This window comes from Balaenoptera physalus (genome assembly GCF_965194825.1).
Source record: "Balaenoptera physalus genome assembly, chromosome: 2".
Lineage (NCBI taxonomy): Eukaryota > Metazoa > Chordata > Mammalia > Artiodactyla > Balaenopteridae > Balaenoptera > Balaenoptera physalus.
This window is the reverse complement of record NC_138883.1, coordinates 111453544-111565137: the sequence shown is the minus strand read 5'-3', so window position 1 is coordinate 111565137 and position 111594 is coordinate 111453544. Positions and strand designations below refer to the sequence as shown.

The window sequence follows — 111594 nt, the reverse complement described above, 5'->3', positions numbered from 1 at the left end:
CATTACTAGTGGTATTAAATTTCATCACTGGGTGGGGTCCAGCAGGTTTTTCCACTGTAATAAGTTAGGCTCAATGTTCACCTCCACTTCATCTTGTAGATGAACAGCCTGAAGCTCAGAGACATCAAGTGACCTGCACACAGACAGCTAGAACGAGGGAGGGCTCGGATGCGAACTCCATTCTGACTCTTAAACACTGCACTACGCTGCCTCTCCACAAGTAATACATAATAACGACAGAAAAATTAGAAAATACGGAAAAGCTAAAAGAAAAAGGAGAAACCACTGGGACTCCATTACCTGGAGATCACTTTTGTTAAAGTTTTGGGTGTATGTCTTTCTAGATTTCCCCCCATGTGAATACACACATATCAATATATATTTATTTTCACAAAAATGGGATCATCTTGTTGTCCAAGCTGCTGTTTTCATTTAATACAGTACAGCCTGAGTGGGGAAGGCACACGGCCATGTTTATTGTGTTCTCTGTTTCACCGCCCCCCTCAAGGCTGTCCCAGAAGTGACAGAAACTCAACATGGCTTGAAGGACCCAGGGAGGGAGAGGACTCAGGGATTAGGCTTGTCTCGAGGGTGGCTCCCAGAACGCTTGGCTACAGGGACCCTAAGGGGATGGCGGGTGGAGGGTCAGCACAGGTGCCAGCCCCACAGCCACATGCAATGGGCGGCCTGGGTATCTTCCCGCAGCTGGGTCTCTCTCTCTGGTTACCCAAGGTCAGAACTCAACCCTCTTTATGCTTCCAGCACCTCCTGGACGCCATGAGGGCAAAACCCAGGCCAAGCTGCCACCTGGTGAGGTGGGCGGGTCCCCGCACAGGGTGGGTAGAGAGCCGGGCTCTGGTCTCGGCTCTGCCACTGACAGCAGAGTGACCTTGGACAAGTCACGTTCCTCTGCTTTCCTCATTCATTCACTCCACAACCTGTCTACACACCTGGCCAGGACTGGGCTGGGTGCTGGGGACTCAAGGTGGCGCAGTGACTAAAATCCAGGGGGAAAGAGCTGAGCTGGAGTCAGAAGAGGGTCTAGGTGTGAGGGTCTGAGGCTTGAAACAGCTCAAGGGCTGTTTTAAGAACAAGAATACCAAATTATGAATATAGAATTGGTTACAGAGTCTTGGAGGGGCTGCTGCAAGTGAGGGGCCCTGAGGTTGAAACTGCTTTAGCTTCAGGGTAAATTCACCTCTGGCAAAAGGGACTCCAGGGAGAGGAAAGTCTAGAAGCCACTGGCACCAGCTCCTCCACCACTGCCCTTGGTCCCCACTCACCTCCACTCTACCTGGGCCTCTAGTTGGGACAACATGGAATAACAATCATTGGCTGGACCCTGAGTCTTGTCTGCTCTGGCCTTAAACAAGGATGCCTTTAATACACCTGCCCCTCTGTTTGGTGTTAGGGTTTGGTAAATACTTCTGGCCATGTTTAGGATTCTTTCTCACTGCTTTATCAGGAAGGGCTGCCAATCAGCATGCAAACCTTTTCTACTGTCTACTGAGAGAATCACATGGTCTCCCTCCACTATCCGTCAGTGCCGTGAACACTGCTGGTGGAGTTCCCAAGAGCTACCATCTTGGCATCCCCGAAGCAAACTCCTATTGGGTCACGAGGTATTATTCTTTTGATTGACTACAGTGCTAGATTTCTTTTGCTAGTATATTGCTTAGAATTCTTTTATCTACATTCACAATGAAACCAGTCCTGAGTTTTCTTTGAGCTGCCCGTTCTATAACGAGAATGACATAGATCTCTGTTCATTTGGAAGGATGTCCGTTATCTACTGATAGATATAGATGGATGGATAGAAAACATATCATATGATCCCATTTACTTTGAAAGCTATATATTCATAGAATTCAAATGAGCAAATTTTAAAGATTTTTAAAGGGTGGGACAGCTGGTCTTTGTCTCTGTCTCCCCCTGTCTACACACGGCCAGGCCCCTGAGAGTCTCCCCTGAGCCTCCTGGAGCTGCCAGGTCGCCTGGTATTTCTTCCAGGACCCCGTGGCTTCCCATGGCCCAGCCAGTGCTGGGTCTTCTCTCTCTGCCTCCAAGGACAAACAGCTCCCCCGCCCCCCAAGGTTGGGGCAGGGGCCAAGCTTATCCCAGGTGTCAGCTTTGTCCAACACGACTCTTCAGCAGGAGAACCCAGCCAAAGGTTCCAGAATCCTGAGATGGGACCACGGCAAAATGAGTGTCAGAGAGAACAGAGGAAAGGTCATAGCCACCTGGGCTCTGAAAGGCCTCCTGGAGGGGGTGACTTAGGTTTGGGGTCTGGGGGAGGACCACCTCTGTGTCTCAGAGACGGGCCTCAAAGCTGTGGCAGGACATGATGTCAGCATCCACAGGCAGCCTGGTCCGGGGGCTCGGCCAGGCCCTGGCTGGGCTCCCCAAGGAGGCCACCTCCAGCCCAGTACTGAAAACTTAAAGCCCAACCAGGTTGGCTCTTTCTCAAGATGTTCAAACCTATTTAAGAAAACAGAGTCGAACAAGCCCAGAGAATCACAGGCTCTGCATGAGGCCCAACAGAACCCCCCAGGCCAGTGACTTTCAAATGCAACCCCCTCCAGCAGGGAGGGTAAGTGCACAGGAAGACTCCTACCAGGCCTCTAGAATCAGCCGGCCCAGACTCATTCCTGTCTGCTGTGTGACTCTGGACACATTGCTTAGCCTCTCTGGGCCTCAATGTTCTCATCTGCCAAATGGAAATAAGAACAATACCTACCTCACAGAGTCATCATAAGGATTTAATGAAATAATGCAGGTGAAGCAGCTGGCTCAGTGAGTGGCAGTCATAGAAAAACAGGGCTTATTCTGCTTTTCTTCATATTGGTGGGATTATTTGAGTAGAAGCACAAACTCACCTAAACTAGCTACAGCAAGAGAAGGAAGATACTGGCAGGGGGTGAGGGGTGGGATGGGGGCATGGAAGTTGTTGAAAGGAGCCGGGGTGTACCTCCTGGAACCCCAGACCAGCAGACCAGGACCTATTCGGCCTCAGGAAAGGGTGCAGCCAGGGCTAAGAGCCCTGCGGGTGCCCAGCGGGGCTCACCCCCTTCTCTTACCTTGCTGCTCTCTGCTGTCTCTTCATCCTCCTCACAGCCTCTGGCTCCGTCCACCTCTCCAGCCAGTAGTAGAAAGCACGGCTGTCAACAGCCCCCGGGCCTCTAGATGTGAAGACAGCCGGCCTTAGATGAAGTCTTCTGGTTCTGATTCCAAATTCTCTGCAGAAGTCAGAGATTGGCTCAGTGTGGTCAGGTGATCCCCACCTGGGGAGAATCAATATGGCAAATCCCACCAGAAACCTGTGGCCAATAATGATGGGGAGCAGCTCCCGCAAGGGGGCAACACTCAGCAATCAAAACAATAGGCGTCTCTTGCATGCTCCAGACTCTACCCCCCAGTCAGACCCAGGACCCCCATCCCACCTCCATCACAGAAGCAAAGCAAATGGGTACTGCTCTCTTCCAGGCTGGCTGATTTTACTGGTTTGTTTTAAAAAAAAAAAAAAAAAGCCCTCCCTGCCCCCTAATACATACAGAGCAGACATTTGTGATTAGGAATCCAGATCACAAAGCTTCCAGTCTGCAGTTCTGCCTTTTAGTGCTGGTGCTTTGAGTACAGTGTATAAAGACACTTCCTTTGAGCTGGGTGGGCACACCCTGCCCCAGTCTGAAAGAGGCTGCCTGCCACCCACCTGAGCCTCTTTCCACATGGGTTGCCTGCCTAGTCGCTGGGGCGTGTGAGCAGGGAGTCCTCGCTGGGTGAGCATTCACTTTAGTACTGGGGTTTTCTAGCCACCAGGCCACCACTGCCTGAGTCTCCAGGCTCTTGCAAGATGGCCTGTTAGCGGGGACTGGGCTGCAGGCTCGAGTCTGCATTTGGAGCTCCTGGAGCCAGAGGCTATGAAAGATTAGGAGGTGAGGGCAGGGGTGCACAGGCGGTCAAGGGCGGCTCCCTGAGAAACCAGGGCCCCAGCTAGGCCCTGGAGGCCAGGCAACCCTGCTTCGTTGAAAGCCCAGGCCCGTGGGAGGCCCTTCTTTCAGAGGTTTCCGCAGTAACTGGCACCGTGCACAGCACCTGAGCTCTCGCACAGGCCTTTCCTATCCATCATTTGGAACCCTCATCAAGCCCTTGACAAGCAGGCGCCACTTTACAGATGAGAAAACTGAGGCTTCAAGTCACCCAGCATGTCCAAGGCAGAACTGGAGTTCCACACCAAGACCTGTGCCGGGTGGATCTCCCACTCTTTGCCTCCAGGCCCAGAGGGGGCTGGGAGTGAGGCCTGTTCCCTTTGCCCGCTTCAGTATCCTGTCCTTTGTGCCTCCCAATCTTCTCCAACAGCACTGACTCCATGGCCCCAGCCCGCCATGACTGACCGGCACATCCGTGTGATGTGACCTGTAGGCACGTGGGCTTTTGTTCCCTGAGAGCTCCCTTCAAGGGCCCCCCTTAGTGCCTTAAGAGCCACCTCCTGGCCTTCGTTTACATCATTCCCCTGGCCCTGGGAATGGGCCTGCCCCTGTCCAGGCCTAGGTCAGAAGGCCGAGGAGAGCTCGGGCCGTTCTCCCTGCGGCCCCTCCACTTACAGCTCTGTCTCCTCAGTGACCATAAGCTCCTCCGGGCATCTCAGTTTCTCCCGTGGACACACTGGGTAGGTGGGAGGTTCCAGAGTAACAGGAGAGCTGGGAGTGGGACGTGTCTGCCTGACAAGAAGCTGATCTAAAGCCAAGTCCATGGAAGCAGCCACGTTGAAGCAGTGACTGCCTCAGGAGAGAAGGAGTGAAGATCCTCAAAGGGCCTGTGGAGACAAAACCAGCCATGTGCTTCACGTACACAGGCCTCTGCATATGCTGTTCCTTCGAGTAGGAATCCTTTCCTATCATCTGTCCTCTGTGTGGCAAACTTGGCCAGTCATGACCTCCAATGTCTGTTCCCCAAGTTTTCCTTAGCAATGGAACCCCCATGTTTTAGCTAGCTGGGCACATGGCCACCCAAAATAAAGAATATGTTTCTCAGTCTCCCTTGCAGTTAGATTGGCCATCAGACAGAGCCTAGACAATGGCTTCCAAGTGCAGTGTACAACTTTCAGGAGTGTCCTTAAAGAGACATGGTTGCTGGAGCTCCAGCAGCCACCTTGCACCAGGAGGAGAGCATGGGCTAGAGCCCAAGCACATGGAACAAGAAGATAGGAGGAACCTGGGTACCTGTCACCATGGAACACCCTATGAGCCCTGGGCCTCCCACCACCAGATTTCTACTTGAGTCAGACATAAGCTTCTATCTTGTTTAAACCACTGTTATTTTGTGTTTATGTTTTTCTTCAGAGCCAAGTGTAAACCTAACTGATAAAGCCAGCAAACTCCTTGTCAGTCTTTAAAACCCAGCTCAATTGTCACCTCCCTCAGGAAGACTTCCTAATTCCCAAGTAGAAGAAATCCCTCCCAGACTTGACCATGTTCCTATTTTTATTTTTATCCCTCTGTATTACAACTTTCCTGTTTAGGTGTCAGCTATACGTCTCCAGAATACTGAAATATCCAGCTCAGAATCCCTGGAGCCTAGTAATACTTGTAGTAGTGAAACAACAGATAATATTTATTCAGGGTTTACAATGAGTCAGGCACTATTTTGAGTTTGTGTATATTATCGCATTTAATCCTCATAGGAACTCTATGAGATAGGCATGAGCATTAACCTCATTTTCCAGATGAGAAAACCAAGGCACAGAGAGGGTAAGTTAATTGCCCGAGGTCACACAGCTAGAAAGTGGCAGATCTGGGACTTAAATCTCAGGAGTCTGACCGCAGAGTTCAAGTTCTTAGCTTGTCATTTTTGTCATAGGAGCTCCATTAGCTTGTCATAGGCACGCCTTCAAATGGGATGTGGGGGAACCACACAACTCCCCTCACCTTCCTTAGAAAGAGTAAAACAGGAGGGCTTCCCTGGTGGTGCAGTGGTTGAGAGTCTGCCTGCCAACGCAGGGGACACGGGTTCGAGCCCTGGTCTGGGAGGATCCCACATGCCGTGGAGCAACTAGGCCCGTGAGCCACAGCTACTGAGCCTGCGCGTCTGGAGCTTGTGCTCCGCAACAAGAGAGGCCGCAACAGTGAGAGGCCCGCGCACCGCGATGAAGAGTGGCCCCCGCTCGCTGCAACTAGAGGAAGCCCTCGCATAGAAAACGAAGACCCAACACAGCCAAAAAAAAATTAATTAATTAATTAAAATAAATTTTTTAAAAAAAAGAGTAAAACAGGAGTAAACACTCACCATCTGCCTGGGAACCATGGCAACCAGGGTTCAGGGCTCTGGAGGGGGTTAGAGGTCCCCGGGGACTTATAGAACCCAGGCATCCACCGGGCCACCTGTCTCAGTTATCTCTGCTGTGTAACAAACCACCCCATAGCTTCGTGGCTTGAAATAATGGTGATTTACTATTTCTCACAGTCCGTGGGCCAGCTGGGTGGATCCCCTGCTCCACGTGGAGTCAGCATGGCTGGGTCCAGCTGGGAGCATGGCTGGGCTGAAACCTCTACAAGGCCTCCCTCACATGCTTGTGCTGGGGTGCCTTAGCTCCCCTCCACGTGGCCTTTCTTTCCACATGGCTCCCATCACTCTAGTCTGCCCAGGCTGCTGTGCGTGGCAGCTGGCCTCCAAAAGAGAGAGAAAGCAGAAGGCCTAGGCCATTTAAGGCTAGGCCTGGAACTGGCAGAGTCACTTCTGCCATATTCTCTTTGTCAAAGAAAGTCACAGGGCCAGTCGAGATTCAAGGCAAGGGTGGGGTGGGGTGGGGGAGGGGTGGCGGGGGAGGGAGTTGGGGGAACAGGCCTTCCTCTTTCCGGGAGGGGCATCCTATGTGTTCAGGTAGGGAGAAATTCTCGGCAACTGCCTTTGGAGAAAGTGTACCATCCTACCTCACAGGATTTCAGGAAAGAGTCCCAGGAGGACATGGCACCTGGACACAAAGACTAGGTCCCATCCTGCCTGGGCTGCATTCTAGCTATGTGACCCTGGGAAGATCACCCCACCTCTCTGAGCCTCTAAGTTTCAGGGATACTGGCCTTCCAGGGCATAGTGAGGATTCAAGGCAGTGAGGGCTAGTAGAGCTCTGAGAGGGGATGGGACTCCCCAGGGTCATGCCCTCAGTACATGGTGACATAGCCTTGGAACCCAGGTTGTCTCAGACTCCAAAGGTCACGGCCTTCCCAGCTGCAAAGGCCTGTCCTAGAGGAGCTTCAAAAATGAATTCCTTGACTTTAATGCTAGAAAAGGCTCTTGTGAGATGGAAGTTCTAATTAACCTTTTTCTAGGGAAGGACTGTTGAGGTTGGTCTGGGATTCCATGCAGAGGATGAGCAAGAGCCCCACTGAGAAGGTCAGAATCAGGCCAGAGAGGTGGGAGTGGGGCACCAGCATGGACCAAACGTGCAGGGCTCGGCACCTGAATAGAGGGGCAAAACAAAACAAGCGTCAACCTCCCTGTCTGAGTCAGAGCTGCTATAACAAAGGATCACAGGGCTTCCCTGGTGGCACAGTGGTTAAGAATCCGCCTGCCAATGCAGGGGACACGGGTTCAAGCCCTGGTCCGGGAAGATCCCACGTGCCGCGGAGCAACTAAGCCCGTGCGCCACAACAACCGAGCCTGCGCTCTAGAGCTCGTAAGCCACAACTACTGAGCCCGCGTGCCACAAGTACTGAGCCCGCGTGTCTAGAGCCCGTGCTCCGCAACAAGAGAAGCCACCGCAATGAGAAGCTCGCGCACCGCAACGAAGAGTAGCCCCTGCTCACTGCAACTAAAGAAAGCCCGCGCGCAGCAACGAAGACCCAACGCAGCCAAAAAATAAAAATAAATAAATAAATGCATTTAAAAATAAAAAAGTATCATAGACGGGGTGACTTAAAAACAACAGAAGTTTACGTCTCACAGTTCTGGAGGGTGGAAGATCAGGGTGCTGGTGACAGCCTTCTTCAGGGTTGCAGGTGGCCTACTTCTCGTTGTGTCCCCATATGGCGAAAAAGACAGCGAGAGTTCTCCAGGGCCTCTTTTATGAGGCACTAATCCCATACATGAGGGTTTATCCGTCATGACCTTATCACCCCCCCAAGGCTCCACCTCCTAATATGATCACATTGGGGGGTTAGGATTTCAACATATGGATTTTGAGGGGACACAAACATTCAGTCCATTGCACTCCCTCACAGCTTGTCAACCTTCCATAGCTCTCTGTTGCCCACTTAGCATTGCCACGTTGGCATTCAGGGTTTGCCACCATCGGGCTCCTTGATGGAGCAGCCCAGGCTTACTTCCCACGTTGCCCTACATGTACCAGCCACAAACAGCCCTTCCCCAAACACGCCTTGTAGTTGTACACCTCATGCCTGTGCCTGCTTTATTTGCCTGCGACACTTTCTTACTTCTTCAAGATTCAGCTTTGTGTTGCGCTTCTATGACTCATTTCTGACCTTTCAGCTCAGAATTTATTGTTCCTCCCCTGCTTTGTGCAGAGCCCTTAGCACCTGCACCTACAGTCGAACTGGTCGCATACACGTCTGCATCTGTCATTGATTGCCACAGTAATGCTGCATAACAAACAACCTGGAACCTCAGTGGCAAACATTCTCTCAGCTCATGAGTTGGTTCATTCATTTAGCTCAGCTGATCCTAGCTGGGGTCAGCTGCTGACCTACAATGGCCTCGGCTGGGATGATGGGGTGACTTGGCCCAGGGCCACATGTCTTAGTCACTCAGCAAGTTAGCTGTTATGTTCTCATGACCACAGCAGAAGAGAAAGAGCAAAAGAGGAAACTTGCGAGTGCCTTGTCAAGCCTCTGCACCAAGGGGGCTAACATCCTACTGGCCAAAGCAAGTCACAGAGCTGAGCCCAGCATAAAAGATTGGGCAGAACATTCTATCCCAGGTTGGAGGGCATTGTGGAGTTACTGGGTGAAGGATGTGGATACAGGTAGGGGTGAAGGATTATGGAACTATGAATACAATTGATCTTCCACAATTTCCGTCTTTCCTACTAGACCATGCGTTCATTCCTAGAGGGAGGATTTCTCTTCACTGGGCTAAAAATTCTGTCCTAGGTTGATTGGACTTTGGTAGGAGGAGAAGGACCAGGGAACTCAGCTATTCCTATCTGTGACCTTGAGAAAAATATTTGACTCCGGCCAAAGTCTCGGTTTCCTCATTTGTGGAAAAAGGAAGACAGAGGCCTGCCCTCCTAGGGCACAGAATTAGGGGGAACAATTGAGATCTGGGCTCTGCCCAGTTTCCGCTTCTATAAATGGAGGTAATGATGGCTCCCACCCCACAGGGACGTGGCAAGGATTCAGTGAGTCAATGTCAAGGGATTAGGGCCCTGCCAGGCAGGTAGCAAGTACTAGCCTTCAGGAGGAGTTGGTCTTTGCTACGCACTTGCAATATCCCCTCTCTTCCTTCCTAGCTCCTGTTAAGTGTTGTAACTTTGTACTGATGTGTGCAGCTATTTGTTTAAGGTCTTTCTCCCCCATGTGGAGTGGGAGCTCCATGAGGGCAGGCACCATGCTCAGTGCTGTATCCCAGTGCAGGACACAGAGCGAGTGCCTTGGAAGTATTTGTGGAATGAGTAGCTGCATGAATGAAGAGCTGGATGAGGAAAGGCACGGTTTGGCAGGGGTAGAAAAGCCTGCATTATCAGGCCTGGGTGGCCTGTTTCAAAGTCCATTACCAAGTCCAATCTCTTTCCTTCCACAAATCTTAGATTTACTGAGAACCTGCCCCACCCACTCCCGCACCCTGTGCCAGGAGTATAGCTTCTCCTAGGAGGTGATCCCTGAGGCAAGCCACCCACTCTGCATTCTGGTTCCTTGGTGCCCTGAAGCATGAGGTCTTCCCTGCACGGTGGAAAGGATCACACAACCAAACCCACTGACCGCTCTCCCTACCCCTCACAATACCCTGCCAGGGAGCTGTCATGACTGCTGTTCCCATTTCACAGAGGAGGAAACTGAGGTTGCTAAGTGACCTAGCAAGTCGGTTCTGTACCACACAGAAAAAGCCAAGTAACCAGCCCGGAGTACCCCAGGTGAGTGGATGCTGAGCAGAACCGAAGCCTGGGGACCCAGTACCCTGCCTGAGCTTCCACCCCTGGAGAGAAAGAACCTCAGGCTGGAAGGGCCGACAGAGATGATCTCAGCCCTGGTTTCTGCCCTTAAGAGTCATGACGGCCAAGCATCAGCAGTGTTCAAAGTGCCCATCCCCGACCATCACTCCAGCCAGGAGGTGCTACTCTCAGGCCACCGACTGGCCGCCTCAGCCTGGACCACCGCCACCGTCAAGGGGTGTCTCAGTTATTTTTGCCAACCACAGTGCTCATGAGCAGTTATGATGGTCTCGGATTATTTAGAAATGGGAAGTGAGGGTTAATCGATGTCATTTGGGAGTAACACCCACCTGTCTCTATGAGTCTCTGCTTGGACCCTTCGTGCACATCTTAGAGCCCCCCTGAGGTGAGGCTCAGTATTTCTACTGGGCAGATGAGAATCTGAGGTTGGAGATATTAAATTATTGGCCCAGGGACTTCCCTGGCGATCCAGTGGTTAAGACTTCACGTTTCCACTGCAGGGGGCGCCGGTTTGACCCCTGGCTGGGGAATTAAGATCCCTGCGTGCCGCGCAGCCAAAAAGAAAAGAAAAAAAATTATTGGTCCAAAGTTACCCAACCAGGCAGTGGTAGAAGCTGGGGTATCTTAACTGGCACTGACTTTGGAATCATTTCCCACTCATTTGTGTAAACTTAGTTGCTTGGTCTGCCCTGGACGAGGGGGAGGGGGAGGGGGAGGTCATTCCCTTTCAAAGGAATTTTTCTTCCTCAACAATTTGTCTGGCAAACATAAAGCTTTCAAAATATGCAATCACATTGGGGTGGGGGAGATAGAATGATTCCTTGGTGCACGTCCAGCTCTCATTCAGGGTTCAAGTCTCCCCTCTAAGGGGCCCTGGCCTTTGCTCCATCCTCTGGTATCAGGGAGCCCACCACCTCCAAGGTGGCCTGGCCTGGCCAAGCGCGCTGGACTTGCCCTCCCCGGGGCTCCCAGACACCGTCCTAAATGTCCTCCGGAGCCAGCGACCTCCAGCTCGTCTCTCATTTTCTGAGGCCGGTTGCCTCTCTTCTCCCAGGGAGATCATATGTGCTCACGTAATGGAGCTGTGGTTTCCACTCCAGGCTCTGAAGCCAAACTCCACGGAGTTTCAAATATCCCCAAGGCCTTGGAGGAGGAAGGCCGCCGAGCACGGCCCAGGAAGGGGCTGCATCTGATCTGCGTTACCCAGTAGCTGCCACTGCCTCGAGCTCTGTCGGGGACCAGGGCCGGATGGAGAGGGGGGCCCGCAAGAAACGGCTCAGCTCCCTGCCAGCCTCCCCTCCAGCCATCCCAGCCCTTCCCTTAGGACCACAGAGCTGAGAAGGCCCTTCCCGACATTGAGGCCAGACGTCCCATTTCAGAGGGTGGGAGCTGAGGTCTGAGGTGGCACAGGCAGCTTCATGGCAGGACCGAGAGGGATTCGGAGCTTCTGATTAAATCAAGAGTTCTTTCCACTGCCCCACGCTAGCTGCTTAACACCTGGCAAGTCCAGGGCAAGGCCTTCTCCCGGGACGGGGACATTGCCCCGCAGCCTCCTCGTCTGACCCTCACATGGCCTCAAGACGGCACAGACAGGCAGCTACTGGCGGCCAGCCCAGGGGGAAGCAGAAAGGGGCGCTAAGGATTCATGTGACTTTGATGGGAGGTGAGGAAAACGCCAGTGCCGCAAGAAGAAGTGATTCACAGGGGCATGAGATCCCCAAGCGGAGAACAGAACAAGGGGTTCTCAAAACACATGCTTTTTGACTTGCAAAAGCTCCCTCCACCCAGGCCATCTTCACAGACTGGGTTCCGCCCACACCGCCTGAGCTCCTGGCCCAGCCTGGTCCTCCCTCCCACCGGGCGCCTGTGTCATCCCACTGGGTTCTCACAACAGTCGCATCTCATAGAAGCGGGAACTGGGGCCTCCCTTCTCTGAGCACGGACCCTCTGCTGGGATGGGGGGGCCTCGCTGCTCATTCCAACTGCTTATCTCCACTTCTGAGGCTGCGCAGGGCAAGCGGGGCCTCCCTCCTGGGGTGCACTGGCTCTGCTTCCTGGTGCCCCCCAGAACTTTGTCCTGGGGCTCCACCCAGGGTCCAGCTGGGCGAGGGGCAGAGAGCAGAATGGTGATGACCTGATTTTGTTTGTGTGCTTGTTCTTTGGCCCCTGAGAAGCCTTCAGAACAAAGTTTCACATAAATAAGAAAGAAAAGAGGTGTATTTTTGGAGATGAGTTTTCTCCTACCTCCCCATCCACATGCCAACAACCTAATGATTTAACCTTTTCTAAGTGCAAAAAATTTAAGTTGTGCTAGAAAAATGTCAACAATGCTTATTCTTTTTTTTTTTTAATATAAACTTATTTATTTTATTTATTTTTGGCTGTGTCGGGTCTTCGTTGCTGTGCGCAGGCTTTCTCTAGTTGTGGCGCACGGGCTTAGTTGCTCCGCGGCATGTGGGACCTTCCAGGGCCAGGGCCAGGGCTCGAACCCGTGTCCCCTGCATTGGCAGGCGGATTCTTAACCACTGCGCCACCAGGGAAGCCCAGTGTTTATTCTTTATCCTCACTTTCTAGCCAAAAAAAAAAAAAAAAAAAAGGAAAGGAAAGAAAGAGGTCTTAGGAAGGAGGGAAGAAAGAGAAAGGAAGAAGGAAGGAGGGAAGGAAGGGAGGGAAGAAAAAACAAATGATAACGTCCCCAGATTCATGAGTGCACAGATTAGAGAATAGGGGATCAGGAAATCTTGACATTACATGGTTCAGATAGCATCTGGGGAACACAGAATGATGTGGGTTTCCTGTTCCACCACAGAATCTTTAAGAAAATGAAGTCCTCAGGGCACACAGCCCAACCTAACGTTAATTCTCTAAACCTTTGGCTGTATATTTAAAATTTGTCCCCATTACACTTCTGAAACAAAATTAGAAATATTGAGAAAATTGGAAAAGTCAATTGCCAATATTCCTACTATCATAAGGCAATTAAACACACATTATACACACACACACACACTCCCATACACAATCATATATGTACAATTCAATATATATCTTTTTTCACTTTGCTGAAGACCAACAGACTCGCATTTAAATCCCGGCTCTGGGCACGTCACTTTAGCCCTCTGTGCCTCGGTTTCCTCATCTATAAAACAAGAAGACTGGTGATCTCGTGGAGAGCATAGGAGACTCACTGGCTCATTGATGATGGCTGTTACTATTGCTGGTGTCCTGGGCTCTGCCTCCCCAGTCTCCCTTGGGAGCTCCAGTGGACCCAGAGAGTTCCCACACCTTTATTTATTCCGTAGCCCCTTAGAGGGTGTGTGTGCTGTACTGGGTGGCAAGGGCACAGAAATGAATGTGACCAGGGTCTGCCCTTGGTCCAGAGCTCAGTCCAGGAAAGGGGGCAGATATATAAACTGACAGGGGAGAACTTGGGTGACAAGAGTGATGGTGGCCACACAGACCGGTGCTGTGGGGCTACACAGAAGGTGACAGAGCCGCCGGTTCAGCAGAGGAGAGGGGGTGTGTGCCCGACACATGGTGGGGAACCTCCAGCAGAGGAAACAGCAAAGGCAAAGACCTGGAGGCCCCGGAGAACATGGCCCATCCTGGGATTAGCCAGTCTTCGAGTCTGGCTAGAACAGCAGATGCTGATGAGAAACAAAGCTGCCGGGAGTCTGAGTCTTGAATGACATTTGAAGAGGTTTGGGGTTCATCCTTGCACCAACAAAAATGTTTTCAGCTGCAAGGAGCAGAAAACACTGATGCAACCAGCTTAGCAAATAAGAGATGTAAGCGCTCACGTGTCAAGGAGATGAGAGGAAGGGCATCCTGGGTTAGTTAATTCAGCAGCTCATCCACATCTTCAAGAACCCCATTAATACCTGCCTCTACTCTGCCATCTTCAGTGTGTCAGACTATTCTCAGACTTGTCCCCTTATGGACCTAATGTGGCTGCCATAGTTCCAACATCATATGTAGACACCACAATGTCCAGAGATGGAAGAGGGGCCATTATAAGTTCCATGGGTCTCTCTCTCTCTCTTTTACAATCAAGAATCTCCTTCCAGAATTCCCCTAACTTCCCTCCACTTCTAACAGGACAGAAAGCATCCCATGCCCGTCCCTGAATCAATCTCTCACAGGAGGAGTGGACCATCATAAGTGGCTGAGGCCAGTGAAGAGCCTCCCCTGGAGCAGGCCTCTCCTGAAGCTGCAGTTGTGGGATACGGGGACAGAGGAACAGTGTGGTTGCTCTGCCAGCAAGGGAGAAATGCCGGGGTGGATGTGGACGAGGCAGTGAGTGGTGTCTGCTAAAATCCTAAAAGCGCTGAGGAGGCATTAGTAACCTCTCTGTGCCTCAGTTTCCTCAACTATAAAATGGAAATAATAGTTCCTACCTCATAGGGTTACTTGTGAGGATAAAATCACATGTCCCCTATAAGGCCCTTACAGCAGTGCCTGACACATATTCACCAGTCAATAAATATCAGTCCCTCATCATCGCTAAATTACCATTCTTTCGGATCAAAATTTGCGTTCTCCAAGTTCAGTGAGGTCCCAGGATGGAAGCAAATCTAGTAGTGTCACAACTGGGAGGACTCTTCTTCCCTCTCTGGGCCTCAGTTTCCTCATCTCCAAGGCAAGATGACTGGGCCAAGTGACCTCTGCACCCTGACCATCTCTGGGGTCCATGATCCACTCCAGCCTGTTCATCAGGCCTGGAACGCACTGTGCTTTAGCCAGCCTCCAAGCCTCGCTCAGGCTGTGTCCTCAGTTTGGAATGGACTCCCATCTTTGAGACCTTCCTCAAATGCTCCATCTCGGGAACCCTTCCCACCCTGTGCCCCTGAATTCAGTTGAGCTAAGCCCGCCTCACATTGTACTCCCACCTGCGAGGAGCTGGTGGCACCTGCTCCCTGAGGGTGGTAAGGTGACGTACCTCCAGGACTAAAGGGGAGCCCAGGTTTGAGGTCTGAGTCTCCCATGACCAGCAGGGGGTGGTGCACAGATTGTGCACAGGGGCTCAGACTGTGTTCCTTCTCCCTTACTAACACCATGAGTGAGCAGGGAAAGTTTATTGAGGTCTTACCTTGAGCCAGGGAGGGTTTAAATCACTTTTCATGGGGTGTCTTATTTCATGCTTATAACATCTACCCATGAAGTAGTTACTAGTATTGTCCTCACTCTACAGATGAAGAGATTAAATGACTGGCCCAAGGTCACATAGCAGGTAAGTGATGGACCTAGGATTGTTCCCCACGTCTGTCAGGCTTCAGAGGCCCTGTTCCCTAAACAAACTTGGTCTCTTGGGAAACAGAACCAAATGCCCATCCCCCAGATATCATTCTTTTCAATTTGTTAAGGTGGGTTATATGGCCCAGTATGTGGTCTATCTTGGTGATGTTCCATGTGAACTTGAGAAGATTGTGTAGTCTGCTGTTGTCAGATGATGTATTCTATAAATTAGATCCGGTTGGTGCTGTTTAGTTCAACTACATCCTTACTGATTTCCTGCCTACTGGATCTGTCCATGAATGACAGAGGGGTGTGGAAGTCTCCAAATATAATAATGGTTTTGGGGCTTCCCTGGTGGCGCAGTGGTTGAGAATCTGCCTGCCAACACAGGGGACACGGGTTCGAGCCCTGGTCTGGGAAGATCCCACATGCCACGGAGCAACTAGGCCCGTGAGCCACAACTACTGAGCCTGCGCGTCTGGAGCCTGTGCTCCGCAACAAGAGAGGCCGTGATAGTGAGAGGCCCGCGCACCGCGATGAAGACTGGCCCCGCTTGCCGCAACTAGAGAAAGCCCTCGCACAGAAACGAAGACCCAACACAGCCAAAAATAAATAAATTAATTAATTAATTTTAAAAAATTAATAATAATGGTTTTGTCTGTTTCTCCTTGCAGTTCTATCGTTTTTGGCCTCATGTACTTTGATGTTCTCTTGTTAGGTGCATATACATTAAGGATTGTTATACCTTCTTGGAGAATTCATCCTTTTATCATTATGTGATGCTCCACTTTATCCCTGATCACTTTTCTTGTTTTGAAGTCTGCTTTGTCTGAAATTACAGCTTTCTCTGATTAGTGTTAGCATGGTCTATCTTTCCCTATCCCTTTACTTTTAATCTGTTTATTTTTAAAGTGGGCTTCTTGTAGACAAAAGATAATTGAGTCCTGTTTTGTTTTGCCTCTGATAGTCTCTGTTTTTTAACTGGTATATTTATACCATTCATATTTAAGGTAATTACTAATATAGTTGGATTGGATTAATATTTACCATGTTTATAATTGTTTTCTACTTGTTGCATTTATTTCATTTTTTTAATCTTCCCTTCTTCTCCTACCTTATCTGGTTTTATATATGATTCCATTTTCTCCCTGCTTTTAGCACATCAATTAAATTTCTTTAAAAATTTTTTTAGTTGTTGTCCTAGAGTTTACAAGAAACATTTACAACTAATCTAAGTCCACTTTCAATAACTATATTGCTTCATGGTACCTTATAGCAGAGTATTCCCAATTTTTCTCCCCATCCCTTATAACATAGCTGGTATTCATTTCACCTATCCATATACTATAATCACCCAATACTTCTGTTGCTGGTTTTTTGCTATTATTTTTGCTATTTTTAGTTTGAACAGTTGTCTATTAGATCAGTTAAGAATAAGAAAAATAAAAGATTTTATTTTATCTTCATTACTCCTTCTCTGATATTCTTCCTTTGCTTATGTAGATCTCAGTTTCTGACCTACATAATTTTCCTTCTCTTTGAAGAACTTCTTTTAATATACCTTGGAGGGCAGGCCTACTGGTGACAAATTCCCTCAGTTTTTGTTTGAGAAATTTTTACTTCTCTTTCACTTTTGAAGTATAATTTTCCTGGATACAGAATTCTAGGTTGATGGGGTTTTATTTTCTTTCAATACTTTAAAATCTTCACTTCATTCTCTTCTTGTTTGCATGGCTTCTGAAGAGAAGCCCAATGTATCCCTCTGTGGGTAAAGTGTATTTTTCCTCTGGCTTCTTTCAGGATTTTCTCTTTGTCTTTGGTTTTCTGCAGTTTGAACAGGATATGCTTAGGTGTAGATATTTTTATATTTTTGCCTACTTGGTATTCCCTAAGCTTCCTAGATCTATGGTTTGGTGTCTGTCATTAATTTTGGAAAATTACCAACCATTATTACTTCAAATATTTCTTCTGCTTCTTCTTCTCTTTCTTCTCCTTCTGGTATTCCCATTATGCATATGTTACACCTTTTGTAATTGTCCCACAGTTCTTTTTTTTTTTTTTTCCATTCTTTTTTCTCTTTGCATTTCAGTTTGGGAAGTTTCTAATGACATATCTTCATGTTCAGTGATTCTTGCCTTGGCCATGTCCAGTCTACTGATGAGCCCATTAAAGACATTCTTCATTTTAGTACAATGTTTTTTATTTCTCACATTTCCTTTTGATCTTTTCTTAGAGTTTCCATCACTTTATTTACATTCCCCATGTATTCTTGCATGTTATTTACTTTTTCCATTGGAATACTAACCAAAGTTATTTTAAATCCTCTATCTGTTTAATTCCATAAATCTTTGTGATATCTGAGTCTGGTTCTAACACTTGCTTTATCTCTTCAGACAGTTTTTTCTTGTCTTTTAGCATGCCATTTAATGTTTTGTTGAAAGCCAGACATGATATATCAGGTTATGGGTACTGAGGTAAAGAGACTTTTAGTGTGAGGCTTTATGTTAATCTGGCTAGGAGTTGATCTGTGTTTAAGGTTTGCTGTAGCTGTAGGTACCAGAGGCTTCAGTTCCCTAGAATTTCCTTGTTTGTTTGTTTTTTCCTCCCCTGTTATCTTTGGGTTTCCCTAAGAACTCTTTCTTAGAAAGAGCCTGTGTCCTGCAGCTCTTTCAGCTGTAATCCACTGTTATTATACTGAAGACCTGCTGTATTAGCAGTAAGATGTTGGGGAGGGAAAACATTCTATATTCTTATTATTAAATCTCAGATTTTTTAGTTGGTCTGAGTCCCTGGGCTGTGACCTTTAGAAGCATATCTTAGCCCTTATTTTTTCTCCCCTTAAATGAGACAGTATGGCTAAAGAGGGCTGCAGTTGTTTAACTGCCCTTCCTCCAGGTCAGACAACGCTCTGGTAAAGTAGTTTCTCTGGAGGGATAGGCCTTTGTTATGGAAAAAGCTCTGGGCATATTTCAAAGGTCTATTTCTCCTGCCCAAAAGAGAGGGGATTTTTCTCTGATCTTTACCATGTGAACCTGGTAGGGTTCCTGGGGGTAAAACCCCTGAATGTATGGTAGGCCTAAGACTGGGCCCCTATTTGTTTTTTTGTTTGTTTGTTTTTGTTTTATCTTTAATATTTATTTATTTTTAATTTTGGCTGCATCAGGTCTTAGTTGTGGTACACGGGCCCTTCATTGCGGTGCACAGGCTTCTCTCTAGTTGTGGTGCACAGGCTAAGTAGTTGCAGCCTATGGGCTCCAGAGCACGTGGGCTCTGTAGTTGTGGCCTGTGGGCTCCAGAGCAAGTGGGCTCCATAGTTGAGGCTCGCATGCTCAGTAGTTGTCGTGTGCGGGCTTAGTTGCCCCGCAGCATGTGGGATCTTAGTTCCCTGACCGGGGATCGAACCCATGTCCCCTGCATTGGAAGACGGATTCTTAACCACTGGTCCACCAGGGAGGTCCCCCCTATTAGTTTTTAACTTTCAAGCTAGTCCACACTCAGCTTCCAGCAGTTCATCAAAATCACTGTTTAATAATAATGATAATAATAATTTTAAAATAAAAAAATAAAGATAATAATAAAATAAAATATAATAATAAAAAATTAAAGAGGGAGGGAGGAAACTTTGGGAGGTGATGGATATGTTTACAGCATAGATTGTGGTGATGTTTTCACGGATGTATGCGTATATGCAAACTCATCAAGTTGTATACATTAAATATGTACAGCTTTTTGTATGTCAATCATACCTCAAAAGAGCAGTTTTAAAAATTACCATTTAATGTAACCGACAAGGACTTAATCTCCAAAACACACAAACAGCTGATACAACTCAACAACAAAAAACCAAACAACCCAATCAAAAACTTGGCAGAAGATCTGAATAGACATTTCTCCAGAGAAGACATACAGATGGCCAACAAACACATGAAAAGATGCTTGACATCACTAATTATTAGAGAAATGCAAATCAAAACTACAAAGAGTATCACCTCACACCGGTCAGAATGGCCATCATCAAAAAATCTACAAACAATAAATGCTGGGGCTTCCCTGGTGGCGCAGTGGTTGAGAATCTGCCTGCCAATGCAGGGGACGCGGGTTCGAGCCCTCGTCTGGGAAGATCCCACATGCCGTGGAGCAACTGGGCCCGTGAGCCACAACTACTGAGCCTGCGTGTCTGGAGCCTATGCTCTGCAACAAGAGAGGCCGCGATAGTGAGAGGCCCACGCACCACGATGAAGAGTGGCCCCCACTTGCCGCAACTAGAGAAAGCCCTCGCACAGAAACGAAGACCCAACACAGCCAAAAATAAATAAATAAATTAAGAAAAATAAATAAATAAATAAATAAATAAATGCTGGAGAGGGTGTGGAGAAAAGGGAACCCTCCTACGCTGTTGGTGGGAAGGTAAGTTGGTACAGACACTGTGGAGAACAGTATGGAGGTTCCTTAAAAAACTAAAAATAGAACTACCATATGACTCAGCAATCCCACTCCTAGGGATATATCTGGAGAAAACCATAATTTGAAAGGGGGAATGCATGCTGATGTTCACTGCAGCACTACTTACAATAGCCAGGACATGGAAGCAACCTAAATGTCCATCGGCAGAGGAATAGATAAAGAAGATGTGGTACATATATACAGTGGAATATTACTCAGCCATAAAAAGGAATGAAATAGTGCCATTTGCAGAGACATGGATGGACCTAGAGATTGTCATGCAGAGTGAAGTAAGTCAGAAAGAGAAAAACAAGTATTATATAATATTGCTTATATGTGGAATCTATAAGAATGGTACAGATGAACTTATTGGCAAAGCATAAATAGAGTCACAGATGTAGAGAACAAACTTATGGTTATGAAAAGGGGAAGGGGGAAAAAATAAAAAATAAAAAAATTAAATTAAATTAAATTAAAAAAAAAAGGGGGGGAAGGGGAGTGGGATGAACTGGGAGATTGGGATTGACATATATACACTACTATGTATAAAATAGATAACTAATGAGAACCTACTGTTTAGCACAGGGAACCCTACTTAATGATCTGTGGTGACCTAAATGGGAAGGAAATCTAAAAAAGAGTGGATATATGTATACCTATAACTGATTCACTTTGCTGTAGAGCAGAAACTAATACAACATTGTAAAGCAACTATACTCCAATAAAAATTAATTTAAAAAAAAGAAAGAAAAATGGGCAGATGATCTAAATAGACATTTCTCCAAAGAAGACATAGAGATGGCCAAAAAATCATGAAAAGATGCTCAATATCGCTGATTATTAGAGAAATGCAAATCAAAACTACAATGAGGTACTACCTCACACCAGTCAGAAAGGCCATTATTGAAAAGTCTACAAACAATAAATGCTGGAGAGGGTGTGGAGAAAAGGGAACCCTGCTACACTGTTGGTGGGAATGTAAATTGGTACAGCCACTATGGAGAACAGTATGGAGGTTCCTTAAAAAACTAAAAATAGAACTACCATATGATCCAGCAATCGTGCTCATGGGCATATATCTGGAGAAAACCATAATTCGAAAAGATACATGCACCCCAGTGTTCACTGCAGCACCATTTACAATAGCCAGGACATGGAAGCAACCTAAATGTCCATTGACAGAGGAAGGGATAAAGAAGATGTGGTACATATGTACAATGGAATATTACTCAGCCATAAAAAAGGATGAAATAGGGACTTCCCTGGTGGAGCAGTGGTTAAGAATCTGCCTGCACGCAGGGGACACGGATTCGAGCCCTGGTCCGGGAAGATCCCACATGCCGCGGAGCAATTGGGCCTGTGCGCCACAACTACTAAGCCTGCTCTCTAGAGCCCGTGAGCCACAACTACTGAGCCCGTGTGCCACAACTACTGAAGCCCGTGAGCCTAGAGCCCGCGCTCCACAACAAGAGAAGCCACCGCAATGAGAAGCCCGTGCACCACAACAAAGAGTAGCCCCCGCTCGCCACAACTAGAGAAAAGCCCGTGCGCAGCAACGAAGACCCAAGGCATCCAAAAATAAATAAAAAAATAAATAAATTTATTTTAAAAAAAAGAATGAAATAATGCCATCTGCAGCAACATGGATGGACCTAGAGATTACCACACTAAGTGAAGTAAGTCAGAGAAAAACAAATACCATATAATATCACTTAATGCAGAATCTAAAATATAACACAAATGAACTTATCTACAAAACAGAAACAGACTCACAGACATAGGGAACAGACTTGTGGTTGCCAGGGCGGAGGGGTTTGGGAGAGGGGTGGAGCAGGAGGTTGGGGCCGGCAGATGCACACTATCCTTATAGGATGGATAAACAACAAGGTCCTGCTGTGTAGCACAGGGAATTACAATATATTCAATATCCTGTGATAAACCATAAAAGAAAAGAATATTAAAAAAAGCATATGTATATATATGTATAACTGAATCACTTTGCTGTACAGCAGAACTTAATATTGTAAATCAACTGTATTTCAATAAAATTTTAAAAATTAAAAAAAACTAAAAAAAGAATATGAAAAAGAATATATATACATATATATGTATGGATATAACTGAATCACTTTGCTATATACCAGCAACTAACACAACACTGCAGATCAACTATACTTCAATTAAAAATTTTTTTTAATTAAAATAATTACAATTTAAGTGTTCCTAACAGTTACTAGCTTTGGTAGCTTTTGCTTTCAGTAAGCTGATCTTAGCTGTGATTCTCTGTATTCACCTGCCTCTCCAGATTTCAGAGTGGCAGTCTGCCCTGGGACCTTAATTCTCTGATGGATCTAAAAGTTGTTGACTTCTGACCTTCTGGATCCCCCTATCTCCTTGAGGAACCAGCTTGAGCTGTAGTGGAGGTGGAAGCATGGGGTCACGTGAAGTGGGTATGGGACTGAGGTCAGGCTGGCCAGGCAGACCCATCAAGCACTAGCTCTATCCTTCACTAACTGTGACCTTGGGTTGGTCACTGCACTTCTGGGGCCTCAATCCTTTCTGTAAGCTAATAACCGTACTTCCCTGGTACAACTGTGGAGAGGAGGGAAATGCCTGGCACTGAGCCTGGCATATCACAGGTATCATACAAACACGTTTCCTTCTTCCCCCCCCACAGGAGCCCCCTGTCACCTTCAGAAGCCAATCCAGTAGCCCTGCCTTGGCACTGACACCTCACAGGTCAGCCCCACCTTTCCTCCATCCCACTCCAGCCCAAGGGCCAGCCAGAGGAGGGAAAGAAGGCAGGCTGAAAGCAAGTAGCTACTGTTCATGGAGTTATGTACCAGGCACTGTTCCTAGTACTTTATGTGTATTCACAGATTTAATCTGCACACACAAAATTGCATGATCTGGGAAAGATTGTTACCCTATTTTACAGAAGAGGAAAATCAAGGCACTGAGAAGTTTACAACAATAATCACAGTAAGTGGCGGAGCCTGGGTTTGAAGCCAGAGTGCACATTCTAGGAAGACGGGAAAGGAGTGACGATCCTCCAACTTGAGAAGAGGGCTCATCAGAGGGATAGTCCCTCCCGCTGTATTACTGATACTTGGGCTGTGGGCTTTAAGGGCTGGAGGCTCCCTCCAGGGTCCTCAGGGGATGCTTGTGCTAACACGGGAGCCGGAGCCCCACAGGAGCTGGGCTGAGGCTGGTGCAGATCCCAGATCCTGTTATCCTGTCCCTCTATGTGGCAGGAAGAGGCTGGGGCACATGCCTGTGTGCCCCACCCCGTGCTTCTTCAACCTGAATGTGCACACAGACCCAGAGGGATCTTATTAAAATGCAGATTTGGATTCAGCAGGTCTGGGGCAGGATCCTAGATGCTGAATTTCTAACAGTCTCCTGGGGATGTTTGATGCTGCTGTTCCAGGGGCCACATCTGAAGAAACGAGATTCTACAGGACCCTGCATCTCAGGCCCATCTTCTTTCATCATTCTTACTTCTCACACTCCACCTGCCTGATTCCCCCTGTACTCCCAGTTCTGGAGTGAGAGTTCTCCCCACCGCCACCTCTTATGAGGCAGCGCGGCCTCTGAAGGGCATTTATGAAAAAGCTACCCAGGGAAAGGTCAGCCCCGTAAACTAGTTAATCAACATGGGCCAAATGTGAGTTGGGCCCAGCATCTCCCGTCACCTCTGAGGTCCCAGAACACTGGCTTCTGGCTGAAAAGCAGCACTATGTGACCTGTAAGATGGAGAAATGATGACAACCTGACCTCACAGGGCTGATGTGGGGATTAAATGAGTTAGCACGTGGAAAGCGGTTAGCCTGGAATCTGGCACACAAGAGGCACTCCTTAAGCATTACCTCTTAATTTTGTCAATAAATAACCAGCAAATGTGGGTTTGAAGTTGACTTACCGATAATGAAGTGCAGCGGTCCTCAAACTTGAGTGTGCATCAGAATCACCTGGAGGGCTTGTTAAACCACAGATCTCTGGACTCCACCCCCAAGAGGTTCTGATTTAGTAGGGCTGGGGGGCCTGAGAACCTGCATTTCTTTCTCTTTTTTTAAAAAAAAAATTTTTATTTGTTTATTTATTTTTGGCTGTGTTGGGTCTTCATTGCTGCATGCGGGCTTTCTCCAGTTGCTGCGAGCCGGGGCTACTCTTCGTGGTGGTGTGCGGAATTCTCATTGCGGTGGCTTCTCTTGTTGCGGAGCACAGGCTCTAGGTGCGTGGGCTTCAGTAGTTGTGGCATGCAGGCTCAGTAGTTGTGGCTCATGAGCTCTAGAGCGCAGGCTCTGTAGTGGCGCACGGGCTTAGTTGCTCCGCGGCATGTGGGATCTTCCCGGACCAGGGCTCGAACCCGTGTCCCCTGCATTGGCAGGTGGACTCTTAACCACTGCGCCACCAGGGAAGTCCCGAACCTGCATTTCTGACCAGTCCCCAGGTGATGCGGATCCAGGAGCCAATTTTGAGACCCTCTGATCTAGGGGAACTCCTGCCCCTGCTCCATGACGGGAAGCCTAGAGGCCAGGCCAGAGCTGGCAGTGCCAGGGCAGGTCACGCCGAGAGGTAGGAGCTCTCCCGGCAGCCTGGGCTCCAAGGACACCAGAGAGGGGCTCATCTGAGGCCCAAGGCCCCTCCGCAGGCCTCTCCTCCAGGCCCATTCCTCCTGCCTGGCCCAGCGCCATGGCCCTCAGAAGGCCCCTCCACCCGGCTTTGTTTGCATTCCTGGAGCCTGCGTCAGCCAGGGCAGCGGGCATGTCTATGCGGGCAGGCCTGGCACAGTCCTGATGGCTGGCCCTGCGCTCCAGGCCTCCTGGGCAGGCGCTGCAGTGGCCACGCAGGGCTCACTTAGCAGTCCCAGTGACTCACGCTTCCTCCCAGATTCCGGGAAATGCTTTCCTCCTGTTGCTGCTGCTGCTTTTTTCTTGCTTAATGAGAAGTTCTCTGCAGACTTCCATGGCAACCTCAGGATGGGGAGGCAGGGGGAGAAGGTGGATAAATCCATTCCCAAGAGAGGCCCCAAGAATTCCCATCTCTCTCTCACACTCACACACACACACACACACACACACACTCTTGCCAGCCCTGGCCTGAGCCCCCAACCCACCATGGAGCTTTGGTCCAGGAGGGCCAGCCCCAGAAATGCTTGCTTTTATTAAAAAGGAATGGCCTCACAAAGGCACGACTGTAGGAAAGGTTGTAATTTGCCCAAATAAAACTTAATTTGATCCATGAAATAGCTGTGGTTTATTGTGTAATAGATGTGCTATGTGTTTCAATTTAATAGAAGCCAATATAATAAGGGGCCAGCTGGGGCCTCCAGAGGCCAGCCTCTTTCCCACCACGCACAGTAGGGCCACACAGCCCGCCCTGATGGCGGGACCTTCCGCCGGGAGAGGATGGAGAAGGGCTGGCCACAGACTCCTGGCCCAGACCACAGAGGCCTGTGGGAGAGACAGCCCAGGGACAGACGAGTAAGAGTGCTTGAAGACAAAAAAAAAAAAAAAAAAAGGGAAAGAAATAAAAACCACCCTTTTCCCAAAGCAAGGCAGCGAGTGTGTGAGTCTGAGGAGGGGTTGTGAAGGCTGAGTTACTTTCCTGTCCCCTGCGGGAGTGGCAGGGCCCCACCAGGAGCTGTGGGAGAAAGAAGGATGGGTCTGTCACCTGGCATGTGTAGGTGACATGTCTGTCACCTGGCATGTGCATCACCCTCTGGAGATGCCTTCAGGGATGGTCCCTGGGGAGTGGGTAGCTGGCTCGGCCCCCAGAGCCTTCGTGTGCAGGATCGGGGTGAAGGGGAGAGAGAGTCAGGGGGTAACGGGCTTACTTGGGTATGGTGGGGCCCCCAGAGATGATCCAGTCAGCACCCCCTGCCCCCAGCCCACCCTTGCAGCCCAGAGAGGGTAAATGAGCTGCATAAGCTCAAATAGCCAGGGAGCAGCTCAGCTGGCTCAAGTTCCATAAACCCTTATGACACACTGGTGCTGGGTCTGGGACGGGGACGGGTAGGGTGGGATGCCGGGCCGGTCTTACAGATGCCAGGAATGTTGACCAACTGACAGAAACCAGTAGAGAAGGGAAAGTGGGTAGAAGTAGCGGGATCTCACATTTGTCAGCCGTTCCCTGAGAGCTCGGCATTGCTCTGAGCATGTCATGTGCATTACCTCACTTAATCCTCTTGACAACCCTGTACAGTAAGGTATTGGTGGCCCCATTTTTCAAATGAGGAAATTGAGGCTGGGGTGGCTTGACCAAAATCACAGTTACCCCTGGACCCTCTGCTGCCTTCTGTGGGTGGAGACAGCATCCAATTAGCAGCACCCTCCCACCCCAATTCCCTACTCCTTTCTGGCTCCTGGGCTCTGATCCTGGGTCCAGGTTGCTCCTGATTCATTCTCCCCGGGACTGCTTCCCTAAAAAGACCTTTATTTGGCTCAGTGTGACCTTGGACAAACATCTGAGCCTCAGTTTTCTCATTTGTAAAATAGGAATAATTACACATACCCCACAAATGCCGTTCTGGAGATTAAATGAGATACCATATAAAAAGCACCTAAGCCAGGGCTTGGCGTTCAGCAGATACTCCTTAAATCCATCTATTTCAAACAATTCCCACTGAGAATACCATATGCCAGGTAAGTTTTGGAAATTAGTTTAGGAGGGAGAACCACCTAGTTTTGAATTCCAACTCTGCCATTTACTTGCTGAGTATCTGGACAGGTTATTTCACCTCCCTGAGTCTCAGTTTCACCATCTGTAAATTGGACACAACACTACCTATTTCACAGGATGATGGGATAATTAAATGAGATAATAGATGGTACATAATAGATGGTGCTCAATAAATGATAGTTATTTCGTCATCATCATCATTATTCTCTTCCTAAACTCTCTTCTATGGCATGGCCTCCAGCGTGTAGGAACAAGAAGTCTAGTGCAATGCTGCCCCATAATCTTGCTTGAGCTGTGTCCCCTCTCCCCCAAGGACGTCTTAGTCTATCTGTGAACTAGGGTTTCTGCACTGAGGCTCTGAGAACCCTCTGTATCCTGAGCACACCAGAAACAAATCACACGTGAATCCAATGACTGAAAGAATGGAAAGCAGTTACCCTGGAAGCAACTGCAGGACATGGTCTTCTGTTCTTCCAAGGAAATGTCCTCTCTTTGCCAAACCCACTGCTGGGCTGAGAAGGGCGGGTCTGTGGGGCATCCGGAGGGATAGGAGCCTTGTTCGTCAGGGTGGGGTCTCCCAGGAACAGTAGCCAGGAGGTCTTCTCTGAAAGTCAAATGAAAGGGGAGATGCACCCCATCACCTCTCTGGGAACTGTGGGCATGCTCCTCTCCTCCCCTCCTGCCCTGCCAGCTCCCAGCTGTGCCTGACAGATGGCAGCGAGGCCAGGAAGCCCAGTTAGAAAGCCATGCTGTGGCCTGGTCATCTAAAGCCACAGCGTGAGGCTTATACGAGATTGGAGCCCTTGAGACTGTGACTTACCCAAGGTCACACCAGATTGTGTGTGTGTGTGTGTATGTGTGTCCACATTTCCCATTATGTCTTGTCGAGTTCCCTTAATCTCAGGACCTTGCAGAGGTGCTACAGGGGTTAAGGGAGCCAGTTGAGCCAGTGGAAGTACACTATACAGATGTAAGGGTCATTTATTGTCATTTAATACAGTCAAACTTCAACTAAGCAGAACACTGGCAGATAGAAATGTTTAATTAAGACTTAACACCAAATCCCTTTGGTTCAACATTTATAGTGGAGAGTCTTTTTTATAATTATAATTTATAATAAAGTTTAATATAATAAAGATAATGCATGCTTATTGTAGAAAATTTGAAAAATGTGAGAAAGTATTAAAAAAAAAATGCAGAAACCACCCCTAAGTCCACAACCCAGAAATATTCACTGGTTATATTTTATATACATGTATATGCATTAATATCACAATATTGATATGTATGTACATAGTCAGTACTTTATATGTGCCAGGGACTGAATTCAGTGCTTACTGCATTATTTATGTGTATATATATGTAAATGAAGTATTTTACATATATGTAGATGTATCACCTGCTTTTTTCCATTTGGCATTATATCGTAACTTTTCCAAATAATTGAAAATATTCTAAAACATGATAATTTTTCTTTATAAAAATAACACATGCTTACGGTAGGGTAAATAATTCAGAAAAATAGAAAGTGGAAAGAAAAAACTCTCCAAGTGCACCTTGATCTCCCCTCCCATTTTCTCAGGCACAAGTGCCATCAACAATTAAACCTGATTTTCAAAGGCTGCATAACATTTTGTCACATAGATGTGCCATCATTTCTGTCATTCCTTATTTTTGGACAGTTAGGCTGTTTTAGAAATTTTGCTGCCATAAAAAATGAGTATTTCTCAGGAATGATCCCCAGAGGCAGAACTGCTGGAACAGAGGGCATAAACATTTTTAAGCCTTTTGATCCATATTGAGAAACTGATTTCCTGAAAACTGCCCCTGTTTGCAGGCCCTTCAGCATAGAAAGAGAACATTCGTCTTATTCATCTCACTTCATCTCAGCCCCATTGAGCACTATTTGTTTTTTATAGTCCTGCCAAGGTGATAAGTGAAAAATAACATCTCGCAGTTTTAACTGAGGTTTTGTTTTCTAATGAGTTTAAACATATTCTTAGTCACTTACTTTTAAACATAAACATAAACTTAGTCACTGTTTATCCTTTTGTTAATTTTCTTTTTGTGTCTGCTGCCCTTTTTTTTTTCTATTGAGGTTCTTAAATTTTTTTTCTTTTTGATTTGCAAGTGCTCTTTACATATGTGTTGTTATTTTAATTATATTTATGGGATGTTTTGATGTACAGAAGTTTCCAATTTTAAGCACACAAATATATACGTCTTTTTCTTTATTATTTCTTCCATTACTGCTGTGCTTAAAGAGACCCTTCCCATCCAGAGATCAAAATCATGAACATTTTATTCTAGCTATTTCATGGTTTCATTGTTTTCACATTTTGCAGTCTCATCCATCTGGAATTTATTCTGCTCTATAGGGTGAGGTGAAAATGGAGCTATTCACTCTCCTCCCCTCCCCCCCTCCTCTATCTCCTTGTTTTCCCCAGCACCACTCGCTAAGCAAACCTTCCTTTCTAGGGGACTCTGTGAAGTGTAGCAGCCCCAGGCGCTGGGCCGTCACCACCTGAAGACACACCCAATCCTCCAGCAATACCTTTAACGTATATACACCAGGCACCAGTGCTCTCTGTCCCCCACTGGGGACACAGAAACCACCATAGCACCGTTACCACCCTCTAGCAGCTCACAAGCTAGAGAGAAAACAGGCCAATCAACAGACAAGGACGGACATCTGGGTGCTGTGTGTCTCAGCAGGCAGGGTTTACCTGGGCCAGGTGAAGGGATGGCTGTTAAGGGATGGGTCCCAGAGGAACCAACAGTGAGCTGGAGCATTGAGAAGTGAACATATTAAAGGACACAAAAGCACCCAACAAACAGGTGACCCAAGGGGGCCTGGGTGGGAGAAGATGATTCCCACCATGCCACACATGTGTGTGTCTCCTAACACATACATTAAACACTCATAAGGTTACTACTCTAAATGATAGGAAAGGAGTTTGACAATTAAGCACTGGAGCGGGTGAAGGGTATCTAGGAAGAGGGAACAGCATAAGCAAAGGCTTGGAGTCACAAATCAGTTTGGCCTATTTAGGGACCATTGTTGGTTCAGCCTCGGGAGGGTGAGGGGACCAAGAAGGGCCTGATACATCCCATAAGGGGCTTGGACTTTGATGGGCAGCCAACAGATGGCTTTAGGCAGAGGAATGACTTGCCAAACTGCATTTTAGGAAGATACATCTGGCCGCAGTGTAGAGAGGGGAACAAAAGGAGCTCCTGGAGGCCTGTGGAGGGACCCATTATGAGGCAGCTGTGGCAATGTCACAGAAAGATTATGATGTGCCAGAGCCATGGTGGTCTGGGGCTGCCCCTTCCAGCCTGGAAGTCTGTCCTTGAACAAGTTCAGCCTGTGCCCACCTGGTCTTCAGTCACTATGAGATCCCACCCATGAGGGAGGATTCTGGGACCCCACGGCCCAGGCCCCAGACTCAGCGTGCTTGGCTTCTCTGGGGGTGAAGGTCAAGGATATAAAAACCACGGAGCCCAAAGGCAACCAGAGTCTGAAGCAAGAGCAATCTCAGTCGAACCCTAACTCTATCCCTTACCTCCCGTGGGACCTTAGGCAAATTACTGAGCTCTTCCTAGCCTCATTCTTCCATATATGTAAAATGGGACAGCCATACCTATAAACAGTGGTAGTGTGAGAGTCCAGTGTGAGTATTCCATTAGACCGTGTATGTAAGGTCCTTACCTGTGGGAGAGGCTCAGTTTATGTCAGTACAACACCACTGCCCTAAAGAAGACAAGTGTTCTAAAATGAGAGCTTAGAAAAGGGCCTGCTTAACCCAAAGGAATGTCCAGGATTTCAGGCCCAGGAAGGCAGGTGGCATCGCAGCCGACAAACTACAGCTTATAAAAGAACACTGGCCCAGTTTCTGTGTCTGACGAGCCCTTTCCACTCTGCTTTCTTTCCATCCCAGCCCTCTATCAAGCCTTTATTCTCTCCTAAGTCACGTCTCAGACCACATCAATGCTCCCATCAGTACCTCTAGTTTTCCAAACCACTTTCCTGCTCCTGAGTTCATTGGTTCCTTGCAACCACTCTGTCAAAGCAGGTCTTAGACCCATTTCACAGATGAAGAAACTGAGACCATCCCCATATGGGGAGGAGGTGTTAGTGAGCCCCTTGGCTACTCCATGCTCCCCTAGTCTTCTTAGCCTCCCAAGCATGGTGTCCAGAGCCAGGGCACAGCCTGAGAGGCATGAAATGCTATGAGCCAGGGTCTGTGAGGCACATGAAAGAATCCCAGTGCCTTGGATGAGGGAAAGCTAGTGGGCACTGGAACAAGAATCAGATAGACCCAGTAACAACCCAGCACCACCAGTTGGCTGTGTGACCTTTAGGTGATCGCTTGACCTCTCAGAGCTTTTGCTTCTCATCTATAAAACAGGCATCATCCCACAGGCTTGATGGAGAAGGTGGCAAAAATCTCTTGTTCAAAGATGATTTTCAGTGGCTCTGTGTCCCCTCTCTCCCCAGCCATGGCACATTCCAGAAGAGACTCACCTCAAAGGCCTTTGGCTTCTCCCAGTCACTTGGGAGCCCACCCCTGAAGCCTAGAAACTGTCACAGAAGGTGTTGGATGACATTGCCTGCTCCCTAGCGGGGCACCCCTGGCATCTCCAGGCTCAGAATCAGACAGAATGGGATCCCAAATATACAAACTGACAATTCCTCAATTTAAAACCTTGCGTGGCTCAAGCTGGTTCTTCTTCCCTGTGAGTCGTGGCAGGGACACCCCCTCAGCACAGCCAGGGCCTGGCAGAGATCCTGGCTGTGGGCCCGGATGGGGCCAAGTGGCCCCAAGTGTCAGACCTCAACCCCCTGGAGCCCCAGAGTGAGGAGAGCCTAGGAGCCAGCCAAGGCCTGTCACCAAGGCGCCACTCGGCTTTCTGGGGATCTGATGTGGGTTTTGACATGTATTGACATTCTATGTTGGGCAACACAAAGCAGGGGATTCTTAAAGGGTCACAATAGTTGTCGTCAGGTCCAGACACAGCAACCATCCTCCCTCCATGGGTGGACGAGGAAAGGGAAGAGGGAGCAGGGGTGGGAGTGGGGGTCACCATTGCCAAAGGGTCTGCTTCCAATACACACACTTAGAAAGCACCGATATGCTGCCCATTTTAGACAATTTAAGGAACTTGGCCAACATTCTATGGCCTATGGAGAAGATTTTTTTTCCCCTTCTCTACAAAAACTTACGAATAGATGCGTTTCTGTTGAAATGTTAAGGAAAGCACATCTTAGACTGCATGCATGTACGCAGTGTTGTTTATGTGTGTGTTTTTCTAGGCATTCCTAAAGCTCCATTTTGTTCACTGCTCAAAGATGAGAAATAGAAAGTGAAACTGTTACAAATAAACATTTCCAATTAATTTGCTGGTTCAAACAAAACTGACCTCAAAAAGCTGGCAATAAATACAGTATTTTAAAAATTCAACAAATGCTAAAGTGAATACAAGCAGGCCCTATTCTAACTGCTTTACAAATATAAACCCATTTAATTTCATCTTCTTAACTATCCTAGGAGGTGTCCATTCTAACAAATAAGGAAACTGAGGCTCAGAGACCTTAGGTAACTTACCCAAGGTCACTTAGCTGGAGGCAGAGCTGGGCCTAGAGCCCTGGGAGTTGCCTCCAAAGCTTGTGTGCTCAGCAGCCATGGAAAGTCAAGTTCAGAACTGCTGCCATTCATTAGCAGGATTGGGGGTGGGAGTGGGTAGGAACACCAGCTCTGGAACCAGAGAGATCTGGGTGGGAATCCTCCATCTGATACTTCCTAGCTGTGTGACCTTGGGCAACTTACTTAACTCCCCTGAGCCTCATCTATAAAACAGAAATAAGGATTAAATGAGATGATACAAAGTGCCTAGTACATAACAAGTCCCTCAGTAAATGATAACTGTTATGATTATTGCTAAACAAAGTAAGGGTTCTGTTACTAGCAATTGTCTCAGCTCCTCTCAGCAGATCTAATAGCAAAGTCCACCCTAAATTTTGGAGTGAGCATCAGGGGCTCTCTAGAGCCCCTGGGCTCCCCCCCAAAAGCACCATCAAGCCATCTGGTTTAGACCTTTCATTTCTGAAGGGAAGTTAAAGCCCAGTAATTGGGGTCTCTCCCAGCATCACTCAGCCAGGTCTCCCACGGTGCCCCTAGGGAGTCCAAGGAGGTCGCATTCAAAACCATCTGTGTCCTCTACTCATCACATGAGCTCCCAGTCTCACAGTCAGAAATTCTAGGCATTTCATCTATACTCCACTAGCCTCGCTGTGACCTGCGTTGAAAACAGCAAGGCTGAGAGGCTGTTCCAGCCTTTATCCCGGCTGACAGTCAGCCTAGACTGGACACCCCCTTCCCCAGCATTCTCCACCAAACCCCCGACCAGGCCAAGGTGACACACAACTTCCCCTGGGTTATCCAGGTTGCCAGAAGTCAGCAAAGGCCTCACGATCCCAGGGTGAAGAATTGTAAAACTTTGCCTCCATATGCCTTTTATTAAAAAGCATAGGGAACACAACAATGAGAATGCACTTAATGCCACAGATCTGCACACTGAAAAATGGTTACAACGACAAATTTTATGTTATGTGTATTTTACCACAATAACACCACCGACAACGAAAGCATAGGGAAGATGAAAAAGTTCTAGGGATGGATGGTGGTGACAGTTGTACAACAATGCAAATGTACTTAATGCCACTGAGTTGTACCCTTAAAAATGATTAAACTGGTCAATTTTATGCTATATATATATATATATATATATATATTTTTTTTTTTTTTTTTTTTTTTAACCACAGTTAAAAACAAACAAAACCAAAAAATGATCTGTGCCCCTACCCTTCTTGCCTCTCGACTGCTTTGCTCAGGCTGATCCTGTCTTCACAGAAGCCTTTGCAGCATCTCTGAGAGATCAGCTCTGAAAGGAGCCCCAAGTCAAGGGTTTGGCCCCCATTGGCTACTGCCTTGCTGTGTGACCCTGGTCACCACCCTGACCTCTCTGAGCCTCAGTTCTATGACAGTGACGGCACTAGATGTCCTCTAAGGGCCCTCCCAGCTTAGCTGTTCTCTGAGTCTGTGTTCTAAATCATCAAAGGAACACGCCCCCTCCCAAATCAGGAATTCTTGCTACCACATCCCCAGGAGGGTAGAATAAGACTATAGGACCTGGGGCCTGAGGCTAGGGGAAGAGATGAGGGTTCTTAGGGGCCTGTAAGGAGAAGCCAGCTGGGGTTGTCATGGAGACATGTGATACTAATAAACACACCCCCCTCTGGATGACTGCTTGTTCCTTTAGAGTTTATAAAACACACCCACATCTATTACCTCCATGACCCTTTCATTCCACAAACATCCAGGGAGCCTATCCTCTGTGCCCGGCACTGGGCTGGACCAGGGCCAGTGGGGCCAAAGGGACATAAGACATCTCTGGCTTCTAGGAGACTCCCAGGGAGGAGAGAGGGGACAGCGGCGTGGGCAGATCTTGGATTGGGCAGGAGGGAGCATGGGCAGGCTCTCTGTATCCTGAGAGCACAGGCAGTCACCAGAGAGGTCACTGTCACTCGGAGGACTGACAGATTTGACAGTGACACCCACACTGTCCGATTTGGGTGCAGACCATGACTCTGGGTGAACAGTGGGTTGGCGCGGGTGGGAGAGGGATGGAAGCCCAGCAAGAGGCCACAGCAGCTGTCAGGGGGAGGCCCTGGCGTCCCCAACGAGGGATGTCCCAGTGGGTCACTGACTCTACTCCTGCTGGGGAAACTGAGGTTCACACAGGTCAGCTGATGGCCCAAGGCAACAGCGACTTAGGAGATCTGGATTTGAGTCCTCATACCTGCTGAGAACCCAACCCAAGCTTTCTTCACCAACCTGAGCTACGTTCCAGGCCCCAAGATGATACTAGGGAGCACTTGCTGACAGCTTAATACTTGGCAGTTGTGAGTGCTTAACAGGCATTAATTCAGTTAATCCTCCTGACAACCCGTGGATGTAAACACTCTTATTGTGTTTTGGGGTTTTTTTTTTAAGATTTTTTTTTTTTTTTTTTTGATGTGGACCATTTTTAAAGTCTTTATCGACTTTGTTACAATATTGCTTCTGTTTTTTTATGTTTTGGTTTTTTGGCCGCAAGGCATGTGGGATCTTAGCTCCCTGACCAGGGATCGAACCGCACTCCCTGCTTTGGAAGGCGAAGTCTCAACCACTGGACCGCCAGGGAAGTCCCAAATACTCTTACTGTTATTCCAATGAGGCAACTCAGGCACAGAGAGGTTAAGTATATAACTTGCCTCAGATCACCTATCTGGTAAATAGCAGAGTCTAGATTAGAACAGGTAGCTGCAGCCAGAGGCAGCCGGAACAACGAAGTCCCCTGAAATGCGTGTGTGGGACGGGAGCTTCCAGGACAGGTGGCAGGGGGATGGGGGGCGTTCACAGAGGTGAACAGAGGTGTGTGCATGCCCTTCAGAGCACTGGGGGAATCTATGCCCAGACACACAGGAAGCAGCCAGACCAGGAGTCTTGAGACACGGGTGTTAGGCTCAGCTCTGCCCTGTACTTGCTGTGTGACCTTGGGCTCCTCATAGTCCTCTCTGAGCCTTGGGTTTTCTCACCTGAAGCATGAACACAAGATCTCCAGGCACCCCCTCTCTCCCAGCTGTGCTTCCCTCACTCGTAGATCCATCTCTCCACAGCCCCTACCCCCAGACATTCCCAGAGACTACACAGGGAAGGGACTGACATGGGGGTGGGCTGTGAAGCTGAGAGGAAGGAGCTATGGAGGGACTAAGGCCTCTCAAAGAACCTAGTCAATAGAAGGAAATCCATTCCCTCTCCGCCCTCACCCCAGGCCTGGGCTTGGGTTTGGGGGCAGTAAGCCCCACCCCCCTCGCTTCCCAGGGCCTGCAGGGACCAGGCTCCCACGACGCTCTCCAGAGACGGGGCCTTGTTTAGAAAGTGTCTTCCTTGGAGCCTGAGTCACTGGATCCCTGGGTGGTCTGGGGGAAACCACAGAGTTTCTGCCAGCACCACAACCGGGAAAGGGGGAGGACAGCAGGTCCTAGCGCCACTTGTGCCCTCAGCAACGCAGCCTGTTCTGTCTGGGACTTGGTTTCCCTACGTGAACTGAGGGGCTAGAACTGGCATCTCAGACCCCCACAAAGAAAGGCAGCCACCAGGCCTTCTCCCTAACACTCGAGGCCACCCAAGGACCTTAGGGAGGTCCCCAGCCTCAGGACAGGGCAGGCCTTGGAGCAAATTGCTGCAAGGTTGAGGCCCCTGGGCCCCCAGAGTTCAGCCCTTTAGGCTCACAGACCGTTCCCAAGGCGCAGGCCCACACCAGCAAAGCCAATCATAACCAGCACATGAGAGGACACCCAGCCAACATCTGAGACAGAGGTTTGTTCCTTTCCCCCCAGGGAGCTTGGGCAAATGACAGCATTTGTGTAAGCATCCATTCCTCCAACTGGAAAAGGAGAATGGCAGAGAACACCCCCACAGAGGTTCTTGTGAAGACAGGATGCATCAAAGTCACCTCACGAGTAGGAAGGACTCACAAACAGTGAGTTAGTGTCAGTTGTCACTGGCTTGAAAAGAAGACAGATACAGTGACTCCTAGCCCATCCTCACACAGCACAGCACAGCTCTGCTCACTGCGCCCCAGGAGGACCAAGGCCTGCATAGTGGGGACAGCAGAAGGAGTAGGGCCTCCCAGGAAGCTCGGGTCTGAGGGTGGCAGAGTGGAGTGAAAGGGTCTGGGCTGGCTGGCCTGGGTATGGGGACAGAATTAGCAGGGGTGGGGAAGGAGTCCACTGGCATATAACTTTGGGAAACCTAGTGAAATAGCGCAGTTCTTGGAGGATGTGGTGGCCATGATTCCCACCTCCTGGCAGTCACACTCCTGTGTGGTCCCCCCACCCCTACCCCCCAACACACTGTAGCAAGAATGGTTTGTGTGATCAACAGAATATGGCAGAAGTGATGGCAGGATGCTTTTGAGATAAGGTTAGGAAAGACAGCAGCTTCACACTTGGTCTCCCTCTTTTGGGTCAGTTGCCACGTCATGAGTAGTCCAATGGAGAGGCCTACGTGGCCAGGAACTGAGGCCTCCAGCCAACAGCCACGTGAGCGAGCTTGGAAGTGGGTCCTCCAGCCCCAGTTAAGCCTCAGATGACTACAGCCCTGGCAGACAGCTTGATTGCAGCCTCACGAGACCCTGAACCAGATCCACCCAGCTAAGCTGCTCCTGCATTCCTGAACACAGAAACTGTGTGATAATAAATGTGAGTTGTTTCAAGCTGCCAAGTTTTAGGATCATTTATTACGCAGCAATAGATAACACACAGGACTTCTCAGAGCATTTAATAGGCTAATGTAAATCTCCAAGAAAGAAGATATACAATGTAACATTCCCCTAAGTTACTTGGCCAAGAAGGCCTTCTTTTTTCGAGTTTTCTCAAGAGAGGAAACTGATTTAATTGATACGGCTCTGGTTAACTTCTAACCTTGATCTGTCTCATGAGCTAGTCATTTACCCTTCCAGAACCTTAACTTTTCCCTTTTATAGAGTAGAAAGAAACCACCTGCCTTTGCATCAATCATGACTACAGTTCCAGATGGGCAGGTTCTGAGCTACTTGGTGGGGAGATGGGAGGGTAGCTTATCTAGGTCCTAAAAGGAGTTCCACCCTGGGGCTCAGGTGGCTTCTGTGAGGTGGTAGGTGGGTTCAAGACCCACCATCTCAGTCTTTCTTCCACAGGCCATTTCCCCAAAGTGGTGAGAATTAATGTTTTCTAGCTTGCAGACAGCTCAGAGATGAGAGGCATGGACCCAAGTCTTCCCCATCAGGCTGAGAGTTCCTCTAGGCCAGAGCATGAGCCTCCCCCACAGACGGGAAGAGCTTACCTAGGATGGACGGCCCGTGTACTCTCCCTCCTCCCCCTGAATCCTGTGGACACACCACAGCCATGGGTGGGAAGCAACAACAGAACCTTCTCTGGCCTTAAGAGCAAATATATGTCCTTCCTCCCTTTTCAATGTAATTCCCTCCACTCTAACCGGTAAAAGATGGAAATCAAGTTTCGGGATGCCTGATGGATCAGAAACCCACAGAAGCCCTGCATGTTCCTCTTTGTTAAAAAGAAGACAGTTTAAAAAAAAAAAAAAAAAAACTAATGCGAATACTTTATTATCAACGAGTGACTGCTATTAGCTTTTTGTCTGGGCATTAATATTTCAAAAACCATACACCAAACCCAGGCTCTTCCACCTAGCTCTGCTGTATCATTTTCTTTAAAAAAAAACAAACAACAACAACAACAACAAAAAACCATAAAGAAGAGGAAGGAGGAGAAGAAAGAAAATATATCTGTATTATAAGCCAAAGTGCGTCTTTCTTGTTTTGTCCATATACACACATTGCACCATACATAAATAATTACATTGTAAAAATGACTCCATAATTACAAGTATAATATATATTTCCATATAATATATAAAACTTTATATTAAATCTAGGTAGATGATATCTGGGGGGAGGGGTCGTCCGTGGGGGCTGTGTCTCTGGGCACGGGGCCCCCGTTGGCGGGGCGGGTGGCGGGCCGCTATCTGTGGTTGTTGAGGAGGATCTCAAGCCAGCAGGGGCAGGAGGTGATGAACTGCCGGGAGTAGCAGGGACCCCAGCCCTTGGCGAAGCTGATGCGGACGCTGTTGGGGTCGTAGGGGCCGTCGGCGGCGTCGGGCTCGGGCCCGTGCTGGAGCAGGCCGGAGCGCTCGAAGTCAAACACCTTGATGGAGTAGCCGGGGGGCACCTTGCGGACCACCAGGGCGCGGCCGCCGGGCGCGTCCAGCGTGGGGGAGTTGACGAAGATGGGGTGCTCGCCGCGGTTGTAGGCCCACACGCCGTCCGGCTCCTTGCTGAGCAGGATGCCGAAGCCGATCTTGCTGCGCGTGCGCCGCACCGACTCGCTGCGCTGCTCCAGGTTGAGCTGGCCCAGGCAGAAGCCGCTGCCCTGAGGTAGGTCGTAGAAGATGCTGACGGCCTGGTCATACACCGCGTAGAGGCGGCCCACCCGTGTCCGGTGCTCCCAGTAGGCCACGCTGCACCAGTGGCTCGGCTTGGTGGCATCCGGAGACATGCTGGCGTCTGCGGGGCAAGCACAGGGCACGCGGGTGTTATTCCAGGGCAGCGGAAGTGGCACTGCCGCCTGGCCGGTGGGGTTTGAGGGGGGTCTCTGGTGCCCAACAGACATGGGGAGCACTACTGCGGGCCAGGCCGTCCTCATATTTAACGCACAGCAGGACCTCACCGTCCACCCCACCCCCAGACACACACGAAGGCAAGGCACCTACTGTGCCAGGTGCCTGCGGGTACCCAAACACGAACCACACCCGGCTCCTGCCTATAGAGTTTTACAAGCCAGCAGGAGAGGGACACACACCCACACACCCAAGGGAGGGACTGAATGGCGAGCACCTACGTTGTTCCGGGTGCCGTGCTCTGCACTCCTCGCTCCACACGTGACTCACGGGGTCCTCCCATAACCGTGAGGAGCCACCTTCTCATTTTACAGATGAGCATCCAAGCCTTGGCAGCCGCCAGCAGCCTGCCCGAGGCCACTCAGCCGGCGAGGGGCACCACCGGGATTTGAACCCGGTCAGTCCAAGACTCAACCTGAACGGAGCGCGGTGAAGCTATCAGAGGGCATAAACCGCCCCTCAGAGGGGACTCAGGCATAGGAAGGCGTGGTGCGGTGGGCAATGTGGCCCCCAGGATCTCTTCCGGCCCAGAATCGGAATCGCGGCTGCCCGACGGCGCACAGCCTCAGCCTGGAGCGTCACGCACGGTCTCCCAGTAACCCCCACCCCCGGCCCCTCAAGTTGGCTCTCTGGGCAGGAAGTGCAGCTTTTCACCAGAACTGTAGCCGCTTCTGTGAGACGGAGAAGCAGAGGGTCTCTAAGTGCAAAAGGGAATCGCTCCTCAAGGGCTCCAGTTTGCCAGCGGCTCCTCTCCGGGCCTCAGTTTCCCCATAGGCGGCAAAGGGGTGGCCTGGATGATGGCTGGGCTCCCTCCTCACTCCAGCTTGGGGCATCTCTACGTGTCCGCATGAATTTAACAATTTTCTGAGACCAGGCCTAATACCAGGTATAGGCAAGGGACCCATCTTGAAGGGCAGCCCCCTCCTCACTGCGCTCGGGTGTGGCTGGCTTCTCAGATGCTGAAGCGTTTTGACATCTGGTCTCTCCTTCGAGCTCAGGGCTCTGACAAGCAGGTGGGCACCCGTGACTGCCCGGTGGGGTTATGTGTTTCCACACAGGCCCCTGGCTGGGGCTTTTGCAGAGGGAGAAGGTCTGCTGGAGGCCTGATGAGGACACACTGAGGCCCTTTATGGCTCGGCTTCTCCAAAAGAAACAGATCAAAGTCCAATCAAACCTGAGGGAGAAAGCACTGCCAACAACTTCATTCAGGAGCCTGGGTGAGGTCAGCTCTGTCTGCCTTCAGCCCAGCCCCGCCTAGAAGCCCCAGAGCAGCCGGGTGACGGGGCTCCTGACATTCTCTTATGTGCTGGGAGGCCCGTTTAGCAGGAAAATGTCCACCTGAGGGGCCTCCTGTGGGCTGCCTGCTCTGCTGTGGCCTGGGGCTGGGCACAGTCCCAAAGGGCATGCCCCTTGCCCTCTGCCTGACATTAAGATCCCAGCCACAGGTCCCCAGGCCAGCCCCTGAGGACGTATCATTTTGTTTCACAGTCCCCATCCAGGCCCCTCGTGGTTCTAGCTGATGGTCGGGATGGGGGAAAGAGGCCCTGCTCCCCGCCCTCAGCTGACTTGCCCCTTAGCCAGTGGGCAGAGAGACAGCTCTAGCCCGTGGTAGGTGACACAGCTGTGGGCACTAGGCCAGCCCCAGCAGGTGGACAGCTAGGAACACCCCAAGCCATTGCCCCTTTCTCCATCCATCCATCCATCCATCCATCCATCCATCCATCCAGCACGGGTCTGAGAGTTTCCAAGAGCCAGGAGAGCAGCACCATCCCAGCCTGGCCGTGGAACTCCAACACCAACCTTCTCACCGAGCAACAAGAACTCCATTAGTGCACTAGGCACAGAGAGGCGGGGAAGCAAAGAAGCTATGCCTGGAGAATGTCGGGTGACAAGACAGACAACAGGCATCCCTGAGTGCCTTCCACGAGCCAGGCGCCTTCTTCGCAACGGCCTTGGTTGCACCTGTTATCACCCCAGTTCACAGGTGTGGTAACTGAGGCCCAGGGAGGTGCCATAACCGGTCAAGGGCACACACCAGTGAGTGCTGGAGCCAGCATCAGTGCCAGGCCACACTCCCGAGGGGAGCTCTTCTCCATACTCCAGGCAGACACCCCCCAAAACCCATGCACCAAGCAAATGCCCCCCTTCTCGAAACCTCACCCCGCCTGTAACCATGACTGCTCTCGTGGTCTGTGAGTCCTAGAGGTGCTCACCCACAAGCCGGTGAGTCACTGCCCGACCCAGAAACGAAAGGTCTTCATTCCCTGAAGACTCACCCAGTCCCACTGAGTGAGGGAGTACTGCCATCCCCTCTACAGATAAGCTCAGAGAGGGCCACCCTAGTCATAAAGTGGCAGCTCTGCCCCAGGAGGGAGCCACTCTGTTGCAAAAGGCAAAGAAGTAGTTTAACAGTCAGGGAGTGGGGGTAATGGGATTGAGGGGGTGGGGTAATTGCTCCTAAAAGGCTTTCCATTCAAGGCCAAGTGGGCCTTCCCGTCCCCCTCCTCTCAGTACCTCCCACCCCAGCCGAGCCAAATGCGCCCTCACCCTCCACCCCCATCTCATCAACACCTGTGTCCCTGGCCTTGCCCCAGTCAGCGCTCCTCGCAGGGGGATGGGACCCTGTGAGTGGGGATGAACCCCACCCCCTCACCGCCCCACCCCAGAGCTGCCCTAGGGCCCAGCCTGCCCCATCCGTGGCGCTCAGGGACACTGCCTGGGCCAGGCCTCACTTTCCGCAGCCTCTTTGCTTGAGCAGACTGGGTAACAACTCATCAGGCCTGGGCTCCAGGTCTTCCAAATTCCAGGGGATGGACTGCCGCCTCTGAGAAGCCCTCTCTGACCTCTCCCTCTGTGTGCCTAGAGCCTTAAATGCAGTCCCTCCCTTGGCCTGAGCAGGTGTCTGTGCCCCTGGCTGGCCTCAACTCTCAAGGAGGAAGGGGTGGGTCTTAGTCCTTTCTGCATCTGTCCCAAGTCTGCATGTATCCCCAGGGTGCTCTTGGAACACCTGCAAGGGAAGAAGGAAGGAAATAAAACAGATCCCAAGTGTTGGCACACTGCCCTCACCCCTACCCCCGCCCCCCGGAATCCTGCCCAGCAGGTGGGGCCAATGCCCTCAGGCCCAAGGGGGTGCTGGGCAAGGACTAGGGTCTCAGGTCTGATCCTGAGAGAGCAGGCCGGCAGGTGAGCCCGTCACCATGCTTGGGGCCTCCCCATCCCCACCTAGCTCTTAGGGTCTCTGGGCTCCAGAGCTGGAGGGTTCCCCCCCACATCATCTCATCCAGGGAGCCCCGATGCTTTGGGCTTTCATAAACCAATACACTGTTTAATGGAGGAGTTGGGAATGTCATAAGGTTACCACGGTTTTACTTTGTCACATACAGACTTATTAAAAACCCCAAGACCGTCTACTATCACTAGCACAAAAGAAAGTAATTTGATACTCACAAAATAGGTAGGACCTAAATCAGAAAATTTTAAATTAACACATTTAGATTATAAGAAATTTTCTTATTTCTTTCACCATGGGCCAATGAAAACTTAGTCCTGAGGCTGGCCTGTGGGAACCATCAATTGAGTCCAATGTCCTTGTGCCTACAAGATGGCACCTCCGGGGGTATCGGGTGACTTGCCCAAGGACACACAGCAGTGGGTGGCAGAAGTGGGACCAGAACTAGAGACCCCAGATTCTAACCTAATGCTTGTCACATGATCCAAAAGGTTTCCTAGTGAGACAGACCTAAGTTCTCACCACTGACTGGATATGTGGCCATGAACAAGCCACTGAATGTCCCCAAGCCTCAGTCTCCCCATTTGTAAAACGGACTTATTCATAACTGAGCGCCTCATTTACACAGTCCGTCTTTGGATTTTCTGGCAACTCTGGCAGCAGATCAATTGGGAGCAGAAAGAAGCAGCTGTCTGTCTATCCGTCCCAGCGCTGGCCTAACCCTTCCAAGGCCAGGGCTCCTTAGGGGTGTCGCGGGTCACGACCCAGAGTCACCGGCATGGGAAGTTACAATAGGACAATGGACGGCAATGCCCTTTGCAAGCGGTAAAGCACTTAACAAATGTTAAGGTTTAGCTCCCAGCCCGGTACCTGAGATGCAAGGAGATGCTCAGTAAGCGAAGGAACGAAGGGTGAAGCAACGAATAACTGAACGCGGGGGACACAGATGAGTGCTCCTGGAGTCCTATTTACACACACACACACACACACACACACACACACACGTGTATTCCGATCTCATGCTGTGTGTTCAGAACAAGCTGACCCGCCCTCTGCGAGAAGGCAGGCACCCCCAAACCCAGGGTCACCTCCCCACTCCTCACAGACGCAGAGCCCCACCTGACCCACCACACCTCTCGTCTGCGGCCTGGGCTGCCACTCAGGCCGCGAGGGGACAGTCTCTTACAGAAGATCCTTTGCTTCTCGTGGCTCCAGGGCTGTGGTCCCGCCATCAGCCTAATTAGGAACCAGCTCCTTAATTGCAAATAAATACCGCGGAGTCAGACCCGAGTGAACAACATCAAAGATGACCGCGCTCTGACCGAAACTCCTGCTCGCTACCCCCTGCTCAAGGCCTGGCCTAGTTCCCAGCCAGACTCTGGGTCCCAGCTGGAAGGGTTCCAGGGGGAGGGGGAGAGGCGAGGCGCGGTCTGGCGCGATGTCTGGGGCAGATCTGGCGGAGCGGCACCAGGCCGGGGGTCAGGAGGCCTGGCCCTGATCAGGCAGGCCATCTCCCTTCTCCTGGCCTCAGTCTTCCCTTCTGAACAATGAGCTCTACATTTCTGTGATTTCATGCATGTTCACAGCAGCTCTACTCGTAATCACCCAAACTTGGAAAGCAGCTCAAATGTCCATCAACAGGAGGATGGATGTTATGGACTAGATGTTTGCGTGTGCCCCCCCGCCCCAAATTCACGTTGGAAATCTTAACCCCCAATGTGACAGCATTAGAAGGTAGGGTCTTTGGGAAGTGATTAGGTCATGAACGGGATTAGTGTCCTTTAAAAGAGACCCCGGAGAGCTCCCTCATTCCACCGTGTGAGGACATAGCAAGAATACAGCCATTTAGGAACCAGGAAATGGCTCTCACTAGACACCAGATCTACCGGCCCCTTGATCTTGGACTTCCAGACTCCACAACTGTGAGAAATAAATATGCATTATTTAAGCCACCAATTTATGGTACCGTTATTATAGCAGCCCAAACAGACTATGATAATGGACAGGCAAAAATAAGGCTCATCCATACAGTGGAATACGACACACCAATAAAAACGAACAAACTACTGAAACACACCACAATGTGGCTGAATCTCAGATGCAGCCGGCTGAGTGAAAGAAGCCAGACACAGAAGACGTGCTGTTTGTTTCCATTGATATGAAATTCTTGAGTAGATAAAACTAACCTACAATGACAGAAATCAGAACAGGGATTACTTCTGGGGAGTGGGGATGAGGGAACTTTCTTGGGTGCTGGAAATGTTTGATTTTTTTTTTTTTTTAATAAATTTATTTATTTATTTATTTTTGGCTGTGTTGGGTCTTCGTTGCTGTGTGTGAGGTTTCTCGAGTTGTGCTGAGTGGGGGGCTACTCTTTGTTGCGGTGCGCAGGCTTCTCATTGCGGTGGCTTCTCTTGTTGTGGAGCACGGGCTCTAGGCGCGCGGGCTTCAGTAGTTGTGGCACACAGGCTCAGTAGTTGTGGCTCATGGGCTCTAGAGCGCAGGCTCAGTAACTGTGGCGCACGGGCTTAGTTGCTCCGCGGCATGTGGGATCCTCCCAGACCAGGGCTCGAACCCGTGTCCCCTGCATTGGCAGGCGGATTCTCAACCACTGCGCCACCAGGGAAGTTCCCAATGTTTGATATCTTGATTGGTACAGTGGGAACCTGGGTGTACACACATTGTCAAAAAATCATAACCTATGCACTAGAGAGCTGTGCATTTCATTGTACGTATGGTGCCTTGAAAGAATTACAACGAAGATAGTGGAAATGTGCTGCTAGGCCAGCCCTCTGTGGCCATCCTGGAGTGGTCCCAGCAGGGCTCCCAGGTGGCCCAAGGGACAAGCCCTGTGTTTCCAGGCTGGACAGGGGCGGCCTGGCCGCCCGGTGGCACCCACATTCCTGCCACCAGAGGGTGGTGATGCCTGCGGCGGGCAGGAGGAGACTGGCCTGACAGTAGGTCCTCTCCCCTGCACTGAAGCCGGCCCCTCCGATGGCTGGCGTTCCTTCCTCTTGGCCCCTCTGCCCAGCAAGGGTGCTTCGAGCCCAACGTGTAATTCTGTCGGGGTGCTGGGGCACCAAGGGGGCCAACTGCGTCTGGGGGAGGCAGGGAGAGCTGAAATCCCAAGAAAGCCTTTAACTTCTTCGAATCAGCAGTTTTTTGTCAAAACAAAGGGCAGGAACGTTCCTGTGTGCTCCCCCGTGGGCCGCACGCTCCAAAAGCCTGAGCACACGCAATGCAGCTTGTTTTCCTTGTGATTCCCCCCTTTTCCACTGGGCCAGACCGCCTTGGACTCACCCATCCTGGGAGGCAAACCAGAGATATGCCCAGATTAAAGTCTACGATCCCTTAGACTAAGGAAGCTGGATGTGGAGGCTCAGAGCATTCGCAGGAAGCTGGACCCTGAGTCCCCCGGTCTCCAGGGCCTGGCTGGGCCACTCATGCTCCTCCGTGTTCAAAGCTTTTGCTGCTGCTGCACACCCCCTTGGGCCTTAGCAGCCTCCCTGCCTCTCCTGGGGCTGGCCCAGCCACACCTCAATGAGCGATGAAACATGGGCAGACCCCATCGAGAGCTGGGAAGGGAGACTCGGAGACTCAGAGAAGTTAAGTGACTTGCCCAGGGTTACCCAGCAAGTTGGTGCCAGAGCCAGAGAGGAGCCTAGGGCTGGCTTTTCCAATCCCCTTTGCACAGGGCCCCACTGGGGCCTCCTACCCTTCTGGAAAACTCCTTTCTTCTGTCCCATGTCATGCCTGTGGCTTTAAGTTCCCATCCAACCAGCAGCTTTTTCATCTGAGGCTCCCAGGCCTGGGAGTAATTACGTGGCCCTGCATCTGGTTAACCTAACACCCCTTTAAAAGCCTTGTCTGCCCATTAGATAAGTAGTTTTTGTTATCAAACTAAAGAGGGAAAAAGAAGTTTCCACTTAACCTTCCTTTGTCATTTTAAGCTACAGAAATGGCTTCAGGTTTTGCAACAAGTCCAGAGATACAGCATTAATTAGAAGCTCTTTTTTTTTTTTCTTTGTTAAGGGAGGGGGAGACCAGTCCTTTATCCACTGGGATCCGGCAGTAAAAGCAGAGAAGGAATGTGCACAGGGCCACGTTAATGGTCAACAGCTTAGAACAAGCCTCTCCGCTGAACGCTTTCCAAAAGCAGGGCCCAGCTGACAGGAGTTTCCTCTTATTCGCTCCCACCCGCCCCTCCCCACCCCCACCTCAGCTCCAGCACCTTTGGCCCCTGGAGGAAGCCAGGCTTCCAAGAGGAAGTTCCTAATCGGTCATTACATCACGGGCGGTCTAGCCACCGCCACTGCCTGCACGGGGTCCACCTTGGGGGCTCTTTCAGCCGCTGGTCTCTGGGGCCAAGGACTGTGCTTTGCCACCACTTTCCAGAGAGTCGACCAGCCGCTCTGCTCTGTGTGTATGTGCGCGTGTTGTGTGTGGTGGAGAATGACAGCAAGGGGAGGAGGGAGGCCAGGAAATGCGTGATCCATGTGGCCAAAATTCATGATTCTGCAGATGCAAAACCTGAGGCCCAAAGAGGGAAGGGAACTTGCCAAGGTTACAGGGAAAATTCGCAATACAGTGGCTAGGACCAGTTGGGTGTCTCCTGCACAGGGCCCGGAAGCCAAGCTGCCTGCATGTGAATCTCAGCTCTGCCACTCAATAGTGGTGAAATCTTGGGTAAGTGACTTCACCCCCTGGGCCTCAGTTTCCTAATCTGTAAAATGGGGATGCAATCAGAAGTTACTGCCTCGGGCTGCTGGGATTAATTTCAAGTGCACTGAATAATGCCTGGTTCAAAATAAGCACTCCATAAGTAACAGCTATTATTTTTCACTAGTATTATTACCACCATCTTATCTCTATATGTTATTTGTATAAATTATTTAATAGATTGACTCAGCCTGTATAGTTCATAAGGGTATTCATATTAGGTGATAATAATACCTGCAATGTGCCAATGGAATTGAGAATCAAGGGGAAATAAGAGGAGGAGTACTAGTAGTAGTAGTAATAATAACAATAAAATAAGCCAGCCAGTAGTAGTAGTAGTAATAATAGTAATGATGATGATTTACCAGCCAACATTTAATGAACCTTTACCAAATGCCAAGCAGAGTATGAAGCACTTTAAATGCAGTATCTCAACATACTGTTAATCCTCTCAGTAATTCCCATTTTAAGATGCAGCTGAGGCCTGAATGTCAGGTAGTGTGTCCACAGTCCTCAGCTAGGAAGTTGGAAAGCTGGGATTCAAGCTCACATCTATCTAGAGACAGGGGGCTTTGCATTACTCTCTCATGGTTGCAACCCATGGGCTGCAAACCTCCAGAGGCCTGCCGGGTAATGGCACAGGGGCTGTGCTGTAATAACCCACCCGTGTCCGCTCCAAGCTGGCACGTGGAGACTCTATAAAGACTGGATGTTAAAAGTGGCCCTTGGATGTGGCAATGTGGGCACCCCACCACACGCTGCCCACCTTCTGCGAAGACTGGGGGTTTTCAGAAACCATGCCATATAACAGCTATCTATGGTCCCCTATGCAGCCCTGCAAACACATACACTTTTTTGGTTTTTAAGTACAGTTTCTCCCATGCACTCCCACCACCCCTCCTCAACACAACGAGCATTTTCTAAATGCACTGCAATGACGAAGGGTGACCTTGGGAAAGGGCTGCTGACCCTGGCTGAGTAACTGGAGTGTGGGAGCTGCCAGGTGCTCTGTGCTCTGCACCAGGAAGCAGAATCACCTCCATTCTCAGAGGACAGACCCCAGGGACAGAGGCCACGCAGCAATGCAGCACGGGAACCCTGACCGACGGCCTCTGAGCCCAGCTCCTCCCTGCTGTGCCCTTCGTGCTGCCTCATCTGCTCTTCTGGGGAGTCCATGGAACCCCCGCCCTGAGGGGTTTAGAGGGATGTGAGTATAAGGATAGTCAGTGGCCGCCCAGCTGAGTCGTAACTGGCCTCCTCTAGAGAGAGGCCTGCTGGGCCCAGCAGGAAGGCCTTTCTTCTGCCCTTGGCGCCCTGACCCCAGCCTGCTCGGCCCCAGGTCTCTGGTTGAACAAAGTGGCAACCTGGGCTGAGGTGGGTAAGGTTTCCATTCATCTATCTTGTGCAGTAGTCAAACAGATCCTGAAAAGACGAACTCCTCTTGCAACCCTGACATAAAACAAGCTTTCACCTGGGTCCTAATACACACAGGCCTGCTCAGAGTCTCCTCCACAGGTAGTTTCCCTGGCACCTACCAGGACCTATGACTTCTATCAGCATCCTTCTCGCCCTGCCTCCCTGGCAAGATTGTTCCAGGTTCCCCGGGCCCAGTGGGCAGTGGCTTTTCTCCCCAGACCTCGGTGCTCTGTGGTCCAAGCTCCCTTCTTAAAAACACTCTGCAGGCAGCTCCAGCTTCTGAGAGCCACACTGAGGCCGCCATCAGATCACTCTCCATCAGAGCTGAGCATTCAGACTCTACCCCAGAAACACTGGTGTGCCGGCCTGGCCTGGCCCTATGCTCCTAAAGGAAAGCCCAACACCCTAAGCCAGAAAAGACAAGGCCCAAGGAGGCAGGGCAGGGGAACCACTCAGACTTCTAACAGGGAACCAAGTCCAGGTGGGAAAATTCTGGTTCCCTGTGCCCTGGAGGGAAGGACGGTGAAAAGCATCTGTCTGCGAGGGGAGGAGAGAGCCTGCGATAAGCGGCTTATAAAATCAGCCCCACATTTTCCAGAAGGAACCAGTTTCTGCAGCAAAAGCCTCTGAACTTTGCTCCCATTCCAGGTCTTCTTTTGTTTTATCACAAAGTCAGACTCTGAGTGTGTTTGTTTGTTTTCTTAGCCAGAGACGCCCTGGGATGGGAAAGCCTGGCTTTTCATATTGCCCCTGGAAAGATTCTAAAAACACACTGTGCACGATAATGAAGCTGGGTACCTCAGTCCCCAGGAAAGAGAATGCGGTTGTGAGAAGGGAAGGGGCCCCCCAATCCTCCCTGGCTGCGGGTCTGCCCTGCCGATGGCCGAACTCCTGAATTCACACAAGAACCAGGCCCCTGGCTGCTCTTCCGGGTTCCTGTCTTGGCGGAGTGTGGGTTTTCCCACCTTAGGCTTCAAGTGCCAAAGTTCACTGACTCAGCCCAACCTTGACTTCCCTGTTGAAGAAAATCGGCCCTTTGGGGGTTCAGATGGGGACAGCCTGGGCGTGTGTCAGAGGTGCGTTGGGGGCCGCAATCTGTGGCAGTTGGCGGTGTGCTTCAAGGAAGCCCATTTGGGGGTACTTTCCTGCCCTGCAGGCTACCAGAGCTGGGGGAATTCAGGACACCTCCATTTCTCTTCTATTTCCCAAATACAATTTGAGTTTTATTGGCAAACCTCCTGCCTTAAACTTCTACTTGGACCCAATGTAAAGCCATAAAAGCAAAGTACCTTAAAACTGCCCTCAATCAGCCTGTCTCAGCAGCTCTGCGGGGCAGGAACCTGCCCTGGTGCAGAAACATCCCAGGGGGTAATCAGGGGAGGCACCCCTGCTACTGGGATCCCTTAGTTCCCGGTGCTTTGAACACCCCACTCTGTGTGTACTTTGTCCATCCCACTCTCTCTTGATCTGGAAGATTCCCTGAGACCACAGGCAGCAGAGAGGTGAACTAGTGCAGATCTTAATAGCTGGGTTACTGTGGGCAGGTGACCACGTCTCTGAGGGCCGGGACCAGCTACAGAATTTGGGGGGCCCAGTGCAAAGTGAAAATGCAGGGCTCCTTGTTCAAAAAGTATTCAGAATTTCAGTGGCGAAAGCATAGCCTTAAACTGAGCTGAGGCCCCTTCTGAGCACAGGCCCTGAGTGGGGCACACACTGGACACCCATGAAGCCAGCATAACAACTCACTCAAAGGGGTCAAGGGCGGGGGGCAGGTTCATGACGGGCCTAACAACGGTAACTGGCACTTGATGAACATGAGTTTCCTCCTCCCTTCCCCAAAGTTTGTCAGACTCTTACTCAACCATCAAGACCCCGATGTCACCTCCTTTGAAAAGCCTTACTCAGTCCCTGGGTCTGAACTGCACGGCCCCTCCTCCATGACACTCTTTGATGCCATCATCAGGAGGGCGTGTGTCTCCACCGCACCCACCTGCAAGCTGGCTGGCCTGGCATGAGGCGTCACTCATCTCTGCCCCTCCTCCCCTGAGACCTGGCACCCTGCCACCGGACCAGAGCACTGTCAACAATGGGCGCTGAATGGAATTTCACATCCAAGAGCTGGGAGGGCACTTGGGAAATCATCGGGTTTTCCCCAGGTCTGAAAAAAATGCAGCAGCTGTACCGTTCCCATTGAACAGATGACACCACTGAGGCTCAGAAGCCAGGACACTGAGTGGGGGAGGGAGAAGCAGCATCCCTACTTGCTGATCCTCATGATGCAGCCCCACCAATGGAATGCCAGATGAGCTCGCTATGTGCCACACTTGTTTCAGTGGCTCAAAAAAAAAATCGCCTAAAGCCTACAGTTGTCTGGCAATGGGGGTGGATTTAACTTCTCAGACTTGCTAAGTCTATGAGGGTGAATGGAACACAGGGAGCATAGCTGTCAATGGAACAGCCCAAGAATAGGATGGGGAGCTGGTTTTCTTATTTGCAAAGTTCTCAAAAATAAGCCTCATCTAACACCAGCCTGGTGTCGTTTACCAACGAGCCAGTATTGTGTGACCTTTGCAAGTCAAATACACCTGCCTTATTTACATTAAAGATGCACTTTGGGATAAACACCCCCAAATTAAAGTCCCCGGGTGGGGGCATTCAAATTAAATCCTTGCATTAAATCCTTCCCTTAAAAATATCCTTTTGTAACACAAAGGTATATGACCCACACCTCTTTAGTGAACACAGGGTCCTACATACTGGATTTTCTTAAAGTGAGGGTTCCCTGGATCACACACATTTCTGGAACAAACAAGAGTGCTTTATAATAAGCAAAAAGCTAATATTGACTGGAGAGACCATTAAGCCCCAATTAAATACTAATACCTGCTGTAAAGAGCACAGTAACATGAGTTTTAAAGGTTCCCTGCAAAAATGTTGCAAGATGACCTAGGGCTTGGCAGAAGCTCACCCCTGCAAGCCGGCCTCCTGTCTGTGGTTGTGCTACTGAGTAAAACTGAAGCAGCTGAAGCTGCTCGGCACCATCCGTGCCCAAGCTCCAAGCTGCCTGGAAAGGGATGGCTTGTTTGATATGGGGCTAGAGGTGCAGAGAAGGGAGCACGCCAGGCGGTCCGTCCATCACATCAAGCCAGCGGGTGGACACAGCCCCACAGCCTTGCGCCCCATGCCTCAGCCCCAAGCCCAGGACCCGTTTCCAAAGCAGAAGGAGGCCAAGCTTGGTTCTCACAGCCCCTGTAGCCCAAGCCAAGAAGGTGGCTCTACCCCCATTGATAGTGATGGTGGAATACTGTTTCTAACTGTGGAGGGTTTTCCAATTCTCCAAGCCCATTCAAGCCCATTTTAGGTTATGGAATATAAAGCTCAGACAGGTTGGGTGACTGCCCACAGGGGGTTAACGAGGAAGGAAGATCAGGGCTCATCCACGTCTTCGGAGGCCAAAGGTGCTCCTTCCACTGTCCGCGCGGTGCCCCACCCCCGCTCACCCCCGCTCACCCCCGGCCAAGCATCTTGGGAAAATGAGTCACCAGCTCAGTAACAGTTTCTCAGAGTAATTCTTTAGTCTGTGTCTAGGTACACATGGGCACACACTGCATGACTCAAGTCAATGCAGCAATAATGTGAGCGCAATTGTCACAACTGTCAACTGTGCTTCTGTTTGGTCTCCTATTCCCAAGGCTAACTTTTCAGCCAAGAGGGGCACAAGGCTTGTTTGCCATGATCCAATTCATAATCCTTAATTGTCTTCTAGGAAAGACAAGGGGACCAGGGAGACCTATGGGCAGAACCCAACCGATGGCAATGTCCAAGTGCCTTCTAGAACTGCCTCCCCCTCCTGACAGCTGTTTGCAGCCACAGGGACCTGTGTGATAAGGGGAGGAAGGAGTGCCTTTCCTGAATCATGGGGAAGCCTGAAGGGGCTCTTGGGGAAGGGAACTGAATAATCATGTCTACCTTAGCAAGCAGCACACACCTGGCACGCATGGGGTCAGCAAACATTAGCAGAGCTTTACTAAGTAATGATCCTGCCATCGCTGGGTCGCTACTGAGGCGTCTCCCGTCAGCCTATGGGAATCCGGCTGCTATTGGCCACTGTCCGTCCACACACCCCGTCTCATTTAACCCTGAGAACAATCCTAGGAGGTGGGTAGAATCTTACAGAGGAGGAAATGGAGGTTAAGTCCCCTGCCCAAGGTCACAAAGCCAATTAGCTAGAATTTGAACCCAGGGGAGCCAGACTCCACACCCACTCTTCCTTCCATCCCTCTTTGCACAGTGTGACCCAAGGGGCACTCAATTTCTAGCCTATACTAGTTCCACCAGATAGTGCAGTCTCTCTCCCGGCCACCTCTTCCACTTGAGACCTGTACCTCCTCCGCCGCGGCTGGTGCCTGCCCCACTGCGCCCCGCCCCCGGCCCCCCGCACCTCTACTGCCTCCCTTCCCCGTGGGCACAAATGGCCCTGCAGGCCACCAGTGTCTGCTTTCCTGGAGCACATGCCCAAGTTGGGCCCACTAAAGAGGACCTGAAGTAATTCAGCCCATAAATCATGGCCATTGTGAATTTCCCTTTTCGCCACAGGCCAAGTCCAACTCTTCCTTCCCCCACTGTAGTTAACCACTCTTGGTTCACTGTATCTCTCGAGGCTGGCTCTGCCTGGCCGGGGGCCAGCACTCAATTATTAATTAATCTGGGAGGCGCAGGTTGCATTCTTGGCCACCTAACCACTTCCTCCTCGGTCAGGAACTCACAGGCCAGGCCCTTTTAGTTACATCAAGCGTCTCACAACATCCCAGCCCTATCTTGTGGCCATAGCTGCCAAGAAAGGACGCTTAAAACCAGAGTTAAAAATAACAGCAGAAAACCCAAACACCCAGAAGTCCCCTTTCCCAACTCCATCCCACAGCGCCAGCCCTACCTGTGTGCAAAAGCAAAGCGTGCCTCAGTTGCTCAGGTGTAAAATGGGACCACATCCCCTCCCATAACACGCAAGCTGCTGCGTGTGTGTGTGTGTGTGTGTGTGTGTGTGTGTGTGTGTGTGTGTGTGTGTGGGAAGGGGGTAGCTGGGGAGCCCTCCCCTCTGAGAATTCTCACTAGCCAGAAAGAGAGACACCAAAACTTAAAACGAAGCTAAGAGGCAATCCAGAGGCTGGGCAGGAGAAAGTGCTGCCGCTGACTTCACTTGCTCGCTTTATCCTCACTGGATGAAGAAAACTGATAGGCAGCTGGGTGAGCAGAGGGCAGGAGAGGCTACAGCCGAGTTCAGGTTTATTCAAGTGGTTCAGGCGACTTTGGGCGTGAGGAAGAGGATGGAAGTGTGAGCCTCTCTTTGTCTGGGTCAAGTCTTTGGGAGGTCTTTGCATGGACAAACACCCCAAGAAATGTGGGGATCAAACAGAGCAAGGTGACCAACCCTGGTGTGAAAGGTAGCCCCCCTGTGACAGTGAGGTCCAATTATGAAATCAGACCACGGCTCTCCTGAGATCAGTGCTGAAGCCTTGGGCCAAGTGGGACCATGAATTCCTGATTAGAAGTAATGCTGAAGGGTTGACGCCAATGCTACTGGGATGAACGTCAAAGGTAAGCTGCAAGACCGGTGAAAGACAAACACGATAGAGGGACACAACATTATCAGGTCATAAAAAGGGATAAACATCTGTTGTTGCTGCAAATTGCTGTCAAGTATCCTTTGGTCACCTCCTCTCCTCCATCCCCCACTGGCCCCATACACACCCCACAGTATGTCAACCTCACCCGCAGTGTCCCAGTCAAGCTCCGGGGACTCAATCCCTTAGGGTGTAGTCTAGGAAAGCTCTTTGAAATCTCATGCTTTCTACTCCATGACATGTCTGCTTCCGATCAGATAAGACAAACGATTTGTCCCCCAAGCCTTCCTATAACATTGACATTCTGGGGAGGAAGGGACACTTTCGGCTTCCCTTACCCTGAGCACTGAGGCTCTTGGTTAAAGCATGCAAGATAAATTATCACGCACATACATAAAGTACCATTCATTAGGACCCATAAATCCAGAGTTTGTAATAATTCCAAAAGCAGCTGGGTTGAAGTTAAAAAAAAAAAGTTTTGATAAACAAATGCAAAATATAAATAAGGTTCAGGAGAACTGTTTATCCTACTAGCACTGTATAAACAACTGGCATACCAATTACAAATCGCTCTTATCTGTGCACTAAAGCAGATCTCCGAATGACCTCTAACGGGAAACATTATCCGGTCAGCATCTCTATGGTATTCGAACATCACAAAATTTGCTTTCTAGACAGTAACCTTTCCAATCAGCCACCGTCCAATCGCCTGAATTGGTGAGTCCCTGAGTGGTCAGTGTTCCCTTTCTGTGCAACTGGAAAGGAGGCCACTTGGGCGACTGTACCTCCAGCACCCCCAGGTCCCTCAGCAGCCGTCCAGGAAGGAGAGGTAGCCCTTGGCTCCCGCAGGCCAACATGCCACCCAGTTATTTCCGTGCCCATCTGAAAGAAGCAGCGTTTCCTAGGGCATATGGCCAGGGGACCCAGCCAACTGGGGCGTTTCCACGTGAGAGAGGGTGGGGAGGGGCCCCACAGGGGCCCCACCCCATGTGGAAACCCCTCAGGCGTCAACTGCAGTAGGGGAACTCGGGATGTTTATGGCCTCCTTGGTGATGTCTAATGAGCCAGGCCCCATGTTTTCTCCCTGGGAGGAAGCGCATTTCACCTCCGGGGGCGGGCTGGGGTGTCACTGATGTTTTCTGAGAAGCAGGCAAGGTGAGGGGACCGCAGATTCAGCGCAGGGAGTCTGGGATGGCAGGAAGAGGCCCGGGCAAGGCCGGGAAGCCGTCAAGCTGAGAGGGTGTGTTGGTCCTGGCCCGGGAGGACAGACTGTGAGGCCCCAGAGAGGCGGGCAGAGGGCCAAGCTGGAAATACCGGGGGCTGCTCCAGCTCGAGGAGATGGCCCTGCCAAGTCGGGGAGGCGGCACTGTCAGGCGAAAGGCAGATTCCGGCCAGGCGGGTCCACAAGGCCACTGAGTCAGGAGCAGCCGCCTGTGTCTCTGGGCACGTGGGGGCTGGAGCTGTGCCAAGGAGACCCGGAGCCGCCAGCCTCCCCGGGTGCCCCTGTCCCGGCGCTACCCCGGAGCCCGCCCGCCTGTGGAGCCCAGAGGAAGGCAGAGCCCCTCCGAGTGGCACTGACCTCAGGCTCAGCCTCGAGGTCCGAAGATGGTCCTTCTCCCTGCACCTTCCATCTCCTAGTTCCAGAGCTGCCCAGCAGAGCCCCACTCCCACCCCGAGACCACCGCTCTGCGGCTCCTGCCCTCTGCGCATTCCAGACATCCTCTGGATCACCAAGACCCTGTGGTACCCACTGGGTGATGGAGCCCGCCTCAGAGGTGCTCCCTAGGCTAGCAGGGGCCTCTGCTATGCCCTGTGGGAAAGACTCATCTTATGTCTTGTGGGGCAGGGAAGCCAGGTGTGCTGGCGGACGCTTTTTCTCCCTCTCCCTACCAATTCCTTTGCAACCCCCTCCTTGGGCTTCACATACTGCTATCAGGTAAGACCAACAAAAATATGAAGGCTGGGACCTGCCATACGCATGCATCTGCCCCCAGATGGACGTCCCGACACAGACACCATGGGTTCTGTAGTTGACCCGCAGGTTGACCAGAAGGATCTTCACCCATATGTTTGGAATCTGGGCATCCACTTGGTTTAACCCTCTCCCTCCTCATGGCCTTTACCGTAAAACAGGCAGACCGACTCACTTACTTATAAAGACCCACTAAAGAACCACATCCTAGTAGATCACTCACGCCAGTCTGACCATCTCTACCTTCCCAAGGTGCCCCTCCTGACCGCTCCCACCCAGCCACGAGAGCTGCCCTGCCCAGGCCTGGAACATGTAGGGCCCCACCCTGAAACCCTGAAAGCAAATTCCCTGAGGGGAAAGAGTGGGAAGGATGTTTTCAAGAACCACTCATTGTGGGTTTGGGGTCCAGCCAACAGAAGTGCCACGGAGAGGCAAGAGCAGCATTTGCTTACGAGGTAGGGCTCCTCTCTCACGCTCACTGAATGCCTACTGTGTGTGAGGGTGCACCAACGCGGACTCCCTGGAAGAAGGAATAATCAATTCTGCGGCAAGGGGCGTGCTGGAGGCTGGAGGGAGGAGAGAATAACGGCGATGTCAAAGGAAATCAGAGAGGCTCTTGTTTCTGTAAACATCGCTCCTTCTGGTCAGTTCCAAGCTATTTAGTGGGCTACACACACATGTTTTTTCCCTCAAACCAAAAGAGCCCTCCCTAAGACTCCAGTCTGAGGGCAATAAAAGAAACAGCATAAACATTCTTTGCAGCTGGCCCGCAGGAGGTGAGCACTAGCCCGGGCGTGTAAACTAACTGCAAGCCTGCAGAAAAAGTCCCACTCCTTGTGAGTTCTGAGGGGCCTTCCCCTGCTCCCAATTCAAAATGGAACCTGTCACTTGGGAAATCCACCCACCGCCCTGGTGGGTCATGTGAATGTCTGAGAGTTGAGGGTGGGAGAGGCCATACCAGTCTTGGATTGGTGGAAACTCGGAAAATTACAGGGTGCTCTGGAACATACTGTCTAACAGCAAAAGCATGCTTATTTCAAAGAGACACTTGGAGGAAGTAGGGGAATCTAAAGGATTCTTGGGGAGCTGCTCATTGTCAGCGTTAGAACTTATTCAGCCCAACCTCCTCCCTTTACAGAAGAGGAAACTGAGGCTCAGAGAGCAGCAATCACTTGCTGGAGGTTAGGCAGCAGCAGAGCCGGGCCTCACAGCTAGCGCTCTTGTCTCTGAGAAATGACTTGGTTCTATCAATACCACTGGGCACAAGGAACAAATACTCCTGATGAGTCTGGCCAACATGAATTATTTTTGCAAAAGGGTCTGTTTGTTTGTTCTTGTGAGTTGCAGGGAGAGAGTCCTTCCTCGCATGGCTGTCAGAACAACTCCCCGCCTCTGCCTGAGAAGTGACCCGCCCCGGCTGGCCGGCACCACCACAGACTCTCAGGCAAAGGATGTGCGTTGCAAAAATGGGGCAAAGTTTCCTATTCTGAAGATAACATTGTAAGACACAGGAAGTCTCCGAGCAGAGCCTGAGTTTCCAGAAGGTCTCTGCACACCCATTCGCAACCACTTCCATTGTACAGGGTTCCTAGAGATTCGAGGCTGGGGGATGGGGCGGGGGGACAGTGCTGGGAAGGGGCAGCAGCTGTGACTCAGGTAAGAGTCCAGAGGGGGCTCTGCAGGCTCACTGGGCCTCCCTGCAACGCAGACCCTTCTCCGAAGGCCGGCTTCTTCAACCGAAAAACAAAAGGGTTAAAAGAGCCAGTGTTTCCCCTGCTTTGGGCCCTTATGTCCAGATTCCCAGGCCCCGCCCCTGGAGATTCTGATTCATGGGTCCTGGGTGGAGCCCAGGAATCTATGTTTTTCACAAGATTTAAGAGGCCTCTTTTCTGGCTGATATGTCACTATCCCACGAGCAGAGGGTTCAGAAGCCTGGCACAGTAGGGAGAGAGCTGGCTTCCCCGAGGGAGGGATGACAGGGGAAGGAAGGAGACCAAACCAAATTGACTTCCTAGCATTACACGGACGTGGCGGTCCCAGCGCCAGGCCGGGAGACCAGCAGGGAAGGCGACACTCTGGAGCCACCGCGGATGGCCCTGACTCAGTGCACCTGGGCGTGTCTGAGGACAGGCCCTTGGGACAGCGTGCACCTCCTCCTGGGATCCAGCATCAAGGGCCTCGGCTCAAATCCCAGCTCTGCCACTTCCTAGCTGTGTATCAGGGACGAATGGCCTTAGTCTCTCTGGGCCTTGGGTTCCCCATATGTGAAATGGGATCAAGAGCAGCCAGGACAAAGAATCGTGGGACAGGGAATGACGGTGCTAGGAACTGACATGTTCTGCCAGCTCACCATGTGCCAGGCACCTATTTCCCACAACAACCCTGGCGTGTAAATATTATTAAGTGCCCGTTTGATGGACAAGGAGGAAACTGAGGCCTCCTGACCCCTCCAAGGTCACCCACTGGTAAGGGGTGGTGCTGGGACTCACAAACAGGCAGTCCAACCTCTGCTCCCGGGGGGCGTGCAGCAGGCAAGGAGGCGCTCTCTCCACAGATGCCCCCTTCCACGCACAAGCACTGCCCAGAGCCCTGACAGGGCACAACGCTGGTCTCCTGGGGGGCCAGGGGACCAGGCACACCTCTGCCCTCGGAGCTCCAAGCCAGGGGAAGAGAGGACACGACCACCAGGAACATCGTAAATGAGGGGCAGCGAGGCAAAGAAGGTCGGGCCACCAAATCCTCCTAGGGAAGGAGGATGCTGAGTGGTACCCCGGAGGGGTGGAAGGGGTGGGGAGGACGGCCAGGCGCTTCAGGGCTGAGGGATGGCCTGGGCGAAGGCACACGGGCAGAAGTCAAGGCGAAAGCAGTCTCCTAAGGCCAGATCACAGAACACGGAAGGGCTCGTGGAGAAAAGAGAGTCTATAGGGGTTGGCTAGGGCTGAGCACCTGGGGTGTGTTGTGGGCATGGATAGCCACGGGAAGGTAGTGGGCAAGGAGGGTCACGGCCTGACTGGTTCTCCACTGTTTCATGGGCACACATCCCTACACCCCACAGACCACTAGCTCATTCAGGGTGGGGACCCCGCCTACAACTGGGTGTGATTAATACTGAGAGACAGGTGGACTTTATAAGTGGGAACTCTAGGACTACAAGAAGCACCCAATGCTGAAGATGCAGAGCTTTTTTTTACCTCATCTTGATTTGTCCAGCCCGTTTAGAGACAAGACAGACCACTCTAGTTTAAAAAATCCAAGGGGTGAACAGGGACCTGGCATGGTACAATGGGACAAGCACCTGTAAATACACAAATACACATATTGCAACATATTTGCAGTGTTGTCCATAAAATTCTCTGTCTACTGGATCTGTCAGCTTCTGAAAGCACTGTGTTTTTAAGTCCCATTCTCCTGGGGGTTTGTCAAATTCCCTTTTTATTTCTATCTGTCTTTTCATTTAGAGATTTCAAAGCTATGTTGTTAGGTATATAAAGATCCTTGATTATTCTATCTCCCTGAGATAGAATAATTTATCTTTGATCTATGTCAGGCGTCAGCAAACGCCAAATGTGGCCCGCCACTTGTTCTGGGCACTACAGTTTTACTGCAACACAATCACAGGCATTGTGTTATATGTTGTCTGTGTATGCCACAACGGCAGAGTTGAGCAGTGGGACAGAGACCGAACAGCCTGCAAAGCCGAAAATATTTATCTGGCCCTTTACGGAAAAGTCTGCCAACCCTTGATCTTTGTAAAATTTGCCTCTTTGTTCCTTCTAATGCCCTTTTGTCTGGAATTATATTACCTCATATTAATACTGCTGCACTTACTTTCTCTCTGTTTAGCACTGACTTAGTGTATCTTTCCCCACCAGTTCTCTTCAGTTTCAACCTTCCTATATGATTTTGTTTAGATGTGTCTCTCCTGAAAATCCAGCATGTAGCCGGGTTTATAAAGACAGCCTGAGAGCTTTTGTGAAGTTTACTGTCACCAGCGTTCGGACTTGCCGTCATTAAAAAATAATCTACTCTGTTTCGTTGCTGTTTTCATCCTGCTCGGCTTAAGAGTAGTTAACTGGACTTCCCTGGTGGTCCAGTGGTTAAGAATCCGCCTGCCAATGCAGGGGACACGGGTTTGATCCCTGGTCTGGGAAGATCCCACATGCCGCGGAGCAAGCAACTCAGCCCGTGCGCCACAACTACTGAGCCCGTGCTCTAGAGCCCACGAGCCACAACTACTGAGCCTGCGTGCTGTAACTACTGAAGCCCACGTGCCTAGAGCCTGTGCTCCGCAACAAGAGAAGCCACCGCAATGAGAAGCCCGCACACCGCAACGAAGAGTAGCCCCCGCTCGCCGCGACTAGAGAAAGCCCGTGCGCAGCAACGAGGACCCAGCACGGCAAAAAAAAAAAAAAAAAAAAAAAAAAAAAGAGTAGTTAACTCTCAGGAGGAAAGTAGGATGGGGAAGAAAGGGAGACTTATGCTTTACCAGTATATTTCGAATGTTATATAAAGAGACTATAACTATATTGACTGTGTGATGACATGCTACTTTGTATTTAGTAATAAAAAGGAGAGTGCTAAGGAACCAAGGGTCATGACTATAGAAGGATCCATGTAGTGAATTCTTCAGGCAACAAAAGTTCCAGTCACACTTCCCTCCCACCACCTCCACCCGCAGACATACAAAAAGACAACAACTTTATATAAACGGGGTTTGTATAATGTGGAGTAGGCTTCAAGGAGGGTCCCTGGCCCTCTCCGTCAGCTTAACCAGAAACCAGTCCCTCAGAGCCATGGGAAACTGCTCCTTGAGGTCACCCGGCCTGCCAAGGTGGCCGTCCCTCCCTCCCTGGCCCCAGCCCGGTCATCTCCACGTCTGCAGAGGGCCCGATCCCCAGTGCCCGGGCCCATCGCGTTCCGCCCGCCCTCGGCTCTGTTGTCCTGCCAGCACTTCCTTCGCAGCTCAGTGGACATTCCAGCATCCAGGGCGTGTGTGCGGAATGCAGTGATCGGGGAAGGCCCAGCCCAGCGCCCTCCAGCACTGAACCGCTCCCCCCACCCGACCCCGTGCTCCCAGCTGGCCCCACCTCCAGAATTTCCTTTAGCCCCCTCCAGCAAGCTCCAGAACACTAGAGCCAGGCGAACCCTCCAAGAGACTGGGGGCAAGGCCCTGAAAGGGGCTGGGATCAAGATGCACCAGCTCCCAACCTGGGGACTCAGGCAGAGACCCATCCTCAGGGCGCTGGACCCTACATCGGGAGCCACCAGGAGTGATGCCCCGGATTCAGACTCTGCCCCTGGCAAGTCCCATGCCAGTCTGGGCCTCTGCCTGCTCTCTCCTGACTCCATGGGAGTCCCTGTCATTAAAGAAAGGGTGGCTGGAGGAGGTCCCCCATCGAAGGGAAGGAGTGTGTCCTGCTATGTCTGACCCGGATCCTGGTACCCACAGACACCAGGTTCACTCGCATGTCACACCTCTCCTCCCGTGTCCTCCCATGGGGACCAGAGTTGGCAGTGTGTGAGGATGTTATAAAAGCATTCCCTGAACACCTGCTGGGCTTCAGGCCAGAACTTCTCACACCAACCTCCTCCATTAGATTCTGACAACAGTAGAGGAGATGAGGACTCTCACCTACACCGTACAGACGGGGAAACTGAGGCTCGGGGAGAGGAAGCAATTTACCCAGGTCACGGAAGACAGTCAAGCAGCAGAAGCCCTTCCCCACAACTCCAAGTCTCAGAACTCTTGGTGGGGTTTTTCTCCACTAGCCACAGTGCCTCAGGGAGACATGAAGCAGAACTTCCCTCCCAGCACATGAAGGTCAAGTCCAAAGCTCCTGGGGCTGGGGTGTTGGTGGTGGGTCTCTTCCTAGGGAGAAGAATCAGCCAAAATAGCCACAAGGCAAGAACCCCCTGCTCCCCACTCTCACCTCTGTCCAGAGAACCCAGCTGATGCCTCAAGTCACTATGCTCCTAACTTGCTGTGTGACTTTAGGCAAGTCACTTCCCCACTCTGAGCCTCCATTCCCTCAAAACAAGGGGGTTGGACTATAAGAAACTCTGATGTCCCTTCAGTCCAATTCCATCCATTACTAAACCTGATTGAGCCTCCTCTGGAAGAATCTGTTGTGTGTGGGACCCCTCCCCTTTATGGGTATGTGGGATGGAGGGGAGGGCAAACAAAGCAATGGAAAACAAGTATTTTCAAGGATGGGAGTAAACACCACTGCTGGCATGGCAGCGCCGGTGGAGTTGCTGAACTAGAATCCTGAAACCGTTAAAAATAGGAAAAGAAACGGTACAGTTCACATATTTTGCAAAGCTAAGTTAAATCAACATCTGCAAAAAATATCCCCGTTAAACGGAATAGCAGGATTTCATTAAGTAAATTGCAAGTTGGCAAAAATTCTGAAAGAAAGGGGAAAAGCCACGGGCTGGCCTGTAATTTAAACCTTATTTTAACTGTGACAGCATGACTGCAAAGGGCTCCATTTCCAAACGAAAGGAAAAAAATAAAATAAAGCCTAAAAAAAAAAAATTTTTTTTTTTTTTTTTTGGAAAAAAGGGCCTCCTGCACACCCAGGCATGCCCCTCCCCCTAGCTTCCAAGGACCCACAATATTTTCAGTAATTATAACATTACCTAGTTTTCCCATGGATATAACAAACGAGGGACAGAGAGAAGGGGGAGGTGTGGGGAAGAGGGAGGAAAAAGTGAGCACACAGACAAAGTCACCATTGTCACCTCTAATTAGGTTTTTTTTACCAAAATGGCTTGAAGCACAGAACTCTGGGAATCTTTTCCTTCCTCCAGGAGGCCTTTCTGTTTAACCCCACTGTGGGTTCCCCTGGCTGGGAGCCCCACGCAGAGGTGGAGGCCAAGCCCAGCCCTGCCCAGGGAGGGGGAGATTACCACCCGGACCCCACCGCGATGGCCCTGCCACTCACCCGGCCCCTCCTCACCTTGGGCAGACTCCGCCTGCCCCGAGCCTCAGTTCCTCATCCCTAAAATGGGGTGGTAACAGCAGCTGCCCTGCCCAGGCTAGTGCTGGGAGATCAGTCGTGAGCACCTTGTAAGCCACAGAGGACCCACAAAGCCCAGGGACATGCTATGGGCTCTTCCACCTGGAGCCCAGGTAGGGCCATTTCTTCAGGTAAGCAGCAGGCTGCAGTGGCAATTTCATGGCCCTGGGGCATCATCCAAGGATGACCTTAGCATAATAATATTCTCATCACAAGAGACTTGAGCCAGAAGAAATCATCTACTTGGTTCTTAACATTTGTTTTCTTATTTAGCAATGGAATACCCACTGCCCTTTTCCCCCCATATAGAATCTTACTGTTAATTCCAGGATCTAAAATAGTAAAGGTACAGCTACTCCATTCCTCATGCTTTGGAGCAGTACCTGAAAGTTTGAAAAGCACAGATCCAAGCTGTCTCCTCTCCTCTCCTGGTACAAAAAGGGGAGCTGAGGCTCAGCAACAGTCAGTGACCATGGTTTGTTATTTCACGGAGGGTGGGGCCTCTGGGAAGTGTGGCCCTGCAGACATGCTGACGAGGCCTATGAATCCATGAGGGCATGCTTGGGGCCTTCCTGTGAGCAAACAAATTTCTGACAGCTTCCCAGCCTGGTGGTGACTCCTCAACATGAAGGTCACCCTCAGAGCTGGGCCATGACCTCCACAGTCCTAAGGAGTTTTTGAAGAGTAAGGACAGTGCTGGAACCAACAGAGACAGCCCCTTTCTGAACACATTTGATTGGTTGCCGGAGTTTCCAGAAAATCCAAAGAAGGACTGAATGAATGTGCAGTCCTTATAGGCCCAGAGAGGGAAAGGGACTTGCCTAAGGTCACACAGCAGGCAAACAGCAGAGGGGGGACTCGGGACAAGAACAAAGCAGCTTATCCCTAGCTCCAAGTGAAGTCTTACCTCTTTGATGAGGTGAGACACACTGCACCCCCAAACCACAGAGCTCCCCATTCCCTCCCCTAGCTTCTCACTGCTGCTCAGAAGGCAGCCATTAGGCTCATCTTGTCCTTTGCGCCCTCTTGTCTTAAGTAGACTTTTTTTTTTTTAATGAGATCATTTTTTTTAACATGAGTTTTTTTTAATTGAAGTATAGTTGATTTACAATGTTTCAGGTGTACAGCAAAGTGACTCATATATATACACATACTCTTTTTCAGATTCTTTTCCATTATAGGTTATTACAAGATATTGAATATACTTCCCTGTGCTATACATTAGGTCATGGTTGTTTATCTGTTTTACATATAGTAGTGTGTATCTGTTAACCCCAAATTCCCAATTTATCCCTCTCCACCCCTTCACCTTTGGTAACCATAAATTGAGTCTACTGCTCTTTTGTAAATAAGTGCATTTGTATCATTAAATGGACTTTTAACCCCTGCGCTGTTACCTTAAGTTCACATGTGCCTTTTCTCTAAGCCTCAGTGAACCCACCTATAAAATGGGGATTATAATGAACTATACTCCTCCTACCCCCGATGGTTATAAGGATTATGGGAGACACTCAATTAAAATGCCCAACTCTGTGCTGAACAGCTAGTAGGCACTTACTCTGCGCAACCCTATAATGCCTAGCACAAAAGGTACCTACCTGGTAACACCATCACTGACGGACAGAAAATAAAACGGGCACATGCATTTACTGAGCTCATACCAAGTACCACCGGTTGTACTTCACACGAGGGTTTGGGTGAACTGTGTGTGTGTCTGTGCGCCAGTGGAAGATAGGGAAGAAGTGAGTATGAACCCCTGCATATTGCAAACTGCAGCCAAGTCTTCCAGCAGTGCAATGAGCCAACTCCCCAGGCAGTGTCACCTGGAGCCGGGCAAACTCTGACCTTTTTGTAAGTGTGAGTTTGAGTGTGACCCCTGCCTTGATTTAAAGAGAGCACAAGCAAGAGGCCACTCTGTATGAGTGACTGAGCGAGTCCGGAGAACACAAGAGTCAGATGGAGAGAGAGGAGGGATGAGAAATGCCCCCTTGTCTCCCAGGACCAGATAACAATATCGCCCATTCATGGAGCACTTCCTACATGCCTGTTATTAACTCAGGCCCCTGAGGTAGGGCTCCCATTATCCCCACTCTTACAGAGGAGGACAAATGAGCCCGTGACCACCCACGGTGAGCGTGGTGGGGCTGACATGTGACCCCAGAGCTTCAATCCCCAAGCACCCCACATGCTGCCTTTCAGGCCCTCTGATGGTGAAGGCAGGCAGTGCCAGGAAGCTGGGTGAGGAAGTGGAGCCTCAGCATCACCTGGCTGGGGCTCTTCCCCTCAGCAAGACGCGTCCCCACGAATCTCCAAAAGACTAACGAAACCCTTGCAGCAAGAGGAGAAAAAAATTCTAAGTTTCTTTCTCAAGTTCATGAGGCTCTTTGGGGCGGGGGGCCTGAGTTGTGTCAGGCGAGAAGCACATACTGGATCCCATTAGCCATCCTATCACGGCGGAGGGCTGCAGGGTCCACCACAGTCACTCCCCACCAGGGATCACCAGGAGGTCTGGCCCAGCCCCTAATGCAGTGTGACTCTGAGCAAGTCACTTCCCTTCTCAGAGCCTCGGCTACCCCATCTGCGCAATGAAATCTTGAGCTGAGTGACCCCTGATGTTTCACACCCACGAGGAAGGATCCTTAAAAAAGGCCACCCAGAGAGCTGGGGGGGGGGGGCAGGCATGCGGAGGCCACCGTGGCCATATTTGCTTGCCCCTGATGGAGGTCGGAGGCCTCCTGAGCGAGCTGAGGCAGGAGGAGGACAGAAGTGGAGAGATGGTGCCCGAGGGGCAGTGCTGAGGCATCTGGGAGCAGGGAGGAACCCTGGGGGCTCCTTGGAGACGCCTGACTCACAGAAGGCCCAACTGTGCCCAGATCCCGCAGCTGGGATGATACATGGGCAGGCTAGGGGATGAAACTGCTGGCACTGAGGTGGGCAGTGGCAATGCCACTCCCAGCCTGGGCACATTGTCTTACAGGACCACTCAGCCTCAGCACCTTTTGCAGATCTCAGATCCTGAAAGTGATAGGAAAGTCTGATTGGGCCTCGGGGCCTTTGTGGCAGTGACATGGGAGGCTTCGGAGAGGTGGAAGGAAGACGAGGGGCTTTAAAACCTGCTTCATGTGGCCCCAAATAAGCTACCTCCCCTCTCTGGCGCCCAATGACCTCATCTGCCAAATGAAAATAATTAAACAACCTTTCCAGGGCGGCCTGTTGTGAGAATTCAACAAGACAATACATGTAAAGCTCAGTGCATGTGGTGCATGTTTGGCAAATGCTACTGTCATCTCCCTGCACCTTCTCCCTGGAGTGTCCCTCACTGTCCCCTGCCAGGGCTAAAGGTCACCTCCTCCATGAAGCCTTCCCACACTTGCCTAGGCAACCCCCACTGGGATCCCAGAGCGATCTGTTCACATCTTTATAAAAAAGATTTCTGTATGTAATTTTTAAATTAGGTGTCTGCTTCCATCAAACTGCGAGCATTGAGGGAAGAGGCTAGAGCTGACAGAGTGATGTGACCATCTAGCCTTGGGAAAGAACTCAAAGCGCAGAGGTGATGTGACTCCCTGTAGTGACAGAGCAAGCCAAGCCAGAAGTGGCCTTGAAGCCCAGCCTTCCAGCCCGGGGCTCTCTCCCAGAAGCCCTCCGCCCCAAAATGTCTATGGTCTGTCAGAAGGCAGGGAGGGCACCTCACAGTCAAGACTTCCGACACTGCCCCTGGCCGTCCTGACCCACTAAAATCTGTGTATGGCTGAAAGATCACTGCCCTGGGGATCTCAAGACCCCAGTAAGCTTCCCAAGCCTCAGTTACTGCAGCTTGAAAATGGGCAATGCCTGTTTGCCCCTCAATGGGTTGCCTAAGGAGCAAGTGAAAAGCTGGGATGTAAGTTGCTTTTTTTAAAAAAGGCACTATTAAATGTAAGGGATATTTATTATGTTTATAAGCAACTATAATAAAACATACTTTACATAGCAGCTTCCTACAGTAGGAGTAGGAAGAAAGCATGCCAGCCATCTGAGACCTGGCTGCAGTATGGTCGTCAAGAAGTCACTGTGACTCGGGGAAGTCACTGGTGTCTCTGGGACCGTTTCCTCTTCCCAACAAAACAAAGGTTTGGGCTGGCTGACCGCCAAAGCCCCTCTGGCACTAATAACCTGCTCCATGCCCAGCACGATCAAGGTGCTGAGGATGCAGCATGCACAAATCAGGGGCTCGAGTCCCAGGGAGCCTTGAATATCTTGATGCCAAGACTTGCTCGCGACAGGTGAGTGCAGCCAGAGCACGTGGCCGGCCTATCTCCTCCCCGCTCCCAGGCTGGCTTTGTGATTTGCTTTGACCTCGACACACACCTGTCATGTCAGGAAAACGGTGTGGCCCAGGGGGCTCAGGAGTCCCGGGTTCGGTCTTAGTTCTTATGAGCCTCCGTTTCCTATTGTGAGAGAGGCAGTGACAGAACCCTTCCCGCCGGCCACCACACAGTGTGTTGGAAGGGCTGCAGAAAGGCATGTGCTAACAGCCTGTGAGGGATGTGAGTAGGAGTGACCTTTTCTTGAGTATCTTTGTGCCAGGCAGCAGGCTGAACACTGTACTTGGCTACCATTTAAGGCTCACGGTAAGTGGGCAAGGTGGGTTCAGTGGCTTCCCCAAGGCCATAGGGTTCCGACTGGCCCTGTCTTCTGATTCTGGAGTAAGATGGTCTGAGCCCTCTATGCAGAGCTACAATCACCACTGTCACCCGATCACCACCATCATCCTCCGACCCCCCGCAGAACAGAACTCAACAAGGTGTAGAGCACTTTCACCCAGAGAACCTCAAGCACAGGGCCTGTCTCAGCACTTCCTCTCCAAAGGGCAGGGGGGGCTTGTCGGGCTCTCCTTTGCTGAGAACAAATTTCGGCCGAGGGCGGGGTCTTGGGGCCCCCGGTGGTCTGACACATGGAGGGTGTCCAACAAACACTGCTGGTGTTCTGCCCACGTCCCCTCAGCCTGCACCAGTTCAGGGCATGACCCAGCTTCTAAATGCCAGCACCTGCTCTTGTCCCAGGACGTGCCTGAGAGGTTGCTGGGGCCTTACTCTGCTTGAGAGCTGGAAGCACCAGGAATGAACACCCCAGGAGTGGCGGACTGGTGCCCCGGCTCCCTCGCCCTCGGCTGGGATAACTGTGAGGTGAGCTCCACATTGTTTCCCAAAGTCCCTAGCAGGATTCTGCTCCTACCCACAGAGGTAACTGGCTTCATATAACGCTCCCTGCCCTGGCCTCCCCACCCCCTGTCCCTTCTCCACACTCCACTGCTGTTTCCTGGGTCAACCTCCTGCCCCAATAAACCATGCAATTGAATTTCTGTCTCAGGGTCTGCTCTGGGAACCCCCAAACTAAGAAAACCTTGCCTTGGCCCCAAACAAATCATAGCTACAGTAGCTGTTCCCAGGCCCAAGTTCCTAGAGAGACGGGAAGTTCTGTGGGAACCAGAGTGGGGTCTCCTCTGCTTTGTGCCCCTACAGGAGGCCCCAGGCCGAGCTGCGGGGAGGTGCCCATAAATAGAGCGAAATGAACATGAGATGGCTCATTCACTGGGGTCATCACATGGAACACTCGTCCTTGTCCAGAGAAGGCCCCAGTCTAGCTGGGAAATAAGACATAAAACAGTTTGTGAAGCTGTTCACACAAAAAGAAGAATGTGGTACCAGGGGGTTTTCCTAGGTGTCTAGATAAAGGTCATGAGTCTTACTGAGAGCTGACTTACCCAAGGTCACGTGGCTCTTCTGTCTTAGTGTGAAAACAGATTACAAGCTCCCTCAAGGGCAGGGTTGAGAGAAGCCCTCTGTGTCCCTGCCACGGCAGCTCAGAGCGTGCCCTGGACGAGGCAGGGAATCAGTAAAGGGCCACTGGTTAATCTTTACGGAAAGAACAGGCGCCCCGGCCGCAGTGAACATTTGAGGAAGTACCCGTATGTGTGTCCCATGTGTACACATTAACCTTGAATGACAGCACCCAGCCAAGTCCGGAAGATGTGCTGCAGACCCATGGCCTCCCCTCACTCTCTTGGACGCCAAACCCAATCTGTCAGCAGGCCCTGGCCGGTTCTGCTGTCCCGGCATCTCAGAACCACTGTCCACACACACAGACTGGACTCCAGGACTCGGCCTGGGGCCAGGCCTCCTGGGGCAGGTATCAGCCCAGCCCACCTCCCACAATTAAAATCGTGAAGTCTCTAGACCCAAGAGGATTGAGTGAGGCAGCGTTCAGCAGGCCTGGTCCCAAGAGGTGCCCAGTGGTCACTGCGTCCCTGTCCTCTGGTTTCCTAGACCCGGAAGGGCCCTCAGGAGCTTCTATTCCAGGAATTTTTAACCAGGAAGGCACGAAGTGAGCAGCTGGGGAGCCCGCTGAATCAGACTGGCCATCAGGCATGTGTACTGTGACAAAGACCTCCAATCAGAGGCTCTAATCCAAGCCCCTCATTAAACAGAGGGGAAACTGAGTCTCCAGGAGGGGCGGTGACTGACCCAGGGCTCCAAAGCTAAGACCAAGTCCCGGCAAGTAAAGCTTTTGGAAAAGCACATCCCACACAGGCCTCTCCCTATAGCTTTGCAAGGAAACTCTTGTCCTGTCTCCTTTTCCCGATGATCTTGGGCAAGAGTGAGTTAGGGTGCAGCAGGGAAGCGGAAAAACCTGGGGAGGGGGTGGGAGCGTGACCCCTCCCCCAAGGAGCCTTGCCATCTAATGAAGCAAAGAGAAAGATTCAGGTGGCAGTTCAAACGCTTGCGTTTTAAAGATGAAAGTATGCGATTCAATTAAATGTTTAAGTAGTGTTTTCTCATACTAAATCACTGAATCGTTGGTGCATTCCTTGAATTTCTCAGGGCACTGTTCATTTTTATTTATTGTTGTAACCCAATGCCCTTAGCTGCGTGAATGGTGCTATTCGAAGGAAACTTGTTTTGCAACGGGGAAAGTTGTCCCAGGTCTCTTAAAAGGTTCATTATGTGCCTGGTAACTCCGTTCTATTAATAATCCCGGACTGTATAGGCAGGGCTTACTTTCCATTTAGCATTATATTTTCCATAATTCTGTAAACAGCTCCTCCACACAAACCCTTTTGATATTCAATTCCTCCCTGTTTTTTTCCCTAACCACTCTTCTCTCTGGGCCTACTCCTTATGAAAAGAAAAAAAAAAAAAAAAGATGGAAAGAAAGAAATCACCAAGCACACATATTTTTTCAATTAGGCCATGCTTGGTGCCAAAATATATGGATCCCACTAATAGCCATAAGTAATCTTAAGGTCTTTTCCCCAAATATTTTGATTATTTTACAAATCCCCCAAGGAATGTGCTCTTAGGGTGATTTATGGAGCCCAGGCAGGATTCATGATTCAGGCAGGGGGCGGCTGGCTGCAGCGGGGCAAGTTAGGATACGGGGGCGGCTGTGTGTGCCCCCCGCCAAAACACCGCCTTGTGGGAGGGGAGAGGTGGGGGGACCAAGGGGCTCTCAGGGGGAAACTTCAGGCCATCTCTGCAGGGGTGAGAAGGGTGAGTTGGTGGCTCCTACACGGGACAGGTGGCTGCGATCTGCCCCCTGGGGAAATGGTGGCTGGAGCAGAAGTGGCCTCCACAGACATCCCCCACGTCTGGTGATCCCCAGGTCACCTGTGTTTGCCGTGCATTCTCAGGTGGGGTGTTTTGTTCAACCTCTATCAAATTTACGCTGCTCACTTTTCAACTTTCACTAAGTATACATGACTACGGGGGAAAACCATGGTGGCAAGGGAAAGCTAATCTGGAATTAAGAACTACGGTATCTGAATAATCTTCAGGTGAAGAAGCCATGCTGGCGGACAGATGAGGAGGTACCATTGGCCCAGTGGGCTCTGTCAACAGCATCTCCAGCCCCCGACCATGAAACCTCTCTACTCCCAAGGGACAGCCAAGAAGATGGGGCCAGGGACCCTCAAAGACCAGCTAGGATGGGCAGGCTGGGTTCCCCACGGGGGCGCTGAGGAGTCTGGCCAGAACTTCCCACTGACCAAACGGGCCCAAATCAAGGACGAGCTTGTTAGCAGGGGCAGATGAGGCTCTCAAGTGAAGGGCAGGTATGGTGGCAAGGGTCAGGCCTTGGCAGCCAGAAGCGCAGGGCCCATCCACACCCTGACAGCAAACTGTGCAACTCCTGCCAAGCCTCAGTCTCCCCACCTGCCACGTGGAGCTAAGAAGTTCTATCTTCCTGGCTGGATCCTCTCGTGCAAGATCTACTGGATCAATTGGGTTGTTCTTTGTAAGTGGAAAATCAGGCCAGAAGGAATTTTGTATTAGGCCTGTTATACAAATAACTGACATAATAAACATCCAACTGCACAGCATTCCCCGAAAGTAGCTTAAATACCCCTTTCCCTTCCTTACGCATTAAAACGAAATTAACCCTACAAAGCCAACGTCTTTGCATTCTGAGATCATCCTCCCAACTCTGGAGAATTCAGTTCTTCACACTGAAGTCTGACTCCAAAGTCCCATGAAGCCACACTGGGGGGACTTGCTGGATTCACTAGCGGGTCATCGTAACCGTTCACATCTGGAAGTGAGCCCTCTCTGCACCGCCTCCGTCAGCTACCGTCAAACTGAACCTCGTCCTTGACTGGCCACCTGAGCAGTTTAATTATCACGCCCACCAAGGGCATGAAATCAGCCACAGCCAGAAGTGGCCGAGCCTCAGTTTGACAAAACTCAAGACATAAAAGCCTGGCAGTCGCTGTCTCAGCCTCCCACACAGCCAGAGGGTGTCCCCAAATGACGTTTTCCCTGAACGAGCGGATGACTTTTCATAAGCAGGTACGCGCAGATCCCAACCCCCAGCCACCCACCGCCAACACCAGGAACCCCCCACCCCAGCACAAGTCCAGAGAGGAACTTGGAGCCTCTGTGTCAGCAGCAGGAACAATAGGCTGAAGTCAGGGTCCTTGAGGATGTGGAACAAAGAGCTGGCTCGCCGGGAAGGGAGACCTTTAACTTCCAGAAATCACACACGTCCCATCCCACACGTTGTCCCACGACCAGGAGAGAGCCCCAGGGTCATGTGGCCTTTGGAAGATCCCAGGTTTGTTGGGGCCAGAAAACCCCCAGGCTTGCAAACACATAATAGGACAAGAGTCATCACAGTTGCACAGCTGCTGAGGTCCCTGTCTCTCCTGCATGTGCCCTGAAACCTTCACCTGTCTGAGGCCCCAGAGGGTGTGGGCAGAGGCTGGCGAGACCGGTGCCAGCCTGCCCTATCTCCCCCCACCTCCAGCACCTCCAGCTGATTCACCGGGAGCCTCGGCCTCTTATCAGGGCCCGCCAGCCAGGCACCAGCACACATCCCCACTGGCTGCACCTTCCGCCTGGAGCACGCCTTTGTCTCTGGCTCCAAACTGGCTGCAGGAAGTGGGGCGCAAGGGAGGGGCAGGGGTGCCACAAGGCCCCGGAGGCACTGCAAGGGGCCTCCCCACCTGATGTCACATGATCCTCACCTAGAGACAGAGAAGCAGAGGTGGAAAAGAACTCAAGAGACCATCCACTCACGCTGTGTATGAGCAAGCTGAGGTCCAGAGAGGGAATGAGACTTGTCCAACGTCACACAGCAAGCTGGAGGCAGAGGCTGGGCTGGAGTCCCAGCTTTCCCAGCCTGACTCCCTGTCCTGTGCTAGGCCGCTGACAGGCCGTGTGCCCTGAGCAAGGGGCTTCGCTTTTCTTAGTGTCCTCACCAACAAAATGGATTCAGCACTCAGACCTTGAAGATTCAAGTCCAAGATGGGAAAGTGTTTTGCCAAAATAAAAGTGCCCTCCTGGAGTAGGAAGCCCTTCTCTTAGCCTGAGTAAAGGGGAAGTTTAGGGAAAGGAGTGGAGGGGAACAGAACAGGAGGGAAAAGGGAGTCACCAAAAGCTATTTTATTGCGGGGGCCCAGGAAGGGAGATGAGAGGTGGGGAGGGGATGGGGGAGTCAAGTTGAGGGGCAGAGGGCATGCCAGCCTGGGTGCTGCAAGAGGGGCCTCCTGGGTCAGTGGTGGGGCTGGACGGCCTGGGACTGGAGCTCCGGACTTGAAAAGCAGGATGTTTGGCTGGGGCCTCTCCTCTCCAAATAAACAATCCACAACCTTATTCAAAACAGAGGGGCACACTGGGGAAGGGCCTGGTCACCTTATTTCCATATCCCCTCCCCAGGGGCGTGCCACCAGCTACCTCGAGGGCCCTGCGGACCGGTGGGGTGGGAGGCAGCAGCAGGGACCAGGGTTGGGCAGCAGCTGCCATCCATCCAGAGGTTACCTGGGGACCCCCCATCTTGCTGGACGTGTGGGGCAAGAGTCTTGCCAACTGACACCCTCCTCGCCCCCATCCTGACCACGGGCACCCAGATTCCTGGCCTGAGAGCCAGAAGGGGGCCCGGAGAACAGTCTAGTCCCTTAAGAAACTGAGGCTCAGTCAGTGAGGCAACAGCCCCCAGTCACACAGGATTGGGGAAATGAAACTGGCACCCAGACTCCCTGTCCGGCACTTTCCAGCACCTACGAGAGGGGTGGGGGATGGACGGCTCATCCGTTTTCTTGTGGCGATCTGGACCAATCCTCCACCATGTTCTTGGATTCGCTTGTCCCCTGGAGCCTTGGTTCACCCCGCCGGTGTTTATAGAGAAGGGGCATGGTTCTAGGCTCGGGGTGTAGCCAGCTGTGAACAAGACTCAAACTCTACTTCAAAGAGCTCATATCAGCTTCCGCTGGTAACAAGCTGCTTTTTGTTATTCAACAAACATTCACCGTAGGTCTAGTCCACGTGAGCCCCGAACCAGACGCCAAGGGCGGCCAAGGTACTGTGGCCCCGCCCTTAGCCTGAACTTGTCACACGCCCTGTGCTCACGCTCCTGTGGCCTTTCAGGTGGTCATCATCTTCCCCATCCAGGTGGATGGGAAGCCACCTGAGACATGGACCAGGTCTCGGCTCTCTTCTCTGCTCCCAAATGGCCCGGCCAGAGGCAGGCCACAGAGCATCCACTCAAAAACTGGGAGTGGACTATTTACCAAATGCCTCCCTTCCTCTGGCAGGAAGTCGCTCCCAGCACGGTGGTTTTTTTTTTTTTTTTTTTCAACTCTTTCTGGGCTCGTGGTTTGGAAATAGCAAAGGGTTGTGAGTTACAAGATCCGGGCCCTCTCCTCCACCGCTGCTGGGAGAGAAAACGGATACAGCCTTTCCGGAGAGCACTCTGACCTTAAATGTGCATGGCCTTTGACCTAGCAGTCCCACTTCTAGGAATTTATCCTAAGGAAATACCCAGTGATGCGCACAAAGACGTATGTACAAGGACGCTTACCAGGAGGCAATGTTCCTGAAATTAAAAAAAAAAAAAAATCACTGCAACAACCTAAATGTCCAGGCCCCGGGAGATTGGTAAGTAAATATGGCACATCCATGAAACGGAATGCTAAGCAGACATTAAAAAGCACACTGAATATATGCTGAATTAAGCAACTGTTCTCAATATTGCTAAGAGCAAAACAGAGCACTACAAACAGCTATATATACTTTTAATAACTCCCTTCTTTTCATTTGGCAGTATGTATATATCTATATATTCAGCAGATTTCTACTTCCCATTTTTTGCTAAGACAGAGGATGACGTGAAAAATAATATTCCAAGCTAGTTAAATAATAATAATAATTTCCTTTCAGGGTGGTAGAGTTAAGGGTAATTTGTTTTTCCTTAGTGCTTTTCTTGTTTTCTAAATGTTCTGCGTTAATCATGTATTACTTTAAAAAAGGAAGAAAGAGGAAATGCTATTGGGGTGGGGCTTGGGCCATCTAATGTCTGTAGGAGCCTCCTCTGCCCATCTAACAAGGACATCAGTGACATTGATAGCTAGAAAGACAATACCTGCACAGGTGTCGTACATCCTCCCCATTCCACACTCACAAAAGCCCTTTCAGGTAGATACCCACTTTACAGATGCAGAAACTGACTCCATGCCAGCCCAGAGGCCTCTGCTCACCAAGCCCCACCGCCAGCCACCCCAAGAGAACGCAGCCCACGTCAACCTTGTGGGAGTGGCTGGGAGTGGGGGGTTGGGTGGGAAGCTGGGAAAAACCTGCGCCACCACAGAGCCACCAACGCTTCTAAGAAAGCAAACTCTCAGCTGCTACATTCCCACTGCACACCGCAGGGGACTCTCAGAATCCCACAGGAATAGGCCCTGCAGGGTCTCTATAGCTGGTGGGTGCATCCATCCATTCGCTCAGCCTTCTCTGGGCAGCTGCCACAGCCAAGGCAGGAGTGACTCACGGAAGGGCAGGGCACGGTTAGGTCCCGATGTGGAAACTGAGGCCCACAGAAGGAAAAGTCACACAGTCAGGGTGTGGCCTACCACATGCTGACCGTGGAGGGGCACCCGCTCTGGAATGCAGGACTTCCAAGTGTGGGGGCTCCAGGGAAAAGAATTTCAGCGCGGAGGACTCGGGCAAGAACTCAGTAAACGCACCCCCCCCAAGGCCAGAAGCAGAGCCAGGTCTCAGGCCAGAGCCGAGCGGGCAGCCCAGAGGAAAGGCCATGTCCACCGACCCACTGGGCTTCCTTAAGTAAGGCTGGGGCTCCGGAAGGGGCACCAACGGTGGACAGGGTCAGAAATGCCAGGCACGACCTGAGAACCACCAGCTGCATCAAGGAGGGGGCACAGAGCCCAGCAGTCACTCCTTCCCCCGGGGGAAGGGTCAACCAGCAAGAGCATCGTGGCCGAGTCCCATTCTTGGGACTAACAATTACTGCCCAAAGGGCTGGCTGGACACCCCGTGGGGCGCCGAGACCACAGACGTTGGGGCTGCAGAGGACCCTGTGCAGGATTCTTTCCGGTCTGACTGCCCCACACAGAGTTCACAGGGCAAAGGCATCCACCATCTCCCCACCTGGACCCAAAGGAACCAGAAGGCCAGAGGAGATGGAGATTTTTTTTTTTTATTATTGTTATTTTTTAAATACGAATTATTTCCAGCCGGAAGGCAGAGGGGTGAGGGCCATTGGAGGCCTCCGGCCGCCGGCACCCAGCCAGCCTTGTAAATGTCTGGCAGCTGGAGGGAGACTCAGCTCATTGCTATCAAAATGAGCTCGTTACTGCTAATTTCCCTGGCTCACCAACGGATGTATCCAGTGTGTTCCTGAATCTCCAAAGACGTTTCCTAAGCCACCCTCAGGGGATCTGCCAAGAGTCATGGAGTGTAGGCGGAATTTCAGGGTGGCCTCAGTTTCCCCAACCAAAGTGTGGGCAGAAGAAAAGGGAACAAAGGTAGTTCATTCAACTGTAGCCGAGTCAACCACAGTCGAGGTCAACCACTCCCCGCTGGGCTGCTCACTCCTGCGGGTTCGTGGGGAGACGGCAGGACAGTACAACCTCAAGGTGTCACTCAAAACAACCCCACCACTTATCAAGCCCCCAGCAGGCCCCCAGACAATACCAGGCACCTGGCGTATGTGATCTCTTTCCATTTACACAACAAGGCAAACAGGACCTTATTACCACTCGCGTTTACAGATGAAGAAACCAAGACTCAGAGAGGTTAAGGAACTTGCCCCAAAGTACACAGCTAGTGAATACTAAGGCCTCCTCTAAAGCCAGTACTTTGTGAAGCAAGCAAGAAAAGAGACCAAGGGACTTCCCTGGTGGTCCAGTGGTTAAAACTCTGCGCTTCCACTGCAGGGGGCACAGGTTCGATCCCCGGTCAGGGAACTAAGATCCCACGTGCTGCGCGGTGCATCCAAAAAAAAAAAAAAAAGAGGGCAGACGTGGCAGGGGCGATGGCCACCCTGTAAGCACACACAATCTAGGCAGGATGTGCAAAGTATCCTCCTTCCTGGGAGTTGACAGGGGAGGGCAAACACCCATTGGCCACCCCAAGCTGGGGTGGCCTGAGAAGGCTTCCATGAAGGTGACCTGGGAGAGCCACGCTATTCGTGCTCAGGGCTGCCGAAGCTCAAAGGAGGGGGTTGGGTGGTCAGCACCACCCACTCGGAGTGTCCACCTCCCCGGGGCCAGGCTCAGGCAGGAAGCAACACAGCCCAGAGGAGCGGTGGGCTAAGGAGCAAGAGCCCTCCACACGCGTGGGGCTCATCTTACCACCTGGGAGGCCAGGTGTCCAGCTTACGATCGAGTGAATCAGCCCTGGGAGATCCATAGGCTGGAATAGAAAGCAGCCATCAAAAACAATGTTTACGAAAAGTATTAACCACCGCAGGGAAATATTTACTAATGCTGAAGAGGGAAAGGCAGGATACAAAGTTGTATTTTTTTAACAGAAAAACAATTTAAACAGAATAAGCCAAAATGTTCCCAGTGGTTATCTCTGGCGGGGGAGGATTACCTCTTTGCGCTTTTCACATTTTCCATTAATGAGCCATATGCTTCTTTGAAAAACAAAAGCAAATGGGTGTGTTTTAAGTGAACCCAAACAACACCACTGCTGACCCCCAACCTCCTGTCCCCCATCCCTCTGTGCAGAGGATGAGGGAGCTGCTCTGGGAGACAGACAGGCCTGGCTGAGGCTCTCTCCTCCTGGAGGCCCTGGGAGTGAGAATCCGAGCCCTGGGAAGATGGACACATCATGCCGCATGTTCCCCGGCCACCTCTAGTGTCCGGAAGGCTGCCGGGTTGAGCAATCCACACTGGGGTTCTGTGTGCAGCTAGGCGAGGGCCTCAGCTCCCCCCACAGGTGATACAGGACCAAGAGAGAGATGCCTGCGAGTGCAATGCATGGACTCAAAGATGCTGCATAAATAGTCCCGGCGTGCACTGTCCACGAGCTTCCTCAAACAAGTGGGTGCCCCACAAGCTGCTCAAGTGCCTGGGCTACTCCTTCTATATCTCAGCCCCTCCACCTGAACCTGTTCCCTGGTCCCAAACGGAGCCAGCACCCTCACCCCACCCTACCCCTTGGAGGGGAAAATGGCAGAACTGCTCCCTGGAGAAAGCAGGGTTGTTCACAAACATTTGGAAGCCTTGGGTGGGGGGAGTGTGCAACACTGGAAAAGTGGTTCTAAAATGACATTAGGTAAGAAGGGCAGAAAGGAAAATGTTCTCTTCTTTGCCACTGCACCGAGACGGCGTGAAAATATACCCGGGAGACAAGACACTGAAGGACAGAGGGGAAACAGAGCATGGCCATTGTGTGAGGGTGACTTTTTTTTCTATTTCTGAACTTCCTGGATTATCGTGAGGCTCGTTTTCATGCACCGCCACCCCCAATTTTCATGGGGATGACATGAACAGATATATTTATGAGTGGTTCGTATGCACCATCACCCAGTGTCCCATTCGGAGCCTGAGACCAGCAATGTCCGCCCTGCCACACACGTTCGTTCATCTGTGCCCTCACCACTCTCTTTTGCCCACCTCCCTTGGATCCTTGGTTCTATCTGTCCCACAAGAAAGAGCGCCCTAAGGGCCAGTGGCTGTTTTATTTATATGTGTCCCCAGCCAGTGATGTGAAAATAGCCTCTCAGTGTGTATTTTCAACAGAATTTAACACATGGCTTTAAAAAAACATTCTCCTTTTGCGAGACAAAGGGATGGGGATGGTAGCATAACAATGTGAATGTATTTGATGCCACTGAATGGGACACTTAAAAATGGTTAAAATGGTAAATTTTCTATTCTGTGTATTTTGCAACAATTTCTTTGTTTAAGCCATTCTTTTAATGCCAGAAGAGCAAGTGCCTTAGGGCTCCCTCTCCTAAGTGGGGTCCTGGCTCCCCCTCCACCTCCCCAGCTCCTCAGCCCCCTTTGGGGCCACGGCCCATCTCAAAAGTGGGGAGGCTGCGCTCCTCACTTCCGTGTTTATCCAGAGTGGAGTTCTGGGAAGCGAAGGCTCAGCCCAGGCTGGCTGGGGCCTGGCTCCAAGGCTCCAGGTTTGCCATAGGGGCCTTTTTCCACCTACCCAGGTCCAGAGCTGGCACTGAGCAACTTCCTGGCTTGCTTGCATTTTTTTTTTTTCCTCCTTCAGGTCATTTAAACCTGTTTACCTTTGGGCTACGTGGGGCCCAGGCTCCAGGCAACCAAACTTAGGTACCAGCCAAGAAGAGAAGGGGCAGGAAAGGGGGACCCTCCAAGGGGACAACGAGGTAAGGAAGAAAGATGGAACCCCACTCCCTCTACAAAATCCTTCCTTCTCCCTTCAATTCAATACCCATTTACCAAGTTCCTCCCCATGCCAGGCACACCCTCGGACATGGAGAAGTACCGAGCTAGCAGTGAAAGGGACCAGAAGACCCCTCACTCATCCCTGCTAAGACGTGAACTGCTATCACTGAGTCTGTGCCATGAGTCGATGAAGGATGGGATGACCAGTTCTGCCATGGTGGCCAGGGCAGGCTCCAGAGAGGAAGTGACATGAGTTGGACCTTTGCAAGGAATCGGAGGAGCTGGCCAGGTGGACAAAAACAGCCTGGCAGTGCATTCCAAGTGGAGGGAGCAGCAAAGGCTTGGAGGCTGTGAAAGAGCCTAGCATGCTGGTAGTTTGGGGTAGGGCCTGTGTGCCAGGCTGAACTTCCGCCTGCAGGTGGCAGGGAGCCGTGGGAGGATGCTGAATTGGGGAGGTGATGAATGGGAGCCCAGGCTCCCTGCCTCACCCCAGTACATTCCTGCGCCCCAGCCAGGGCAGGGACCCTGGGTACTTTCCAGGTACCAGACCAAGGTTCCCTCTTGGTCTCGTGTATTCCTTTCCACATTCGTGAATGATGAAAGCGGTGTGGCCCAGGCGTCAATATTTTTCAAAGCTGCCCTGATTGATTCTAACCAGGCTCTGCTGTCAGGCAAGACCTTTCTGAGGCCCTAGCAAGATACTGCCTCCAAAAACATTTTGTTAGTGCTGTACCCATCCAGGATGAAAAATGTAAGCTTTGGTGTCTGCCCCACTTGAGTATGAATCTTAGCTCTACCACTTACAAGATATGTGCCTAGGTAGGGTTGTCAGGTAAAATAACAATACAAGGTACCCACTTAAAATCTGAATTTCAGATAAACCACGAATAACGTTTAGTATAAGTATGTCCCAAATCAACTCCTCCATTTGCACCAGGCAAATAACCCAGGTGAAAGAAAACGGTGATATGCTTAGCATAAACCCAGCACTCGCTGGGTGAAAGTTACCCTTTTCTTCCTTTCTTCTCAGAACCTTGTCTCAGTAGAGATCCTTTTCCCATTATGAAAAATTTCAAGCATACAACAAAAGTAGAAAGAATAGTAACAATAAACTCCTATATACCCATGGAGTGGATGGTGTTACATGACCCTCCCAGGTCCCCTTTGTCCCCGGCTACTGGGAGGTTTGGGCTGCTAATGGTTCACAGGTGCCCCTTACTGGGAGAATTGTCCTGGTCAGGCGATTATAGGCCCCCCTCCCAGTGTGTGTGCGTGCGTGCACGCCCACCCACAGCCAATGAGTAACTGACACGGAAACAAAAGGCTGACCCCTTGCCTCAGGTGTGACCAACTCTGGGGTGCAGTTCCCGCTCCAGAGCTCCCCGTGGACCAGGGTGAGGCTGGACTCCAGCTAAGCCCACATCCTTGTTGCCCCATTTTGCTTCCCTCACTCCCTTCTCCCGAGAACAAGCCCCCCAATAAGCTGCATGTGTCCAAATCCCCATCTCAGGCTCTGTTTCTCAGACCCCCCCCAACCTAAGCTAACTCTCACTCAGATTCAACAATTATTAAGTTGCTACATTTAGCCCCTTTTACTTATTTGCTTGTTTGTTTTGGCTAAAGTACCTCCTATCATTTCCCCCTATATCCTTCATTATGCATCTCTAAAAAAATGTGAGCAGTTAAGGTTCTGACTTCCTCCCCTGATTTCCCTCCCAAAGGGGAAGGCCCTTGTGGGGGAAAGAGTCATAACTCCCAGCAGTGCCAAGGGACAGAGACCAGAGGCCAACCAGGCGGGCACCAGGCCATCTACTCTGGCTCCAGCCCAGCCCTGGACTATGGCGTGGATTTGGTGGCCAGCAGACCATGGTCACCCCAGGTCCCACCTCTTTTGTGTGGATCAAGAGCTCTGGGACAGTGTCCCAGCATCCTCTTGGGGATGCTGCCAGGGTTTAAGCATCTCTCTATTCTTAAAGAAGGGGATGGCATGGAAAGGCCAACCCAGCCATGGCCATCTGCTGGCCAAAGCCCCTACCTGCCCTTCTGCCTCGACCCTGGGCAGTCCCACTAACCGGGAGGCACAGCGGCAAGGGTCCACACTCTGCCATGCCAAGGAGTCTGCTGTGCAGGAGGCAGCACGGATGGGGGGAAAGGCACACCAGGGTTTGTTTTTTTTTTTTAACTGTGGTAAAATACACTTAATAAAAGTTAACCATTTTAACCATTTTTAAACATACAATTCAGTGGCATTAAGTACACTCACAATGCTGTGCAGCCAACACCACTATCTAGTTCTAGATCTTCTCCATCACCCCAACGGAAACCTTGTGCCCATTAGCAGCCCCTCGCCTCACACCAGCTTCTGAGTTCAGAGAAAACTTGGGTTCGAGTCACAGCTCCTTCACTCGCTCCCTGTGTGACCCGGGCAGGTAAGTTCTGAAACCTCTCTGAGCCTCAGTTTCTTCATCTGTAAAAATGGGACGAGAATGCAAGAGAGGTGCCATGAAAATCAAAGCTGATGGGGATAAGGTGCTGATCTGCTCCCAGCACTGTTACATCCAGGCCAGGCTGGGGCCTCCATGGCCGAGGATGCTCTTCCCCTCCATTGTCCTCTCCTCCCTGCTTGTACCCTTTAGGTTCCTGGGCTGTGTGCAGTGACGAAGGGAAGGAGGCTGCTTTCCTCTCCCAGAGGCAGGGCAACTGGAACGAGTACTCACGGGCTCCAGTGTTTTCCCTTCGCCATGCCCGGACCCGGTTCCAAACCAAAGAGTTACAAAGGCCTTTAAATTGCACACTCAGGGCGAGGTCAGCCAAAACCCGCATTTCCAAGCACGGTGCTTTTAAACGTTGAGAACAGCCAAACGTGAACTGGCCCCTTGTGAGGGTCACAGCTCCCAGCGGCCTCTTGGTGGCTGGCACTGACAGCTGCCTCGCCAGCCTCTCCCTCCTTCCCGAAGGTGGAGTCACCTCCCCGTCACCACACTGGGCTGTCTTTCCCTGTCCAAATCAGGGATGAGGGCCTGGGGTCTGGGAAGAGGAGACCTGTCCTCTCATCAGCTACTGGGCAACCCCAGGCAAGTCCCCTGCCCTCTCCGTTCTGCGAAATCAGGAGAGGGTTCCCTGAGGTAAGGACTCAGCTCTCTTGCCAATCTCCCACCCTGTGGTTTCTGTGAACAGCAGGCTCAGAGCTGGAAAGGATCTCACCAGGTCATCTGATCCAGCTGTCTCCACTGCCTGCCATTTTACAGACAGGAAGCTGACACCCGAAGTCGGAGGCAACTCGCCCAAAATGTCACATCTGTCTTGGTAGGATAAATTCACACTTGACTACCTCAGGGAATGTCATGGGGGCAGAGGTGACGCTGCTGAGAGTCCAGGAGAAAAAAATTCTCCACTTTGCAACTCTTCCTCTGAAACATGGCACCCAGCACCAAGCACCAAAGCCATTCCAATCCTATGCACACCAGGTCAATATATAAAAGTTAACTGTATTTCTAGATACTAGTAATGAATAACTGGAAAATGTTTTACAATTTATAACAGTACCAAGAAACGTGAACTACGTTGGTATAAATTTAACAATCATGTGCATGATTCGTATTCCGAAAACGACAAAACACCAATGAGACAAATCAAATACCCAAATACATGGAGAGATATACCCTATTCATTGACTGGAAGACAACATTTTCAAGATGTCAATTCTGCCCAAACTGACCTATAGATTCGACGCAATCCCAATCAAAATCCCAGCAGGATTTTGTAGAAATCAACAGCTGATTCTAAAATTCATATGGAAATGCAAATGCTTGGAATAGCCAAAACAACTCTAAAAGAAAGAATGAAGTTGGAGGACTCAGGCTACCCAATTTCAAAACTTACTATGAAGCTACAATAATTTAGACAGTGCAGTATTGGTAAAAGGATAGACAATGAAACAGAACAGGGTCCAGAAAGAGAACACATATAAATGATCGACTGGTTTTTGACAAAGGGGCCAACATAATTTGGGTAAAGAGAAAGGGTAGTCTTTTCAACAAATGTTACTAGAAAAATTGTACCTCCACAGGAGAAAAAAAAAAAGGAAAGAAGAAAGAAACTAGACCCTTATCCCACACCTTGATCAAAAATTAACTCAACATGGACTATAAACCTAAATGTAAAACCAAAAACTATAAAACTTTTAGAAGAAAACATAGAAGAAAATCTTTGTTACCTTAGGTCTGGCAGGTTCTTCATATGGCACAAAAACATGAAAAGAAACAAATGACCGACTGGACTTCAGCAAAAATAAAAACTTCTGTTCTTCAAAAGACTCCATTATGAAAAGGAAAAGACAAGCCACAGACTGGGAGAAAACATTTACAAAACACATATCTTTTAAAGGATTTATAACCAATATATAAAGAACTCTCAAAACTCAATATAAAAGCAATCAACCCAATATAAAAAATGTGCAAAGATCTGAACAGATTCTTCACCACAGATACAGATGGCAAATAAGCACTTGAAAAGAAGTTCAACATCACTAGTCAGTAGGAAAATGTGAATTAAAACCACAATGAGATACCACTACACATCTATTAGAGTAACTCAAAAACAAACTGACCATAACAAGGGCTGGTGAGGATGTGGAGTGACTGGAACTCCCATACGCTGCTGGTGAGATGGCTAAATGGCACAAACTTTGGAAAACAGCTTGGCAATTTTTTATAAAGTTAAACATACCTTCAGCCCTACACCCAATAATCCCACTCCTGTATTTACTCAAGTGAATTGAAAACTTATGTTCGCACAAAAACCTGAACACAAATGTTTATAGCCAAAAACACTGGAAATAACCCAAATGTCCACGCGTGTGACACCATGAATGAATCTCAAAGCATTATTCTGAGTTAAAGAAAAAGGTACAAAAGGCTACTTGCTACATGATTCCATTTGTAGGATGTTCTGGAAAAGGCAAAACTAGAGCGAGAGAAAACACATGGGTGGTTGCCAGCAGCTGGGGAATGGGGTAAGGGCTGACCACGAAGGGGCACCAAGGAGCTTTTGGGGGTGATGGAAATGTTCTGTATCTTGATTATGTAATAATGTTACATAACTGTCATAATTCACAGGACAGTCCGCTTTCAAACAGTTTTACTGTATGTAAACTGTATCTTAAAAAACCAAACCAAACAAACCGCATGCAGTCTCACGAGGGTTCGTCTTGTTTCTCCAACCAGTCAGATAAATGTGGGGGTAATTCTGGCCCAGAGAGGTAAAGTAACTTGTCCAGGGACACAAGCTCTGCAGTCAGGTGGATGTGTGTTCAGACCTCAGCTCTGCCACTTATTAGCTTGTTGCTCCTGGGCAAATTGCTTCTCCCATCTGAGCCTCAGTTTTCTCATCTGAAAAATGAGGGCAAGTAATAATAGAACCTACCTTATTGGGACTGAATGAGCTTAAGGAATAAAAACACACGTTTTGCAGTGCTCAAATTTTAGCCATTACTATTACTTCTCCTACTGCTATTGTTATTATTATTGTCAAAGAGCAAGGACTGAGTTGCAGGGAATGACTTCAATCCATGTCCTCCTGCATGAGGTGGGCGATGCCAGGCACCAGGACCACCAGTTTCCCTAAGGGGCAGAGGCAGGCCCAGGCCCTGCCCAGAAGGCATTCACAGTCTGGCTGGGGACAGCAGACAGACTCAGTGCAAAATCAACCCACAGCAAGAGAGTGGTGTACAGATGAAAACTACTCAAAGTTCAGAAAAGAGAGAAGCCACTCTGGACTACATAATCCCTGAAGGCTTCCTGGAAAAGGAAGGATTTTACTGAGCCTTAAAGGACAAACCAGATATAATTAAATCAAAGGAGAGGCGCCATCAGGAAGGGGAAGAACCAGAAAATCCCTCTACCCCTAACTTCTCCCCCACCCATCCCTGGCAAAAGGCATTTCCTCCCAAGGACCAGCCCTGGGCCAAGGGGAGGTACAGGCATGACAGCAGAAAGTCCGGGTATCATGCGTCAGCCGGGCAGCCACATGTGTCCCCACATCTGGGCCAAAGGGTCCGATGAAGGACTGCTCTGGGATGCTGGGCTTTCACTTTCTCCCCACTTTTTTCCAGGGACCTGAATTTGGGTTTGTCTGGGGAGTGTTTGCTTTAGCCCAAGTGTTTTTCCCCCCGCAGCCCAGGTCCGCTCCCTCCCTGCCCCTCCTTGCCCGTGTCTGGAGCTCCGGGCCACGGGGCGCCTTTGATGCGCGCCCCTCTCCAGACTTCAATGTCGCTGTGTTCACGGCCCCTTTAATAAGTTATTTCCGTGGAAAACCCTGGTAACTCGGTCATGAATCAAGCCTATAAACACCTCCAACCCATCAAAGCACCCAAGTAAGGGACGGGGCGGGCAGGGGAGGAAAATCTCTTACAGTAACTCACACACTGCTCCCTCAGAAAGGCCAGGCTGCCCGGCTGTCAGGGGCCCTGCAGTGGCCAAGCCAGCCACTGAAAAAGCGACATGTCCCCCAACCCTCCAGCCCAGAGATCCAAAGCCCCCAAGGACACTGCCCGTCTGTGTGTCCCCGGACGAGGCAAAAGTCCCGACCCAGAGCCCACAAGATTTACAGCCCGGAGAGGCAGGCCCGACCGGCTGCTCCCGGGGTACAGGAATGTAATGTTTTGGCTACTGGTGAAAGGCCCAGTTTATTGGAAACACACTCCTTTTCCAATGTTTGGTTTCCTTTCACTCTTTTCTCCTTTTTGTTTTCCCAGAGTGCAGTGCCCAGGGTCTTCAGAAAGGATATGGACCTAGAATCCTGCCTGGGGGGAAGCGGGGAGGTGGGGAATGGGACCTGAAGTCAGATGTCCGAGTGGTGGGCTGAGCACCACCTCCATGTGGGCAGAGGCCTGGACACAGAGTGGGGAGACCCCAGGTCTGGACCGGGCTCTGCCACCTGGGAGCTGTGGGGCCCAGGACCAGCACTGTCCCTCTCTGGTCTCATCTGTAATATGGGTGGGATGAACCAAAACCCCCTTAAAAGTGTTTCTGACTGTCATGGTCTTGGACAACAGTCTGGTAAAGCATGGAATAAAGCTGACCACATGTTTGATAGAGAGCCCAGCAATGCCACTCTCAGGTATATACCCAAGAGAAGCATCTCCTTATGTCCACAGAAAGGCTTGTCCAAGAATATTTATTAGTAACATCATCAGTAGGAGCCAGAAACTGGGAACTGCCCAAGTGCCCATCAGGAGTAAAATGGATACATTAGCCTAGGAGAACCATGGTTGTGCCCATAGAGTATTACCTGGCAATGAATGCATGACCATAGATGTTTATGCCAATTATATCTCAATAAAAAAAGAAAAAAGGAAAAGGCAGAGCCCTCAGTGTATGCTTCTGTTTACACCAACTCCAGAAAGAGGAAAACTAGTCAACAGTGTTCCAAGTCAAGATGGAGTCATGCAAACCTATTCTCTAAAGCAACAGTCAATCCACCTAGCAATCAAAAGTATTTCTGGGATGTACAGCTGTGGCCCACCATCGAGAAAAGTGTGGCCTTCCTTGAAGCGGCATTCAAGGCCTTCCCCTTGGGCCTCACTTCTTACTGCCCTGCCAGGACTGCTCCCCTTCCCAGAGCAAGCATCATCACATGACCTTGTCTTTGCCCAGCATGTCCCTGGGCCTGGGGTGCCCTTTCGCCTCCTGGTGACACACCCCCTGCCTCCTGACCCAGCTCCCCTCCCAGAATGCCCTGCAGCCACCCTGGAAAGCGGCTGTCTCCCAGCCCGCACTGTGCACTTAGGAAACAGCATTTTCCCTGCCTCTCTAGGAAGCGTTTTTTTCCCCAATCTTCCCAGTTAGATTCTAAGTTTCTTGGGAAGGACCTTCCTTGGGTATCCGCTTCACACAATCCTATCCCTCATGCTAATACGTGGTTACCAATTCACTTAATAACCACTTACAGAAAATTAAATGTGCCTCAGCTACCTTGCTACCTATGGTACATATGGGATCTCCATGGCATCCATGAGGTGCTGCCCAGCCCACTTGTCAGAAGTGGAGTGAGGCAAGGCTGCAAAAGGGAGGCTGAGTGATTTTTTTTTTAAGTAATTAATTTATTTTTGATTGTGTTGGGTCTTCGTTGCTGTGGGCAGGCTTTCTCTAGTTGCAGCGAGCGGGGGCTACTCTTTGTTGCGGTGCGCGGGCTTCTCTTGTGGTGCACAGACTCTAGGCGTGCGGGCTTCAGTAGTTGTGGCTCACGGGTCAGTAGTTGTGGCTTGAGGGCTCTAGAGCGCAGACTCAGTAGTTGTGGCGCACGGGCTTAGTTGCGTTGCGGCACGTGGGATCTTCCTGGATCAGGGCTCGAACCCATGTCCCCTGCATTGGCAGGTGGATTCTTTTTTTTTAATAGGAATTATTTATTTATTTTTGGCTGTGTTGGGTCTTCGTTTCTGTGTGAGGGCTTTCCCTAGTTGTGGCAAGCGGGGGCCACTCTTCATCGCGGTGCGCGGGCCTCTCACTATCGTGGGCTCTCTTGTTGCGGAGCACAGGCTCCAGACGCGCAGGCTCAGTAATTGTGGCTCACGGGCCCAGTTGCTCCGTAGCATGCGGGATCTTCCCAGACCAGGGCTCGAACCCGTGTCCCCTGCATTGGCAGGCAGATTCTCAACCACTGCGCCACCAGGGAAGCCCCGGCAGGTGGATTCTTAATCACTGAGCCACCAGGGAAGCCCAAGGCTAAGTGATTTAAATCACAGGTCTGTCTGGCTCCAAGGCCTGGGCTTTTCACCCTTGCCCTCTTGAGTTCACGAGCATCCCTTATCATTCATATTCCTCACTCCACATCCTACTCCAAGGTCTAGAAGCAGACCTGGGCAGGGCTAAGTGGCTTATTTTATTTTTTTAGTAAAGCTGTTCAGACCCAAGGGAAGCATCAGGGCAAGGAGAGGGACTCAGGGCTCAGGTGCGACTGTCCCCCGCTTTCCTGAGCAACCACAGAGAGCCCACTTTCCTGCACAAGATGAAAACGGCAATCTTCTCATGGAGGCACTGGTCAGACGCTTGCCTTTAGCTGAGTGTCTCTGAGCATCACTTTAACCACCTCCCAGCATCAGTTTTCTTCCCTGAAAACTGGAGGTCACAACTCCCACTTCACCAGGCTGTGTTGAGTAGCCACCTGGTGACTTTCAGAGGGAGGGTCAGACGTGACCTCACTGGTGCTCTCCCACCGCTAACCCCCAGAACACGAGTGGTAGCTGATAGGACTAGAGCCGGGCAGCCAACAAATGGATCCAGCTGCTTTAAGATGCCAGGCACGCCCATCGCAGAAGTGATCAAGTTAAGGCTCCTGCCTTGAGGAGAAGATGGCCCAGATGCTCTAGATCCCTTCTAGGTCCATTTGGATCTGCGTTCTTAGCCCTGGTTGCACATTAGCATCATCCGGGGAATTTTTAAAACCCTGATGCCCAGTCTCTCCCCAACTATTTCTAGAGTGGGGCCTGAGCTTTTTAAAAACTCTTCAGGGGACTCTAATGTGCAAAGAGGGTTGAGAACCAATGAGTGAGACCAACTGACCCATTTTACAGATAAAGAAGCCGAGTGGAAGCAGGTTGAGACCACCAAGAGATGTGGGACAGAGCCAGGACTGGGACCCGGGTCTCCTGGGCCCCCGGGCCAGCTGTGTCACTAACTTTCAACTCAAAGGAAGCCCCCAGGGCTCTGTCTGGCTTTGCCCTGCGAGGAAGAGGGCAGGGAGCTAAGACAAGGCTGGGCAGCCAGGTTGGAGGAGATGGGGTCTGTCTCCCCAAGCACCTGGACCCTCTCCTGCCCTCCTCGGCTTCTCTCCCAGGTCAAACAGCAGCAGAGGTCCCAGAAACAAGGCTCCCCCCCAAACCAAATAGGGTCTCCTTGGACTCGAGACAGACAACATGAGCTGAGGGTCCAGGGATGTGGAGAAGCCATAGCCACTCTGTGAAATCTGTTCCGTTTTGTTTTAAACTCTTTGCGGGGTGGTGGGCCTTCTGTGAATCACAAAACAATCCCAGCATCTACCGCATGCCAGGCCCTGAGCTGGGTGCTAGGTGGGGATGACCCAGGCCCTGCCCTCACAGCCAAGCCCCCCAAACCCCATTCCCAACGTCTGCCCTCTGAGAGCAGCCTTGTCTTGGAAACACCGTCCCCTCTTTTGCTGTAACCCTGCGGGTAGCTCTGGGAGTGACCCTGCACAGCCCTCGGCTCAGCAGGGCAGAACCTGACCAGAGCAGATGTGCAGCTTGCGGAAGACCACATGGCTGCTGAGCGGAAGGCTGGGACCTAACACGGGGCTGGGGAGCGTGTCCCCTCAGTGCCGGACGTAAGGCGGTGAACAGGAGGGCTGGGGGATGTGGGTAGAATGTGGGGGGGGGACACAACCTGGGACTTGCTGGGCACACACACCCTGACACGAACAGCCTGCTGGGTGCCCCATTTCACCCCAAGAGGCTGGAGCTGGAGCCAGAGAAGCTGCACTGTGCCCCCATCCCTCTCCCAACACACCCCACTCACCACGTCTGCCCCAGCAAAGCCTCCTCCCCCAACTTCGCTGCTTCCCCGGGCTGCTCCCGGCTCTGCCCCTTCCCCTTCCCGATTTCAGGCTGTGTGACTGGGTGACGGAGCCCACCTCTCCACCTTCTCCCCGCACCTGGCACAGAAGGCCTGGCAGCCCAGCTCCTCCCTGCTCTGTCCAGAGCTGGCGCTACCCTGGACAACTCAGATTAAAACGGCTTCCAGGCTCCTATCTCTGAGTTTCCCCCTCTCCTTTTAAAGATCAATTAAAGCCTCGGCAATGATTCACCTTGCAGTCTGGGACAGTGCCTTTGATGTCTGCTCCAGACATGAGACCTCTGTTTTTCCAGAGGCTTCTACCACGGGGTGAGGGTAGCGTCCCTCCCTCGGGCCAGGGCGGCCCCTGCTTTGCAGAGGTGCCAGCCCCCCAGGCCTTACCCTCTCAGGCTGGGGGTGCCAGGCCCTGACTCGGGGGCGGGGGTGGAGGGAGGAGGGGAGGGCATAGGGGAAGGGCCCCTGAACACCAGGAATTCTTTCCACAAAGGACAACTGGAAAAGCGATGCATCTCCGCTTCCCTTGGCAGCCAAGGGCCACGGAGGGAGAATGTTTAATATAAAAACATCTGACAAAGTACCTTCGGGATATATTTTCTGCATCAAAGAAGGAGCTCTTGGCAACAGGTGCTCTACCCTGACAAGGAAACTTTCGAGCGCAGCTCCCAATTGTTACAGACACCCGGGGAAAGCGTGCCAGTGGGGACAGGAGGAGGGCGAGCCGTGGGGCCCGGCAGACAGATGGTTGTGATTAGGCTGGATGCAACCAAGTGCATTTTCTGGAATTTCAGGTCTCCTCAGAAAACCTGCCGGTTCCCCCAGTGATGTAGGCCACCCGAGGCAGAGTGAGGGGTAGGGGCCATCTGCCTCCAGCTCAGAGGCACACAGCCCTGGACGGGCACAGGGCTCCCCCTCGGCCCAGCAGCTTCCACTCAGAAGCCCATCCACCCACCATCTCACTGATTTACTCATGTATTCATCCAGCAACCATCCGACGAGCAGAGTCTCTCTAGGACCCGGTGACAGTTGTTCATGCCGAATCTCGGGTACCCAGGAACACAAAAGCCCCAGAAGAGCAAGAACCATTGGAGTACTGTATCTTCCAGGGGGCAGAGAGGGCACCTCGCCAGACCCTGGGGAACCCAACAGGGGCCAGACTGCCTGGGTCTGATCCCAGTTTCACTGCTTTCTAGCTGGGAGACCTTAGGAAGTTACTTAAACTCTCTGAGCCACAGTTACTTCTCCTTTAATTTGGCTAATAAAAGTGGCTACTTCATAGAGTTGTTGGGAGGATTCATAAATCTGATTATTAAATGTGTTATGATCTGTCTTTATTTTTATGTGTTCTCTCTCTTTTCTAGATCTCTTTGTCTCAGGCAAAAATCCATTCATTCATTCATTTATCCCACGATGACCTCCGGCTATTGGCCAGGCCCTGTGCTGGATGCTAGGCAAGGTTCAGAGCCCCTTCAGTATCCCAGAGGTCCTCTGGGCCCAGTACCCACTACCTCTCGGTTCCAGTCCATTCCTCCAGATTTAGGACAACATCTCTGGATTCATCTTACCCTATTCCCCATCTCTCACGTATTAACCTTCTAGCCACAAAATAAACTCACAACACACAGTGCTATTTGCATACCTCTCTGTTTCTGCACAAGCTATTCATTCCTTCTATCTGACAAGCCATCTATATCCTGTTGGCCTCCTGGTGAACTCCTAGTCATCCTACAAAACCCAACTCAGAATCACTTTCTCCTTGAAGCTTTCCCTGAACACCTCATTCCCACCCCAACAGAGTCCCCTGCTCTTGTTTCTGTGCTAGTGCTAAGGCTTGCCCACATCTCCACAGCACTCAGCAAAATCATTCACCATTCTTTGCTTGTTGTCTACCTCTCCTCCTAGACTATCAGCTCCCAAAGGGGAAGGTCCTGGCTTTCTTCACTTTGTAGCAGCTGCACTGGCATGCAGTAGGCTCTTAATACATGTTCAGTACACTGACTTGTCACCCCGAAGCCTACGGTCAGGAAACACACCAGCCCTGGGATCCTTTGTCAGGGACCCCGGAGGATGCAAAAGCTATGTGATCTCTGGTGAATCAGTCGTCTTCTCTGGGCCTTGGATTTGTCATGGGTTAAGTGTACTCTCACTCTAGTCCCCAAGTTTTCATACTCTGGGACCAGGGCTGCTGGGGTAGGGGGCAGTACACCAACCGCCCTCCCTCTGCATGGCCTTGTGCCAGGCAGTAGTTTGGCTTTGAGACAATGATGAGAAGCTAAGATGCTGCAGGCCAGAAGCCCCAGCTCTCTGTACAACCCCTCAAGGCCTAGGAGCTAGTACCCTCTGCCTGGAACACATCAGCATCAAGGGGCCCCTGAGATCAGTGGCCCAATGGCCCCAATGTACAGCTGAGCAAACTGAGACTAGGGAGTGAGGAGCTTACCTGAGGTCACACCATAAGGTAAAGGGCAAGGCCAAGCCTGGAACCCACGTAGGTGCACTGCTCACCACCCTACGTGCTTCTTGGCAAACCAAGTTGGCCAGGCCTCCTCCACAAATGCCTGGTCCTCTCTCATTCCTGCCCTTGACCCCCTCACCACCTCTCCTCCAGCTCCAAACAACCAGCCCAGGAAGAACAGGTCCCCCCCCCCCCCCCGCCACCGTGAGATACCTGGGAGGTTTTAGGGAGGGAAGAAGGTTTTTTTTTTTTCTTTTGTTGATCAAAGCTAAAACAAAAACAAAAACACATGGCAGAGATAGGATGCAAGGAACCAGAGGTGAGTGTGCCCTCTCCCCACCCCCGCCTCAAGAGGAGGCAAGGAGTCTGGGGCCATTTCGGAATTGGAAATGGTAAGCTGGTCCCAAGAGCCCAGCGTCAGTCCTGCAACCCATCCACAAATTTCCAAGCTGGAGCCTGACCCAGGGGGTAGGCAGAGCAGGAGTGGGCCACACCCAGGGCCACTTCTTAACCCATGGGGACCTATCTAGGTTCAAGGCGAGTAATGTCAGGGCACCATCTGCCCCAAACTCCAGGTAAAACGTCCTTCCTGCTCTCCAAAGCCAAATGGAACCCTCTTTTCAGCTAAAACTCAACCCCCCTGCCCTCCCACTCTCTCTTCTAAACCACTCACTCAACACGTGGCACCCCTAGACCCACAGGCTCTGAGCACTGTCACATGTTGGGACTGAGCACAGTCATGTGACAGCAACGTTATCCGGGACCTGCCTGTCACCCAGGTGCGATCAGTTGGTAAAAATTCACCAAGCTGGACACTTACCTGTGTACTCTGTATATTATAGCACAAAGTTTTTTAAAAAAAATATTACACAGGCCTTGGCCTCCTCATGCCTCATCTCCCACTAATGTCAGGTACTTTGCTTCCCAACCCCTCTACCCTCCTTTGGTTTCTCAATATCAGGCTGTTTTCACACTTCCAGGCCTCTGCACTTGATATTCCTTCTACCTGGACTCCATCTCCCACCCCCCAAACCTTGCCTCTTTGGTAGATTCCTATTCATTCTATAATACCCAACTTGGATATCACCTCCTCCAGGGAGTCTTCCTGGGTCACCTCCCCACCATACCAAGAGTCAGTTACTAAGCCCTTCTTTCTCTTTACTGCCTCTTATTCCACTTCTCATTATTACTATTTGTGTCTTCACCTGTCTGTGAGTACCTTGAGGGCAGAGATGATGTAATTTTTATCTCTGTGCTTCCAGCCCAAGCACAGTGCCTGGCACACCATAATGGCCACACCTACCACATGCGTGCCAAGCCTTGGCTGATTCACTTGGCATCATCTCATTTCACCCTCACCATAAGGTGACACGTTGTTATTTTCATCCTTATTTTACAGGTGAGAAAACCAAGGGTGGGAGTGGTTAAGCAGCTGCCCCAAAGCCCCACAACTAGGAAATGGCAGCGCTGGGACTTGAACCCAGGGCCCAATGGAGCGCAACCCATGCTCGTCAGCCCACCTTGCTAGAGAGGCTCAGCACACACTGACGGAGCTGAATTGAGGACCTCGGAGAATGAGGAGCTCTAGGGTCGTTTTGGACCAGGGCCTCTGAGGTGAGCAAGCTTGGGCCCTAGAATCGGGAAGCAGCAGGAAATGATACTGCGCTAACTCACTCCTCTCCTGGCTTCTGTGAGCACTGACACACATCAGACAGCACTGACCACAAAGGGGAACCTCCTCAGGGACCACTGAGAGGAAAGGTGGCAGGTGGGTGGGCTGCATGGACCTATCTAGGTTATAGCCTGGCTCCACCTGCTATGCTTGCTGTGTGGCCCTCAGCTGCTCTCCTAACCTCTCTGAGCCTCTGTTCCCAAACTCTGCCAATCTACAGAACGCAAGAATCCTGGAGAATGATCTGTGCCCTTGAGGAGCTTAGAGTTTGGCTGGTGGAGGAAAGATACCCACATCCAGCTGAGCCCCCAACTCTCCACACTGTCCTGAATAGCTCCTTTTCTTCCCAGGCCTTTTCTTCAAAGTGAGGGGCTCGCCCTCACTGACACTCTAAAGAAACCAGCATGCTCCAGGGACTGAGATACTGGTACACACAACCAAGGTCAGACAAAGGGACTGTCTGGTCCCCATGACAGGCAGCTTACACCATGTCTTGCATACAGTGGGTGCTTAATAAAGCACTTGAATGGTTATCCAACAGGCACTAGAATAGGATATTAGAGGGGAGTTACTGGTTCCTACAGAAGCCCGCCCAGTGCTCCACCCTCCAGCCCCACAGCACTGGAGTCTGGCAGGCCTGGCTTCTAAATGCAGCCCATCACCTCAGGCCCTGGTCAACTCCCAGAGCTCACTCAGCACCCAGCACTGAGCCTGGCCTAGCTCCTCCTACCTCATCCAGGGCAAAAGGCTCCTTGTGTCACATTCATTCTGTTCTTCTAGCCTGGAGCCAAGAGAACCCAGCCCTCAGAGAGGTCATTCCCATGTGGCCCTTCATCCTGCAATTTCTTTGAATTATCGCATATCCTGCCTTTAATTTGCCAAGAAGAGTTGCCCACCAGCCACTCACACCTTAGTATGAATTTAACCCGCTAATCTTGCTTTCCTCCGCAAACTAAATCAAAATAAAGGGAATGGGAGGGGGGGTGGAGATGTTGCAGAGAGGAAGAGGATGCCCCTTAGACAGTCAAGGGGCAGCAGTTAGGCAAGGAAACCAGAGCGTCAAGGACCTGAAGTGAAGGCACCCCAAAAAGGGACTTCCAGGCTTTCCATTTTTCCAAATCCCACTTAAGACTCCAGGTGTAAGGGTCTTTACTTAGTGGAAGCTCCTTGTTCTGGCCCCTACTGGGTGGTCTTGGTGAAGTCACTTGCCCCCGTGAGCTTCAGTTTTCTTGTCTGTTTAGTGGGGATCACGTTATCGACATTTGGAGCTGACGTAGAGATCAGATGAGAGGGTGTCAAGCATTCAGCAGAAGGCTGAAATAAGACAGTCTCCTGTCCTGCTGCCCCCCACCCTGCCCACCGATGCAGCCTCGACTGCCCTGGCCGTGACTAAGCCTCAAAATCCCCCCCTTTCCCCTAAAGTGACCTCAGCAACAGGACGGGAAAGTGAAGCAGAGACCTTGGCGCTGGATAAAAATAGCCAGCCTCAGGTCGGGTGCCGGGATTGTCATTGTGCAAGACAAACAAGGGCAGCCTCCGTCCCAGAGCTGCAGACACCCTGCTCCAGCAACACTCATCCCAAGACGCTGAGAGAGGCCAGGCTCTCAGGGACAGCGCTGCCCACCCCCCCAGGATGCAGGGAGACAGAGGGGGCTGGGGGTGGTCTCCGGGTGGTCGGCAAGGTTCACCCGGTGGGGACACGGAGGAGCACAGAGCCCTGTGCCTCTTGCCAGGCCCCAGCCCTGTCCCTGGTACTTCAATCAGGACAGGCTGTCCCTGGCCTCCTTTTGATCACTCCACCTTGCCCGGTGTGGCTCAGGGAGGAGGATGGGATCCTTGCTGTGGAAGGCTGTGCAGTCACACCGCTCAGTCTCCCATCCCAAGCCTGCCACTTAACAGTTTGGGAATTTGGGCAGCTGGCCTGGCCATGAGCCTGTTTCCTCACCTCTGAAACAGGGGGAATCAAATGTGTCTCACTGGGTTGTGATAAGGAGTCAGCGAGATGAAGAATGACCAGCAGTTAGCAAAGTGCTAATTAGTGAATGTCAACGTTAAATAAATAAATGTCAGCATCAGCATCCTTACCACCTGTCCTTGAGCATCAAACGCCTGGTCTGTCCCAACGCATTCTACCTGCCTGTGCTCCTCACCTTTCTGACCTCACCTCCCGCCCTGCCTCCCATCTTTGCAGGATGAGTCTTGCTTCACCATCCACTGAGACCCCTCTGGGCCTTCTTCTCACCCTGCAGGGCCTCCCTCCCTGAGCCTGTCCTCCAAGGTGACAGCCACCCACAGCCCCAGCTCTACACGCATCCAGGAGGCAGGGGCAGGGCCAACTCATCGGTCCTGGGATCCCCACGGTACAAGTAAGCTAGAGAAGCTGAACTGTGAGCCCGCAGAGTGGGAGGAGACCCACGCCATCCCTGGGAGGGGCCTGGATGACCACAATGGGGAAGGCCTACCGAGACCGCCTGCAACCCAGACCAATCAACCCCCAAAAGGAAATCCCAAACTTCCTCCCCAGTTCCTTCGGTCCCTTAGGATCCCAAGGCAATGGATGCCAGATTTTCTCATGAGAGCCATGCAATCCTCATCCACGGTAAAGAGCGTCACGTCAGGGCCTTCTCACCAGTCAGTACCAAAGGTCGCTCTGGGATAGCTGGGTGGGAACCCCAAACACAGGCCCACTGGGCCCCAAAGGCAGCCCGACCTAATGGCCTCAGGGTCTCCGGAGACCTTCCAGCCTCCAGACGGTGCTCTCTCCTGGGAACCGGATGTAGGGAGCGGCCTCCCGCAGGCGCTCTGGGGTCTGCTCCTTCCAGCCTGAGTCACACACAGGCCAGCTCTGGGATGACAGAGATCAAGAGAGATCACGTCTGAGAACATGCCATGAACCTGTAAGGCACCTCCACACACGGCAGTTTCCGCCAGTCACAACGAGGGGATGGGATGATGAAAAACTACCCATCTGTCCATACAACCAACGCCAGTGCCATCCATCTAAATTAAATACACTCTGACGGTTGGCAGGGACATGGAATCATGCATTCAGAAATACTTTTAAGCCTCTTGCTCAAAATTATATGTGGCTTCCAACCACATAGGCACAGAGGAAGAAGAATGGATTAAAACGTCCACTTCTTGTGTTCATCTGGTTAGGTCTTTCAGGGAAAGACATTTTAACAAGTAGGGCCAAAAGGCAGGGATGAAGACAAAGTGTCCCAACTAGAGGGGCCACCAGAGACCAGAAGGCAAGTGGGACCAAGAAGACCTAGACCCCAGTACCAGCTGCGCCATAAGCTCCACTGTACCCCTGGGCAAGTCACTTCCTGCTCTGGTTTCTAGTTTCTCTATCTTCGAAACAGACGTACTCTTGTGATCTCCCACGGCTGTGATGGAACATGGAACGGATGGGGAAGGGCTCGGGACAGGGGAACTGGACAGGCAGCCCTGAGCAGCCAACACTGTGACACCCGTAGAGTCGTGGGGAGAGTACGGCAGGAATGACAGAACTTCGTGCAAAATAAGTTCACTGGAGGTACATCCAGCCCTTGCAGAGAAGTGGGGGACAGAACAGTGGTCAGAAGCACAGTGACATAGTGGCAAATGGCTCTGCTCCGACGTGATCCTGGGCAAGTCACTTTACTGCTGTTGTGAGATGATGATTCTAAAGGGGCCCGAGTATAGGATGTGGCCCAAAGTAAACACTCAATAGATAGCTACAATGACTGTTGTTGCCATTATGACAGGGTGTGGGGTCTGGGGAGGACAGCTCAGATGCAGGCAAACAGAGGCCTTCTCAAAGAGATCCAGCCATGCCTGCTGGGGAAGCATCTCCTGCCCGAGGGGCTGTCACCCAACGCAGCACAGAGCCAGGCCACAAGCCCCAGCTGTCCTCACAGCACACCCAACCCGCCACGCTCCCAAAGGGCCCCATAGACCTCGGCACTTGAGCCCCTCCTGGCCCTCGAAGCCCCCAGGTCACCACCAACATGTCATTTCTCAAGGAAAGCTTGATTTAGGTATTTCCCAGAATGTGAGGGTCCCTATGGCCAAGTCTTAAATGTGGGAAGTAGGGGAGGCTCCAAACCAGGGTTCTCTCTGCTTCCTAGCCCAGCATGCAGTGCTCAGGGAGGGACACGGAAACCACCAGCCTCTGGAAAACTCCTCGCTTGCTGGACTCTCCCCCATGATCGTTCTACCCACTCCATTTCCCCCTCTTCTGACCCTGCGCATCGGTCCTTCCCCAGAGCAGGGACAGAAGGAGAAACCCAAGAAGACAAATGTAAACAAACACGTCCATTTTGCTGGCTCTCAGCAGCTTGGGAAGAGGATTCCTTGCAAAATCAGGATGGAGAGCTGGGCTGGGTTTTTGTCATGTCCACGAGAGAAAATTGGTTAGAGCGTGGATCGCCAGGCACTTGAAAAGTTCTCATCCTTAGGCCTCATTCATACAGGTTGTTCTTAACCCCAAGAACACCAGTGATGAAGACACTGGCAGTCTTCTCCTCGAGGGGTGGGAGGCCCAGGGAAAAGAAAAGGAGGGGGGACATCAACAAGACCTCCGTCAGGCCCCTGCCACTGGTCCCCCTCCTGTAAAGTTCAACACAATGGCAACATGCAGGGAAAAAAGAAATGCCAACCTGAGAATTCACCTGGAGCCGTGATGAGGGAGTTGGTGGCCTCCGTTTCAGTGTAAGACAATGTGGAATCAGATAGATCTACAGGAGGAAAGAGAAAGAGAACTTAAGTTGGCTGTGGGGTGTTCCTCTCTTCTTTCTCAAGCGTGTGTGTGTGCGTGCGTGCGTGCGTGTGCGCACACACACACACGTGGGCATGCCAGCACTTGCAAAGGGCAGCATGTCCCTCACAACTTTCTTCTGCCACTCCCCGTCCCACGATCGCAGGAGACCAGGCCAGCCAACCCTGGAACTCTTCTGGAAAATGCTGACTGCTGCAGCCCTGGCACCTGAAAAAGTTTCAATTGCTCTGGCCACAGAAATAACCCAAGTTCAGGGGACCGAGCAAGTAGTAACTTGGAGCCTTCTTGGGTAAGGTTAAATTAAGCCCCTAAACAATTCATAGCTGCTGTACTTAATTACAACCATTAAAATTCTTGAAGTTGTTCCTTCTTGCTTCCTTCCTTCCTTCCTTCCTCCCTCTGGAGCTGGGGAAACTCTGTTTTAACAAGTTACCAGCCATCCTCACTCTGTCCCGCTTACACCCCTCTAATTAAGGGCTCAAGCATTTGCTCCCAGATTAACTTTTTTCTCTCTCCCCTCCCCCACCCTCACATCCAAACCCACTCCCAGAGCAACTTTCAATGTCTAGACTATTTTTTTCTTTTCCTTTTTTTTTAAAGGCGTTCATTGTTGTTTAAATAGTTTTAAGTACCTCACATGGCGTGCGCTATTTGTTTTCCCCTGTCTGCAGTGCACTCATATGGGGAAGGGAAATTCTTTTGCACGTTTTCTCTTGAACGCTGAGCTATTAGCGGGACAAGCTGATGCCCTGGGGGGCAGGCCGACTTGGAAAGTTTTTCCTGGGCCTCTGCCTCTGCTACCAGCAACGGGGTGTTGTCCCCGTTAAGGGACAGGTCTGTCCAGGAGTTGGAAGGCATGTTCTTTCTGTGAGGCTTGTGGTATCTTTCATCTTCTCACCCAGCACAACCCAGATGTGGCTCGGCTGGTCCCACCTGGCTCAGGAAAGCCACTCCACGCTGGGGAATCCTGGCACAAAAACCGTTAGCCTAGGCCCTAGCTAGCCAGAATTCCACTCGATCCTGTAGGCATTTTTTCCTTCTACCACGTGGCTTGGGGAGCGGGAAGATGAAACGTTAAACAATTTGGCTTTTTTTTTTTTTTTTTTCCTTCTCGTTTCCCACTTGCCAGATGCTGACTGGGTGTTCTGGGTTTTATTTTGTTTTTTTGGTTTCATGTGATCACAGTGGCTCAGAAGTGAACTGACTTTTTGTTTATGAAAAACTAACAATGCAAGGAAAAGAAAATAATACAAAAAATAACTCGGACTATTTATCGGGGCCTGAAAAAGTTATCTGCTGGTCAAATGTGTTTGGAGGAAAATAGGGACAGATGGAAAATCTCTTTAAAAGAAGATAATAACCTCAATGCCTAAGTGGGAACCTCTTTGCTTTTCAGACCTCATCTTCCCGAAGTGTTCAGGCCCCAAGTCTTGCTGCCACTTATTGTTCGAAGTAGCAACACCCCAGGCTGAACCCGGTTTCTTAGTGAACCGCTGTGGAGCCAACACAGACAGACAGCCTTATGAACGTTCCAGGAGCGGGCGTGATGGGTGTTTTCCATCCTTCGCAGCTGTAAGTCCCTGCCATGCACTCTCCAAACCTTCACATCTAGTGCTTCTAGTGAGGCCCTACGAGGCTGTTGTAGAAAAAGAACACTCCCAACCTTGGTCACTGCTCGAGCCCCAAGGAGGAACCCCATCTGGAAGCTGGAGCCCCAGGTTCGAGTCCTACCTCCACTCTTACTCAGCAAAATCAGGGGTCACCAGCTTTGCCTGCAAAGGGCCCCGTAGTGAATATTTTCAGCTTTGTGAGCCCTACAATCTCCATTGCAACTATCCACCTCTGCTGCTGTCCTGTGGAAGCGGCCACAGACAATACAGCTGAGTTCCAGCAGAACTTTGTTATGGACTCTGAAATTTGAATTTCATATAGTTTTCACATGTCACAAAAGACATGCTTCTGCTTTTGGTGGGTTTTTTTTTCTTAGCCATTTTAAAAAGTAAAAACCATTCTTAGCTCAAAAGCCACACAAAAACAAATGGTGGGCTGTCATTTTCGGACCCTTGAGCTGTATGACCACCAGCAAGTGTCACTTCCTCTTTCTCCGTCGCAGTTGTCCCATTTGTAAAATAACCGGGACACCTGCTGATTTCCAAATGGTCACTTTGCCCCGCTGGATGGAGTCCTGATTTTTGTGGCTTTATCACCAGCTGACCCACGATTCCTTGGGGCAATGATCCTTGACATTCAAGCTCAGGTGCTACATTTACTAAGAATGTTTGCGGGTTTTCCTTTTCCTCTACTAGAATGAGGGATCTTCTAAGCGACTAGTGCAATTATGTTAACTTAAAAAATGCTGAGATGGGCCTGGGAGGGAAGGATGGGGAACCGCTGAGCTGAACAGGGGCTGCTCTGGGTTTCCGCCTCAGCCCCACTGCTCATCAGCTGGGCGGTTGTCCCTGACCCTCAGCCTGATTCCTTGTCTACCAAGTGACAGGGTCCCACCAGATGACCGCTCCAGTTCCCCGGGGAACTAAAAGAAGCTCCTCCATCCACGGGATGACCATACTTCAGGAAAAACAATGAGGAAGTTGCCATCGTTAAGCCACTGACTCATACACCGTCATGGGACAGCCTCTGTCCTCCTAGACTGAGGAGGACAAACTCCTGAAGGGACCCGGTGGGCACTCCTGTCTCCAGAGGGGGGCCTGGAAGGAAAACTGGACTGGATGCCTGAGAGTTTATGACACTTAGAAGTGACCTCCCAGATGATGCTGACACACGCTACCGGGAAGAGGCCTTTACCAAAAACAAAACAAAACCCGCTTTTTGTGGTCACTGGTGGAACATGTCAGCATCACTGCCACGCCATCTGACTTTTAAAGCTCGAGTCCCACGGCAGCTACCCACGGTAGTCCCACAGTCTCAAAGTCACTCTCCCGGTACTGTTCGGGCCATACTCACCCCACCACTGGGATTCTCCACTGGAGGAACCAGGAGGGCCAGGAAATGAGCCATTTCTACTTTTAAAACCACATGCATCTACCCCAGCATACAGGCTGCTCATTTAGCCCCAAGGCTTTACAGAAAACACGTTCTACCTCTGAATGGGCTCTGCCAACAATGACACTACCACTGAGGGGTACCCTCCATGCCAGGGGCTTGGTGTACCTAGACACTTGCTTTCTAAATGTTCCAGCTGTTGTTTCTGCCCAGGTGAACTTCTTGGCTTAAAAGAGGGGGGGAAACATATAGCTCCTCTCAACAGTGACTTTGTGCTCAGCCTATCTGTCATAGTGCTAATTAATACATACCAAAGGAGAACCATGTAAGGCTGGGAGGGAAGGAGAGGAAAAGAGACAGAAACATCAACCCACCAGCATCAACAAGATGCTGAAGCTGAAACCCATTCGTCTCCCACAGGCCCATGGTTAAAGGTCACAGAGAGGTTAATGATGAGCGAGGAATTTCAAGACGTAAATAGCCCGCTGCAAAGACACTGCAAAGGCTGGGTCAGCTCTGGCCCAACTGGGGGTGTGTTTGTAAAACTTCACCCACCCCATTTCAAAGGCCACCAGGCTGGTGATCCCTCCCTCCCCTCCTTCTCTGGCCCTTCAGCACTGAGGCAGGGCCCTGTGGGAGCCTGGGAAGGAGGCACCTCCCCAAAGGTCAGAAGGAGGACACACTTACCCAGTGGCTTGTACTCGTCGCGAGGAGACAGCCGAGAGTAGGGGGGTGGCGGTGATTCTGGAAGACAGGAGACAACGTGTCACTGCTGGGATGGGAGAGTTCACACATGGTGGTTGTACATGCTTTTGATTATTGATTTCCTCAAATAATAAACCCAGCTCCCAGGAACCCAGCACCTCTGCTGCCCCAGTCCCCTGGAACAGCACTGCCCAACAGGGAAAGCCACAAACTTGGGGTACAGACCTGGGCTCAATCCCTGCTCTGTCACCTTTGGCTGTGTGACCTCAGGCAAGTTACCTCACCTCTCTGAGCCTGTTTCCTCAGCTCTAAAATGGGGACAATAATCACAGAGACCTCCCAGGTTTGCCAGGAGGGCAAAAGGAAATAATGTATGTAAAATGCTCAGTACAGCTCTTGGTACTGCAGAAAAATACCTCCACAAACAGTAACTATTATTATTATAATGAGAGAAACAGGGGTACAGGGAAAGTCAGAGCTAAGGTGGCCTGTTAAAATACAGGATGCTCGGTTAAAGTTGAATTTTGGATATACATGGCATAAGCTTTTAGCATAAGTATGTCCCTTGCAATATCTGGGACATACTTATACTAAAATATTATGTGTTGTTTACCTGAAATTCAATTTAACAGGGCACTCTGTAATTTTCTTTGCTAAGTTTGGCAACTCTCGTCAGAACTGACTGACTGCAGAGGCCCACATAGACATAGGAGCTCCCTTTCAAACAAACTACATTAGAGCAAATGACCTTCAGGGCAAGGAGGAGGACATGATTGGTTGGAACCCAGGAAGCCAAACCCAGCTCCCCATATGGGAGACCTTAAACCAGTCACTGCCAGCTCTTGGCCTCAGTCTCCCCCCTCTGTAAAGAGAAGGGGTGGAACACACAATCTCCATGGCCTTGCAGCTCAGACCCTCTGCGATTCTTTATTGTCTATGGTATTTTTCTTTGGGTTTCCTTTCATTTGCCTAAAATACTTGTCCTTAAAAACATATACTTTGTCTTCAGAAGAATTCCTTAGCCTCTTGCTTTCTGGGAAGTAACAATTTGCTTAACTAAGTAACAATTTGCAGGAATGAAATGACCCTTCATTTTCCTTAAATGAAACTAAAGGCCATCAAATTGCAAACTAAAACAAACTCTCAGTGGCAGTAAAGTGGTAATAACTATTATTAGGCAGGTATCAGGAATGACACAAGGGATAATAAGTGTTTTTCACAATTATAATAAGGCACAATTAGTCGCAGGAGCAGGCAGCTTCACCTCTTCCCCACCCCGGCTTTTCCAGCTAGAAAGGACTTCAACAAAGTGAAGGCGCTGCAGTCTAAACACAGGGAATCTTTTGTGGACTGGAATTAGGGAGAAGGAAAATGAATCATGGATTAGCCACTGGGAGCGAAGCAAACATTTGCTGAATGTGTACCCTGTGTCTCTCTCTGTGCGGGGACCTTTCAATTTCATACACTGTATTTTATTCTTTTGGACCTTAGGTACAGAGTGGTTAATCACGCTCATTGGGTACCTACTTTCATTTCCTCCTTTCTTAAAAATAAATAAGATGACCATTACCATTCCCATTTCACAGATGAGAAGACTGACTTGCCCATTGTTCCCCAGCCAATCATGGTGGAGCTGGGATTTGAATCCAGGCCTGACTCTGCTCTACACCCCAATGAGACAGGCAGTCAAGAGGCATCCTGTCTTCCACCCCTTCATCCCAGCTGGGTCTGGTACATCATATGCACAGAAAGTGTTCAGTAAACAGATATGGACAAAGACAATGGTGACAAGGATAATGGTAAAGTTGGGGGCATCAGTGGACAAAGGTGTGGAGAAAGAGGACCTATGGGGCCAAAAGGGTGACCCAAAGGAGACCTCAAACAAGACTCAAGGAGGGGGGCTATTTGCCTTCAGTAGGAGCCCCCTTATCCACCAGTCTTGGAGGGGCTAGAGACCAGACTCTCAGGACAACAGGCGAAATACAGGTAGGGCTAGCGCTCCACAGGGAAAAAGAATTGAAACCAGTGCTCCCACTGTACAGAGGAGAAGACTGAGGCCTGAAGAGTAGAAGTGACTCCTTGAGGGCCAGACAGGGAGCTGGTGTAGAGGCAGAACCAGAGGCCAGGTCTCCTGACCCCCAGCCTCATGTCCTTTCCACTACCCCACTAACTTATCAGAAGGTCTGCAACTCCTGTGTCCGGGTTCCTCTTGCAAACATCTAATTGGCTGAGGCCCAGCCCACACATGGTAGGGAGTTCTGGACATCTGCCCCCAGATATGTCCCCCAAAGTGAAACCTGGCAGCAATGGGCTGTGGAAGCTGGAGTCAAGCCACTGTAATCAACCCCAGCATCTCTGCCTGGGGCTGCTTACCTGGGACCCGTAAAGGGGCGGGGGGGGGGGAGCTCATGAAGATCCCCCTCACAGGAGCCACCTGGGCCTTGAGTGACACCCACCAACCATGCCCACACCTGGGCTGGGGGCTCTAATGCATGAGCGAGACAGAAAGCAAATCTACAGACTTGGGACATCAGACACACCAGCCAGTGAGGAACTGCAAAGCTTTCAGGAGGGACTTCACCAGCACCCACACCCTGCTTTGTTCTAACAAAACGATCTGCACAGAGATTGGAAGCACATCACTAACTTCCATCCTAGGCAAGTAAAAAAGAGACTGCACCCCAAGACACGGGGATTTAGAATGTCAGAGGTCCCCCCCAACTCAATTTCTTATTTTAACTGATGGGGCAAGTGGGGTGGAGGCAGGTAAAGGGCCCACCCAAGACCACACAGGAAGGCAAGAGATGTTATTCTACTTCAGCTGAACAAAGGGGGGAGGCCAGTTCAGGACCAACATCGAGTTACTTTTTAAAAAAAAAAAGTTATCATTCACATACCCTAAGATCTACTCTTTTAAAATATACAATTCAGTGGTTCTTAGTACATTCAGAGTTGTGAGACCAATACCACCATCTAATTACAGAATATTTTCCTCACCCCAAAAGGAACCCTGCCCCATTCACAGTCAGTCCCTATTCCCCCAACTCCCAAACCTCAGGCAACCACAAATCTACTGTCTATCCTCATGGGCTTGCCTATTCTGGATGTTTCACACAAATGGATTCCTATAACAGAAGGCCTTTTGTGTCTGCCTTCTTTCACTTAGCATACTGGTTTCCAGGCTCTTCCATGCTGTCGCTTCTATCGTACTTCATTCTTGTTTATGGCTGAATGATATTCCACTGGGTGGCTATATCACACATTTTGTTTATCCATCTGTCAGCTAATGGACATTCGGACTGTTTCCACCTTTTGGCTCTCAGGAATAACGCTGCTATGAACAATACTGAGGAACCTTTAACTGGCACCTCGGCCTCACTCCAACACATCCACCCTCCCTCCACAGATCTGGGAGGATGGAGCCCCAGGACATGAACTCAGGTGGGACAAAAGGTCAGAAGAGAAAGTGTAGGCTGCCTCCAGGCCCTCTGTCCACACTCTCGTCTTAGAAGCTATCTTAGTACTTAGAAAAGTTGTGTTGATTTCTAAATAAGAACTTACATGCTCTAAACTTTAAGGGGAGAACTCTTAAAGCCCTGCAGGCCCCTCAGAAAGAAATGATCATGGGCAGGAGGGAGGGAGAGAAAGAGAGATCAGAAACTCCAGCCCCCTCAGACAGCCAGCCTCAGGCATCAACTTCAGGAATCTCCTCCAACTTCCTTCAGAAGTGAGAGCAGTCAGCCAGGGGCCGAGTGTACCAGAAGGCTAGCGCTCAGCCCAATGCAGCTCAGCTTAGCAGAGACGAGGCTCTGGTTAGCCCCCAGGGAGTACTTACCCTTTCGGGATCTAGACCCTAATTCTAAAGCCAAAAGAGTTCACAGCCTCTCCCACTGCCTGGTAACGTTTCAGTTGAAGACATTACCTTCCACCCCGATCTGCGCAGCCTAGCATCTTGCTTAGGAAAGGTCCATGTGCCTCCCTGGGCCTCCCAGTTTTCACCCTCCCAAGGGGTGCCCTCCTGGGTGCCTGTCCCCTCCAGCCCCAGGACCTGAAGGCTCAACCCCAAGCACCAGGGTGGGAGACGCAGAAGAGAAGCTCCTGGCGCTTTAAGGCCGGCAGAGCCTAATTGCCCAGATTCCCCCGGCAGCCAGATAAACAGCGCGGCAGGCTGGCGCCAGCAAGAGGCAAACTGCACATTATCACCCCTTCCTCACCTCCAAGGAGGAGCTCGGAGGAGCAGGGCGGGCAGGGCCGAGGGGCCGCCAGAGGGGCGGGGCGGGGGCTTGGAAGCCCAACTTGAAATTGATCTCATTTCAAAGGGATAATGCCAGGCCAAATAAAAGGAAAACTTTCTAGCCCATTCTAATTCCTATAGTCCTGGCCTGGGAACCCTGTGTTTTCCTAGGCGGCCTCCTCCAGTCATTTAGAAGTTCTCTCTCGCTCTCTCCTTCCCTGGCGCAATTTGGATAATAGTAATTTACTGAATATAATTACAGAAAAAAAAAAAAGTGGTGAAGCAAAGAGCAGGAGATTTATTCCAAAGTTAATGGATACTTTCGGGAGAAAGGAGCTCTATAAACACAGGTTAGAACTGTGATTAAAGTATTTCTCCACATTTCCGTCCACATAGGCACCAAGCTCAGCGAACTGGCTTTTCCAGGGACAGAAAGACACACCAGAGGGAGGGAAAGCTAGGGCCTGACTCCCACGGGAGCGGGAAGCCCAGGGCAGAGCTGGGCACACAGGACCCCACTTTCTAAGACAAGCATGGGGGAGAGGGCAGCCCCGTGTCACCTGGAATCTTCCCAGCAGACCCTCAGAGATTCTGTTCACCACTCCCTCGCTTTACAGATGAAAAAAGAGGCCCAAAGAGGGGAATTGGCCCCAATGCCCCAAAGCAAGTTGAAAGATGGAGCAGGGTTTGCTCTGAGCAGCAGGGGGCCGCACTGCCCAGAAAGGGGCCGTCTCACTAGGGATCCCTGTGGGGGCCAGTGGGGCACTGGGGGGCCGGTGGGTGTCCCTCAGTTGGCCCGCTGCGTGTTCCAGCGTACTCTCTATGGGTGTACCTGCCCCAGTGCCCCAGCCCTCTCCCGCAGAGCCCTGGAAGGAGCCGTCTCCTTATCAGGACGCGCACGGCTGAGCTCCAGCTATGCACCCGCCCAGCTCCGGGAGACAGGCTGGCGGCCAGGAGGCGGCGGTGGCGTGGACAGCAAAGGGCTCCCCCAGTCCTCAGTCCTGGCGGCCCAAGCCATCAGGCAGGGGATGGAGCAAGAGGGTCAGCCTGGTGCCTACCGGAAACTCTTCCCAGACCACCAGTCCTCCCAATGGCCCCCGGGGCGGCTTGAATGGGGTGTGGAGGGCGGGGCTTGGGCTAATGAAGTAGCAGGAGAACAGGCACAGTCCCTGCAACAGCGCCTCCTTCCGGTAGGAGGAGAGCAGTCAAGTGCCAGTGCTTAGTCTGGAATTTGAGGTGGAGAACATTTCTAGAGCCACCCCCACTGACCCACAGGGAGACTAAGAGGAGAGGTTACTCCTCCAAGGTCAAGTTGTCGATAGATACCGGCAGGGCAGAGCCTAGGACCAGGTCTATGGGTCAGAACCATACCACTGCAGTTTGCCCGTTAACTTAAAACTGCTCAAGGTTACCAAACTCAAACGAAGACCCAAGCTGACTTATCCAAGGAGTACGGGCAGGGTGGGTCCTGCCTGTCTCCAGTTTTCTTTACCCCACCCCTTCCCACCCTCACACCTGAGCTTGCCTGGTACCCTGACTCTCGGTGGGCCCTCTCCTCCTCCCCCTCGACACCCACCTCCCCTTACCCATCCATCCTCCAAGGCCCCGCTCCAGGTTAGAGCTCTGAGGCTCCTAAAGGTGCTCCTGTTACATGCACACCCCACAGTGCTCTGAGAGTTCAGACCCTCTGGCCTGGCCCTGCTTCCCCCTAAAATATTATGTGTTGCTCCCTCTGTCCCAACTCTCCCCGCGCCGCAACCCGAAGATTCTGTTTCTTAAGGGCATGGATCCTACTCATATTTCCACTCTCCCCACTACAGCACCCAGCATGGTGCCTGGCACAGAGTAAGTGCTCAACAAATACTCGCTAGCAGACTGATGTGGTGAGAGAGAAAATGCCCAACGGGGCCTTCTAAAAGAGCAGAGGGGCCCCCACCAATTCTCTCCCCCTGAAAACGGGACCAGGGACAGGGCAACCACAAACAGGGCCCTCCTCCTCAGAGGCAGGGAGGAGCCAGGGTGGAAGAGGGGAGAAAGCCACTTCCAGGGAAAGCTGTCGGAAGAGGAACAAGGAGCACAGAAAGCCCGCAGAGGGCCACAGGTCAGCCACTGCCCAAAGCCCCCTGAGAATCAGGCCTGGAGTGACCATGCGGGGTGCAGGGCAGCCAGATCAACGCTGCCTCTCCCCACCCCAGCCCCCATCAGTGCTCTCTCTTCAGGAACCACCACTGAGGCACCGTCCTTCCCCTCCGGCCACCACCCCAGACACCAACAAGACACCTGGGACAAATCCATGCTTCTAGCCCCACCCTCCCCTTCCAAGCTGGGAGTCAGGAGACCTGTGTGATCTGACCCTCTTAAATGCCCCCAGGCTGGGTGCTGCCTCTCTCCAGAGGGGCCAGGCCAGAGGAACTCAGAGCCTGCCCAGGCCCAACAGTCTATAACCCTCTGAGAGTCCCATCCCTGCAGAACCCCCAGTGCCACCTAAGATGCATACACCCAGAAGATGCTACAGGCTAAAAATGTGTGATCTCTGCAGTGCAAGGGAAGGAGGCGGGGTGGGGGTGGGGTGAGGATGCAAGCTTCTGGCCTGCCTGGAGTCTCCTTCTGTCCTCACCTCTGCTACAGCACCCAGGGCCTGCTCAGGTAAGCAGGACTGGGTAGATGGTGTGTGCAGAAAAAACCCAAGAAGAGGACAAAGAAGGGGGGCAGTTCTCAAAAGTACTAAAATATCCAGCTTCCTTCCCTACCTAGACACCTCCAGGACCCTCAACTCTCTAGAAAAGCTGGACACAGGATTGAGAATGATGATGGCAGAAGGCCCTGGCATTTGACACCCAAGGGATGCTGGCAACAATCAAGAGGCAAGAGAGCAAGAAAGTGGTCTCCACTCTGAGAAGGGTTACCCCGCAAAACCTTTGCTCCAAAGTATAGACAGGAACAAGTGGGACAGTTTACAAACACTTTGGATTCTAGCCATGAATTGCCTACACCAATTTCACAACTTACATCTACCTGGATACGACAAACCATAATATACCGTAGGTATAGGCATATGCACACAAATGCTACAGGCTCGGGCACGGACTGGGGGTCACTGGGCTCGGTGGGGGGGAAGGGTGGCGCTCAAGTCTTTGGCCTCTCCTAGACCTGCCCTCCTCTTTCACCCTCTGGAAAACCGGAGCCTGCCTCAGGTCCCTGAAGCTGCACAGAGAAAACTCCAACCCGCACCCTTCTGAGTTTACCGGAGCCTTAAGATGAAGTTGCCATTTGATGTGTGCACCCACATCCCCACTCCCCAGCTTTCCTGCCAGCATGAGGCGCCTCCACCGGGAGCTCCCACGCTCCAGGGGCACCCGGGAGAACACCCGCAGCTCCGCCCGCCCGCCAGAGGTGTCAAGGAGAGACAAGAGGCCGCGGAAAGGGGCGGGAGGGGAACCCCGAGGGCCCGCCGGGCGCGGCGCGCTCACCTGGCCCGCAGAGCCGGCTGAAGTGGTAGGGGTTGCAGCACACGGTGGGGCCGTCGGCGGCGGCGGCGAAGCTGTGGCAGCCGCACAGGGGCTTGAGCTCCACGGCGTGCTGCAGGTCGGGCCAGCGGAAGAGGCGGCCGAGCAGCAGCTGCGGCGGCGCGGGCTGGCCGCCCAGGCGGAGGTCGGCGCGCGGCACCAGCACGCAGCCGCCCGGCACGCCGCCGCGGGACTCCACCGCCTCCAGCAGCGTGTCCAGCGAGCGCTCCTTGAGCCGCTTCAGCAGCGAGTACGTGACCGTCTTGAGCTCCTGCTCGAGCAGCAGCAGCCGCGAGCGGGCTTCGCGACTCCGCCCGCCGCCCGCCGGCTCCAGGGCAGCCCCGGCCAGGGGGTCGCCGGCGTCCCGGGGCGCGCCGGCGGCGTCCCGCTCCGAGAAGAGACAGCAGGTCACCGTCTCGCAGTCACTTTCGGGCAGCCAGCCCCGGCCTCCCGGCTCCGCCACGTGAAGCGGGGAGCCCCCAGAGCCGGCCCCCGGCTCGGACATGGGCCTCGGGGGGCCCCCTGCGCGCCGGCGCCTCCCAGCGCCCTGGGAGCCTCGCTGTCCCACCGCGTCCCGGGGCCGCCTCAGGGCTACCGGGCGGACTTCGGGGCGGCCGCAGCCTCCGCCTTCTCGTGCTCGCGGGGCCGGCTCAGCTCGGCTGCCCACGCTCCCATCCTCGTCGCCGCCGCCGCCGCCGCCGCCGCTGCCTTCCTCCCGGTCGGGGACCACACGACTTCGCCAAAGTCGCCGCACCAGCCCCGAGCGTTTGGACCTGAACATACGATATCCTTTGGCGCCGGGGGTGGGGGGGAGGCGGTCTCCGGTTACCGGGGGTCCGTTTCCTCAGCGAGGCGCCGGCTGCGCGGGCCGCAGCCCCACATGAAGCTCTGCCGCCGGGCGCCGTGCAGACCGCGCACAGCCTGTCGTCGAAGGGGCGCCGCAGGGCTGCAACATGAGGGAGCTCGCCAGGGCGGGACGGCGGGGAACGCGCGCACGCCGAGCCGCAGTCCGCGCTCGGCCCGCGACTACATGGACCCCGGCGCCCGGGCAGCTCAGCAACTCCAGCCCCGGCGCTTCAGAGGGACTGCAGGCTGCGCGCCGCCAGCAAGACCCCGCATGGGCCGGAGAGCCTTCAAAAGTTACGCGGCTGGTCCATGAGCACAAAGCGCTCGCGCCGAACCCCCCAAATGTGTCTGGGAAGCCCTGCCTTTAAAACCCAAGCACTTCACTACATGGGCTTTTCCTGCAGGATCCGAAAGGCAGGCTTGTTGATACCCTCGGCTTCCTTCTTACTCCCTGCAGAAAGAAAAAAAGAAAAAGAAAAAAAGGAAAGAAAGAAAAAGAAACCCCAAACAAAACCAAAATCCCTGGAATTGCATGCACGAAAAGCCAACTCCGTCTCAGGTCCCAGGCGCTAGATGCACTTGGAGCGAATTTCTCCTGAACGCGGGTGTCAACACATGAGTGGAAACTGTAAAAATCCCAAAGAGCTGCTGGGAATCCTTAATTAAAAATGCAATCCACCGAGGCAGAGGTCGTAGCCCGCCCCACGCTGCGCTCGGACGCCCCGGACGCTGCGGCTGCAGAGGTCGCCCCCCTCCCCCCTCCACAAAAAGTGCCTCCCGGTGGCCCCGCGGTCCCGGCGAGGTCTGGCGAGGCAGCGCCCGGCGGCTCTTTCTCTCGGCTCGTCTCCCTCGCTCGCTCCCCCGCTCGGCTCTCTCTTTTTTGTTCTCCTCAAACGCACACTGAGGGCCCCCGGAGGAGCGCCGCGGAGTCATTGGCTGCCTCCC

The 111594-nt window shown here is 51.4% G+C and overlaps 1 protein-coding gene across 2 annotated transcripts; it reads right to left on the bottom strand.

The window, feature by feature from the left end:
• Positions 1 to 37801: 37801 nt before the first annotated feature.
• On the bottom strand, positions 37802 to 110720 carry SMAD6 (SMAD family member 6). 2 transcript variants are annotated; one of them, XM_082446927.1, is made up of 4 exons: positions 109768 to 110720; positions 102046 to 102102; positions 98237 to 98314; positions 37802 to 38650 (listed from the first exon to the last, which is right to left on the bottom strand). In XM_082446927.1, exons 1-4 carry the CDS (start codon positions 110582 to 110584, stop codon positions 38109 to 38111), a joined length of 1494 nt encoding a protein of 497 aa, XP_082303053.1. In that variant the 5' UTR covers positions 110585 to 110720; the 3' UTR covers positions 37802 to 38108. The 2 variants fall into 2 exon arrangements, with proteins under 2 accessions (XP_082303053.1, XP_082303054.1); XM_082446928.1 differs by having other exon boundaries at positions 98249 to 98314.
• Positions 110721 to 111594: the final 874 nt, after the last annotated feature.

Bases quoted from the DNA above. Each gene is read 5' to 3' on its own strand.
- SMAD6 (XM_082446927.1), bottom strand. From the start codon at position 110,584: ATGTTCAGGTCCAAACGCTCGGGGCTGGTGCGGCGACTTTGGCGAAGT. The intron at 102,103-109,767 runs GTGAGCGCGCCG...CCTGTCTTCCAG, and splicing joins CAGCCGGCTCTGCGGGCCAG to AATCACCGCCACCCCCCTAC. The intron at 38,651-98,236 runs GTTGGCATTTCT...CTTGCCCCGCAG, and splicing joins GGCTCCAGGTGAATTCTCAG to ACGCCAGCATGTCTCCGGAT.